We start from the raw sequence: 144,179 nt of genomic DNA, 5'->3' as shown, positions 1-144,179 counted from the left end.
GGTGTTTTGCACTGGTCGCCGGCTGGTTTGGAATCCTCTGCATCTGGTCCATGGTTTGTTCTTCAGGGCATCTTGTCTGTTCGGGCTTCGGTAACTCAGTCGATTAGACATCAGGAACATCTCACTCCGGCGTATAGAAGGAATGGAAACAAAAAAACATGTCCTATTTCCTTTCGCCCGGATCCAATGGAAAACCATTGAGCCCCTAAAAAGGATTCCAACCCTCACTAGTCATAGCTTTGCCTCTGCCCTGCTCCTGTCAGTATGGGCCTGACCTTTGTCAATGGTGTCTGCTAGCCAGGCATAACCGTCATCTAATTCACAGAAACCCTCCTCTGGACGCTCTACTGACGTTTCTCGGTGATCTCTCTCACTGCCTCAACGGTTTCTTTGAACATCTCATCCACTATGGACGAGAAATTGTTCAATCGCTTCATAAGTCCAACTCCCCATCCCGTCCAGCCTAAAAACAAATCCCTTCTAGCTCTCCCTGCCCTTCTTACCTCCTTCCACACCATCAGTTTCTCCCAATCGGCTGCAACGTAAGATACAGGGACAAGCTTCACCAGGACACATGAACCTCTGGCATTTAGGGGAAATTACCTTATAAGCGGATAACCTGCATAGGAAATAGTATGCACCCGTCAACTCCACACAAGAACTTCTGACGGTCACGGGGTTCCAGTAATAACTGACGGTCACGGGGTTACAGTAATAACTGAATAGACTGAGGGATCGCTTCCTGAGTCTGAACGTCACACCCTTCTTTCCAGCAGATATAATCTGGTCTATGGGTGTAATTAAAGAGATCGGGGGTTTCATTAGTAAGGTTGATCGTTATACCTTCCTCACAACTGGAGGATCCCACAAAATTATGACCTTTACCACATCTATGGGTCGCCTAGCTGCCCAAACACCCATATAGGATTAACAATCGAGGAACAGGAGCCAGAGCTATCATTAAACCTATAGCTGATATTACCCTCTAGTAATATATAAAACCAGTGCTATCAACAAATGTCTCCTTGTGGCCCTGGCTAGTTTGATGTGCGTTTCCCTCCCTAAACATTAAACTAAACAAATAAACAAAAGTGATACTCTTCATTCTTTGACTTAGTGGAGCAGCTTCTTGCAGTGACCGGTGTGGATCCAGTTGTCTTGTCCCTTGAACGTCAGAGAGGTTGGCGTCATCAGCAGCATCTGGAATGGCCCAAGATATCTCGGCTCTAGTCCCGTCCTCGGATGTTTCTTTAGCACGACTCAATCACCTGGTTGACTAGAATGAACACTGGTTATTGAGTCTGGGTCCGGGAGAAACTCCCGAACCCGGTGGTGGACATCAGTGATAACCCGTGGGGCTGCCTGGGGGCATACCTGATGGAATAAAAGGGTTACAGCGGAACATTCAGGCCATGGATCGGCCGTGAGTTTTACCTTCTTTTCAAAAATCTGACCCAAGTACCATCAAAGAAAAGGCAGTCGTGATGGTTCTCAACGTAATTCCCTACTAGGTTAGAAAATGATTGATATTTGAGAGGTTAGAATGGTTAGTAAAAAGTTTGAAGATTGTTGTTTTCTGCACCACTTTCCCCCCCTTCTCATCGTCCTTAAAACCAGGATGAAGAGAAGCTGGATTCAACATGGTGCATCATCTCAAGGTTAGATGGAGAGATGAGGGAGGGATGAGAGAGAGAGATATAGAGAAAGAGAAAGAGAAAAGCGCTTCTATTGGACTCCGTAGTTTTAGTTGGATGGGAGTACATGACAGTGTTAGTTCGCACTGTCTGGGACTTTTGAATGCCCTGTTGCTGGAGATCGATGGATTTGTGCAGCCACAGTTCTTCTTTCTGGATGGAACCATGGCTTTGGAGTCTAGTGGGGAATTCACGGACAAACTTTTTCCCAATCCAGACTTGAAAGGTCACTTCTTTGGGGATGGTCAACTCTGTACCTACAGTCGTGGCCAAAAGTTTTGAGAATGACACAAATACTAGTTTTCACAAAGTTTGCTGCTAAACTGCTTTTAGATCTTTGTTTCAGTTGTTTCTGTGATGTAGTGAAATATAATTACACGCACTTCATACGTTTCAAAGGCTTTTATCGACAATTACATGACATTTATGCAAAGAGTCAGTATTTGCAGTGTTGGCCCTTCTTTTTCAGGACCTCTGCAATTCGACTGGGCATGCTCTCAATCAACTTCTGGGCCAATTCCTGACTGATAGCAACCCATTCTTTCATAATCACTTCTTGGAGTTTGTCAGAATTAGTGGGTTTTTGTTTGTCCACCGCCTCTTGAGGATTGACCACAAGTTCTCAATGGGATTAAGATCTGGGGAGTTTCCTGGCCATGGACCCAAAATGTCAACGTTTTGGTCCCCGAGCCACTTAGTTATCACTTTTGCCTTATGGCACGGTGCTCCATCGTGCTGGAAAATGCATTGTTCTTCACCAAACTGTTGTTGGATTGTTGGAAGAAGTTGCTGTTGGAGGGTGTTTTGGTACCATTCTTTATTCATGGCTGTGTTTTCTTCTCCTGACAAGCCTTTTTCCAGATGCCCCAAACAATCGGAAAGAGGCTTCATCTGAGAATATGACTTTGCCCCAGTCCTCAGCAGTCCATTCACTATACTTTCTGCAGAAGATCAATCTGTCCCTGATGTTTTTTTTGGAGAGAAGTGGCTTTGCTGGCTTTCTTGACACCAGGCCATCTTCCAAAAGTCTTCGCCTCACTGTGCGTGCATATGCGCTCACACCTGCCTACTGCCATTCCTGAGCAAGCTCTGCACTGGTGGCACTCCGATCCCGCAGCTGAATCCTCTTTAGGAGACGATCCTGGTGCTTGCTGGACTTTCTTGGATGCCCTGAAGCCTTCTTAACAAGAATTGAACCTCTTTCCTTGAAGTTCTTGATGATCCTATAAATTGTTGATTGAGGTGCAATCTTAGTAGCCACAATATCCTTGCCTGTGAAGCCATTTTTATGCAACGCAATGATGGCTGCACACGTTTCTTTGCAGGTCACCATGGTTAACAATGGAATAACAATGATTTCAAGCATCACCCTCCTTTTAACATGTCAAGTCTGCCATTTTAACCCAATCAGCCTGACATAATGATCTCCAGCCTTGTGCTCGTCAACATTCTCACCTGAGTTAACAAGACGATTACTGAAATGATCTCAGCAGGTCCTTTAATGACAGCAATGAAATGCAGTGGAAAGTTTTTTTTTTTGGGATTAAGTTAATTTTCATAGCAAAGAAGGACTATGCAATTCATCTGATCACTCTTCATAACATCCTGGAGTATATGCAAATTGCTATTATAAAAACTTAAGCAGCAACTTTTCCAATTTCCAATATTTATGTAATTCTCAAAACTTTTGGCCACGACTGTACAGTCCATTGTTGCCAATCTTTGAGGGGCTTAACAACTCCTCCTCCATAGATGAATTTCATGTACTGCTTGGCTGTCCTATACTCAGAAGTGGTACCCTTCTGTTCCCTAGATTTACCTACACTCATGTTTGAGCCTTCTAAAGGTAGGTGCGTCCATCTACATTGTCCCACGACACACGCCTGGACGGCTGTTACTCCCCTTCGTTCGCCTGTGAGTTGCCCTAGGGTTTCTGGCACCGACACACGGACTCCGTTCACCCTAGTTAGACCTCAGTAAAAGGAGTAGCAGTGTGAGGAAAAGGGGCTCTCCCCGACACACGGCAGCCATCAGAGTCTCCTACCGAGATATACCAGCCTCGGTTTTGGCTCTGAATAGTGACCTGACCACAGGATAGGGCTTTCAATTGACCTGGAGTGGAATGTGCGCACAGGAAACACACAGTACTCCTGTGGAGACGGGATACACACAGAGAACACACAGTACCTTCTGTGGGGACGAAGGGCGCACAGGAAACAAACACACAGTACTCCTGTGGGGAAAGGGGTTTCTCACACAGCTATTGGTATGCCCGGGTGATATACACTCACTTAAAGAATTATTAGGAACACCATACTAATACGGTGTTGGACCCCCTTTTGCCTTCAGAACTGCCTTAATTCTACGTGGCATTGATTCAACAAGGTGCTGATAGCATTCTTTAGAAATGTTGGCCCATATTGATAGGATAGCATCTTGCAGTTGATGGAGATTTGAGGGATGCACATCCAGGGCACGAAGCTCCCGTTCCACCACATCCCAAAGATGCTCTATTGGGTTGAGATCTGGTGACTGTGGGGGCCATTTTAGTACAGTTAACTCATTGTCATGTTCAAGAAACCAATTTGAAATGATTTGAGCTTTGTGACATGGTGCATTATCCTGCTGGAAGTAGCCATCAGAGGATGGATACATGTTCTCATTCTGTTTACGCCAAATTCGGACTCTACCATTTGAATGTCTCAACAGAAATCGAGACTCATCAGACCAGGCAACATTTTTCCAGTCTTCAACAGTCCAATTTTGGTGAGCTCGTGCAAATTGTAGCCTCTTTTTCCTATTTGTAGTGGAGATGAGTGGTACCCGGTGGGGTCTTCTGCTGTTGTAGCCCATCCGCCTCAAGGTTGTGCGTGTTGTGGCTTCACAAATGCTTTGCTGCATACCTTGGTTGTAACGAGTGGTTATTTCAGTCAACGTTGCTCTTCTATCAGCTTGAATCAGTCTGCCCATTCTCCTCTGACCTCTAGCATCCACAAGGCATTTTTGCCCACGGGACTGCCGCATACTGGATGTTTTTCCCTTTTCACACCATTCTTTGTAAACCCTAGAAATGGTTGTGCGTGAAAATCCCAGTAACTGAGCAGATTGTAAAATACTCAGACCGGCCCGTCTGGCACCAACAACCATGCCACGCTCAAAATTGCTTAAATCACCTTTCTTTCCCATTCTGACATTCAGTTTGGAGTTCAGGAGGTTGTCTTGACCAGGACCACACCCCTAAATGCATTGAAGCAACTGCCATGTGATTGGTTGACTAGATAATTGCATTAATGAGAAATAGAACAGGTGTTCCTAATAATTCTTTAGGTGAGTGTATATCACCTTGTCTCCTTAAAAAAAGCTCATCAACTCACTTTCCTTTGCCTATATTATTCTATATAGTCAAGCTGAACAGCACACAAAGCCCTTTTTGCAGTGACTGATCAAAAACCTGTCGCTCAGCAGCAACCCTTGAATTCAGACAGTAGTTCCCACACAATATCACGAGACCCCCAAACAAATCTACAGAGAAGAGAGAGAGAAAGAAAAAGAGAAAAAGAAAGGGAAAAGCGCCAAATATAAAAAAGGAAAAACGGAATAATAGACTAAAAATAAAAATGGGTTAGTAAAAAGGAAAAACTGAAAAAAAAACTTGATTACATCAATAAAAACCTCAAAAATAAAAATGGGTTAGTAAAAGAAAACATAGAAAACTTCTGTTACAGCAAGTCTTGCTATTTACATTAAGATTCAGTAAATGTTAACTTAAAACCAAACCTCACATACAAAAAAACAAAAACCCTTTGGAAAACATACAACTGTATAGGACTGAATTACAAATTAATGTCTTGGAGGGTTCACCTGAAACCGTGAGCAGGAGAATTTCTACCCACCCAGTCATTGAAATGTTAATTTGCCCAGCCCCAAACCAGCTTCAGAATAATTTTACCAAAGAAACAGGATTTAACATTACAAGGTCCCAAAACCGTTATTTTTTTAGGGGGAGGGGAAAATCAATTAATATTAGGTCTTAGAGTTAAAATGGTTTACAAAGACCTTAATTTACCCTTCTCTGGCACACAAAAATTAGAAACTCTACTGAATTCCAGGAACCGATCTCTTTCCTCTCTGAGCTTCACATTTTCACATTTTAACCGTTCGTATTGGGATTTAAAATCTGCTTCATTGATCAATGACCTTGGCTGTCTCTGGGTTCTCTGCCTTTGCAAAGAACCATGTCTGGGACCATTACCCCACCTTGCTGAATAAATTACTTTACTTCTAGGTGTGGTTCTGGGGTACTTAACATACCTAGAAACATCACAATATCGTGCAATGTGCCCAGATTTCCTGCATGCAAAACAACGAATAGCTTGTCTCCCTGCACAATACCTTGTCTGGGCACATGGTGATTTGACTTGGTGCACAATATTAATCATCCTAGCATGACTAGATCCCACACTACTATCTGTATTGAGTCCACTTACCACGGACTCATCTGAGGAATCTTCTGGCATTGTGTTAACACTTCCAACTCCAGGGTCAGACACATTGTCCATCTCCATCCCTTAGTCGGATCCACTATGTGACCCACAGTCCTCAGACTTCTCCATGCTTATAGCCCATACATTTCCTCTAATCCCAGACACATTACTCTCCAACAGTTGTCTCAATGACTCCAGCTGCACTATGCACCGAGAATGCTCATCCTCTGTCCTCTTGCAGAGAGCAGACAATTCCCTTACAGCACCCTGTGCTTGCATCAGGCTTTCAAATAACCATTCATTCTTGTTTTGTAGCTCAGTATTACACCTCACAGTACATTTATAATTAGCGCTAGCTTCAGCTGCCTGCTGGACAAGAGTTCTCAATTTAACAATTTCCACTTTTAAATCTTCCACTTCTCCTTCCAAACTACAAGACTCCTGATATTCATCCGCTATCCACCCAGCAGAAAAAATCTGAGCATACTTGCCTTTCCTTTTGCGCCATTTTTTGGTACAGATCAGGTTTGCTACACAATTCTGAGCCTGCAGCCATGGATCAGTAGATCCCTTGCATAGCTTGAAGAATGGCCGCCGTGTCCTTCAACTTTGCAACTTCTTTAAAAATGTTTTGCATTCTACAGCTATACAAACACTACAATGGTTGCTACAAAAAACAAAACATTGGTACCGATTTCTAGGAGTTGTCCCAATACTTTTGGCACAGAACTACAAGCACCTCCTTTCTACACTGTAGTACCCGTATTAACTATGCGAAACAATTCTACAATTCAGTGTAACAGCCACAGATATACAAACATTAAGCAGAATCATCAACTTTATGACAATTTCACAGCTAAACTGCTACTAATGCTTACACAATGATTCCCCTATCAGACTGGTCACTGACCTATACCATAACCGAACACTCAACTGATATCCAACACAAAACTTACCAAAACAAAATCAAACTGTACATAGAAAGTTGCAAAAAGGTTACAAAAAGACAAGATAACTATTCTGGACAAAACTGACATTTGAGGCAAAAACAACCAAATCGCTTTCCATAGACACCAAAGCTAAATGAATTCCTTGTTAAAACCTGCAGCACCAAACTCACCAAGATGTCTGCCAAAGCACATAGTCTTCACACCACACAACAGAAATTAAAGATGGCTGACAAAACCACATGGCCTGACACACACAAATGAAAAATAAAATGGCTGACAAAACCACATGGCCTTCACACAAAGGAAGCCAAGATAGTATCTACAATATCCAGCAATAGGAAAACCAAAATAAACAAAACAGGTTCTATATTCCCTGTTCCCCACCCCCGAAACCAGAGCAAACCTCCACTCTGCGGGTGATTTACAGGCTAACAATATAAAAATACTCTTTAAATGACGTCTCTAATGTACAAACACTAAAACCAATTGCTGCCTCTATAAACCTCTATAAAATCGCCTCTTACAAAATCACAGTAATATAAAAATTAAGAAGTTACAACAAAAAACACAATACCCTGTACTGCTCAGCACACACATCACAATCTCTGTACAATCAACTTAGATCCACCAAAAACGACACAACGGAAAAGCACTTACCTTGTTCTTACACAAATAGAGCGAAAAACTTTCTTTTAACAAGCAGGAATTTTCTCTGACGCAGCAAAGTTGCAGTTTACTTTGATCTCCCCTTTTACCTGCTGTGCAGAGAAAAAAAAAATTGTTGAATCCTTCCAAGCTCGCCATCTGTTATAGAAATATTAATAGTAGAAATCCGCTCTCATCAGACTTTGTGTAAGGACAGGCAAATCTCTCAACCGCAGTCAGACAAAGGTGTTTTCATGTTGAGTTCTGCTGAGCAACTGCCTTGCTCCCGTCCAGTCTGTACACTTTTATTGTTTACTCACAAAAGGTGTAACAATAGAAAAGGGGCTGGCCCATCACCCGACCACTTACTTCATGTAACAAGGATGCAGGAAGTGATGACATACAGGAAGTGATGACATAGGAAGACAAGACACCATCATTTAGAATAACATAGCCAGCTAACAAACACGTGTATCCTATAACCACTGGAGTTAACTTTATCCAGCCTTGCTCAGTGATCAATGCCAGACAAAGTTACTATGATCCTCATGCATGTTTATTTACAGGACAACGTCATTATCTCCAGCGGCTGATCAGGCGCACTAGAGACAACAAACGCACGTTCCTTTCATATATTGTTCTCTTAACAAATGCATCAACGCCAAGCCAATAAATCCGCGTCTTGCGCGGGGGCCCTAGCTGGCATCCATACATCAGCCAACAAAACACTGCTCTGCTGAACACATCAGTCTCCCCCGGCTCACAGCCCAGTGCTTAGCACATGGACCATTCACCGACGGAGACCTCTGCGCCCAGCAGCTGTGACAGGACGTACACAGGACGATATCCACTCCAATGGTTTGCCCTGACACTGAGAGACATGATGACAATACACAATATATTAGAAACACATCCTAATAAAATTTCCACAACAAATACAAGAAAGGAAGTAAAACTGAAATACAAAAATGACTAATCACATGGTCTGGGACATACTTTACCCTCCTGAACAACAGCAAATACCGTGATTAAGCTAAAAATAACTGAGCGGCATCTGATTGCCAAATTACCTATTCAATTTCACCATATAAATACATTGCAGCACAAATATCTCCAACAGTGCAAAATAAATACCACCAAAACATGCAGCATTATTGTCCTCTGACAACCCCTCTCCCACTGACAGCAGCATTGTCCCCATTTAAATGTCTCACCTCTGTTTGAAACTTGCAGGACAGGAGCAGTGAGTCTGGAGTTGGAGGGAGACAGCCTTCTGGTAGAAGTGATAGAAGGTCGAATCGAGTGTGTAAAAGAAGGTGTGACGTCACAAGTCACATGTTGCCGACGATCACATAGTAAGAGGTATAATAGATGCAGTGTATACAGATATATAGTATATAAAGCAGTGTACTGTTTTGTGAGGAACAAGATAGAAAATTTATAGATTACACCTCATACCTCACATATCAGTACACTGCTGTATATACTATATATCTGTATACATTGCTTCTATTATACCTTGTATCACACATATCAGTCCATTGCTGTATACACTGTATACCTGTACACACTGCGTCTATTAAACTTCGTACCTTACATATCAGTACACTACTGTATATACTATATATCTGTACACAGTGCATCTATTATACCTCATACCTCACATATCAGTACACTGCTGTCTATACTATATAAATGTACCTACTGCATCTATTTTACTGTATAATATATGCAGTATATATATATATATATATATATAATAGATTAGTGTGCTCATGAGAGGTAAGAGATATAATAGATGCAATGTGTACAGATATATGTGGTCAGTTATAGATTATGGTCACTGTGTGAGGTACATGAGGTAATAGTGGTTGTAACTGTTAGCAGTATTATATATGAGTGAGATATTATTAAAAACAGGGAATGGGGGGCAAATAAAGAGAAAAGGGAAGAGCTCCTCTTACCACTCCATTCTAGTCTTTATGGAGAGCTTAATGTGCCATTCTTCTCCATACTGTTGGTACTGGTTACATCTAACCTGTGAACTACACCGTTCTCTGTGCAGTTCCTTTACTGGTGAAGGACCTGTGATGATGTCAATGATGTCATCACAGGTCCTGGCAGATGTACCTTTCTAGCCTGGGAACGACACCATTAACTGTTCAGTTCCTTTGCTAGATGTACAGAACGTGTGATAACATTTCTCTACTGATGATAGGGATTCTAGACTGGAGCTGGAACAGAGCCTGTATTGAATGTAATTAGGGGTGGGGCCTTTGGTTCACTGCGGGGCCCCCATTACCCTTAGGCCCCATAGCGGCTGCATGGTGTGCCTCCATTGGAGGTACACCACTGGGATGAACTAACCTAACAGGGTATGAGAGAAGTTTCCAGATCATGACCCACCTACAAATAAGGCCAGTCAATGCTTTAAGCACTAAGGGTACTTTCACACTAGTGTTAAAGTTTTCCGGTATTGAGTTTCGTCATAGGAGCTCAATACCGGAATAAAAAGGCTTCAGTTTTTTCCGCATTCATCGTCAATGGGGACAAAACTGAACTGAACAGAATGGAATGCTCCAAAATGCATTCTGTTTCATTTAGTTGCGTTCCCAGAACAGAGAGCAAACTGCAACATGTATTTTGCTTTCCGTCCTGGGGATGGGGAGCAAAATGGATCCGTGATGACCCCAATGCAAGTCAATGGGGACAGATCCGTTTTCTCTGCCACAATCTGCCACAATAGCAAACAGATCCGTCCCCCATTAACTTTCAATGGAGTTAATGACTGATCTGTTTTTGCAATGTTAAAAATATGTTAAAAATAATACAACCGGATACGTTCAAACGGATGCAGATGGTTGTATTATCAGTAACGGAAGCGTTTTTGCTGGACCCTGCCAGATCCAGCAAAAAGTGAAAGTATGAAAGTGTGAAAGTAGCCTAAGCTGTACAGTGGTAACTTTTCCTGCCTACTCAGGTCCTCCATCGGGGCAGTACAGGCAATCAAGAGCTCAGGTTAAAAAGGGGCCCAAATATAAATGGGGTTTGCCACCCACTTGTGACCCACCAGTTGCTACATGGGAATTAGATAAGAGTCCTATTTAATAGGTAACAATGTGAAAACTAAGCTCTAAACATGGTACCCTTCAAGTTAAAAGTGTAAAGGTTTAGACCTCATTTGCTTCTGAGTTCCCCTCTTCTGTGGACTCACTGAATATTTAGTGTTGGCCTGATAGGCTGTACAGAGTACATTATCCATCTCATTTCAAAATCAATGGGTCACAGTGATTGAGAAAAGTATAACAACAATCCTCATTTGCCCACCAAATGAACTGAATAGGGTACAAGCTGGAGATACATAAACAGGGAGTACAGGACCCTGACCATTTGCCCGTATGGGGTCTAGATATCTCTGATGGCAGCATTTTGCCCACATGTTTAATTTCCTGTTCCAAGCGAACCCATGTCATGTCCACTTTAATTTACTAACTGTGCAGAAACGCGATTGCCATGATGTCATTGTAAAAACTGAAATCAATTAGTCATAACTGGAGCGTTGGCATGAGATGCTCATCATCACTTCATTTTGCAAGATAAATTAACCACAAAACCGTGTGTATTGCATAGAATAAATAACTGTAGGCGCAGGGATGTAGGTTGGTATGACTTTGCCAAAAGTAACTTGAAACTTGAGGAAACCACACCCAACATGAAAGCCACCAATAATTTGTTTATGGAGACTGGAACGTTGGGAAAGTGTTATACACTAGTCAATACTCCATTACCTGATACCTTCAAATACGTTCAAAAAGCTTTTCACTGCCATTTTAAAAGATGAAAAAATAGACAATGCCTATACAATGAGACTAAAAACAGTCTTCTAACTAAAGGTCCTTTTACTGAGGCTTGCACAGTAAAATATCAATTTTTGCATATGACACTAAACTGTGTAAAGTAATTGACACGGAAGAGGACAGTATACTGCTACAGATGGATCTGCATAGATTTGAGACTTAGGCAGAGAAGTGGCAGATGAGGTTTAACACTGACAAATGTAAGGTTATGCACATGGGTAGGAATAATGCAAGTCACCCGTACATACTAAATGGTAAAACACTGGGTAACACTGACATGGAAAAGGACCTAGTAATTTTAGTGAACAGCAAACTAAGCTGTAAAAAACAGTGTCAGGCAGCTGCTGCCAAGGCCAATAAGATAATGGGTTGGGTTGCATCAAAAGGGGCACAGATGCCCGTGATGAGAACATAGTCCTACCACTTTACAAATCACTGGTCAGACCACATGTTATAGACTACTGAATCAGTATGGATACTTGCTTGTTCTATACACTTGCGTTACACTGCTCAGACACTACTTAGTAGAAAAATCCTGCTTCCTGGATGTACCAGGCGCACACAGCTTTTCCACTATCTTGAAGATGGGAGGGGGGAAGGAGCACATTCCAAGGTCCTAGGTACAGTGAGGGGGTTGCAGAGCTGCACTGTGAAGCTGATATCTTAGGTCAGCCTGATGGAATATAAGTGTAAGATTAACCCATTAAATGCTTGCTATTATTTCCCAGTAACCAATAAAAATGCACCACATTTAGTCACCTCCCACCAGGGGGGTATATTCTGTGTTAACACTCACAATAAACTAGAGATTTTGCTTTGACCCCAGCGTGTGTGTCTTTGCTTAATTTCTCCATGCACGTAAAGACAATATTTACTAACTACTATCTACAACCTACCTGGTATCTTGACCAGATCTAAAACATTTGGCTGCCCGAACGTGGGGCTCGAAGGACATGACCCCTGATCCAGTACCCCCGATGACCAGACGAGGAGTACCTCACTAACGGACACCGGGGCTGCAGCCTGTAATAAGAGGTAGGAGTTACCTTACCTCCATGTGTCCTTTGGTGTAGTCCATCCGTGCCTGTCTGAGGGAGGGGTGCCATGTCAGCTTGGGGCGTCCTCGAGGGCATGAAAGTAAGAACCCCATGTGTTTTAAAGTCTTGATGTACTGTGTTAAAAACTCTCAAGATTGTGTTGAAAAGTATCACTGACTGAGACACAGAGAGTTCTCCTATTTGCCTGTATCGGAGTGCAGCCCGGTTGTCTGACTCGATCACAGAAGGAGGGAGAGCGGTCCGCGGCAGCCCAGAGTGTGCTCGGCCGGGACTCAAAGTCGCATCAAGTCCAGTGATTACTCTGTACAGAGGTCTCTAGATGGCTCCAGTAGGTGCGAGAAACGATGGGACATAACGCAAGTGTCCCAAAGGTATACTGGTCACCTGAGCAGTACGTGGACAGGAGAGGAAAATGATTTGTGAAAAGTCTGAGCAAGCTAGAGAAAGGATATGGTATATATAAAGGTGGTACTTTGTGTTGTACAACATGGCAAACTTTGCTGACAGAAAAGAAATGTAGATTAGAAGATGAGAAGTTAGTGGATAAAGTCTGAGTGTGGCTGGACTGTAGCAAGGAATTTGAAAAGACGGGAGGAGAGCAAAATCTTGATGAAGCTAGTGGCAGATACTATTGTAAACCTGGTAATCTTGTTGGGCTAGGGCAGCCACCGCCCTATAATGGCACTGAGAAGAAAGGAGGTGGGTGGATCTGTAATGTATGTTGTCAGCAAAATCCCACCTCCCGAGAGACGTGTTTTGCCTGTGGTGCTCTACGCCCACATAGTCACACCCCTGTAAGCCCAAAGCATGTCCCCCCCAGTGCCTGCTACGGCACCATCTTATTCCCACCCTACTCCCACGGCTGGACCATTAATCTCCTTCAGCCCTAATCCTCCCGTCGTTCCTGTAGTCTCACCAGTGGCTCCGTTATATCCCAAGATAAATCCAGACGGCACGTTTATGCTCCCTAGCAATCCGCTTCCTGCCTCGATCATGAAAAGGGTTTCAGTCAGAATGAAGCTGTACACCTCAGACTCCTGGCCCGCTCAATTGTCGATGGTCTGCGATCAGAGATAAACAAAGCCCTTGTGACCTGTCGTCCTAAGTGGAAATCCCTGACCCTGGAAGTCTTGGAGCAAATTGCAAAGGGCTTGGAAAGTAAACTTGAGCGGCTGTGATAGTCGTAATGTCAGGAGAAGATGGTGGAGAACGCCCGCCACCTCGTGTCTGTTATGGGTGTAGCAAGCCCAGATACATCAAACGGAACTGCCGTAGCAGACATCTGTGGCCAACCAATCAACAGCGACAGGGGGGCACTCCGCCTCCCTCATCGCAATAGGACGCTGGCAAACCAGTGCAGGGAGGGGACACTCCATGTATGACAGTCTCCGCCACCTCCTGCCGGCCCTGCCCCTCGAGTCACTCTCTTCTGGACTAGACTGGACTAGTCCTGTTCTGAACTAGAAGGGGTCGTGCTGCATAACCCTGTTACCAAGACACTTTTAGTCACTTCCCCTGGATTCTTCCAGACCAAAGCTCCACAGCTCCACCTTCCAGCAGGAGTCATGTTGCAATTTGTTGTAAGCAAAACATGCCCCTTCAATCTGTTAGGCTCTGATTTTCCTCAGAAAATCCAAGCTAACATACAGTTCAGAGAGGATGGGACGGTCACCCTCGGTACAGCCCTATATCCAGAAGAAACATGGCATTAACAGCTCTTCTGGTCACTGATTCATATGAGCTAGGGGATTTGCTGCAAACCATTTTGCACCTCATCCCCGGTACCCTCTGGGCCAAAGGACGCCTCAATGTCCCACCAGTCACTGTGACCCTGAAGGACCACAAGGTCCTGCCATACAAAGGGCAATATCCGCTTTCTGTCTCACAACAGGATGCTATTACACTCCCTCATCAGCTGCAAACCTTTCTGGGACTCATCTCCTACTGCAGACCCTGGATCCCTGATTCTTCAGTCCTAATGCAGCCCCTATATGACTGCATTACCCGCAATGCCACTACTCCTTTCCAGATGACAATGGAGGCTGGAGAAGCCTTTCAGACATTGAAGGCCACCATTGCATCTGCCTCTGCTCTTGGCTTCCCCAACTACAACCTTCCTTTCAGACTGTATATCATGGGACGTCAGGGCCATGCGACTGGAGTCCTTACTCAAACTCATGGTGGTCGCAATAGACCCCTGGGTTACTATTCTAAGCTCCTTGACCCTGTAGCCAGAGCTGCCCCTTCCTGTGTCAGAGCCGTGCATGCTGCCAGCTCTCTTCTGGACGTCACATCTGATGTTGTGCTTGGTCACCCCCTCACAATTCTGGCTCCCCACGACATTTCTGCCATCCTCCAGTAGACTCAGCCTGAACACCTCACTTCACAGCGCCACCTCCCGCTCCAGTGTAGTCTGCTCCTGCCAGATAATGTCACCATTAAGAGATACCACATCCTCAACCATTCTGCACTCCTTCCTCTTCCAAGAGGGGAGTATACTGGAGATGAAGATTCTGAAGATTTTATTGATCTACATGCTGAAGAGGATCTTCAGGAAGAAGAACTATGGACCTCAACCGATTCTCTTTACAAGGAACAGGATCATGATTGCATCACAATGATGGAAGCTGAAGTGGGGGCACCACCATCAGTCCAAGACACTCCTCTGACAAACCCACATTGGACTCTCTTTATGGATAGCTCAAGGTATGCCGATGACAAAGGGAAGTTCCATACAGGCATGGTGGTCACTAGTGAGCATGAGGTGCTGTGTGCAAGACAATTGCGCCCAGACCAGTCAGCACAGGAGGCTGAACTCATTGCCCTCACTGAAGCCTACCTCATGGCAAAAGTCTCTAGATATGCCTTTGGAGTGGTTCATGACTTTGGAGTAATACGGAAAGCCCGGGATTACATCACAGCTGCTTCAGCAGTAGTGTCTCTAATGGCAGCAGTACTCCTGCCCACCCAAGTGGCAGTGATCAAGGTAAAGGCCCATACTCAAGCTGACACCTCTGAGGCCAGAGAAAACACCCTAGTTGACCAAGCAGCCAAGAAAGCAGAAGTGGAAGAGGAAAGAGTCCAGTCAGACCAGAATATGGTAGCACAGGAAGACCTGGAACAAAAAGAAGTTACATGGGACCTACTGAAACAAATGCAGAAACAGGCCACTCCCATGGAAAAGGAAACCTGGCTGAAAGAGTCAGCCTTCAAAGAAGAATCTGGACTCTGGACACAAGGAAAGAGAGTGTGCCTACCCAGAGCCCTCTATCCCTTAATAGCCTCAGTGGCCCATGGGCCTACCCACTAATCCAAAACCATCATGAAAGAACTAATTGACAAAATATGGGTGGCTCCACAAATCACCCTGGTCCTGGTAAGACATACCCAGTCTTGCCTCATTTGTGCTGAGTGCATCCCAGGCAGGACTAAACTCACGCCCACCAAGTGCCTTTCCAGAGCTCTATACCCATTCCAAAGGATCCAAATCGACCACATCCAGATGCCAATGTGCCAAGGGTTTCAATATGTGCTAGTAGTGATAGACTTGTTCTCTGGGTTGCCAGAAGCCTACCCCGTCCAAAACCAGACAGCAACCACCACTGCTAAGAAACTAATGCAGGAAACTGTTTGTAGGTTCGGGGTACCTGAGGTCATTGAGAGTGATCAGGGCCCAGTATTCACTGCTAGTCAAACCCAAGAGGTCTGGAAGATGGTACGGTCACACTTAGCGTTCCACATTCCTTACCAGCCCCATACGAGATCCTATTTGGGACAGGGCCAAGAATGGGACAGTATTTTCCGCAGCAGCTACAAATGCATTGTGAATCTGTTGCTAAATATGTGATAGCATTGAGCAAACAATTGTCTAACATATATGCACAAGTTCTCTCTTCCATTCCAGATCCTGACTCCCTAGAAGGAAGCCACAATCTGAAACCTGGATAGTGGGTTGTAGTCAAGAAACACGTCAGAAGCACCCTCGAGCCACAATACGAGGGACCCTACCAAGTGCTGTTGACTACCCCAACTTCCGTGAAACTCGAAGGGAGATCCACCTGGATCCACGCCTCACATTGTAAAAGAGTAAAGGCTGTCCTGACAACCCTGGAACAATAAGCCACGAGGATCCACCTACTTATCATGATTTTGACCCATATACCAAGTTAAATCAAGTAAAGACAAGGACAGGGAAGTGCCCTTGCCTGTCGCAGGGTGGGCAGATGCCCCATGGCTCATGATAAACAGATCAGGACTCTCAATAGATCATAGCTCTACCCCCTGGCAAGACGGATACTGGGCTAATGTCACATGTTTTCCTAGCTGGACACACTGTTATTGTCTCAAATTACAAACCAAAGGCATGACATTTAGTCCACACATACACTCAGGTTGCAATGACTCAGAAACAGACAGCCACGTGCAGTGTATTGGTGTACATGCCGTGAACGCAAAAGACCTACCCTATATCCACCATACTGTACAGGACCTTATCACAGGTATATTAGCCAACACCACCGAAAGTCAGTTAAAAGGATATGAGCTGGCAAAAGGAACAATTAGCCAAATTAATTACCCAATTATTCAATAGCACAGCAGTGGCAGTTCCAGAGGACATAAACTTAGTTTGTCGACACAAAGCATACAAATGGTTATCTGAGAATGTCACAGGACTGTGCTCCGTTGCCAGGCTTACTCCTGCCACCTTTATAGTACCACACTCTGAAATTGACATAAATACTATTCCTAAATACACCTTGTACCGTAGGGCCAAAGATAACATACCCAGATCAAACGGTAAGCCACATGTTGTAGAAATGTGCATTCCCAATACATTTTTTAGTACCCTTTTCATATATCCCATGGTAATGCAGATGTGGGATCATTTGGTGGTAGCAACTGATTATCTAGACGATCAAATATGGGAAGTGATGGGACTTATGAATACCTCCAACATCGTGCAGAACCAGTTGTCACCAACCAACACACATTAGTTCTAGACTATGTTACAGCTAAAGATGGAGGTATATGCCAGGTTGTGGGACCCGCTTGTTGCCATTACATAAACCCGCAGGGTAATTTGCAAGTTAAGGCGGTCTAGAGAAAATGAAGGATCTAAGGGATAAATGGCTGGACGCACATAAAGCTGATAAAGATACATGGTGGTCTGATATCTTCTCATTCCTTAACCCCGCCAACTGGTTTAAAGGTATTGGGGGCTGGCTCATGGAAATTGTCCAAGGAATATTACAGGTAGCCCTAATACTATTGGTGATATACATGGTAATTAAGCTAGTTCTTACTTGTGTGACCCGCCTTTCAAAAAGAATGAAGAAAACTGATGAGCAACCTATCATGCTTCTCTACGATGAGGAAGAACAAAAGGAAACGCCATTCAACATGGTTCCCCCTCCCAGCTATGATGCCGTGCAGAGATAGGGTAAGATGAATCCCGGGGTACTACCATAAGACCTGAAACCGGAAGCTTATCTATTAGAGGTAAGTTGTCCCCACTGCAGGTGAAGAGGATACGAAGGGTATGCCCAGTGGATTTGCTAGGTAGGGATAGCCCACAATCAAGTTTCCAAGGGGGGACTGTTATGGACTACTGAACCAGTATGGATACTTTCTTGTTCTATACACTTGCGTTACACTGCTCAGACACCACCTAGTAAAATACACAGCTTTTCCACTATCTTGAAGATGGGAGGGGGAAGGAGCGCATTCCAAGGTCCTAGATACAGTGAGGGGGTTGCGGAGCTGCGCTGTGAAGCTGATATCTTAAGTCATCCTGATGGAATAGAAGTGTAAGATTAACCCATTAAATGCTTGCTATTATTTCCCAGTACCCAATAAAAATGCACCACATTTAGTCACCTCCCACCAGGTAGGGGGGTATATTCTGTGTGAACACTCACAATAAACTAGAGATTTTGCATTGACCCCAGTGTATGTGTCTTTGCTTAATTTCTCCGTGCACGTAAAGACAATACTGTATCTACTAATTTGGAGCAGTACATCAACCTACCTGGTATCTTGACCAGATCCAAAACACACACATGGAGTACTGTGTACAGTTCTGGTCTCCTGTGAACAAGGCAGACATAGCAGAGCTGGAGAGGGTTCAGAGGAGGGCATCTAAAGTAATAACTGGAATGAGGGAACTACAGTACCCTGAAAGATTATCAAAATTAGAGTTATTCACTTTAGAAAAAAGACGAATGAGGGGAGATTTAATTACTATGTATAAATATTTCAGGGGTCAGTACAGAGATCTCTCCCATCATCTATTTATCCCCAGGACTGTGACAAGGGGACATCCTCTGCGCCTTGAGGAAGGAAGGTTTGTAAACAAACATAGAAGAAGATTCTTTATGATAAGAGCAGTGAGACTATGGAACTCTCTGCCTGAGGAGGTGGTGACGGTGAGTTCACTAAAATTGTTCAAGAGGGGCCTGGATGTATTTCTGGAGTGTAAAAATATTACAGGCTATAGCTACTCGAGAGGGGTCGTTGATCCAGGGAGTTATATGATTGCCTGAATGGAGTCGGGAAGGAATTTTTTTCCCCTTAAGTGGGCAAAATTGGCTTCTACCTCATAGGTTGTTTTTTTTTGCCTTCCTCTGGATCAACTTGCAAGATAACAGGCCGAAGTGGATGGACAAATGTCTTTTTTCGGCCGTATATACTATGTTACTATGTTACATAAAAGTGTCACTAATCACTTGAGAAACAAGAAAACATGAATTTGTTAGGTGAGCACATCTTTTATGGAACATTGGAACTGTATGGGGACAAATGATCGTAGTAGCGATCGTTTATCACCATACATTAGAGTTTGCAGTCATCATGAACTGATCACTTCTTGCGCTTTCAACCCATATAAAAATGGACAGACTTCTGGTAGAACCTGCCATTGGACAGGGTCTGGGACAAATGTCCACCAATGCCGGTTCCAGAGAGCTCTGGCAGGCTGTTCTCTGCTGGAACTCAGAACGGCAGTGTGAAACCGGCCTTACCAAATCTAAATTCCCTGGTAGGGGATATGAAGGTGGAGTTTCTACTTTAAATTTGAAATAACTTTCACTTTGATCTTCCAGAAGTGTGGTACACCTGGACCAATTCCAAAGTACCTGTCTTGTACATCAAGTCTTGTACATCAAGAGATACTTGCGGGAGACAGTGCCCAAGCTCGTAACAGTATTTGAAGAAAGTGTTCATGCATGGAACATGTCTCTACAGATAAGCCAAAGGTTGGTATTAATGTTTGGCATACTGGGATAAAGTAAGATGTCACCAACAGTTCGTTGATGTGCCTGAACAGTAGTGTAAAACAATAGGGGTCTCACATTCAGAATCTTCATCCCTTGGTCAGAATGGAGAGTGGTTATAAAAAGAGTCTCTCACTCTGGAAGAACTTGTTCTGTCCTGCTTTACACAACCAACATGAGTACTTTGAGTGGGTACTTTGTAATACTTGGGGTTGTGCAATTTTTTAACTTTTTTTTAACAGACCTCACAGAGTGGTGAGCATACTTACCTGGCCCCCACCACTGGCTTTTGGATCCCATCCTCCACGGCCGCCACGGCAGGTCTTGGGCCTCCATAGGCCTACCTGCAAAGGCGGCTGTAGAGTGATGGAGTCAGAACCCAGTGGCAGGAATCAAGTAAATATGATTATTACCGCTGGTCCGGCCACTCTGTGAAGTCTGCTTAAAAAAAAAGTTTAAAGTTGCATAACCGCCTTAATCCCTCCTGTGGTGGAGCAGGGAAATTTAAAACTTACTGCCAGGTTTCTCCACAGGCTACAGCTGATCGCTGAAGGTCCCAGCAGGAGGACACTTTGTGATCAGCTTATTGTCAGACTCTCCACTTAATTAGTTTCAGCATTATTTGACTAAGCCACTTTCTATGTTGTCACTAAATCGTCAATGCAGCTTTGAACCAGCATCGGACTGAAGTCCCTTGAGCCCACCAGAGGAAATGATTCTGAGGGCCCACCCTCTGTGTATATAAAACTGTAAAGGCCTGTTTTATTAGGGGTCCATTATTAGCTATGCCCACCGGAGGATCCTCTGGTACTCTGGTGGGTCATTTCGACCTGGCTTTGAACTGATGTTATTTGAAAGTCTGGTTGCTAGGAATACACAAGTACAATCTTTTATACAAGGTGGTCAGATAATACAATCCAAGCAGTCGGTCTAAGATTACTAAGGTTTTCCGCTCAAGCCAGGATTGCTACCTTTCCGAAGGCTGCAATTTTTTTTCCAGTTACAGAAAATGTACAGCTAATTGGAAGAGTAGAGAGAATGTCTAGTCTTGTGAGATTCCAGATTATCTTGCAGTTGTAAAACAGAAACAAGTACAAAACTATCAGATTTTCTGGATTATTGGATGTCAGATTAAATCCATACATTTTCAAAAGTGCCATTGCTTTCAAAGAACTGCACCTTCAGCACCACCTCTACACAAAAGATTGTGATGAAGACTACTTTAGAACTGTTCAGCGTTCTACTTTTTTTTTAGACTCTTCTCTCTGATTTTGGTGCACTCGATTAGCTGCTCAAGAAATTTTTTCCTTCAGTTTTTCAAATGTTAATTATTTTCTCATTTGTTCAATGAATACTGTTCATGGGATATTCCTGGAACGAGAATCCTCTGCTGTGGAAAACCTGTCAAAATATATTTTATGGGTTTGGATGCAAAAACTGGATGCATATTTACACAAGTGCAGACAGTGAAGTCCATCTGGACGCTCATGAATGGCTTTCTTATCACTTTCTGTCAGTTTGTGTGTCGGTGAACAGACTTGAAAAATAAACAAGTTACATTTTTGCTTCTCCTTATGCAGACATTACAGGGAAAATTCCCAGATGTGAATGTGTAGGAGCGGCCCGGTGACCTCTTTGACAGCTGTTTTGTCATTTGCCTTTAAAGTTCTTTGGATAGTACTACAAAAATTGTAAAGGAAAAAATAAAAATAAAAAAATAAACACAAAAATAAATCACATGAAAATAAAAAGCACAATTTCAGGCTTTTGAGAAAAAACAGAGGATGCTTCATCTGGTTGATATCCGAATGCAAAACTGTGACGGTGTTGCACAATACTCAAAGATCCATGACGGATCTTCAAAAAACGCTAGTGTGAAAGTAGCCTTATTTCCCATTGCTTGCATAGTACCAGCATACCCTTCAGCGATGTACATACATTGCGATCAGGAGTCTACATTTTAAACAATAGGCCAGGGATCTCCAACTTGTGGTTTTCCATTTGTTGCAAAACCAACAACTCCCAGCATGACCTGACAATGCTAAAAGTTGTTGTGATTGTGAGCTATTCAATTTCACTGATGATGGCAGTTTGAAATTAAAGAGCTATTTTGGTAATAGTTCTGTATGAGCAGGCAAGGGCTAACAACCTTAATTCCTCCTTGTGGGTTCCCAGAAGATGGACCTGGGTCCACCCCCTTGTTAGTTCAGTTAAAAGAGTGGAGAGTCTGGCTGTGCTACAGAGAGGACCTGCATGGGAAGGCCCCTCAAAGCTAGGCCTGAGCTAAGAGAACCTTCATCTGTGACACAATCTACAGCTAAGGAAGCAACTTTATCCAAAGTAGTCCAGAGAGAAGAAGTTAGCAAGTCCAGAATCTGCAAGGCCATGCATTGAATCAGACAACAAGGTATTGTGCACCTTTATAGCAGAGAGACTTTCCTGCTATGAGAGGGAATATTGCTAACGCACCCTTCCACACTTTGGGACCATTTGGCCACCTGTATCTTAAATTTGCACCCCTGAGCCAAAGGAATTACAGGAACATTTCCAGGGAACCTCAATTCATGCATAAAGTTCTGCAGAGAGACCCCCATCATTACTTCTGTCTATACATTGGGAAAAAATTGCACTGTGATCTACTTGGAATTGTGCATTGCTGATGTTGAATGTGCTACTACTCTTATCCTGTACTGTAGTAAAGAGAGACATTTATTGATATCAACTGGCCTGGTCACTGACTCCATCACACACCAGCCACTTCATTCCACTCCTTGCACCCTCCAAAAACACTTAACATCAAGGGCACCCCAATCACCACCAGGCAGGAGCCCCAAGACCAGGGTGTGCCACAAGGAAAGAAAGCGTGAGCCTTCTAGTCAATGCTGGGCCAAGGGAGAGCCAGAGAGGAGGATTTGCCACTGTGAGTTCTACTACCAACTTCAGGGCCAAAGGTACCACTCCCATCATCCACCTACAGCAACTCCCGAATTGAATGGAGTAGTAGGACGTGCAGGCACATTTCTGCTCTAATCAACTCTATGAGACTGCAAGAGATAGCTTACAGTGCTTGGCTATTTCTGGTGGGCCCCATAAGATGCCATTCAACAGGGTAATTATTTTACAACCCCTTTAAAGTCACCATTTGAGAAGTGAAAGGGACATGTCAGTAGATGTCATCATGTGAAATACATTTGCTTGGATCTCAATGATGTCCATTTTTCTAAAGGTCATGGTGACTTCGATCACTGGAAATCTTCACCATACTTTTGCCACCACCACTGTATTGAGCAGAATCAGTTTACGATAATAGAGCAACAGGATGAGCATCTTGTTGGAGATTTCCAGTACCAAAATGTGGCCATCTTTTTAAAGTCCAGCAAGTTCTTAGTATACAGCTTAGAGTTGAAGTATATGGGCCACAACTGTCTCTTGTCAGAAGCTTGTGGTGAAGTAGAGTTCCCCTTTATTTATAGAAAGTTATAGTGTCACATTTTGATAGGTTTATTTTGCACCAAAAGTTTTATTTGGATTGTTAAAGGGGTCATCTGAGACTAAATCAGACTTGAGATGGTAATGATACTCTTCTGGTCCCCGTGGCTAGATTCGGTCTGTGTGGCTTCCGGACCGACACTTCTGCTCCTCCCTGCACCGATATCTACTTCCATTGATGGGGCGACACAAGACCACTACAGCCAATCACAGGCCGCAGCTGTGACATCGCATGTGACGCAAGGGGAGCAGGTCACCGCTGCGGCCTGTGAGTGGCTGCAGTGGTCACGTGTCCCCGCAACGACGGATGTTGATATTGGCGCAGAGCGGAGCAGAAGTTCTAGAACCACACAGAACAAATCTATCCGTGAGGACCAAATGAGTATCATCACCCCCGAGGGTTGGCCATGCCTGAAGGTCTGATTTAGCCTCGAATAACCCCTTTAAATGTATCTAGATCTGCAATGTTGCTTTAGAAAGAGGCGAAGGGAAGATGAGACAAAATGTGCCACAGGGCTTTATACTGTCAGAATGCTACACCACTTTTTATACTACCTTGGAGTTGGTATAGTTTTTGTCCAAAACATGCCCCAAAACTAAGACTGCACCAAAACAAGGTGTAAAATAGAACTAGCAAAAACTTTGCAAAAAAAGTAGTAAAAAAAAATCCCTTGTGTCCTAGCATATCATAAATAAAACAAAATTGTGGCGCATACACTTTATATATTTAGCGCAGCAAGCGAGCGATACAAATACTGGCGCAAGTCAAGACACTTTCTAGGTGCAATGACATCAATATAACTGCCCAGTGTCGGTAACTTGGCTGTGACTCATCTCTTAGCTGTCATTGTGGAATAAAACAAATGAATCAACAACACCTCTCCCTGTCGTCCTGCTGTTCTGCACGTATGGTAGAAATCTTCTACTGCAACGTGTACCTTACCTCGTATAAACACCTTTAACCTTGAAAATGATTTTATTGTCATGTGGTTTCCTCCAGCCTGCAGACTTAAAATGTTCAGTAATAATTAACCGTCTCATAGGGTTTAACACAATGCAACCCAAAAAACAGAAGATATTTGACCTAAAAATTGCAATTTTTTTGTACAGAGAGTGGGATAGATTAGTTATGTCTACTAACAGAATCCAACATATTGTTTGACTTTATAATGCTTTACTGCGTGTCACGATAGTAAGGGCCAAAGCACCGCTCTCTCGAGTCATTTGATGTATACAAACAGCAGTGGCACATGGTGCTGTCCATGTAATAAAACCAGTACAGTGAACACCCTTTTCATAGGAAAATCACAACACACTGCACTGATATTGGTGTAAATACTGAGTTAAATATTAACGAAACCTCATCTCTAAAAACCTTTGCTGTATCTCTTCTGGAAGGTGGAGTTTTGTGCAGCGGCTACTGATGAAGAAATTTAGTATTACATGCCTGTACTCCTAAGGGCTCATGCACACGACAGTCTGTATTTTGCGGTCCACAAAACACGGATCCGCAAAAAATACAGCAGAGAATCTGTAATACAAGAACTGCTGCATGCAACGGTTTTTGTCAGACCAATTTCCAGCATTGCTATGCCGGAAGATCTGAACATATTGATATATAGTTTTCTAGGAAAAGATTCAGTATAACTTATCAGTGACTGATAGCATTCTCTGTGTAATTGTGTATACAGAGATAGCAGTCAGTGACTGATAGCTGTACACAGGGGAGGTGTTATCAGTGATTGATAGCATTCTCTGGGTAAAGGGTGTATTAGACACCCCGATGCTGCAACCGATTGTTGGGAAGGAAGCGTTCCCTCCCGGCAGTCACGAGATAGCTAGCAGAGGACACCACTACTATTACATGCAGTGATGTCCTCTGCAACATGGAGAGGAGCGATCGTTATAACATTGCTCGCCCTCATGCAGGACAGCATGCTGAAAGATCTGAATTGCCCAATGAACAAGCATTTACTCAATAATCAGGCAATCAGAGGCATATTAGACTGCCAGATGATTGCTCATAGGAACGCCTGTTAGCGATTATCAGGCAGAAAATCTGCCCACCTTTAAGTGTGTATACAAAGATAGCTGTCAATCACTGATAGCTGTATATGGGGGAGGTGTTATCAGTAATTAATAGAATTCTCTGTGTACAGTTTCTTGAAAAAGTATTCACACCCCCTTTTCACATTTTTTCACGTTTCACCCACAAACTTAAATGTATTTTATTGGGATTTTATGTGATAGACCAACACAAAGTAGCAAGTATGTGTGAAGTGAAAAGAAAATGATATATGGTTTTCTAAATTTTTAATAAATAAAAATCTGGAAAGTGTGGCATGCATTTGTATTTAGCTCCCCTAAGCCAAAACTCTAGGACCACCTTTCACTGCAATTATAGCTGCAAGTCTTTTGGAGTATGTCTCTATCACCTTTGCACATCTAAAATCTGACATTTTTGCCCATCCTTCTTAGCAAAATAGCTCAAGTTCAGTCAGATTGGATAGATAGTGCTTATGAATAGAGTTGAGCGAACACCTGGATGTTCGGGTTCGAGAAGTTCGGCCGAACTTCCCGGAAATGTTCGTGTTCGGGATCCGAACCCGACCCGAACTTCGTCCCGAACTCGAACCCCATTGAGGTCAATGGGGACCCGAACTTTTCGGCACTAAAAAGGCTGTAAAACAGCCCAGGAAAGAGCTAGAGGGCTGCAAAAGGCAGCAACATGTAGGTAAATCCCCTGCAAACAAATGTGGATAGGGAAATGAATTAAAATAAAAATAAAAAAAATAAAAATTAACCAATATCAATTGGACAGAGGTCCCATAGCAGAGAATCTGGCTTCACGTCAGCAGAGAATCAGTCTCTTCATGCCATAGCAAAGAATCTGGCTTCATGTCAGCAGAGAATCAGTCTCTTCATGCCATAGCAGAGAATCTGGCTTCATGTCAGCACAGAATCAGTCTTCATGTCATAGCAGAGAATCAGTCTTCACGTCACCCACCACTGGAACAGGCCACTGTCACACATTTAGGCCCCGGCACCCAGACAGAGGAGAGAGGTCCCGTAACAGAGAATCTGGCCTTATGTCAGCGCAGAATCAGTCTTCATGTCATAGCAGAGAATCAGGCTTCACGTCACCCACCACTGGAACAGGCCACTGTCACATATTTAGGCCCCGGCACCCAGACAGAGGTGAGAGGTCCCGTAACAGAGAATCTGGCCTTATGTCAGCACAGAATCTGTCTTCATGTCATAGCAGAGAATCAGGCTTCACGTCACCCACCACTGGAACAGGCCACTGTCACACATTTAGGCCCAGGCACCCAGGCAGAGGAGAGCGGTCCCGTAACAGAGAATCTGGCCTTATGTCAGCGCAGAATCTGTCTTCATGTCATAGCAGAGAATCAGGCTTCACGTCAGCCACCACTGGAACAGGCCACTGTCACACATTTAGGCCCAGGCACCCAGGCAGAGGAGAGAGGTCCCGTAACAGAGAATCTGGCCTTATGTCAGCGCAGAATCTGTATTCATGTCATAGCAGAGAATCAGGGTTCACGTCACCCACCACTGGAACAGGCCACTGTCACACATTTAGGCCCCGGCACCCAGACAGAGGAGAGCGGTCCCGTAACAGAGAATCTGGCCTTATGTCAGCGCAGAATCTGTCTTCATGTCATAGCAGAGAATCAGGCTTCACGTCAGCCACCACTGGAACAGGCCACTGTCACATATTTAGGCCCAGGCACCCAGGCAGAGGAGAGAGGTCCCGTAACAGAGAATCTGGCCTTATGTCAGCGCAGAATCTGTATTCATGTCATAGCAGAGAATCAGGCTTCACGTCACCCACCACTGGAACAGGCCACTGTCACACATTTAGGCCCCGGCACCCAGACAGAGGAGAGCGGTCCCGTAACAGAGAATCTGGCCTTATGTCAGCGCAGAATCTGTCTTCATGTCATAGCAGAGAATCAGGCTTCACGTCAGCCACCACTGGAACAGGCCACTGTCACATATTTAGGCCTAGGCACCCAGGCAGAGTAGAGAGGTCCCGTAACAGAGAATCTGGCCTTATGTCAGCGTAGAATCTGTATTCATGTCATAGCAGAGAATCAGGCTTCACGTCACCCACCACTGGAACAGGCCACTGTCACACATTTAGGCCCCGGCACCCAGACAGAGGAGAGCGGTCCCGTAACAGAGAATCTGGCCTTATGTCAGCGCAGAATCTGTCTTCATGTCATAGCAGAGAATCAGGCTTCCCGTCACCCACCACTGGAACAGGCCACTGTCACACATTTAGGCCCCGGCACCCAGACAGAGGAGAGCGGTCCCGTAACAGAGAATCTGGCCTTATGTCAGCGCAGAATCTGTCTTCATGTCATAGCAGAGAATCAGGCTTCACGTCAGCCACCACTGGAACAGGCCACTGTCACACATTTAGGCCCAGGCACCCAGGCAGAGGAGAGAGGTCCCGTAACAGAGAATCTGGCCTTATGTCAGCGCAGAATCTGTATTCATGTCATAGCAGAGAATCAGGCTTCACGTCACCCACCACTGGAACAGGCCACTGTCACACATTTAGGCCCCGGCACCCAGACAGAGGAGAGCGGTCCCGTAACAGAGAATCTGGCCTTATGTCAGCGCAGAATCTGTCTTCATGTCATAGCAGAGAATCAGGCTTCACGTCAGCCACCACTGGAACAGGCCACTGTCACACATTTAGGCCCCGGCACCCAGACAGAGGAGAGAGGTCCCGTAACAGAGAATCTGGCCTTATGTCAGCGCAGAATCAGTCTTCATGTCATAGCAGAGAATCAGGCTTCACGTCACCCACCACTGGAACAGGCCACTGTCACACATTTAGGCCCCGGCACCCAGACAGAGGAGAGCGGTCCCGTAACAGAGAATCTGGCCTTATGTCAGCGCAGAATCTGTCTTCATGTCATAGCAGAGAATCAGGCTTCACGTCACCCACCACTGGAACAGGCCACTGTCACACATTTAGGCCCAGGCACCCAGGCAGAGGAGAGAGGTCCCGTAACAGAGAATCTGGCCTTATGTCAGCGCAGAATCTGTATTCATGTCATAGCAGAGAATCAGGCTTCACGTCACCCACCACTGGAACAGGCCACTGTCACACATTTAGGCCCCGGCACCCAGGCAGAGGAGAGCGGTCCCGTAACAGAGAATCTGGCCTTATGTCAGCGCAGAATCTGTCTTCATGTCATAGCAGAGAATCAGGCTTCACGTCAGCCACCACTGGAACAGGCCACTGTCACACATTTAGGCCCCGGCACCCAGACAGAGGAGAGAGGTCCCGTAACAGAGAATCTGGCCTTATGTCAGCGCAGAATCAGTCTTCATGTCATAGCAGAGAATCAGGCTTCACGTCACCCACCACTGGAACAGGCCACTGTCACACATTTAGGCCCCGGCACCCAGACAGAGGAGAGCGGTCCCGTAACAGAGAATCTGGCCTTATGTCAGCGCAGAATCTGTCTTCATGTCATAGCAGAGAATCAGGCTTCACGTCACCCACCACTGGAACAGGCCACTGTCACACATTTAGGCCCAGGCACCCAGGCAGAGGAGAGAGGTCCCGTAACAGAGAATCTGGCCTTATGTCAGCGCAGAATCTGTATTCATGTCATAGCAGAGAATCAGGCTTCACGTCACCCACCACTGGAACAGGCCACTGTCACACATTTAGGCCCCGGCACCCAGACAGAGGAGAGGTTCATTCAACTTTGGGTTGCCCCGCAATATAATGGTAAAATGAAATTAAAAATAGTATTGAATGAGGAAGTGCCCTGGAGTAGAATAATATATTGTTAAGGGGAGGTAGTTAATATCTAATCTGCACAAGGGATGGACAGGTCCTGTGGGATCCATGCCTGGTTCATTTTTATGAACGTCAGCTTGTCCACATTGGCTGTAGACAGGCGGCTGCGTTTGTCTGTAATGACGCCCCCTGCCGTGCTGAATACACGTTCAGACAAAACGCTGGCTGCCGGGCAGGCCAGCACCTCCAAGGCATAAAAGGCTAGCTCTGGCCACGTGGACAATTTGGAGACCCAGAAGTTGAATGGGGCCGAACCATCAGTCAGTACGTGGAGGGGTGTGCACAGGTACTGTTCCACCATGTTAGTGAAATGTTGCCTCCTGCTAACACGTTCCGTATCAGGTGGTGGTGCACTTAGCTGTGGCGTGTTGACATAACTTTTCCACATCTCTGCCATGCTAACCCTGCCCTCAGAGGAGCTGGGCGTGACACAGCTGCGTTGGCGACCTCTTGCTCCTCCTCTGCCTTCGCCTTGGGCTTCCACTGGTTCCCCTGTGACATTTGGGAATACTCTCAGTAGCGCGTCTACCAACGTGCGCTTGTACTCGCGCATCTTCCTATCACGCTCCAGTGTAGGAAGTAAGGTGGGCACATTGTCTTTGTACCGGGGATCCAGCAGGGTGGCAACCCAGTAGTCTGCACACGTTAAAATGTGGGCAACTCTGCTGTCGTTGCGCAGGCACTGCAGCATGTAGTCGCTCATGTGTGCCAGGCTGCCCAGAGGTAAGGACAAGCTGTCCTCTGTGGGAGGCGTATCGTCATCGTCCTGTGTTTCCCCCCAGCCACCCACCAGTGATGGGCCCGAGCTGCTTTGGGTGCCACCCCGCTGTGAACATGCTTCATCCTCATCCTCCTCCACCTCCTCCTCATCCTCGTCCTCCTCGTCTCCAGTAGTGGGCCCTGTCTGGCCAAATTTGTACAAGGCCTCTGGTGTTGCAAAAAACCTCCCTCTGAGTCACTTTGAAGAGACTGGCCTGAAAGTGCTAAAAATGACCCCTCTTCCTCCTCTTCCTCCTGGGCCACCTCCTCTTCCATCATCGCCCTAAGTGTTTTCTCAAGGAGACATAGAAGTGGTATTGTAACGCTGATAACGGCGTCATCGCCACTGGCCATGTTGGTGGAGTACTCGAAACAGCGCAACAGGGCACACAGGTCTCGCATGGAGGCCCAGTCATTGGTGGTGAAGTGGGTCTGATCCGCAGTGCGACTGACCCGTGCGTGCTGCAGCTGAAACTCCACTATGGCCTGCTGCTGCTCGCACAGTCTGTCCAGCATATGCAAGGTGGAGTTCCACCTGGTGGGCACGTCGCATATGAGGCGGTGAGCGGGAAGGCCGAAGTTACGCTGTAGCGCAGACAGGCGAGCAGCGGCAGGGTGTGAACGCCGGAAGCGCGAACAGACGGCCCGCACTTTATGCAGCAGCTCTGACATGTCGGGGTAGTTGCGAATGAACTTCTGCACCACCAAATTCAGCACATGCGCCAGGCAAGGGATGTGCGTCAAACCGGCTAGTCCCAGAGCTGCAACGAGATTTCGCCCTTTATCGCACACCACCAGGCCGGGCTTGAGGCTCACCGGCAGCAACCACTCGTCGGTCTGTTGTTCTATACCCCGCCACAACTCCTGTGCGGTGTGGGGCCTGTCCCCCAAACATATGAGTTTCAGAATGGCCTGCTGACGTTTACCCCGTGCTGTGCTGAAGTTGGTGGTGAAGGTGTGTGGCTGACTGGATGAGCAGGTGGAAGAAGAGGAGGAGGAAGCTGAGTAGGAGGAGGAGGAGACAGGAGGCAAAGAATGTTGCCCTGCGATCCTTGGCGGCGGAAGGACATGCGCCAAACAGCTCTCCGCCTAGGGCCCAGCCACCACTACATTTACCCAGTGTGCAGTTAGGGAGATATAGCGTCCCTGGCCGTGCTTACTGGTCCACGTATCTGTGGTTAGGTGGACCTTGCCACAGATGGCGTTGCGCAGTGCACACTTGATTTTATCGGACACTTGTTTGTGCAGGGAAGGCACGGCTCTCTTAGAGAAGTAGTGGAGGCTGGGAACAACATACTGTGGGACAGCAAGTGACATGAGCTGTTTGAAGCTGTGTGTGTCCACCAGCCTAAATGACAGCATTTCATAGGCCAGTAGTTTAGAAATGCTGGCATTCAGGGCCAGGGATCGAGGGTGGCTAGGTGAGAATTTACGCTTTCTCTCAAATGTTTGTGAGATGGAGAGCTGAACGCTGCCGTGTGACATGGTTGAGATGCTTGGTGACGCAGGTGGTGGTGTTGGTGGTACATCCCATGTTTGCTGGGCGGCAGGTGCCAACGTTCCTCCAGAGGCGGAGGAAGAGGCCGAGGCGGCGGCAGCAGCAGCAGAAGAGGCCGAGGCGGCAGCAGCAGAAGATGTAGCAGGGGGAGCCTGAGTGACTTCCTTGTTTTTAAGGTGTTTACTCCACTGCAGTTCATGCTTTGCATGCAGGTGCCTGGTCATGCAGGTTGTGCTAAGGTTCAGAACGTTAATGCCTCGCTTCAGGCTCTGATGGCACAGCGTGCAAACCACTCGGGTCTTGTCGTCAGCACATTGTTTGAAGAAGTGCCATGCCAGGGAACTCCTTGAAACTGCCTTTGGGGTGCTCGGTCCCAGATGGCGGCGGTCAGTAGCAGGCGGAGTCTCTTGGCGGCGGGTGTTCTGATTTTTCCCACTGCTCCCTCTTTTGCTACGCTGTTGGCTCAGTCTCACCACTGCCTCTTCCTCCGAACTGTGAAAGTCAGTGGCACGACCTTCATTCCATGTGGGGTCTAGGACCTCATCGTCCCCTGCATCGTCTTCCACCCAGTCTTGATCCCTGACCTCCTGTTTAGTCTGCACACTGCAGAAAGACGCAGCAGTTGGCACCTGTGTTTCGTCATCATCAGAGACGTGCTGAGGTGGTATTCCCATGTCCTCATCATCAGGAAAAATAAGTGGTTGTGCGTTAGTGCATTCTATCTCTTCCACCCCTGGGGAAGGGCAAGGTGGATGCCCTTGGGAAACCCTGGCAGCAGAGTCTTCAAACAGCATAAGAGACTGCTGCATAACTTGAGGCTCAGACAGTTTCCCTGATATGCATGGGGGTGATGTGACAAACCGATGGGCTTGGTTTTCATGCGCCATCTGTGCGCTTTCTGCAGAAGACTGGGTGGGAGATAATGTGAACGTGCTAAATCCACTGTCGGCCACCCAATTGACTAATGCCTGTACCTGCTCAGGCCTTACCATCCTTAGAACGGCATTGGGCCCCACCAAATATCGCTGTAAATTCTGCTGGCTACTGGGACCTGAGGTAGTTGGTTCACTAGGACGTGTGGTTGTGGCAGAACGGCCACGTCCTCTCCCAGCACCAGAGGGTCCACTAACACCACCACGACCATGTCCACGTCCGCGTCCCTTATTAGATGTTTTCCTCATTGTTCCCGTTCACCACAATTTTGAGAATGGCAAATTTGGGAATGCTTTTTCAACCCAGAACAAAAAGTCTGCTTTTACGGTCACTACAAATAACTTGACCAGCTAAAACTGTGCAGATTTGGTTGAATAGAGATGTGAGACCTGTTTTTTTTTGCGCTGTGTGACAGTTATAGGTTTAATCACAGAATGACACTTCTATCAGCACGCTAGCGTGTGTCTTAGGTTTTTCTGAATGACACTATCAATACCTTCAATGTAAGTTTTTCTTTTTGGGATAGATTTCAAGTAGGCCTCAAATACCACAAACTAGTTATTTTCAGAATGGCAAATTTGGGAATGCTTTTTCAACCCAGAACAAAAAGTCTGCTTTTACGGTCACTACAAATAACTTGACCAGCTAAAACTGTGCAGATTTGGTTGAATAGAGATGTGAGACCTGTTTTTTTTTGCGCTGTGTGACAGTTATAGGTTTAATCACAGAATGACACTTCTATCAGCACGCTAGCGTGTGTCTTAGGTTTTTCTGAATGACACTATCAATACCTTCAATGTAAGTTTTTCTTTTTGGGATAGATTTCAAGTAGGCCTCAAATACCACAAACTAGTTATTTTGAGAATGGCAAATTTGGGAATGCTTTTTCAACCCAGAACAAAAAGTCTGCTTTTACGGTCACTACAAATAACTTGACCAGCTAAAACTGTGCAGATTTGGTTGAATAGAGATGTGAGACCTGTTTTTTTTTGCGCTGTGTGACAGTTATAGGTTTAATCACAGAATGACACTTCTATCAGCACGCTAGCGTGTGTCTTAGGTTTTTCTGAATGACACTATCAATACCTTCAATGTAAGATTTTCTTTTTGGGATAGATTTCAAGTAGGCCTCAAATACCACAAACTAGTTATTTTCAGAATGGCAAATTTGGGAATGCTTTTTCAACCCAGAACAAAAAGTCTGCTTTTACGGTCACTACAAATAACTTGACCAGCTAAAACTGTGCAGATTTGGTTGAATAGAGATGTGAGACCTGTTTTTTTTTGCGCTGTGTGACAGTTATAGGTTTAATCACAGAATGACACTTCTATCAGCACGCTAGCGTGTGTCTTAGGTTTTTCTGAATGACACTATCAATACCTTCAATGTAAGATTTTCTTTTTGGGATAGATTTCAAGTAGGCCTCAAATACCACAAACTAGTTATTTTGAGAATGGCAAATTTGGGAATGCTTTTTCAACCCAGAACAAAAAGTCTGCTTTTACGGTCACTACAAATAACTTGACCAGCTAAAACTGTGCAGATTTGGTTGAATAGAGATGTGAGACCTGTTTTTTTTTGCGCTGTGTGACAGTTATAGGTTTAATCACAGAATGACACTTCTATCAGCACGCTAGCGTGTGTCTTAGGTTTTTCTGAATGACACTATCAATACCTTCAATGTAAGTTTTTCTTTTTGGGATAGATTTTAAGTAGGCCTCAAATACCACAAACTAGTTATTTTCAGAATGGCAAATTTGGGAATGCTTTTTCAACCCAGAACAAAAAGTCTGCTTTTACGGTCACTACAAATAACTTGACCAGCTAAAACTGTGCAGATTTGGTTGAATAGAGATGTGAGACCTGTTTTTTTTTGCGCTGTGTGACAGTTATAGGTTTAATCACAGAATGACACTTCTATCAGCACACTAGCGTGTGTCTTAGGTTTTTCTGAATGACACTATCAATACCTTCAATGTAAGATTTTCTTTTTGGGATAGATTTCAAGTAGGCCTCAAATACCACAAACTAGTTATTTTGAGAATGGCAAATTTGGGAATGCTTTTTCAACCCAGAACAAAAAGTCTGCTTTTACGGTCACTACAAATAACTTGACCAGCTAAAACTGTGCAGATTTGGTTGAATAGAGATGTGAGACCTGTTTTTTTTTTGCGCTGTGTGACAGTTATAGGTTTAATCACAGAATGACACTTCTATCAGCACGCTAGCGTGTGTCTTAGGTTTTTCTGAATGACACTATCAATACCTTCAATGTAAGATTTTCTTTTTGGGATAGATTTCAAGTAGGCCTCAAATACCACAAACTAGTTATTTTCAGAATGGCAAATTTGGGAATGCTTTTTCAACCCAGAACAAAAAGTCTGCTTTTACGGTCACTACAAATAACTTGACCAGCTAAAACTGTGCAGATTTGGTTGAATAGAGATGTGAGACCTGTTTTTTTTTGCGCTGTGTGACAGTTATAGGTTTAATCACAGAATGACACTTCTATCAGCACGCTAGCGTGTGTCTTAGGTTTTTCTGAATGACACTATCAATACCTTCAATGTAAGTGTTTCTTTTTGGGATAGATTTCAAGTAGGCCTCAAATACCACAAACTAGTTATTTTCAGAATGGCAAATTTGGGAATGCTTTTTCAACCCAGAACAAAAAGTCTGCTTTTACGGTCACTACAAATAACTTGACCAGCTAAAACTGTGCAGATTTGGTTGAATAGAAATGTCAGGTCTATTTTTTAGGCGCTGGGTGACAGGCTCAACTTGCCCCTGATGTAATATATGGCCAAAAAATAACCACACTGTTGATGATTAAATGCACTTGGGTGACATAGGCTCAGCCTGCACCAGATGTAGTATACGGCCAAAAAATAACCAGACTGTTGATGGTTAAATGCACTTCTTTGACACAGGCTCAGCCTGCAGCTAATGTAGTATATGGCCAAAAAATAACCAGACTGTTGATGGTTAAATGCACTTCGGTGACACAGGCTCAGCCTGCAGCTGATGTAGGATATAGCACAAAATAACCACACTATCGATGGTTAAATACACTTGGTGATAGCTCGTGCTGGCGCACCACAAGTCACAAAATGGCCGCCGATCACCCCAGAAAAAAAGTGATCTAAAAACGCTCTGGGCAGCCTCAAAAAAGTGAGCAAGTCAATAATAGCACTTCAATGATCCACAGCTGCAGATCGATCAAAGAATGAAGTCTTTTGGAGGAGTTAATCTGCCTAATCTCGCCCTAACGTCGCAGCTGCAACCTCTCCCTATACTGATCATAGCAGAGTGACGTGCGGCGCTACGTGACTCCAGCTTAAATAGAGGCTGGGTCACATGGTGCACTGGCCAATCACAGCCATGCCAATAGTAGGCATGGCTGTGATGGCCTCTTGGGCCAAGTAGTATGACGCTTGTTGATTGGCTGCTTTGCAGCCTTTCAAAAAGCGCCAAGAAAGCGCCGAACACCGAACCCGAACCCGGACTTTTACGAAAATGTACAGTATATATACAGTTCGGGTTCGCTCATCCCTACTTATGAACAGCAATTTTCAAGTCTTGCCACATATTCTCGATGGGATTTGGGATTTAGGACTTTGACTGAGCCATTCTAACACATGAATATGCTTTGATCTAAACCATTCCATTGTAGCTCTAGCTGTATCTTTAGGGTTGTTGTCCTGCTGCAGCCTCTACCAGGTTTTCCTCCAGGATTGCCCTGTATTTAGCCCCATCCATCTTCTCATAAACTCTGACCAGCTTCCTTGTCTGTGCTGAGGAAAAGCATCCCCACATTATAATGCTGCCACCACCATGTTTCATGATGGGGATAGTGAGTTCAGGGTTATGTGCAATGCTAGTTTTCCTCCACACATAGCGTTTTGCATTTACACCAAAAAGTTAAACTTTGGTCTCATCTGACCAGAGCATCTTCTTCCACTTGTTTGTTGTGTCCCCTACATGGCTTGAGGCAAACTGCAAATGGGACTTCTTATGGCTTGCTTTCAAAAATGATTTTCTCTGTGCTACTCTTCCAGATATGCCAGATTTCTGGAGTACATAACCAATAGTTGTCCTGTCGACAGATTCTCCTACCTCAGCTGTAGATCTCTGCAGCTCCTCTAGAGTGACCATGGCTACTCACTAATTAGTGCTCTACTTGTCTGGGCTGTCAGTTTAGGTGGATGGCTATGTTTTGGCAGATTTGCAGTTGTACCATACTTACTTACTTGTGCCATAGTTGTACCAGTTTTGTATTATGAATTGAACAGTTCTCCGTGAGATGTTCAGAGCTTAGGACATTTTTTATAACCTAACCCTGCTTTACACTTATCTACAACTTTATTCCTGACCTGTCTGGTGTGTTCCTTAGTTTGATCACTAATGTTCTCTAACAGACCTCTGAGTCCTTCACAGAACATCTGTAGTTATACTGAGAATAAATTACACACAGATGGACTATTTACTAATTAGTTGACTTCTGAAGGTAGTTGGTCACACTAGATTTTATTTAGGGGTATCGGAGTACAGGGGGATGAATACCAATTTATGTCACACTTTCCAGATTTGCAGTTATTAAAAATTTGGAAAACCATACGTCATTTTCTTTTCACTTCACACATACTTGCTACTTTGTGTTGGTCTATCACATAAAATCCCAATAAAGTACATTTAGGTTTCGTGTTGTAACGTGAAAATATTTGGAAACATTCAAGGGGTATGAATACTTTTTCAAGGCACTGTAAGTGTGTATACAGAGAAAACAGTATGCACCCTGGTTCCCAGATGAGAGATTACATGACCCAGGTGTCCATGATAAAAAGGTTAAAAATGCAACAGTGCAGCTAGGCTCAAATGACACAAATGCTGATGAAATATCTAATATGTATATATCCTCCATATGTAGCAAGTTATGATCCACAATGATGATTTAGACTGCATAATTTAGATAAACTATTTGGTGAGTCCACTTTCAGGGAAGGCCTAAAATTTTATCTCTTAACATTTGAAAATAGATTTTAGGTGGATCAGATTCAGATCCATTTCAATGGGCACTAGTGGAAGTTACAAGTCAGTGAGAGTTATTGAAGTCCTGAAGAAAACGAATCATTATTCTGGTCAGGCTCTAATATGAAGTTTTGTGTTCTGCCAATCCAAATTCTGTGCCCTACACTACACTGCAACTAGAGAAAAGGGGAACAGCTGGATGTCAACGGGATTTTTAGACAAAGGCATTTACTCAATACTGCACACTGTGTAGCCCATTGAAAGTCTGTTAGCCTTCCCCTATTAGCAAGAAGGATAAAAGAGGTTTACAAACAGAGGCCAGACTTAAAGAGGCATTTAAATAAGGTTTGGTACTTTGTACATCAATGGAAGCCAAGGAAAATAACTTACTTGACTGCTTTATGTGAATGTCTACCATGGAACACCAACAATACTTCATTTCTAATGCAGTTCTTTATCACTATCCAGGGGATTTGAAGTTTGGAACAAAAAAATTATATGACTTTAAGAGGTGGACAATCATTTTAAAGGAACCCATAACTGATCTCTCTATGAGGCATGACATCACATTTCTCCTATAGCCATCAACAACATAAAGAATAATGAGAGTGCAACCTGACAATTCACTATAGATGTAGTGATAAAATTAGCTATCTCCAACCTTCTTTGTGCAGTCTTTTCAAGCTTCGTGTTACTTGAGTAGGAAGGACCTTAACAAGTTGTCATGGTGCAGTTCACTGTGACGTGTATTGCCGTTCAGGCTGGCTGCACGCCTTTTGCGTACTGGCTGCGGGTGATTCCGTGCAGGCTGGTTGCTTTTGTCTGCCGTAATAGTGTGAACATGCCCGGGTATGTGTGTACCCCTTTGACTGTGTCTGTAGTTTGGTATCTGTGCATCCTGGTTGCCAAGGTCAACGTCCAGTTCTGTATCTGTGTATCCTGGTTGACAATGGCAACGCCCAGTTCTGTATCTGTGTATCCTGGTTGCTAAGGGCAACACCCAGTTCTGTATTCGTGTGTCCTGGTAGCCAGGGGCAATGTCCAGTTCTGTTCCTGTGTGTCTTGGCTGTCTGAGCTCCAGTGCTGATGGGATTAATTTTCCTGTCTGCAGTGCCTGGGTGTGTCTTCCTAGGTGCCTCGTTACCCAGCTATATAGACCTGTGAGCTGAGGTTCTGGGGGTCAGTTCTGCTTTGGTCAGTAGTTTTTGTTCAGTCTGTCCTTAGTCCTGTCTATGCTGCTATGTGTTTCACATTGCTTCTGTTCCTGTGGGTTTTCTGTTACCCTTATGCATGGTGTCGCCTGGTTTGGCATTGTTAGTCTCTGTTCGTCTGTACCTGCTCTGTTCTGGTTTATTTGATATGTCCTGTTCTGATTTGTCCCTGCTCCGTATGATGTTATCTGTTCCTGTTCTGTTCCATGTATTCATCTAGCAGAGCGTATCTGCATCTGAGCACCTAGCAGTGCGTAACTGCATCCGTTATCTGTTTTTGCCCTGTATGTCTGTATTCATGTTAGCCTAGCAGTTCTTAACTGTGTCTGTTGTCATGTTTGGTATTCCTGTATAGTTTGGCAGTACTTAACTCCTTCTGTTTATGTCTGTCCATGTCGGCCTCCAGAAGGGGGTCCCTGGCTTTTCCAGAGGGGGAATCGCTAATCTGTGTGTTCCTCTGGTTCTGTTTGTCTGTTTCACTGGAGGTTCACCATCCTTTTCCTGGCAGGTAGGGGCCAAGTGTACAGGGACCTTCCTGGAGGTGTGACCAGTGAGTCCTCGACCCAGTCATCACCACCATCTGGGGCTCTGTGAACTACGGGGCTCACTGGCTCCACCCTCCGGGTTTTGCTGCGGTCAGTAGGTGCACTTGGTTTTGTGGTATCGCTACCACTTCTGTTTACCTGCTTTTCTGTCATTTCTGTTCTGTTTGCCTGTGACCTGCTTGTATGACGTCCCGGAGATCTGCCTTGGACCCCGGCACGTGACATAAGTCTGAGCAGCAGAGAGCCATTCTATTCTACTGCAGATAGCTATAGTAAGTGACCACTGCAGTAAAGATAAAACCATGGACTTGAAGGGTGATCACCCAGATAAAGTCCACAGAAGGGGACAATAAAGGGGTAATAAGAGGCAACTGTTGGAAGAGAAAGTAACATCTAATTGAATATCTTTCACTGACAGCTGGAGTGCACATCAAGATATCCTAATGTTTGTACTGATACGAAGTAAGTGCAGAGGCCCAGTTTTGGAGCATGCACTCTACATTTCTTCACTCCTGGGCAGGGACCAGAAGCAGTGCTATGCATGCAGAAATTGTGGCACATGGCGCAGACAGAAGATTATAGAGCCAGGAGAGAGCAGGTTCTTCATAGACAAAGGGAAGGCCAGATAGTGCACCAAAGGGCTAGGACTTGTACCCGGAGCTCTGAACAGCTCATTAACAATAAGTTCTGCTCATTTCTGTCATGCAGGGTGACACTATGTGGCATTTATTGACGTTTACTAGATAAGCAGCAGTATATGTTCATTAGCGGACAGGTAGGCAAAGTCCAGCTGGCATTTTAGGACTCTTGTATGTTATACAGTCTTCTGTAGCAACCGTTGTGATAATACTATCTTCACTCGAAGAAGTCTTCATTATTGTGTAACCGACTTTAGCTACAAATGGTTATCACAGTGGCCAGCACCAGTCATGCAAGATTGCCGGCATGTATCTGAGCAGTGTATGCAAAATCAAGCAAAGTGAGGTCATTCCTGGGGATTGTCAGGGACAAATCTAGAAATAGAATATAGGGGGAGAGTTTTGAGTGGGAAGTATCACCTATCTATTCACGCCCCTTAATTCATAGGCCACTCTTCTAATTGAAAATTGCGATCACTCATAGAAGCACCCAAGCCCTCACTATTTCCTTAAGAAAAAAGTTTCCCAGCTCCTTGTGCTTTTTGACAGTATATGAGCCCAAATAATAATAGCATACAGCACCCAAATAATGCTGTCATAATGCCCCTTCAACAGTGCCTCAAAACAGAGCCATACCAATGCAATAAAAAGTCTGATTTATGAATAATGAAAGGAAAGATTGCTACCGTACATTTATTTTTGTGCAAAGAAAAACCATATAGTCAGCAAATTAGAGAGATATTGTGTGCCAATAACCATGCCAAACAGTGTAGGAATACAGTGCTATATGTGCATATAATATAGGTATGTAGCACACAGATAATAGTGTCATAGACATGACATACAATATACAAATGACAGTGCCCTTTCAACCAGCTACCCAACCAGGACCAGACACTTGTACGCTTTTGTCGACATCTACATTTTGTCACAAGCATAGTGTATATACACACACCACATACAAACCCATGCTAACATATGCGAATATGCCTTCTCCTCTCACTGACATCTGGGGTAGATGTCCCACCCTGGCTCTAGGACCTGTATGTTTTGTATAGTGTCATCACTAGGGTTCGTTATCTTCCAAATTGGTAATGGCTATCCATGGCAAGTAATTGCTTCAACAATCGGCACGAATGATCAGGGAGGAGCAATTGTCCAAATCTTTACCCCTCTATATCTGTCCCTTGGAAGACCCTATAAGAAAATCTAGACTAGAAGCTGACTTCTTCTATGCGGACTAGGAGTTCAAACATTTATAAGGTATATTGATTCATTTTAGGATATAGGGTATCGTCATTAGATTATAGTAGTTAGGCGCTAATCCTAAGTACTACAGCTATTATAGTAGTATAAATATTATGTAAAAGACCGCGCGTCTCCTGAACCGTCAATGAAAGTGTCAGTATTCAAAGGCACGCAGACAATTTTCCAATACGGGCGATCACTGGGTTAAAATACAGACTTCCACTTCAGTCGATCTCTTTGTCTCCCAGATATTATGTAAGATAACTCAACATAGTGAAATACCGTAAATGTTCTAGTACTCACGCTTTTTTAATTATACTTACAAGATTTTCGTTCTCGCTTCATCAGGGGCAACTCTATACTAAGACATTACATTTTATAAGGTGTGACGGTATGCGAGGCGAGGACTATGAGACACTGAAGACGGAGATACTTGCACGCTTGGGTGTCACCATGGCAGTCCGAGCCCAGCGTGTGCATCAGTGGACTTACTCCAGCGGCAAGCCACCCCGTTCTCAAATGTTTGACCTGATCCATCTCACCCGGAAGTGGTTGCAGCCAGAGACCTTGACTGGCCCTCAGATCGTGGAGCGTGTAGTAATGGACCGATACCTGCGTGCGCTCCCTGCGACATTGAAGAAGTGGGTCGGACAGGGGGACCCCAACACTGCAACCCAGTTGGTGGACCTAGTGGAGAGGTACCTTGCTTCTGAGGACTTGCTGAATCCGTCTATGCCCCACCGTGGAGCGTCTAGGGACGCAAGATCACCCCCAGGATCTGGTAAGACGGTTCCAGGGTTCAAAAGCAGGGGTAATGTTAAGACTGATTTTGCAGCTAATGAGACTGTGGGTCCTAGACCTGGAGACTGGCCAAAGAAGCCAGGAAGGTCTTTGGGACCCTTAAAAGGACTGGGGGGTAGAGCACATACAGTGTTATCGGTGCCATGCATTTGGGCATATTGCTGCAAACTGTCCGTTAAGCGATGAGCCTATGCAGTGTGACTATGCTTACAGGAAAAGACACATTTCTCTTTTTGCACAGGTCGCGTGAACTGCAGCATGTTCGAGTCACAACGAGAGACAAATGTGTGCTATCTCTGTGGATGGAAAACCACTCACAGCCCTGCTAGACTCGGGTAGTGTGGTGACACTAATCAGGAAGGATTGTGTAAACCCCTCCAAACTACACCCCAGTACTATCGGGGTCATTTGTATTCATGGGGACACACGGGACTACCAGACAGCAGTGGTTGAGGTTGATACCCCTTGGGGCAGTGTGACACATTCAGTCGGGATGGTGCCGTCACTGCTTCACGAAGCGTTAGTGGGGAGAGATTTTCCCCATTTTTGGAGCTTATGGGAAGGCAAGGGGAGACTGGTAGATAGAGCTCCCCCTGCTGGGGAGGCACGGGAGCTCTCGCCAGATCCTTTTTTCCAAAGGGAAGGGGACGTTGTTGAGGAAGCGGGAGATCCTCTTCCTTTCCCTGTCTTGGCTGGGGAGCCAGAGGACCGGGAAGCTAGGGTAATTCGAGGGTAATGAACAGGAGAATGTCTCTGACCCTGACAGTGAGAGTAGTCCAAATGTTATGCCAGATTTAGAAGTCAGGAGAGAGGATTTCTGTACCGAACAACTGCGAGATGTCACCCTCATTAGAGCTAGGGAAAATGTTAAGATGGTGGATGGGGAACCGGTGGTCCCTAACTGGGGGGTGTCCTTCCCCTACATGGCCCTCAACAACAATTTACTGTATCAGGTGATAAAACGTGGAGAAGACGAGGTCGAACAGCTACTGGTTCCCAAACCCTTCCGCAGGGTCGTACTAGACCTGGCACATAGTCACGTGATGGGGGGACATCTCGGTGTTGAAAAGACCAGGGAGAGAATCGCCCAGAGATTTTTCTGGCCTGGGTTGCATGCAGATGTCAGGCAGTACTGTGAGTCGTGCCCCGAGTGCCAATTGTCAGCACCGGCGCCCCACTTTCGCAGTCCCCTGGTCGCTCTACCAATAATTGAGGTCCCTTTTGAACGGATTGGCATGGACCTGGTGGGGCCAGTGGTGAAGTCTGCCCGGGGTCACCAGCATATTCTGGTAATCCTGGACTACGCAACACGCTACCCTGAGGCCATCCCCTTGCATAACACCTCCGCTAAGACTATCGCCAAGGAGTTGGTCCAGGTGTTTAGTCGAGTGGAGATCTTAACCGATCAAGGCACCCCATTTATGTCCAGGGTCACCAAGGAACTGTGTAAAGTACATAAAATTTCCCATCTCCGCACCTCGGTCTACCACCCCCAAACGGATGGACTTGTGGAGCGATTTAATAAAACGCTGAAAAGTATGCTGAAAAAGGTGGTTGACAGAGATGGGAAAAATTGGGATTTTTTGCTACCATATCTCATGTTTGCCATACGTGAGGTTCCGCAGGGGTCCACAGGGTATTCCCCCTTTGAGCTCTTGTATGGTAGACATCCCAGGGGGCTGCTAGATGTCGCCAAAGAAACGTGGGAAGGAGAGGCCACCCCGTATCGAAGCATCATAGAGCATGTCTCCTTGATGCAGGATCGAATCGCAGCTGTCTTGCCCCTGGTTCGTGAACATATGGAGCGAGCCCAGGAGGCCCAGAGGAGGGTCTATAATCGGGGTGCCAAGGTCCGTACTTTCAGCCCCGGGGACCGAGTGTTGGTACTGGTTCCCACGGTTGAAAGCAAGTTCCTGGCTAAGTGGCAGGATCCCTTTGAGGTGGTTGAAAAAGTAGGAGAGGTCAACTACAAAGTCTACCAACCTGGGAAACGGAAGCCACAACAGATTTATCATGTAAATCTCTTAAAACCCTGGAAGGACAGAGAGACTTTATTGGCCACATCTCCGGCTGCAACAGTCCGGCGACCGGTGATCCCTGACGTCCCCATAACGGAATCCCTATCCCTGGTGCAACAAAGTGACGTTAGGGCGTTTTTGTACAAAAATAGAGACTTTTTCTCCCCCTTACCCGGACGAACCAACGTGATCCGGCATGACATAGTGACAGAACCTGGGGTTCGCGTAAATGTAAAGGCATATAGAATACCGGAGGCCAGGCGAGAGGCAGTCGCAAAGGAAATAAAAATGATGCTAGAATTGGACGTGATAGAAGAGTCCCACAGTGACTGGTCGAGCCCCATAGTGCTGGTCCCAAAACCCGTTGGCACTGTTAGGTTTTGTAACGACTTTAGGAAACTCAACAGTGTCTCCAAGTTCGATGCCTACCCGATGCCTCGGGTCGACGAACTCGTGGACAGGTTGGGACAAGCCCGCTACATAACGACCCTAGACCTAACGAAAGGCTACTGGCAGATACCCCTAACTGAATCGGCCAAGGAGAAAACTGCCTTTTCCACTCCTGAAGGCTCGTTTCAGTATAAGCGGATGCCTTTTGGTCTGCATGGAGCTCCTGCATCATTCCAGCGAATGATGGATAAAACTTTGAGCCCACATCGTATGCAGCTGCTTACTTGGACGATGTGGTCATTCACAGCCCAGATTGGGAATCGCACCTGCTTCGGGTACAAGCAGTGGTAGATTCACTTAAGGAAGCAGGTCTCACGGCCAACCCAAAAAAGTGTGCCATAGGCCTGGAGGAAGCCAAATACCTTGGCTACGTTATTGGCCGGGGACTGGTCAAGCCCCAGACCAATAAGGTTGAGGCCATTCAAAAATGGCCCCAACCGATAAACAAAAAACAAGTTCGGGCCTTTATTGGCATTACGGGGTATTACCGGCAGTTTATACCCGACTTTGCCACCATTGCCGCCCCTCTGACCGACCTGACAAAGGGCAGGGGGTCGGCCATGGTTAAATGGAATCCTGAAGCCGAGGAGGCCTTCCAGAAGTTAAAGCGGGCCCTTTGTGTACTACCGGTGTTGGTAACCCCGGACTTCTCAAAGGAGTTTGTGGTACAGACGGACGCCTCTGAGGTAGGCCTAGGGGCTGTCCTATCCCAAACCAGAGACGGTGAGGAGCACCCAGTGGTATACCTGAGCCGAAAGCTGAACAAGCATGAAAAGAACTATGCCATTGTCGAGAAGGAATGTCTCGCTATTAAATGGGCCCTAGACTCGCTGAAATATTACTTACTGGGAAGGTCGTTTAAGCTCGTCACCGACCATGCACCCCTAAAGTGGATGTGTGACAACAGGGAAAAAAATAGCCGCGTGACAAGGTGGTTTCTGGCCTTACAGCCCTTTAAGTTTTCAGTAGAGCATAGGCCGGGCAAGCTCCAAAACAATGCGGATGCGAGGCGAGGTGGTGGATGATAGGTATGTTTCACCTCGCATGCGCTCTGTTGTGAGGGACTGAACCGGAATCCGGCCCGGGTTTTTCCAGCCTCTAAGGCAGGCTTGGTTCCGGTCCAGAGATTGTGGTCCACTGGAGTTCACCTCCAGGTGGACTTTGAATAAACAGGAAGAGAGCACAACAGCTCTCTCATGTGCTGAGTCTCAGGATTGTAACCTGTGTGGCTGAAGGGAGAGCTATGTTTGGATGCAAGAGAAACTAAAGGTTTGCTTTACCATTTGTGTTGGCGGTGTCGGGGAGCAGCCCCACACCGTATAGTCAGGACATAACTGTATAGCTTAGCGCCGGACGGCAAGGATTTACTTTCTGTTTTGTTTGTTTTCTGCTGTCCAAACCTTTTGGGCTAAATAAACCTGGCAACCAGCCAGACTTTCAAAGAAACTGCCTGCATACGGACTGTCTGTTTTCAGAAAAGGTGATCCCCACCAGCTAATCTCCCACAAAGGGTATGGGCGTTGTCAATAAAAACTCCTTGGAGGTGCATTCTTAATACATAATATGGCTACTAAAAAACTCGGATGATAAAGTTAAAATTCCTATTTCATATATTACCCCATTATACACCATAGAAATCCCAGCACGATCATCTAATTGGCATTTTCATATCCAAATCAATAAATAGCGAAGAGATGACAAATAAAACTTTTCAGTATTCTTCTCAACCTAGCGATATTTATCCAGCATACCACCACAAACACCTTATCCCCATATCTGTTCTTTCAGCTGATTTGTTACATAGTATTTGAGTCCCATACATTCTTCAAGCCTTTCCATTCCGATCATGTGATACAATCCCTCTAATCTCCAATCCTTCAGCAATCTAGAGAAATCTCAAGAACCACACATATCTCCAAACCATACATTATACCGTTCTTCATTTTACACAGGTCTTGATATTAGTCTTCAGGCTATACATTACACCATTTTTCATTTTAAACAGGTCTTAATATCAAACTCAACATTCAATCCGGTCGGTTGCAATGTACCTAAATGGTAAATCCATTCAACTTCTTTTTTATTTATTTTTACAATAGGATCCTCCCCTCACCACTTTGTCCGCACTTTCTCCAACCCCACAAATTTTAAACCCTCTGGATTCTTATTGTGTTTTTTCTTATAGTGGGCTAATACACTGTGAGTCTCCACACCCTTCTTAATGTTACGAATGTGTTCTTGCACGCATGATTTTAGTTTTCTCAGAGACCTTCCTACATACAGGAGGCCACATGGGCACTCCAGCATGTAGATCACCCCTATACATTCACATGTCAATTCTTCTTCTATTTTAAAACATGTTCCTTTACTTTTGGAAATAACTTCTCAGTTTGACTTTGTTTATTTCCCCTTGTGCGGTTTTTACAAGGTGCACAGAAACCGCACCATATGAACTGGTGTTTTCTATTTCTTTGTTGATTAATAGGTAAGAAGCTGTGCACCACCTTGTCTTTGATATTTGGGGCTTTTCTAAAGGTAACGGTGGTTTTTTGGGGGATTAGCCCCCCCAAAACCGGATAATTTTTCAAAACAGACCAGTTTTTACATATAGCCTTTTTTATCAGACCAGCATTACTACTATATTGTGTGATAAAAGCTAATCTTAATTCCTCCCTCTTATCCTTCAGAGAAATCATTTTGTTTTCGCAACTCTTTTTATTTTTATTTCTTTCTCCTCCTTACATTTCTCTAAGAATCCTTTTTTATATTCCTTTTCCAGGAACTTCTGTTCAATTAATGTACTCTGTTTATCATAATCTTGTGAGTCAGTGCAATTACGATAGACCCTTTTTAGTTGGCCTTTTGGAATGTTTTTCAACCAAGATTTATGATGGCAACTTGTGGTTTCTTTATATGCGTTCACATCGGTCGGTTTAAAGTAGGTTTTGGTCTTAAATTCTCCTCCTTCTATAAAAATATTCAGATCCAAAAAATTCACAGAGGTCGAACTAATAGTTTCAGTAAAATGGAGGTTCCAATCATTTTCATTCATGTAAGCTATAAATCTCTCCAACCCCAGCATATCTCCTTTGCATATAAGTAAACAATCATCTATGTACCTATTCCAAAATACTAGACCCCTCCATCTTTATCAATACATAGCTTTGGATTTATATATTCCTCCTCCCACGTGGCCATGAATAAATTAGCGAAACTGGGGGTGACTTTCGCCCCCATCGCCATTCCAGTACACTGTAAATAAAAACTCCCATCGAACCAAAAGTATTTATGACATAGGCAAAATTCAAAACATTAAAGTAAAAAAGCCCTCTGGCATCCCAATATCTTTCTTTAAAAAATGGTCCACCGCATTTACCCCTTTTTCCTTACGGATTACTGTATAAAGAGATGTAACATCTACAGTTGCCAAAAGTAGGTCTTCAGTATAAGGACCAAAATTTGCTAGATACCTTATTGTATCCTTTAGTTATGAGGGGGTGTCGGCTACATACTTTTGCAGATAAAAGTCGACGTACTCGGAGAGACGGCTTGTGAGGGAATTAATACCGGACACTATTGGTCTCCCGGGGAGGTTGTGATGCTCTTGTGTATCTTAGGGAGATAATAAATAACAGGAATTGCTGGATATTTTATTCCCAAATATTCATATTCCTTTTTATTTAGAATAATTTTTTTCTCTCCTTTTTTAATATTATCTCCAACTCTTTTTTTAAAATCGGGTTTTTTCTTCTTGTAATAATCCTGGCATCACATATTCATATTTTTCTTTATCTAAAATTACAACCCCCCCCCCCCCCCTTCCTTATCTGCTGGCTTTACAACTATATGCTTGTTTTTTTCTAGCGACTTCAAACCTTGTCTCTTTCCATATGTGAGGTTCATATACTTACTGCAAAGAAAAAAAAGAGGATCAGTCAGCACATCCCAATGCGCAGGTGGACGTTGCTGTGGCTGAAAACACTAAGTAAAAAATACAATGCAACAGCACTCTGCAAGCCAAATAAAATACCAAAAAATATTCTAATGCTATGATTATTATGTAAATTAGAGTTGCATCTTTAATTTACATAATAAGCATAGCATTCAAATTATTTTTTGTACTCTATTTGGTTTGCAGAGTGCTGTTGCATTGTATTTTTTTAGTTCATATACTTAGGTTTAGTGTCTATCTCTTCCGGTTCTTTTAATAGACCTCTCTTAAAGGCATCTATGCACTCATTATTTCTTGGTTGCAGAAAGAAACTGGATTTTTCTCGTAAGCTAGTATGAATAATGTCACATTTTTCCCCTTCTGTTCCGATTTGTTTTGGGTTCGATATCATATACTTGCCGATATTCAATTTTCTATTAAAACGACGGCTGTCTAAAAATGTTTCAAACTCATTCATCTGTTTAGTGGGTGCATATTTTAATCCCTTTAATAAAACCGCACTCTCATTTTCACTCAATGTATGGGAGCTGAGATTATAGATCCCTTTTATTTCTCCTTTATTTTTTTGATTTGTGGGCTATTTATCTCTCTTTCCACTACAGCGTCTGTTAGATTTCTTTTTTGGGGGGTCCTGATTTTTTCTAAAGGTTTTATCTTGCTTACTATCCTTTCTTACTCTTCCCTCTGAATCCCTTTTATATTTTGATGGGGAAAATTTTGTTGGATATCTTCTCTAGTGGGATCCTTATGTTCCTCTCCTGTTGCGTTTTCTCTAATCACTGGTAGTAGTTTACCGTATTTTTCGCCCTATAAGACGCATCGGCCCATAAGACGCACCTAGGTTTTTGAGGAGGAAAATAAGAAAAAATATATTTTGAACCAAAAGGTGTGCTTTTGGTGAGTTTTGAACTAATGGTGGTCTGTGGATGGCACTATTATGGGGGATCTGTGGATGGCACTGTTATAGGGGCATCTGTGGATGGCACTGTTATGTGGGCACCTGTGGATGGCACTGTTATGGGGGCATCTGTGGATGGCACTGTTATGGGGGCATATGTGGATGGCACTGTTATGGGGGCATCTGTGGATGGCATGACACTGCTATGGGGGGGATCTGTGGATGACACATATATAGCATCTTATCTAATGTGTCATCCACAGATCTCACATAACAGTGTCCCTGTGTAGTGAATGGGGGTCGGCATCTGGTTTTGTAATGGCAGCGGGGCCCGGTGCAGTCACTGTATTCTACTACACCGGGCCCCGATCACTGTAGTATAATCATATCTAACTTGTAGGTATTGTTAAACTATTCAAATCATCTGAAATCCAGCGCATGTACTACCTACTACCAACTTCATAGCAGTCAGGAGGCTGGGCGGGCCCTGGCAGCGTGACTCATTACATAACGTACCTGCGCCGCCTGCTTCATTCATAAAGTGGGCGGAGCAGGCGCGTGACATAGTGAGTTACGCTGCCGTCCGCCCGGCCTCCTGACTGCTATGAAAAAAGGGTCCAAAAACAGAGCCTGGAAACTATAGGCCGGTAAGTTTAACATCTGTTGTGGGTAAACTGTTTGAAGGTTTTCTGAGAGATGCTATGTTAGAGCATCTTATGGGAAATAAGCAAATAACGCCATATCAGCATGGCTTCGTGAGGGATCGGTCATGTCAAACTAATTTAATCAGTTTCTATGAGGAGGTAAGTACTAGACTTGACAGCGGCGAATCAATGGATGTCGTGTATCTGGACTTCTCCAAAGCATTTGACACTGTACCTCATAAAAGGTTAGTATATAAAATGAGAATGCTCGGACTCGGAGAAAACGTCTGTAAGTGGGTAAGTAACTGGCTTAATGATAGAAAACAGAGGGTGGTTATTAACGGTACATACTCAGATTGGGTCACTGTCACTAGTGGAGTACCTCAGGGGTCAGTATTGGGCCCTATTCTCTTCAATATATTTATTAATGATCTTGTAGAAGGCTTGCATAGTAAAATATCAATTTTCGCAGATGACACTAAACTGTGTAAAGTAATTAACACTGAAGAGGACAGTATACTACTACAGAGGGATCTGGATAGATTGGAGGCTTGGGCAGATAAGTGGCAGATGAGGTTTAACACTGAGAAATGTAAAGTTATGCACATGGGAAGGAATAATGCAAGTCACCCATACATACTAAATGGTAAAACACTCGGTAACACTGACATGGAAAAGGATCTAGGAATTTTAATAAACAGCAAACTAAGCTGCAAAAAACAGTGTCAGGCAGCGGCTGCCAAGGCCAATAAGATAATGGGTTGCATCAAAAGGGGCATAGATGCCCGTGATGAGAACATATTCCTACTACTTTACAAATCACTGGTCAGACCACACATGGAGTACTGTGTACAGTTCTGGGCTCCTGTAAACAAGGCAGACATAGCAGAGCTGGAGAGGGTCCAGAGGAGGGCAACTAAAGTAATAACTGGAATGGGGCAACTACAGTACCCTGAAAGATTATCAAAATTAGGGTTATTCACGTTAGAAAAAAGACGACTGAGGGGAGATCTAATTACTATGTATAAATATATCAGGGGTCAGTACAGAGATCTATCCCATCATCTATTTATCCCCAGGACTGTGACTGTGACGAGGGGACATCCTCTGCGTTTGGAGGAAAGAAGGTTTGTACACAAACATAGAAAAGGGTTCTTTACGGTAAGAGCAGTGAGACTATGGAACTCTCTGCCTGAGGAGGTGGTGATGGTGAGTACAATAAAGGAATTCAAGAGGGGCCTGGATGTATTTCTGGAGTGTAATAATATTACAGGCTATAGCTACTAGAGAGGGGTCGTTGATCCAGGGAGTTATTCTGATTGCCTGATTGGAGTCGGGAAGGAATTTTTTATTCCCCTAAAGTGAGGAAAATTGGCTTCTACCTCACAGGGTTTTTTTGCCTTCCTCTGGATCAACTTGTAGGATGACAGGCCGAACTGGATGGACAAATGTCTTTTTTCGGCCTTATTTACTATGTTACTATGTTAGTACATGCGCTGGATTTCAGATGATTTGAATAGTTTAACAATACCTACAGGTTAGATATGATTATACTACTGTGAGCGGGGCACGGTGTAGTAGAATACAGTGACTGCACCAGGCCCCGCTGTCATTATAGAACCAGATGCCGGCCCCCAGCCCCTCCTCCCTCTCAGCCGATACACCCGATGGCCGCAGCATTCGCCACCCATAAGACGCACTGCTATTTTCCCCCCACTTTTGGGGGGGGGTGCGTCTTATAGGGCGAAAAATACGGTACATGAAATCTTGTATTTTCATGTGTATATCCCTGCAAATTTCTCAACTGATATGGCGGTTGTCTCCTATTTGGATATGGTCTATAGTTCGTTAGTGTATATGGGTGTCTATGATATTGCTGATTACCATTTCTATCATCATAGACTTCAGAGGGGTGTGGCAGGCACAGCACTATGAAGTGCCTTTTGCGCTGTGGCATTAGAATAATTTAGATATCTCTGACTTTTAGTCTAACCAGACTGTCAATTACTCTGTAATTCCTCTAGCGCCGTTCTATGGAAACAGTAGGTTTAAAGAGCACACCAAATGCTTCAAATAACTTCTTTATTAACTTCACCTTTTCTTCATAAATAACACTGCCGCCTCCGCAGCAGATAGTCCATGTACAAAACACGTGTTGAAAACATATCACAAAATGGCTGCATGATTTAGATGGTGGTTCAACTGTTCAATCTTGTCATTCAACATAAAATGGTGGATATATTTCTCTCTTGAGTATCTGTACTGTCACTTTAAGTTATTTAAGCACTTTATGATCTCTCTGAGAGGTATATCTGAGGTCTAACTAATAGTTCTACTTGCAGTATGCAGTTAGCAGTGACTATTTGCAGATTAGTTGAGTATGATCAGGCATGGTTGTATGCAATTTGGATTGCAATATGGAATCTGAATGCTCGCAATTGTATGCCTGGAATTGTAGCTTGCAATTTGAAACTTGCAATTGAATTTGTATGGTTGCAATTGTAGTTTGGTGGAACTGTAAGTAAAAACATATATATCTAGTTGAGTATACAGTTCTAAACACAATACTAACAATGTGAACATTATATAACTGTTTTAAATACCTATATTGGCCTCTTGTTCCCATAAAACTCAGATCTCAGTGGAGTGAATGTCTCTTCAGCTCCTGTCTCTGGTGAATAATGATTCTAGCAGCAGGAGCTGGGGGAATTCCCAGACAGGCTGTCTGTGAGGCTGGCTGTGATTAGTGAAAACTCTTGCTGTATGAGAAGCTGCACAGCAACAACAGATTAACACTATGCTTTCTTTGTTTCTGCTGTGTCACTGAGCTTAGCTTACACTATAAAATGAATCTTAAAGGCATATTATCTTTTTCTGCTTCTGTGAACACAAAATAGTTATATGACATCCAAAACATGATGTCACATTAAATAACTCTGCTTTTGTCTCTAACACATTAACATAGGAACTGTATTAAGGTTATTAGCAGGTTTAGCTGTATACACATATAGGCTATACTAGCAACCTAGGACAGGTCTTAGCTGGCCAGCTACACTCCCACCAAAATTACCTATAATTCTATGTTCTTAGTGGCAGGACTTGAACATGAATTTGAGGACTTTTCCATCAGGTTCTCAACTTCTAAGTGTCTTTTATCACTCTCAAGTAGAACAACTAACTTTTTTATAGGACGTTCCAACTTGAGTGGAGTAGTGAGACGTTTTCCTTTTTTGTCAAGTTTTGAGTCTCCTATTTGTAACAACACTCTTCTTATTAGTTTGTCTTCATCCATTTGAACTTCTAGAACTTTGGCCAATTTCCATTGACTTCTAGGTAAATCTTCCTCTTTCACTAACACTATGTCGCCAACTTGGACATTTCTTCTGGGTGTTTGCCATTTACTTCTTAGCATAAGATTGGCTAATACTCTTTCCTCCATGTATTCCAAAACTGTTCTGATAGATATTGAACTCTTCGCCATCTCCTTTTAGCATATAAATCCTCTTTGGTGAACTTGCCAGGCAGTGGCTGTATGTAATCCGACTTAAGGTGAGGTAGATGGTTGGGAGTTAAAGGGTCCAAACTTGTTGGATCGTTGATGTTATTAACTGTAAGTGGACGACTGTTAACAATAGACATTACTTCATAGAATAGGGTCCTAAGTAAAGCATCATCTATTCTTCCTGCGTTCTTTTTCAACATTGAACTTAACACATTTTTTACAGTTCTGATTAGTCTTTCCCAAACTCCTCCTGTATGGCTTGCATGTGGAGCATTCATATGAAAATCACACTGTTTCTCTAACAAATACTCAGTAACTTTTTCTTTATCAATCTCTTTTAGAGCTTTCTTCAATTCATTCTTTGCTCCGTCAAAATTAGATCCAAGCTCTCTGACAGTACTTCTAATGGCTATGAAACATCTCAAGGCGTTGATGAAAGCAGCAGTTGACATATCTTCTAACATTTCCAGGTGAATCGCTCTGGATCTCAGACATGTAAATATTAGTCCATATCTCTTGTACTCCTTGCGGTTCTGTTTGGTGATGAATGGGCCAAAACAATCCATTCCGCTATAAAGAAATAGTGATGGGTTTACATGATCTGCCGGTAAATCTGCCATTCTTTGTTCTTCTGTAGGTCTAAGTGCCTTTCTGCAGACTACACATTTACTTATATTACTTATGTACTTTGCTATAACTTTGCTTCCTTTCACAATCCAGTAACCACCTTCTCTCAAACAGCTTTGGGTAAAGCTTCTTCCTTGATGCAAGGATATTTTGTGGTATTGATCAATAATCAATCTTGTGAAGGTAGAGTTTTTGGGTAGAATTTCTGGATGCTTCACTCTGCTAGGTAACAATGTATTTTCCAGTCTCCCTCCCACCTTCAGTATACCATCCTGCAGAACAAGATTAAGCTAGTACAATGTGTGGTTGTTTGGAAGCCAAGCTAAGTCTCTTCAACTCTTCACTGTAGAATTTCTGTTGAATAAGTCTTATGACTGTTTATTCAGCTTTTATTCTTTCTTCTACATTCAACAATTCCTTCTTTCTGATTCCCATTGCCAAACGTTGAATTTGAGCTACTACGTTTATGACTGTATTCCATTTTGAACATCTGGCTAGTCTTTCAAGTATGTCATCTTGAACACTTGGCAGCAGTGCTCAATGTTGTACAACATTTACTTCTGGATCACCCATAGACAATTCTGTGTAACCTTTACTGGGCGTGATTTCCTTTTCCCAAAGGAACACTGGACTTGTGAACCAGTTTGAATTTTTCAATTCTGTTACATTCAAGCCTCTTGAAGCATGATCTGCTGGGTTATGCTTTGTGTCAATGTGATGCCAATGTTCCGGATTTGTTATTTCCTGAATTTTCTCAACTCTGTTGGCGACAAAGATATGGAATCTTTGAGCTTCGTTCTTTATGCATCCTAGTACAACTTGTGAGTCTGTCCAAAAATATTCTTCATCTATTTTCAATTCCAATTCTTCTCTCAGAAACTTGCTTACTGATGCTGAAAGTAGGGCTGCTGTCAGTTCAAGTCTTGGTATCGTCTGAATACTGGTAGGTGCAACTCTGGCCTTTCCCATAACCAGGGCACAGGGTATCTTTCCTTCTCCTATTACTCTGATGTAGGAGCACTGACCATAACCATAACTATTGGCATCTGAAAAATTATCTATTTTCTTGTACTTTCCGAAATCATGAGGTACAAAACATCTGGGTATCCGAACTTCTCTCAAGTTTTGCAAGTCTCTTACCCAACTCTTCCACATTGGCCGCAAATTTTCAGGTATGGGCTCGTCCCATCCCAACTTCTGTCTGCATAATTCTTGCAGTATTTCTTTTGCTCTGAGGATTACTGGTGCCAAGAATCCCAATGGATCAAACATAGAAGCCACTGCGGAAAGAATGGTACATTTAGTTGCAACTTTCTCCTCAATAGATACTTCAAAGAAGAACTTGTCATTCTGTACATTCCATCCCAATCCAACTACGTTCTGAACTGGAAGATGATCATAATTGAGATCTACATTCTTCATTGTTGGTGCACGCTCAGAGTCACTGATGGATTCCAGTACCTCTCTGTTGTTTGAGATAAATTTGTGAAGGCGAAGGTTTCCTCTTGCGCATAACTCTTGGCTTTCTTTCACTAGTTTGATTACAGATTCTGTGGACTCTAGACTTATAAGACCATCATCTACATAAAAGTTTTTCTTCAGAAAATTTGCTGCTGATGGGCAATCCTTTTCATTCTGATTGGCCAGGTACTTCATACTATAATTGGCGCAACCTGGAGACAATGCTGCTCCAAACAAGTGTACTTTCATTCTGTATTCTGCTGGCTCTGAATCTGTATCTCCATCCTCCCACCATAGGAACCTCAGGAAGTCTCTATCTTTATTCTTCACATGACACTGGTGGAACATCTTTTCAACGTCACACATGACCGCTACGGGATACTTTCTGAATCTACAGAGTATGTCAGGCAGAGTGTTTGTAAGATTTGGTACTTTTAGTAGAAGATCATTCAAAGCAACACCATTGTACTTTGCTGAGCAATCAAATATTACTCTAAACTTATCTGGTTTCTTTGAGTGGTAAGCACCTTGATGTGGGATGTACCACATTTCTTCTTCTTTAGGTTGATAACTTTCTCTGCATGTCCTTCTTCGAGGATGCCTTCCATGAATTTCAAATCATCATTCTTGAGTTTGGGATCTCTTTTCATCTTTTTCTTCAAACATTTCAATCTTGCTAGGGCAAGATTTCTGTTATTTGGCACATGAGGTTGTTCTCTAAATGGTAAGGGCAGTTCAAGATGACCTTGTTGATTCTGCTGAATACTTTCTTCTAGAGTGTGTATGAACTTTATGTCTTCTTGAGATACACTCTTTTCTTTAGAACTTATGTCTGCAAAGTTGGATTCAAGGATCTTGATTACTTTTGCTGGACTTACAGTTGGTAACTCTTGGACAGATATTCGATGACGCAATCCTGTCACCTGTCTTAAATTTGCGATCTGCTTTTTCCTTCCAACAACACCCCATCCTAGATCAGTTTGAACAGCGTAGGGTTCACCCTTTCCTCCTGTGATTACCTTTCGTGGTACCAAGGCTTTGGGACAATCGTAACCTATCAACAGTCCAACACCAAACTCCTTCAGCGGGGACATTTCATGAGATATGACAGATAGGTGCTCCCATTCATTGGCTGTTTCACAGGTAGGTATTCGATCTCTATCTAGAGGTATATCGTCTTTTGTATAAGCTGGAGGTAGATCTAATGTGCAGTTTGAATGAAGTCCTCTAACTCTCAGACCTTTGACCCTTTGACTGTTCACTAATGTGTCTCTCCCCGTCATTGTGGTGAGTTTGAGCGTCACTGGTTTAGTAGCCACTTGTAATTTCTTGCAGATTTCTTGATCAATGAAGGTGACATCACTCTGGGCATCCAGTAGCACATAGGCATATACCCTCTTGTTCCTCCTTTTAGGATTTAATATGCACACTGATACAACCATTGATGTGCCATTGCTTTCTCCTTCCCTCACTCTGCAAGAGAATACCAATACCAAAGCCATTGCTTTCTTTCCTTCCTCAGTATCTTTAGGTATTGAGGATTTATCCTTCTTTGGACGTTCTTCATGTAGTGTTGTAGGATGGCGTCCTTTGCAAATGCTGCATGTGGCTTTTTTCTTACACTCCTTAGTAACATGGCCTTTTCTTAGACAACCAAAACACAGTTGGTTCTCAATTACAATTTTTTTCTTTTCTTCTGGGGACTTCTCCTTCAATTGTTGGCACTTATGTATGGAGTGGTTCTCGCCACAGAACATACACTTGAAGGTAGTCTGAAGATTTGTCGGTTCTGTCTCTCTACTGATCCCAGTAGTGACTTTGAACTTGCTCTCGTCAGTATCTGGACCTTTAGCTGCTGCGTTGGTTGCAGAGCTAGTTGCTCTTGCACGTATTATCTCTCTTGCAGGCCTTTCTTCTAAGGATTTTAGGACGTAAGATGATGTTACTGGATTACTATCCGTGCTTCCTTATTGGCAAACTCAGAGAACTCTTTAAAACTTGGGAAGTTCTCGCCTAGATCTAACTGTTCAGTCACATAGCGATTCCATCTAGAAGCCACTTCAGGTAGCTTAGTTAGCATCCTGTGGTTTTCTAGATAGTCATTCAGTACTTCCAGTGCTTGAACATGTGGGATGGCATTGCTGCATGCTTGCAGGAAGTCACCGTACTCTTGTAGTCTGAAGTTGTCACGGCTTGCCCTGTGAATGTGCGGAGGTCTGTCAGACTGGCTGCACATGTCTGACTTCTCTGTTTGTTTTGTTTGGGGTTTGAGCTGGATCCACCTTAGCTCAGGTGTACTGGGTTTCATTGTTAGTGAGGCTATTTATCCCTCCTTTCCCCCAGTGGCCTGTGTGGGTTATAGTTCTTTCCTGGGAGCTCTTGATGTGTGGTGGATTGTCTGCTCCAGCTCTGCTCAAGATAGGTCCTCTCCTTTATTTCCCTTTGTGTGTTTTATCTAGGCCTCTAGGGAGACACTTGCTTCCTCCTGGTTTGAAGAAGCAGGTTGCCTCTTTCCTTTTCCCTTCTGCTTAGGGTTTGCCCAGGGTGTTTAGGTTTAGGCACGAGGGCATGTGCATATCCACCATAAGGGTATGCACATGGGCACAGTATTCTAGGGAAGTCTTTTAGGGATTGCTAGGAGGTGACCCTTTTCTCCCTAGCTTTTGGGCCTAGTAGTTTGTTCTGTTTGTTTTCCTGTGTTTGGTTATTTCCCCACTTACCTACCTAGCGTGACAGAAGTGTTCTTTAGGACCTATCTTAGGCCAGTTATTAAATTTCTCTCTAAAAGCTCTTTGTACTAAGAAAGGATGACCATATCTTGCATTTAATTTTTCCCAAGCTTGCTTGTAGGCTTCTTCGTCTTTTCTATAGAATTTACCTTCAAGAACTTTCTTTGCTTCCCCACCAATATATCTCTCAAGGTAGACTAACTTGTCAATTGGACTGAAGCAATGATGCTCAATGATCATTTGAAAACTTGCCTTCCACTCTATGAACTTTAGTACGTCTCCTGAAAATACAGTAGGTTCCGGAACGGGAAGTCTAGCTAGGATTGTTCTCTGTGGTCTTGCTGGGACAATGGTTGTAACATTCACCTGAGCATTGCCATGGCATCTAGGAATAGAATCATCCGGTTCTATTTTCTTACTTAGTTCTGAATTAGGTGAGTCCTTTTCTTTATCTTTTCTGGTAGAGATAGAGGGTAAATTCACACACCTTTTTCCTAACACTGGACTAGGTCTCTCTGTTTTTATGAGCAGGGATGGAAGGATAATAACTTATTTCCTCACTACAAGCTGGAGATTTCCGTTCATTCTCTTGAGCGTATGAAGGAAAATAGGAGTCTTTTTCTTCACTTAGTACAGATTTGAACCTATGACTACTCTGACTTATATCTTCCTCATGTACTCTGAGTTTGGCTTCTATGATCTTAACTTCTTTCTGCCTTTCCAGACTTTTCATCTGTTGGCGCTGTGCTTCCATTTCAGCTTCCATTTGATGGCGCTGTGCCTCCTTTTCAGCTTCCATCTGATGGCGTGAATCCTTTTCAGCCATCAGTTGGCGCTGCGCCTCGATAGCAGCTTTCATCTCAATTTCTGCTCTCTTGACAGTAAGTTGTTCAGGTAATTCCTTTCTTTTGGCTGAAGTATTTGAGGACTCTGATATATGGGTGACACTTCTGCTAGCGAAGGAAGTCACACTTGAGATTGTGGTTCCCCCTAAGGACCTAGCATAGACTCTCATAAAAAGCTTGCTCATGCTACTTGCTTTAACTTCATCATAGTTTGCTGCAGATGATAGTTCTCTCATGAGTTTTACTAAATCTTTAGTGACTGCAGTATATGTGTCCATGTTCCTTAAAATATCCTGGGAAGGTGTTGTAAAATGACTGCAGGTTGACATATGCTGTCAAAAAGCTCTGATTCAGATTCTTCTACCATCTCTATCATATCACTCAAGTTCCCTTTTATACTTTCTTGCTTTAGCTTTTTACGAATGTCTTTAATGTATAATTTCCACTTATACATTCTGGTGAACTTTTTTCCTTTTAGTGCTGCTTCTTGCTCCAAACTTTCAAGCATCTTTGGGGTCGGTTTTCTGGCACGTGATGAACGTCTTAGTTCATCTGCTTGGGCTATATTTGTTTGAGGCAAAACGAATGCTGCAAAAGAATCTTCTACCTCAGACAGGTTCCCTTGCTCTTCAACTTCTACTCTATCTATCTTTGTATCCTCTAACAGTGGCATGGTAATACTAGGCTCTTTCACTTTAAATACAACAGCGATAAATGCAGGCAATAAATGACTTTCACTTTAAATGCTTTAGAGTTCGTATACTACAAACTGTGCTTTATTTTTATTTAAAGTCTCTTATTTCTGAACACAGAAAATGTCTCTTTATGCCAAAGCCTATATGCAATGATAAGTAATAAAAGGAAAGCTCTGACCTTATTCTGAAGAGCAGGATACTGCGATCTGGAGGTTGCTGGAACAAATGTCTGTCTTAAAGGAGACTTGTCTTTTCTTGATGTGATGCGATGCTCTGTGCAGACTTGCGATGCTTTGTGATGACTTGCGATGCGCTGGCTTGGATACTCTGCTGCAGGCTTTGGGCCTAGTGGCGGGAAATTATCTGACTGCAGTACGTGGTCTCCCCATGGATAGCGGTACAGGCACTCTAGCTCTGGATTCTGGCCATCCACCATGCGTCTCTTTCTCTCTCTAGGGATTGCAGGAGGGTTGGCACTCTTTCTCTGACTATCTTGCCTTTGTCGTTCTGCCACTTTAAGAGTCGGCTGCAGTTTGACTAATGAACACGTTCTATGGCCTTTATGGTAGCTCCGCTGAGGTGTCTATGATTGCTCACTCAGGGAACAGTTGCTGCGCAGTGGTATATGCTGGTGCTCTGCTGCTCTAATGCGCTCTTTACTGTGCAAGTTGAGGAGTGCTATCACTTCGCCCTCTGAGGGCTATAGTTCCACTGTGGCAGGCGCAGCACTATAAAGTGCCTTTTGCGCTGTGGCATTAGAAGAATTTTGATATCTTTGACTTTTAGTCTAACCAGACTGTCTATTACTCTGTAATTCCTTTAGCGCCGTTCTATGGAAACAGTAGGTTTAAAGAGCACACCAAATGCTTCAAATAACTTCTTTATTAACTTCACCTTTTCTTCATATATAACACTGCCGCCTCCGCAGCAGATGGTCCATGTAAGAAAATATCACAAAATGGCGGCATGATTAAGATGGTGGTTCAACTGTTCAATCTTGTCATTCAACATAAAATGGTGGATATATTTCTCTCTTGATGTAGAAATCAGAGGTTTGAGCAGCTCTCACCTGCCAGGGATTCCACTGGTATAGCACGGACCGACTCCTTCACCCGAAATAGGAGAAATATGAGTATGAAGAAAATAAATAGGTTGGTCCAGCTTGTATTCGTGGTAATCCAAAGGCTTTATTCAATATTCAATAAAATCCAGGTACAGGAGTGCAGGTCTACATGTTTCGGGCACAATACAATCTTAGCCCTTACTCATGAGTAAGGGCTAAGATTGTATTGTGCCCGAAACATGTAGACCTGCACTCCTGTACCTGGATTTTATTGAATATTGAATAAAGCCTTTGGATTACCACGAATACAAGCTGGACCAACCTATTTATTTTCTTCTTATTTCTCTCTTGAGTATCTTAACTGTCACTTTAAATTATGTAAGCACTTTATGATCTCTCTGAGAGGTATATCTGAGGTCTAACTAATAGTTCTACTTGCAGTATGCAGTTAGCAGTGACTATTTGCAGATTAGTTGAGTATGATCTGGTATGGTTGTATGCAATTTGGATTGCAATATGAAATCTGAATGCTTGCAATTGTAGCTTGCAATTTGAAACTTGCAATTGAATTTGTATGGTTGCAATTGTAGTTTGGTGGAACTGTAAGTAAACACATATATATCTAGTTCAGTATACAGTTCTAAACACAATACTAACAATATGAAAATTATATAACTGTTTTAAATACCTATATTGGCCTCTTGTTCCCATAAAACTCAGATCTCAGTGGAGTGAATGTCTCTTCAGCTCCTGTGAGTAATGATTCTAGCAGAAGGAGCTGGGGAAATTCCCAGACAGGCTGTCTGTGAGGCTGGCTGTGATTGGTGAAAACGCTGGCTGTGATTGGTCTAGACTTCTGCCCAGCAACAACAGATTAACACTATGCTTTCTGTTGTTTCTGCTGTGTCACTGAGTTTACCTTACACTATAAAATGAATCTTAAAGGCATATTATCTTTTTCTGCTTCTGTGAATACAAAATATAGCAGTTATATGACATCCAAAACATGATATCACAGTAAATAACTCTGCTTTTGTCTCTAACACATAAACATAGGAACTGTGTTAAGGTTATTAGCAGGTTTAGCTGTATACACATATAAGCTATACTAGCAACCTAGGACAGGTCTTAGCTGGCCAGCTACATGGGGTCCTGAGTTACCCGCTACATCTCTGGCCCATCTATGAAGTCCATGAAAAATGAGATCGACCTTTGTCTGTAAAATCCACAAAAACATATAAAAATATACAAGTGCATGAAAAATGAGGTAATTACAAATAAGGACAGTCGTTGGCAAGCAGAGATAAGCAGATCATGTAATTTACAAAGGCGCCATGGAGACATTGACTATGGATCTAATTTTCAGATTACCTGTGAGAAAAGAATGGGTTATGAACCCAAGCAGCTTCTCCTTGACACCTGTTTGCCGTAGACTCTCCATCTTGCCACATACATGGCGGCCAGATCCATATTGACCTACTTTCAGACTATCCATGAAGGAATGGATGGGTCTTCTGCCCTACAAGCTTGCTCTAGCAATTGTGATTCCTATTAGCTGTTGATCATCATGGTGGTTAGACCCCTACTAAACATGCAGGCCTCTAATGATCTAATTTTATACTCTCCAATATGTTATGGATGGGTCATCAGATTCCTCCACCACCTTCATCTGTAATGGACTGTTCTTAAAGGAATGGATGGGTTTCCCACCCTCTGCTCTTCTCTTTTTGCCATGGTTTGTTGCACATGGATGGTACTCCTTCTGGAGAACTTAGGGGGTAATTTACGAACAGATATATGCCACTTTTGTGGCGTATATGTGGCACAGATTCTGTCCCATGCCATGTTGTAGCAGAATTTGCGACTTCTTCCCTAATCACACCAGATCTAAAAAAGGGGGAGTGGTGTGGGGAGGGAAGGGGCCATTTCATTCATCATTTTTTACGCCTGGTTTAAGCGTAGAAAATGGTCTAAATGTAAGACAGCAAGGAAGCTGTCTTACATTTAGAACTGGCCTCTTCATAACTTCGGCGGATCCACCGCCAGCGCAGGTGCTTATTAAGACCGGCATCTAAAACGCTGGTATTAATAAATGTTCCCCTTAGTGAATCCGATTTCATAGTCCTTTACCGATTCTGACCAATCTGAATGGCCAGGTTCGTGTTTACTTGATGAGATATGATGTCTACTTAGTATGGTTAAGATATTACCTCTAAATTTCCAGTACTTCACAAGTATCAAGTTGCGTTAATGATAATGATCACATTTCCTTTCAGGAGTCCTTGGCTTGCTTTCCAATGATTGATTCTACACAGATAGTCAGGTCTGTAGGCCCCGGCTGCAGCTCACTCGACTTCTTATTTATCTTACCTTTTTTTTTCTTGGCTTCATAATACCAAACACATGAGCTAATATATTCACTTTGCCAGCTTCTGTTTGTAAGACTTAATTCCCAATCCCAAGACAGTGTTTGCTGAGCAGGACACATTCTTAGATGATTAGCGAGGGTAGCGGTGCTGAGTGAATGAAATGTAGGCCATGTCTTCTGTCTGATACAATCATTACAGTGTACATATGCAGTCAGCGGAGTATGCAACAATTATATGGATTTAAAGGGGAACTAGATAATTAGCATTAAAAGTTAGGGTGGTGAAATGTCACCTGCCAATCATTTTGCAAAATTCCTTTACTGTGCCTGCATTAGGATGACAAGTGCATTACACATATAATTGCCACTCTCCACTGCCACAGCCAGTGACATACCACCCATATATTGAAAATTACTCACTGAAGACAAAACATTGCTAAGTATTGATGTCCGCTGGTGACTAAACTACTTTGCTACAACTGAAGGAGTGCTGCAGATCCTTTGGATTTATACCACCCATATAGGCATGTCACACAATTGCCATGAGTCCTGTGGTGAGAACTATCTCTCCTCTTTCCTAGCATACAGTCCTAGCATTTTGCTGTGGCCACCACTAGGGGGTGCTCACAGCATAAAGATTTTTATAACTCCCATTGAGAGCAATAGTAGTTTTTTAAATCCTTGTAGAGCGATTGCCCCTAGAGGTGGCTTCAGGGAGCGAGTTTTATAAAAGTAGTACATTTGTCAGAGCTCTCAGTGAGGAGTCGTGACCATTTTGAGTTTGGAGCTATGGAACCATAAAATTCCTGTGAACCTCACAGCAGCAGTGGTATGATGTGGGGGCACAAGAAATACTTGATATTATAGGTAGGCGTCTCAAAGGCCTATTCCAAGATTAACTTGAACCTCATTAAAAAAAAAACATTAAAGGGGTTCCTCTGCACTGAACAATTAATGATTTATCCGTAGGGTAGGTCATCAATATCAGATGCGGATCTGACTCATGGCACCCTGCTGATCAACTAGTCTCTCCAGGTGCCGAAAACAGGCACCAACTTTCACATTTCCACCCACTGTAGTGGCCAGGGTTGGTAAGTGCAAAGCTGCTCCCATTTGTCTGCACTGTGTGAATGAAACCTCCAAATTAAGGGCAATCAAAATGTTAAGTGTTATCCGTGTGAATTTTCCAAACTGGTTTATGACAGGGTTTCTTTTTTAAGCATATAATATAAGGGTCATACAAATTTACCACAAAACTATGAGACCATTGATTGCCCTAAAAGCTGTCCCTCTGTGGTGGCCATCAATAGATCACATTTTCTGTCCTCCTCCATATTGTCTTTGTTTAAGATATGGAGCAGGGGGCTCAGGAGGTTAGATGCGGGCCACAGCAGTTGAATTCTGGAGGGCATGTGTGGTCACTGGCTTGGTACAAGAGTACCTGTTTCTCAAAGCTTTAATTACTGCTGAGGACTCATTTTGTATCTAGCAAGTGCCAGAGAGGAGGGCTTGAGCGGCCCCCTGGGCATCAGCCCACCAGGAAATTTTCCTATAAGGTCTATGGCCAATCCACCCCTGGTTGTGGGAAGGAGGGGGGGTGTTTAATATTGATTTCAAAATTTGGAGAAAAATCGATATCCACTGAAATGAATTCTATTACTTGCCCAGCCTTAATATGTGATAAAAATTGAAGGAAGTGTCCCTTTAGCTATGTAGTTAATGGATGAGGGTCCTAAGTGACGTCGCTCTACGGCTACTTCTAAATACGGTTTTGTATACCACACAACCTTTTAATGTTGAACTGAAGAAAGTTTGCTCTATAAGCAGGTATGGCTACAGATTCTATGATCAATTACATCAACCGTGGCTGCCGAGCTTGTCTAACATTCAGTAGGGAGAGTTTACATGGAAAGAGAACATGGAGGTAAGAAGCCATGTGTTGAGATATTTAAGGAAGCCTCCACGGGATCTCTGTCATGGAGTCCATTAAGTTGTAGCTGGTAGAATTCATGTTTTTCCATTTATAGCAGACTGCAAGCCAACTGTGTTCATAATTATACATGTTCGATAATGGGTAAAACAGAACTAGAAGAGATATATAAAGTGTAAGGAAAGTTGGGGGGACATGATTTAGGAGCTTGTGTGCAGAAATCTTGCCCTGAGATGGCTTCTAATTGACTAAATTATCCATAAAGATGTGACTTTTGCTATAAATGACATGCTAAGTGTGGTATATGACAATAGGTGAGTGTAAGGATTTGAGTATACCTCATTTTCCTATAGTCCTATAGACCAACTAACACCCTATTTTTCACCCACTAGCTTGTAGTAAAACTTAACTTTTATTTTCACACACTTTAAGAATGTCTCTTAAGATATGAGAGTAATATGTTAAAACATTGCAGCATGATGGCCACAGTGGGGCAAAAAAGTATTTAGTCAGCCACCAATTGTGCAAGTTCTCCCACTTAAAAAGATGAGAGAGGCCTGTAATTTTCATCATAGGGGGGAAAAAAAAACTCACAGAAGAAAGTGGCCTAAACGGGTGAAAATGCTTCAAACCCAAACACTGTTGCGTGTCTATAACCGGGAGAGCAGTTCCTCAGCATGCGGTCAGCAGACAACAGCAATCCGCAGCAAAAAATGCGTACAATGGAGGATGCCGGGGCGGACCGCATGCACCACAAGAACATCTTACACAAAATGATACATTGTGCAGATGAAAAAATATACATACAAAAATCACTGCAAAAAATGCACCAAAATGATACGCAACTGACAATACTAGCTAATTCCTCAGGCCGATGTTAAAAGCTGAGAACTTTGCCAATATCTTCCAGTCAGGAACATATCGGAGCCCCTCATGCACCACGTCACCACGTCACGGTGTCTCAGCACGCATGGGGTCCTACCACTCAACTGCCCGTGGTGTGTGAACAGGGTCTGAATCAGTGCTAGAAACCAACTCACAGCCGGACTCTCACATGCCTCCATAGTGGTATCACCAATGCACTGTGAGTTAGGATAAAGCTGTGAGCCGCACCCACAACAGACCATGTGACACAGAAGCTACCAGGTGCAAAAGAATGTTACCTACAAATAAAAGTGGCACATTCCATACACATAAAGACAAAAAAACTCACTGAAAAAAGCCTAAATGAGTGAAAATTCTTCAAACCCAAACACTGTAGCATGTCTATAACGGGGAGAGCAATTCCTCCGCAAACAATGGCAATTTTTTTTTATTTTTTTTTTCATCATAGGTACACTTCAACTATGAGAGACAGAATGGGGGAGGGGGGAGAATACAGGAAATCACATTGTAGGATTTCTAATGAATTAATTGGTAAATTGCTCGGTAAAATAAGTATTTAGTCACCTACAAACAAGCAAGATTTCTGGCTCTCACAGACCTGTAACTTCTTCTTTAAGAGGCTCCTCTGTCCTCCACTCGTTACTTGCATTAATGGCACCTGTTTGAACTTGTTATCAGTATAAAAGACACCCGTCCACGACCTCAACAGTCACACTCCAAACTCCACTATGGCCAAGACCAAAGAGCTGTCGAAGGACACCAGATACAAAATTGTAGACCTGCACCAGGCTGGGAAGACTGAATCTGCAATAGGCAAGCAGCTTGTTCTGAAGAAATCAACTGTGGGAGCAATTATTAGAAAATGGAAGACATACAAGATCACTGATAATCTCCCTCGATCTGGGGCTCCACACAAGATCTCACTCCGTGAGGTCAAAATGATCACAAGAATGGTGAGCAAAAATCACAGAACCACACGGGGGGACCTAGTGAATGACCTACAGAGAGCTGGGACCAAAGTAACAAAGACTATCATCAGTAACACACTACGCCGCCAGAGACTCAAATCCTGCAGTGCCAGATGTGTCCCCCTGCTTAAGCCAGTACATGTCCGGGCACGTCTGAAGCATGCTAAAGAGCATTTGGATGGTCCAGAAGAGGATTGGGAGAATGTCATATGGTCAGATGAAACTAAACTTTTTGGTAAAAACTCAACTAGTCGTGTTTGGAGGAGAAAGAATGCTGAGTTCTATCCAAAGAACACCATACCTACTGTGAAGCATGGGGGTGGAAACATCATGCTTTGGGGCTGTTTTTCTGCAAAAGGACCAGGACGACTGATCCGTGTAAAGGAAAGAATGAATGGGGCCATGTATCATGAGATTTTGAGTGAAAACCTCCTTCCATCAGCAAGGGCATTGAAGATGAAACGTGGCTGGGTCTTTCAGCATGACAATGATCCCAAACACACCGCCCGGGCAACGAAGGAGTGGCTTCGTAAGAAGCATTTCCAGGTCCTGGAGTGGCCTAGCCAGTCTCCAGATCTCAACCCCATAGAAAACCTTTGGAGGGAGTTGAAAGTCTGTGTTGCCCAGCGACAGCCCCAAAACATCACTGCTCTAGAGGAAATCTGAATGGAGGAATGGGCCAAAATACCAGCAACAGTGTGTGAAAACCTTGTGAAGACTTACAGAAAACGTTTGACCATTGCCAACATAGGGTATATAACAAAGTATTGAGATGACCAAATACTTATTTTCCACCATAATTTGCAAATGTGATTTTATGTATTTTTATTTCTCATTAAATACTTTATTGCCCCACTGTATATATATATATATATATATATGATGTTATCAGTCTATCAGCATATTTATAGTAAATCTGTTGTCTACTGCCTGTTTTAAAAGACAGTGACTTGATTAGTAGCTACTTATTGAGCCCTCTGGTAGTATTGTGCGCATACTACAGATCTAACTATCAGTTCATGGCCAGTATTCATGCTGCCTACCTAACTGTGCTATTACTGCTTTCAATTAAAACTTCAGCTAAACGCTGCCCCCTGACATGTATCGCTGGAAAACAGGCGTCATCAGGGGAACTCTGCCTGTGCATGTGCATTGCTTAGCCAGGAAAGCAATGGCATCTGAACTATGGAAAGAAGGCAAGTCGGTGGGAGCACTGTGATGTTCTGGCCAACATCACGTGGATGTTAGGTTGATGAATGGAGCAAAACCACAGCTTCCAGCGGACACTGCACCAAGAAAGGACATGTCCTATCTTGGCGCGTTTGCGGCTTTAAACTGCCAGCCACATGAGCGGCAGTGTAGTCAACTATTGAAAACAATGGGAGTTGGATTCCACGTGACTGCCGGTGACTCCACCTAACTAAGCATTATACAGACCGGGTACATCTTGTTATGGCATCCCTATTCCCTAATGGCAGCCCTCCTTTCAGCAGAATAATGCCCCTGCCACACACAAAAATTGTTCAGGGACGGTTTGAGGAACATCAGAAATAGTTCAAGATATTGAATTCTGGCTAGTGTTGATCAAGCACCAAAGTACTCGGGTGTTCGGGTGCTTGGGTCGAACACCTCAGGATGCTCTACCGAGCACCCGAGCACAATGGAAGTCAATGGGAGAACCCGAGCATTAAACCAGGCACCCTCTGCTCTGCAGAGAGGAGGGTGTCTGGTTCATAGGAAAAGGTCAGAAATTGATGGAAATGCCACCTAAATGGTTTGGGAACAGCATGGGGAGGATGTCTGGATGCATCCTGAACTCCCATGTTGCTGCTGGGAACGATATTGTCTGAGTAGTACGCCACTTTTACAGACTGACACTAATACGCACAAAACCGAAGATAAAATAGATTTTAGAGGAAAAATTGTTAGGAAACATTCTTTGCTGTATATTTACTTGTATATAAAGTGCAAGTGCTGCCAAAAATTACAAGGAAGAGGCACTCCGATACAACCTGTATATCACATAAAGGAGGGCCTCATTCACATTGTGGTACAATTGTTCAGGTAGTGAGACTCCTACACTCATAAAGCCTATGCACTAAGTGAAAGGGCTGCCAAAAATTACAAGGAACCGGCACTACAATACACCCTTTATTACACATAAAGGAGGGCATAATACACCCTTGAAAAATTATGATTGATGGCCTGATGGTGACCCTCAAAAACATTAGGAGCAAGAGCCTGCTGCTGAGCTGACCATCTAAAACATTAGAGGCGAGGGTCTTCTGCAGAGCTGACTCTCTAAAACATTAGGCGCGAGTGCCTGCTGCTGATCTGAGCATCGAAAAAAATTATGGGCGAGTGCCTGCTGCTGAGCTGACTATTGAAAAAATTATGGTCGAGGGCCTGCTGATGAGCTGACCCTGTAAAACGTTATGGTTGAGGGCCTGCTGGTGAGCTGACCCTCAAAAACATTATATGCAAGGGCCTGCAGGTGAGCTGACCCTCTAAAAGATTGTAGGTGAGGGCCTGCTGGTGAGCTGATCCTCTAAAACATTATATGCGCGGAGGAGGATGAGAAAAGGAAGATTGAACCACATACCCTTTTTTGTGTTGGGATGGGGGGAATGGGAATACAGTGTATTCAGTACATTATAAAAACACATTTAAAGTGCCTTTATGTTCAGCTGCTTTTCTCTGGTGGAGTAGAGAAGTCAAGGGCAAGCCAGGCCTTGTTCATTTTTATAAGAGTCAACCTGTCAGCATTTTCAATTGACAGATGGATGCGCTTATCAGTTATTATGCCCCCAGCAGCACTAAATACCCGCTCTGACAAAACGCTGGTGGCAGGGCAGGCCAGCACCTCCAAGGCATAGAGCGCCAGTTCGTGCCACGTGTCCAGCTTAGACACCCAGTAGTTGTAAGGCACAGAGGGATCATTGAGGATGCTGACACGGTCTTCTACGTACCCCTTCACCATATTCCAAAAATTTTCCCTCTTTGTGACACTAGGCCCCGCATCAGGGTGGGGGTGCTGGCGGGGTGTCATTAACTGTCCCAGGCTTCCTCTGTTGGAACTGCTGTGTGTTCCCCTCGTCTCCCCTCCTCGGTTGCCCAAGGAACTACGTACTCTGCCGCCAGCGTTGTCAGATGTAAATTTTTGGAGCAATTTTTCAACAAGGACCTTCTGGTATTGCACCATGTGTGCCAGAGTCCCAACAGGCAAGACTTTGCTGTCGTCATCAGGAGGATGGGATGACTCTCAATCTCCTCATCCTCTTCCTCCTCTTCTGCCCATCCACGCTGAACAGATGGAATTAAACTTCCATGGGTACTACCCTCTGTAGCAGAGGCAACCGTCTCCTCATCATCATCATCATCCAATTTGCGCTGAGAAGACGAACTGAGGGTGGTCTGGCTATCACCCTGTGTAATGTCTTCCCCCATTTCCACCTCTTCCACATGCAAAGCTTTGGCTTTAATTGTGAGCAGCGAGCATTTGAGTAGACATAGAAGTGGGATGGTGACGCTGATAATAGCGTTATCGCCGCTCACCATCTGTGTTGTTTCCTGAAAGTTTCTTAAAACCTCACAGAGGTCAGACATCCATGCCCACTCCTCGCTTGTGAAGAGCGGAAGATGACTGGAAAGGCGACGACCATGTTGCAGCTGGTATTCCACTACTGCCCTCTGCTGCTCACAAAGCCTGGCCAACATGTGGAACGTCGAGTTCCAGCGCGTGTTCAGGTCGCACAACAGTCGGTGAGCTGACAATTGTAAGCGCTGTTGCAGCATTGACAGCCCAGCGGAAGCAGTCGATAACTTGCGGAAATGTGCACACACGCGGCGCACCTTCACCAGTAGCTCAGGAAAATTAGGGTAGGTTTTGAGAAACCGCTGAACCACTAAGTTGAACACGTGGGCTAGGCATGGGATGTGTGTGAGCTTCCCGAGCTCCAAAGCCGCCACCAAGTTACGGCCATTATCAGACACAACTATGCCTGGTTCTAGGTCTGGTCTCTTATCCCCTGCCACAGCTCTGCGGCGGTGTGCAGTTTGTCACCTAAACAGATCAGCTTAAGCACGGCCTGTTGACTCTTTCCCACTGCAGTGCTAAACTGCTTCCAGCTACCGACTGATGGCTGACTGGTGCTGCAAGAGGATAATTCTGAGGTGGAAGTGGAGGAGGAGGCGGAGGAGAAAAAGTAGGGGTTGGAGCCACTAACATAGGTGGTGGCGGAAACCCTGATGGAATTAGAGCCTGCAATCTTGGCATTGGTAGCACCTGCTCCATCCCAGGGTACGACTCGCTCCCCGCCTCCACAACGTTCACCCAGTGTGCCATCAGGGAAATGTAGCGCCCCTGGCCGAAAGCACTTGTCCATGTGTCAGTGGTTAAGTGGACCTTCCCAGTAACTGCATTGGTCAGGGCACGGGTGATGTTAAGAGACACGTGCTGGTGTAAGGCAGGCACGGCACACCGTAAAAAATAGTGGCGGCTGGGGACTGCGTAACAAGGGACGGCTGCTGACATCAGGCTGCAGTGTCCACAAGCCTAATTTGGAAAGTTGCACATTTAGTGCTATGGCCTGTGGGTGGCTGGGTATTTGCTCTTGCGTTCAAATGTCTGGGGTAAGGACATTTGTACGCTGTGCTGGGACACAGATGTGGATGTGGTCGCGGATGGTCCTTGCGAAGGTCCAGGTGCAGGGCTGGAAGCATCCGGGCCTGTGCCTTCGACAGGGGATTGGCCAGCACGTAACACAGGGGAAGAGGAGGCAGTGATGTGACCCACAGACACTGGTTGTGGACCCAGGTGTTCGGCCCACCTATTAGGGTGCTTTGATGCCATGTGGCAGATCATGCTGGTGGTGGTGAGGTTGCTAGTGTTCACGCCCCTGCTCATTTTGGTATGGCACAGGTTGAAAATTACAATTCTTTTGTCGTCCGCACTCTCCTCAAAAAAGCGCCAGACTGCGGAACACCTAACCCTTGGCAAGGGAGATTTCCGCAAGAGTGTGCTTTGGGGAACAGTTGCGGGCCTGTTTGGTGTGGCCCGACTTCTCCCTTTTGCCACTCCACTGCCTCTTCCAGCCTGTTGCGGTGCTGCGGATTCATCCCCCTCCGTACTGCTGCCCTCGCTCGGCTTGCCACCTTCCAAGGTTGGGTTACTAACTTCATCGTCCACCACCTCCTCTTCCACTTCCTCACTCTGCTCATCCTCCTGACTTGTTGACCTAACAACAACCTCAGTTATTGACAAATGTGTCTCATCATCAACCTCTTTAGACACTAATTGCCGTTGACTTATTGGCAACTGTGTCTTATCATCATCATCTACCTCGCGAAACACTAATTGCCGTTCCCCACTGTCATCTTCTTGTGACTGTGGATGCTCAAGAGTTTGGGAATCAGTGCACAAGATCTCATGTCCCTCTTCAAGCGGGCTTGTTGAGAGGCCCAAATGAAGGAATGGCGCTGAAATGAGCTCCTCGGTATATCCGAGTGTGGGATCACTTGTTTGGCAAGACTCTCCATGGTGGGAGAAAGGAGGATCAGGGTGAGGATTGTGTTGACCAGACTCTTGGCTACTGAGACTGGACTTGGTGGAAGACAGGGTGGTGCTTAACCAACTGGAAGCATTATCTGCTGCAATCCAACCGACGACCTGGTCGCTCTGGTCTGACTTCAAGAGCGTTGTCCTGCGCCGCCCTGCAAACTGGGACATGAAGCTAGGTATCGTGGATGATTGTTTTTCTTGTGCTCTGGCAGCAGGCACAGTTTCAATGTGCCCAGGGCCATGGCCTCTGCGTGCCCCATCCCCCTGTCCCTTACTGCTCGCCTTCTTCATATTAAATGTTATGTATGCTTGAAAGTATGTCACAAGTACAGTAGCGTAGGATTTGTAAGTGTATGTGCAAAAAAATTTAAAAAGGTATTTGGGATGTGGAAACGTCACACAGGAGATATACCGCAGATAATGTTGCTGATGTCAGCAGCAGCTAATAAAAAATTACAGGGAATTTCACAGGTATTTGGGATGTGGAAACGTTACACAGGAGATGTACTCCAGGTAATGTCATTGTCCGCAGCGGACACCGTCTACAGAAAAAGTACACTGGATGTCACTGATATTTTTTGGATGTGCACAAGTTACACAGGAGAAATACCGCAGATAATGTCGCTGATGTCAGCAGCGGCTAATATAAAATTACAGGGAATGTCACAGGTATTTGGGATGTGGAAACGTTACACAGGAGATGTACCCCAGGTAATGTCACTGATGTCACCAGCGGCTAATATAGAATTACAGGGAATGTCACAGGTATTTGGGATGTGGAAACATTACACAGGAGATGTACCCCAGGTAATGTCACTGTCCGCAGCGGACACCGTCTACGGAAAAAGTACACTGGATGTCACTAATATTTTTTGGATGTGCACATGTTACACAGGAGATGTAGCGCCGATAATGTCACTATCCGCAGCAGATACCGTCTACAGAAAAAGTACACAGAAGATGTACCCCAGGTAATGTCACTGTCCGCAGCGGACACCGTCTATGGAAAAAGTACGCTGGATGTCATTGATATTTTTTGGATGTGCTCACGTTACATAGGAGATATAACGCAGATAATGTCACTGTCCGCAGCAGACACCGTCTACGGAAAAAGTACACTGGATGTCACAGATCTTTTTGGGATGCGCACACGTTACACAGGAGAAATACCGCAGATAATGTCGCTGATGTCAGCAGCGGCTAATATAAAATTACAGGGAATGTCACAGGTATTTGGGATGTGGAAACGTTACACAGGAGATGTACCCCAGGTAATGTCGCTGATGTCACCAGCGGCTAATAAAGAATTACAGGGAATTTCACAGGTATTTGGGATGTCGAAACGTCACACAGGAGATGTACCCCAGGTAATGTCACTGTCCGCAGCGGACACCGTCTACGGAAAAAGTACACTGGATGTCACTAATATTTTTTGGATGTGCACATGTTACACAGGAGATGTAGCACTGATAATGTCGCTGTAAGCAGTGGCCTAACTATTGACCGCTAATTAGCGCAGGATGTAAAAATATATATTGCTTAATGTCTTATTTGGTGGGAGGGAGAACACCTGGATATATATTGGAGCTTGGTTCTGTGATCTGCCCCCCAGAGTCTGTCCCGAGTGTAGCCCTGCTCCGCAAGGTGTGGAAAAAACTGAAAGAAATTACCAAACTTTCGGGGTGTAATACCCTTACTCCTTTATGGAACAACTCAAGCCTGCCGGAACTGAGTAAGTTGGAAGGCTTTAGTAGTTGGGAGAAAAGGGGGATTTATTGGGTGTCACAACTTTATGCAAATGGGACTCTCAAAAGCTTTTAACAATTAAAGGAAGAATTCAAACTTGCTGACGCAAATTTCTATCAGTATTTACAATTACGCCATGCAGGGTAGGACAGTGGATATGACTATACAGTCATCTCTATTAGCTGACCAAATCAGGAAAGGAGGTGACACCAAAGGAGTGATTTCGGGATTCTACATCGAGAGGTTGGCCCCCTAGATGATGTACAGTGGTCTGACATATTGTCTAGGAGCCCTTGCTATCACTCTGTGAAACGCACAGACTTTCACAATTATACCTGATACATAGGGTATACAGAACACCTGAGTTCTTACATAAGATAGGTGTACGTGACACATCTAACTGCCCCAAATGCAATATTCCGGGGGCACATATATTACACATGTTTTGGGAATGCACTGCCATACGCCCTTTTTGGAATATAGTATTTGACATCATTTTTAAGGGGTTGGGATCAGATTACCAGCCGAACCACTGACACTGATATGTGTGCTGGGCCTGTTGCAAGGGGATTCCACAACAGATCTTAATATTGGCATAAGTAGATCACTGTATCAGGCTAGGAAATTACTAGCCAAGTATTGGATAAGCACTGCTGTACCGGCCAAAGAGGAATACATTGCACGCATGAATGTTATAATTGGATTGGAAAGGGGGGTGTATCTTAAAAGGGGAACGATTAAGAAGTTTGAGTCTATATGGGGACCATGGCTGTGAACGCCAGGACTACTCTCTGGACGTCTCCTGTCTCTACAATTGGGGCGAAATGCTAGATAGTGTCGAAAAGAAGTCATGATTTAGTAGAACAAGGGATACAACGTCATAGGTAGAGAGAGAAAGTCAAGCAAAAGGACAATATGGCATGCTGCAGGTTAGGGGAGGGAGGGAGGGTAGGGTTCTTCATTCTTGTATGTTCAAGATTGTTTATTAATGTATCCAAATTGGATTTGTACCTGTTTACAGAAATGTACTTATGCTGGATCTATAAATGTACTTATCCGGGAAAATCCTAATAAAAACTATTTGATTTAAAAAATATATATATATATATTGCTGCTGCCACACACAACAATAGTCCTTAGAAGGACTTTTGGGTCTCTGACAAGTCTTTCAATTTACAAAAAAAAAATTCTCTCCCTACACTATCTTTCCCTTCTTCAGCACAGCTCTCCCTGACTAACACTGAGCCGAACACGTGTCATCGGGTGCTATAAAACACCCGATGACACGTTCCGACCAGCCAATCGCTGTAATGCCAGTAACCAACATGGCTACGGCATTACAGTGAAGGGCAGTACTTACTTGCACATTTATTGGCTGCGTAGCAGGCAACAAACGTGCGGGGAGGAGACTGGAGCATTGCACTAGAGCACATGCGGTATTCGGCCGAATACCGCCATGTGCCAAGCATCGAGATGCTCGAGCCGAACTGGTGTTCGCCCGAGCATGCTTGGTCAACACTACTTCTGGCCTCCAGATCCAATCTTCGCTAAAACTCAATCAGATCAGGCCTTTGTGGGATGTGCTAGAAAAACATGTCTAATCTATGGAGGCCCCCACCTTACAGGATTTAAAGGTTCAGCTGCTAACACCTGAGATATCACAGGTCACCTTCAGAGGTCTTCAGAGTCCATGCCTTCATAGGTTAGAGCTGTTCTGGCAGCACAAGGTGTACCGACACAATATCAGGCAGGGGATTTTAATGTTATGGTTGTATATTATAAGCTGCAATATCAGTTTATTAAATGCCCACATCTGACACACCATCACTACGGGGAGAATGTAACAGCGTGGAGCGAACATAAATTCAGGACATGCTGTTGACGCACACAATCTATAAATAACACATTTCTGAATTATTTTATCTTTGACGTGGACTATGCTACACATGTTTACAAGGAAGGACTGTCATAGATTCACACTTCTGGGGTCAAGTCCTTGGTCCTATCTCTGCTCCACTTCATTCTGTGCTATTTATGTGCCTGGCCTGGTTTCCCGGAGAGCCTGAGCTGGTTTGATGCTGAATACAAATGACTTTGCTGCCATCTGGTGAGCAGAATGTAGATTGCATGGAACCGAAGTATTGTGCTTGTCTATACGTTGCAGTTAGATGATCTTTTGTTTTAAGTGTAAGGATGTGTGCAATGTCACCTTTCTAATGCACTCTAACCCCTATAATGGTTAGGGGTGATTAAGGACTGGGAAAAGCCCTGCTTTATTCTCCAGGTCAGTACGATTACACTGATATAACATTTATATAGTTTTTCTTGTGTTTTAATATTTTTTCCCCAAATCATGTATGTATTCCACTTAATAAAAGGAACAACCTTACCAGTGGATGGGAGTCACCTGGATATCATCTTGTGGTTCCAGAGATAAATCTATTCAGCTTTCTATGTTAGGTACCATCCTCAATATACCCTAATGATAGTGGTGGGTGTTTTTAGCACAAATAAGTTACAGGTGTTCCCCTGATGAGTCTGGGGCTTTAGTAATTACAGAAGAAATGCATAGTTTTATTTTCTGCGTTAGGGGCCCTTATTTAGTGAGTACCCTTAGGCAGGGACGTCCAGGGTGTCATGCCCTACTCTGACGATGTGCGGAGGTCGGCCAGGATTGCAGCACGAGTTTAGTGTTTGTTTTGGAGCCGTGCTGGATCCGCCTCTCATCAGGTGCACTGGGTGGGGTCATTAGTTTAAAGGGCTCACCAGCCCAGTGCTCTGAGCGGATTATACAAATCATTGTGGTCTTGGAAGCTAGGAAGGAAGGTTCTCTGTCTGTTCCAGCTCAGAGAGATAAGTGTGATTTCTGGTTTAGTTATTTTGTGTCATCTTTTCCATCCAGGTTCTGTGCGAGCAGGCTGCTCCTATTTCCCCTCTTCACCATCTCAGGGAAGTTAGGGTTTTGTCAGCCCAGGCACGGGGACACCTCATACCTACCTTAAAGGTCTGCAGGTGGGCTGAGCAGTGCAGGGAAAGAGGTCAGGGATTAGCTAGGAGGTGACCCTTCCCCTGTCTCTCGCCCAGAGCCTGGTTGGTAGGTTTTCTGTTATTCTGAGTGCACGCCCGCCGTGACACAGGGCCTCTAATATTGTAGGGTTAGGTTCCGGACGGGCTGCCCTGGGTCGGGCCATAGGGATTTCTAGGCTTGACAGGGCTTTCTAGGACCCTGTCCGCACGAAAGATTGATCTCTGGAACCACAAGACGATATTCAGGTGACTCCATGAAGGTATGGTCAACCATGGGAATTTCATTAGTTTTTTGTGGGTAATGTTTGTCGCACGTCTGTGGTGTGCACACACTTAGCACTATATGTTATGTTTGTATCCTTTTATAATAGTATCCAATAAACGTTAAGTTTTAGATTGGGTCACAACTGACTAGGGCAACTGAGGGCTTAAATGTCCACAACTGGCATTATCACCAATCGTCAACATTAGCTCTGTGTGTTTGCTGTGTGAAACAACAGAAATCTGGCGCCTGCTTCGCTCTGGAGATATGACTTCTGTCTTACAGGGTTGAAGGTCGGGAAGGGGTTAATTACCTCATAATCTTTGTTCTTATCACTGCACACACAGGACTTACTATCAATAAGAAATCATTCCATAAGAAATAGACCCTAGTGGTAAATGACTAGCTGCTAGGACACTTTACAGATGGGACTGCCTTCGGTACAATATGCAGAGTACAATGTTCAACCAAGTTAGTGGGATCTGAGAAACTAAAAACCTATAAAAACCATGAAGTGTCTGCAACCATGGATGGACATTATCTGAACAGAATGGCTGTTTGGACCATCTTTTTGCTGAGAAGGATTCTTGACAATAAGCTGGGAAGGTTTTGGGAATAGTTCAGGGCCTATGGAGTACTTTATCCACCTCTGTTAACTCCCCTGCAGTACCACCCCAGATAAAATGAACCATCTACTGTAATAACTGACATCAGTGGTCTGTATATGTAATGTACAGTCCTGCCACGTCTTTTCAGAGTAAGAGTCACTTTTTGTGGTCATTCTGCGCCCTAGGTAATGGATAACAGTTCTGAACTTTTCCTGCAGAGATCATCGGTACTGGATGGGGGCAAAGGCATTTTTCAAAGTTAAAAGCAATTAGCAGGGGGTAGAAGGTTGGTAAACAGCTGATAACAGAAGAACTAGACATTTCTCACAGATAAAACATATTACAAAGTTTTTTCTGGTCATTTGTACTATTGATCTATGCAAAGCTGTGTGAAAAGTTAGCGATCATTTTTAGGCTCCATTCACACGTCCGCAATTTCGTTCCGAATTTTGAGAACGGAATTGTGGACCCATTCACTCCTATGGGGCAGCACGACGTGCTGCCTGGACACGGAATTGCGGATCCGCACTTCCGGGTCCGCACTTCCGTTCCGCAAAAAAAATAGAACATGTCCTATTCTTGTCTGCAATTGCGGACAAGAATAGGCATATTCTATTAGTGCCGGCAATGTGCGGTCCGCAAAATGCGGAATGCACATTGCTGCTTTCCGTGTTTTGCGGCTCCGTGGATCCGCAAAACACGTTGCGGACGTGTGAATGGAGCCTAAGAGACCTTAAGAGAGCAGTGCATAAACAAATGACCACAAACCTCAATGAACTGAAACAATGCTGTAAAGAAAAGCTGGCCGAATTTCCACCAGAACGATATGAGAGACTGAACGTCTCACTGCTGTACACTCTCTACAGCCTCTCCTCTTCATTCGTCTTTGCAGCTTCCTTTGGCTTTGATGTGCCTTGTTTTGGCTGTCTTCTGGGGCCTTATATGCTGCTATTTCAGCTATACAGACCTCCCAGGCAGTCCATGTGGTCTCAGCCACAGACTTAATCGCTTCCTGTTTACAGACCTTTTTTATAGTCCGTGCATCTGCAGTGGCACCTTGTGGCAGCATGTAATATTGCAAGTGTACATTAAATACATGGGATTACATTCAGTATGCGGTGTACAGCACAATATAGCACAGGGTACATAAACAAAACTTTTAAAGGGTTTTCTGGTACTTTAATATTAATAGGCTATCCTCAGCATAGGTCACCAATATTGGATCTTGGGAGGATCTGAAACCCCGCACCCCGCCGATCAGCTGTTCTACAGGAGATGCAGTTGCATTGGCGCCAGAACTACACAGCTTCGTCCATTGCTGTAGTGGACAGAGCTGGTTACTGTAGCACTGCTCCCACTGAAGTGAGCTTAGCACCAATGAATTAAAGATCTGCCAAAATGCTACCTACTGCAATATGGATAGTGTAATGCCACAGATCCCCCCTCACTTCAGCAAGGGTGCAAACATTGCTACCCTGTAAGGGTGACAGCATGCAAATGCCAAGCAACCTGCAGACAGCATGAAATAGAGCAGGAGTATCTCAGCAGATTGATGTATAGATTTCTGGGAAATAATTCTGCAAAACTTGCAAATTATGTATTTAAAAGGGGTTATCCGAGACGAAAAAATGCCCCCATATGCCAGGGCCCCTCACACTGAATCTACTTACCTGGCTCCCCGCGCTGCTCCTGTGCTGCTGCTTCTCACCGTGCGCAGATGAAAACATCCGGTGTCGGGGGGAGCAGCCAATGGCAGGCGGTGACAGGGACGAGCCTCCCTAGCATCGTGGGTGACACTAAGGAGGCTCCCCCCCGTCACCGCCTGCTCCCCCCCGACACCAGATGTATTCATCTGCAAACAGGGAGAAGCAGCAGCGCGGGGAGAAGGAGCGGCACAGGGAGCTGGGAGCTAGTAAGTAGATTCAATGTGGGGGCCCGGGCATATGGGGGGAATGTTTTAGTCTCAGATAACCCTTTTAAATTTCTCCTTTCAGGGGTTATGTGGGCCGTTCTGCTCAGTGATTGACAGCCCTCCCTGTATGCTGAGTCATGTAGACATATATGTTAATCACTTATAGGACCTGTCCACTTGCCAAATGAGCCCAGAAAGAGCAGAGATTTCAATGATCATATTACAAGATTTGCTGAATCAGTTTCCAGAAAGTTATATATTAATCTGCTCAGTTCCTCCTGCTCTATAACGCGCTGCCTGCAGATTGCACTGCATGTTCATGGGGACAGGTTCCCTTTAAACTGATTTTATTAATTTTCTCAGTTCCCAGTAGTTAGTGCTGGAATAGCAATATGATCTCAGTGTCAGATGTTATTATGTGGGGAAAAGTCTCTCATTAGGCCTGACTACAAATAAAACCTAATTGGGGAATCTCGCTTCACGTGTAATTACCATACCACTGAGGCCTTTATGATGAGCCAGACAGCTCTGCAGGAGATCAAAGCTCACGTGAAATTAGTCAGATTGTAGAACTTCACTTTCATATTATATGTATAGCTTGTTAACCCTTGCAGTATGGGTATATTAGAAGGACACCACAAATATTATAAAGAAAGGAGTTACAAGTAATCACAGGACTTTATCATTTAGAATCGGGTCCACTAAAAAAGCATGAGTTAAAGGGTGTGCACAAACTTTTAACATTAAAGGGACACTTCCATTAGAAAGGGGTATTTTGTTAAACTAACATAGAACAATTTGTTTTAGAATTATTTTAACTTTTTTTATTTCAGTAGTACCATTGAAAGTTAAAGGATAACTGTCACATTTAGACCCTAATTTCAATTTTCTAATATGTAGTTACTAATACCATGATATTCCAGAATCAGTTAATACAGTCCTGATCAAAAGTTTAGTGACCACTTGAAAAATTGCAAAAAATCATATTTTACATTGTTGGATCTTAACAAGGTTCCAAGTAGAGCTTCAACATGCAACAAGAAGAAATGGTAGTGAGACAAAACATTTTTTTGAGCATTCAATTAATTGAAAATAACGATTAAACTGAAACAGGCTGTTTTTCAGCTGATCCAAATTTTAGGACCGCATGCTTTTAAAAGGCCAAATCTGTGCAAAGATGTGGATTCATTGTCATTTTCTGTCAGGTAGTCACACCTTGTGATGGCAAAGGCAAAAAAACTCTCCCTTTTTGAACGTGGTCGGGTTGAACTGCATAAGCAGGGTCTCTCACAGCGCGCCATCGCTGCTGAGGTGGGACGCAGTAAGACAGTCATTTGGAATTTCTTAAATGATCCTGAGGGTTATGGAACAAAAAAGTCAAGTGGAAGACCCCAAAAAATTTCATCAGCACTGAGCCGGAGGATCTAATTGGCTGTCCGTCAAGACACTGGACGATCCTCGACCTAAATTAAGGCCCTTACTGGTGCTGACTGCAGCCCCATAACCATCAGACGGCATCTGAGACTGAAGGGCTTCAAAAACTAAAACGTCTTCAAAGACCTCGTCTCCTTGAACGCCACAGAACTGCTCGTTTGGACTTTGCAAGAGAGCACCAAACATGGGACATTCAAAGGTGGAAGAAAGTTTTATTCTCTGATGAGAAAAAATTTAACATTGATGGTCCTGATGGTTTCCAACGTTACTGGCATGACAAGCAGATCCCAACCTGAGAGGTTTTCTACGCGCCACAGTGGAGGGGGCGCCATAATAGTCTGGGGTGCTTTTTCCTTCAGTGGAACAATGGAGCTTCAGGAAGTGCAGGGGCGTCAAACGGCCGCTGGCTATGTCCAGATGTTGCAGAGAGCATTCCTCATGACTGAGGGCCCTCGTCTGTGTGGTAAAGACTAGGTTTTTCAACAGGACAACGCTACAGTACACAATGCCCGCAGGACAAGGGACTTCTTCCAGGAGAATAACATCACTCTTTTGGCCCATCCTGCGTGTTCCCCTGATCTAAATCCAATTGAGAACCTTTGGGGATGGGTGGCAAGGGAAGTTTACAAAAATGGACAACAGTTCCAGACAGTAGATGGCCTTCGTGCGGCCGTCTTCACAACTTGGAGAAATGTTCCCACTCACCTCATGGAAACGCTTGCATCAAGCATGCCAAAACGAATTTTGAAAGTGATAAACAATAACGGTGGAGCTACTCATTACTGAGTTCATGTTTGAAAGTTGGATTTCTGTTTTGGGGGGGTTTAGTTTTTTTTTGGAGGGGTGGTCCTAAACTTTTGATCAGCTGAAAAACAGCCTGTTTCTGTTTATTCGTTGTTTTCATTAAATTGAATGCTCAAAAAATGTTTTGTCTCACTCCCATTTCTTCTTGTTGCATGTTGAAGCTCTACTTGGAACCTTGTTAAGATCCAGCCATGCTAAATATGATTTTTTTGCCATTTTTCAAGTGGTCTTAAACTTTTGATCAGGACTGTATTAGACTAACTTACCCCATATTTAATAAGATTCAGCCCTTAGCAACCAGTCTGCATAAAACTGCAATTTCACTATTCAGTTAAGATGGCTGCCACTGCCCTCACCCTGAGGCTAATCCCACCTGCCCTCACTACCCACAATGCATTGAGCTCCTCACATGCACTAGCCAGTAACAATAGCCCCCCAAAAGTGTCAGTAACCAGAGCTCTCCCCCCTAAAGGGTTAATCTCCTGCAGCACAAAGGGGTCCTCTTACCACATGTTGCTTTCATTTATACACTGAGCAGATGGCAGATCTCCCTTCCCTGTTGTGCGCTGCTCCAACTCTGCATTCTCCAGCACTGCTAAGTGAGGGAGCGTCTGCCAAGCGCAGGGACAGGGAAGAAGTGCACACAGCCCAGGCACTGTTATTAGCTGCTGGGGAGGACCTGGCTTTAATCATTTACTTACAGTCCCTGGCTGTCAGTAATGTGAGCCTGCACGCTGCATGCTCCATCTGTCAACAGATAGACAGACCATGCCTAGCAACCCTATTTTAAGCACAGGTAAAAATAGGCAGTACAGGGAACAAAAATGTGGAATTAAGGGGTAATTGAATACACAGTGAAAAGTTGAAATAGGGCCACCAAGGTGATATTAATCACCACAATCCAATGCTCCAAAAAATAATAATACGACAGTTATCCTTTAAATACAAAATATTGTTGCAATGGCAGTTCACAATGCCATTGTACCATACAAGCTAGGATCAGCTGCTTGAGGGAGCAGTGTAGGACCATCTCCTGGTTAACTGCTATGACCTGCCCTGGTTGAGCAACTTTCTTGTCTCTCATGTCTGTCTTGCTGTGTTCTGTTTGGAGTCTGTCTGTGCCCTAGTTATAGTCCTAGTCCTAGTTCATAGTTCATGTCTCTGGATTGTTCTGGTTATCTCACAGTCTGAATTCTGTCCTAGTTCATTTGCCATAGTCTGATCTGTGTCACAGTCTGAATCCTGTTCTACTAAATTCTGTTCCGTGTTTTGTCAGGATTCCGTCCTAGTTCTTGTCCGATTAGTCTGGCCTAGTTTCTGTATGTATCTGCTGTGTCTAAGCAATGTCCAAGTTGCTGAAATTTGTGTATCCAAGTGCATGAAGTCCACATGTCTGGGTTCCTGATGTTCGCCTTGGATTTACCTGTGCTCGGTTTGGTTCAGAATTTTGTCATGTTTGTGACTCTTTTGTTTTCACCGTTGTCTTTGACCACAGTAGGTTAGAATTACCAGGATCATCCCAGGCGGTAGTCATCTGGTGACATTTTTGGAGTGACTTCAAAAAATGATATCCAGAAAACCTTCCCCCTTTTTTTGTATTAAAAGAAATGGAAATTCCCTTAAAGGGAGTCTGTCATCAAAGTTTCACCTTTTTAACCCTTCCCATAGCTTTCTAGCAGCCTTACAGTTAATAAAAACGTTACCTTTATGAGCAATCCTGGACTTATAAAACCGGCAAAAAACTACTTAGTAGCATATGCAAATGAGGGCTCGCAAGTGCCCAGGGGCGGCGTTACCCTCGTAGGTGCCCAGCTAGCTCAGCCTTATTGTTGCTTCCCCCCGCCCATTCTTTTCCTCTGACCGCCCATCTACTTACTTTTTGTTTGGCCGAGATCCCGCGCCTGCGCACTCAGATTGTCGGCCAGCGCTAGCGCACTGCGATGCCCATTCCTTGTACGGCATCACAGTAATTAATGCGCATGCGGCGGCTTCGAGCCATAAGCTCTATGCCCCTAACCAGCCCCACGGTGGGACTCTTAGTGCTGCTGCTCTGGGGCATGAGCCCTAAATCAGTATGGCCAGGAGCAGATTAAGTGCTGATAGGCCCGGGGGCTGTCTACCCAACTTGGGCCCCACCCTCCATTTTAGTTTTTTATTTTAGTTTTTAAGAGGCTGCAGTGCTTCGTGAGCACCGCAGTCTCTTTATAGGCCATATGACATCTTCAGACAAAAAAAAAAATACCCCAAATTACCCCAAATTGGCTCCTAACTGAAAAATTTGGTCGCCAAATTTAAAATACATATAATTATAATAAAAAAGACTTGGAGAAGAATACAGCACCACATACCTCTTACATCCAGGGACATCTCCTGGCATGTAGATGTTCTCTTTCCTCTTCTCCTCCATTTGACCCAGACGGCCATGACAAGTTCTTTCAGCCATTCTCGTCTCTACAGAGTTTGTAACACAGACACGTTAGATTTCTCAATTTTTCCATCAACATCCCCATCCTGGTGTCCCGACAGTTTCACCCTGCTGCCACTCCCGATACTGTGCCCGTTGTGCTCCCCAATGCCTTAGGTACTATACTGCTGAAAAAATAGTGACCCTAATAGACATAATTGGGGTCATTTATCAAACTGGTGTAAAGTAGAACTGGATTTCCAAAAGAGCTGTCAAAAATGAAAGGTGAAATCTGATTGGCTGCTATGGGCAACTAAACCAGTTCTACTTTATACCAGTTTGATAAATTACCCCAAATGTCCCTATAGTGTTTACAGCAGTTATAATGTTCCCTAGAGTGCCCCAAACTGCCCCCACATAGTAATCCCCCCATAGTTATTTGCCCTCCACACAGTAATTTCCCCTACACAGCCCCATATAGTAGTTTGCCCCCACAAAGTAGTTTCCCCCACATAGTAATTTGCCCCACACGGCCCCCACATAGAAATTACCCCCACACTGCCCCCACACAATAATTTCCCCCACACTGCCCCATATAGCAATCTCCCCCATACTGCCCCCATATAGTAATTTTCCCCACACTGCCCCATATAGTAATTTCCCTCACACTGCCCCATATAGTAATTTGCCCCCACATAGTAATTTCCCCCACACGGCCCCACACAGTAGTTTTCCCCACACTGCCCCCACACTTCCCCCACATAGTAATTTCCCCCATACTGCCCCATATAGTAATTTGCCCCCACATAGTAATTTCCCCCACACTGCCCCCACAAAGTAATTTCCCCCACACAGTAGTTTCACTCACACTGCCCCCACACAGTAGTTTTGCACACACTGCCCCCACATAGTAGTTTGCCCCACACTGCCCCATATAGTAATTTGCTCCCACATAGTAATTTGCCCCACACTGCCCCCACATAGTAATTTGCCCCACACTGCCCCATATAGTAATTTGCACCCACATAGTAATTTGCCCCACACTGCCCCAATGCAGCAATTTCCACCACACTTCCTCACATAGTAATTTCCCCCCACATAGTAATTTGCCCCAAATAGTAATCCCTCCCATAATAATTTTTCCCCATATAGTAGTCCCTCCCATAATAATTTGGCCCCACATAGTAGTCCCTCCCATAATAATTTTACCCCTCATAGTAATTTGCCCCTATACAGAAGCCCCAATATAGTAATTTCTCCCCGATGTACTCAATGTCTCTTCACTAATATGTCCTCCTGGGTGTCCCCACCCCCCATGTCCCCCAAAGTAGGCACATAAAATAAAAAAAATTAAAAGCTAAATACTAACCTATGTCCAGGGACAGGCGCTTGCTCGCAGAGGAAGGCGGGATGAGGCAGGCGCGCACACGTCCTGCCATTGTCACGGCTGAGGATGGGGGAAATCCTCAGCCGTGCGATGGCAGAAGATGTCCAGTCGCTACTCGTCAGGAACACAGAATTAGGGAGCAGGTCACCTCCTGTTGCGTCCCTAACGCTGACCCTGTCTCCTACTTGCATGGGCCGACCTTGATGGTAGGAGGACCCATGCGCAGGAACCTCGGATCCCTGACTTACCCTCCGACCGGTCCCTGGGCTAAGGAGCAGGGTAAGACAACCCACTCCTCCTAGGCACGGAGGAGCAGGAGTCTCACTGGCCAAGAAGCATGAAGAAGGGGGTACATAAACAGGACTATGGCTAAGACAGGTGAACCAAACAGTTCCACACAAACCGGTCTCAGCCTTGCTGACTGGAACCCGTGCTAAGGAAAGGCTGTCCACACAGACAAAGGTAAACAGCACACACATGAAGACACACAGGGACCAGGACATCCATAGCTGCACAAAAACCAAAGACACAAGACATCAACAACACATCACGGTATTAGAACTTATGACCGGAAGGGTGGCCCTTACAAGAAGATGGAAATCACAGGAGGCTGCAACAGCAAAGCATGACTGAAGCAACCTACTGAGCCATGCCAAAGTGAGAGGCACACACTGGGAAAGGAGTTAACCCTTCCAGCACCACAGGAAAGGGAAAACACCAACTTAAAGGAACAGTGTCCAACACAACAAACACACTGTGGTTGTTGCCGCAGGCAACGACATGGGTGGCAACCGTGTCCTGGGAGTCAGCCACAAGGCCGGGACACTGCCACCACATGTACACAATGACAAACGTTGCCACGAGCAACCACAGTGCAGGAAAGGTGTTCGTGCACACCACACACTACACAGAGTGCACACAGACAAACGACAGTGCATACATACACGCACACAAACTCCAAAAGGAACCGCACACATACCTGTTGTCCGCAGCAACCGCACTTGAGGCAAACAACATCAAGCCTCAAGCTGCGGTTGAAACAACAACCCAAACCGCGTGCAACTGTATGCGGCTCCCAAGGAGTCACGGCCAAAACCGTGGCCGTGACACTCCCATTCCTCAAAGCCCCCCCCACCAAAAAAAAACACGTGAGGGACTCACACAAGGGGATGGGAGAAGGGGACGTCCACTCTCAGACACGGCTCCCAAAAAGTCGCTGTCAGCTGCATCCTCTCCCAGCACACAACTCAGCCAGTCCGACGAGGCCTGCAGCCCGCACCAGCGACACAGGGGGGAGAACCACAGAGAGATGAACGAGGGGACTCTCCACACACGTCCCCACTCCAGTCGCTGCCAGCAGACACTCCTAACCAGCACGCAGCCGGACCACTTACGGAGTGCTGCCAGCAAGCGACCAGAGATGGGAACATGGAGAGGGACGAGGGATCACCAACACGGACACGGAAGGTAAGGTGGCGGGGAATAAGCCACCAACCGTGCCGTTAACGGTGATCTCCCCGGAACGCTCTCCCTCCGGAGAACGCGCATGCAGGCCACAAGGGGATGGCACTGCATGCTGCACCCTCTTTCGAAGGTGTGCACCCGCACACCAAACAAACACACCGGTGCCATAAAATCAGGGGGACGCCAAACGAGGCAACGGTGAAGGGATGGCGGGGAAACGCCACTCACCGCGCCGTCAGAGGCGAAACCCCCAGAACGCTCTCCTTCCGAAGAGCGCGCATGTACCCCTTCCGCAGACGGCGGTACATGCTTCACCCTCTTTCGAGGGAGCCTCCAAGCACGAGCCTTTCCGGTCATACTGTCACGGCTGAGGATGGGGGAAATCCTCAGCCGTGCGATGGCAACCGTGTCCTGGGAGTCAGCCACAAGGCCGGGACACTGCCACCACATGTACACAACGACAAACGTTGCCACGAGCAACCACAGTGCAGGAAAGGTGTCCGTGCACACCACACACTACACAGAGTGCACACAGACAAACGACAGTGCATACATACACGCACACAAACTCCAAAAGGAACCGCACAAATACCTGTTGTCCGCGGCAACCGCACTTGAGGCAAACAACATCAAGCCTCCAGCTGCGGTTGAAACAACAACCCAAACCGCGGGCAACTGTATGCGGCTCCCAAGGAGTCACGGCCAAGACCGTGGCCGTGACAGCCATAGGCACGCAATGACGTCATCACGCCCTCCTGCGCCGGGATTTCACTACCGCATAGGCCTCAGGCCTACTAGGCCTGAAGCCTATGGCGGTGATCGGCAGCAGGGCAGGGAACTATGTGCTCCCGTGCCCCGCCGAAGTATGTGGGCGTTCGGGTCAGCATTGGGCCCCCCAGCAGTGCTGGGCCCGGGGCTGCCGACCCGAACACCCCTATTGTAATCCGCCATTGAGTATGGATTAATAAGGAGGATTATTATTGCTATTGTTGTGGGGCACCTAAGTGGACTCTGTACAGCAGACCTATGGGAAATTTACTAGTAAACACTTATAGACTCCACTTAAAGAGGTTATCCGAGTATTTGTAACTGATGACCTATCTTTTGGATAGGTCATCAGCATCTGATCAGTGGGGATCTGAAACCCAGGACCAATACAATCAGCGGTTTGAGATGGCCCGGTGAACCTGTGAGTGCCACAGCCTTCTCACTGCTTACCCTAGACCAGTGATGGCACAACCATTGTCCACATGGTCTAGACATGTGGAAATGCTCACCCCTATTCGGAAACATATGCTCCCATCCAGACAACGTCTCTCTCAGGGAAGGCCTTGCATATTTCAACAAAACAATGCTAAACCACATAATGCATCCATCACAACACCATGGCTTCAAAGAAGAAGAGTCCGAGTCCTGAACTGGCCTGCCTGCAGTTCAGTCCTTTTACCAATACAAAACGTTTGCCGCATAATGAAGCAAAAAATCCCACAAAGGAGATCCAGGACTGTTGAGCAGCTAAAATCCTACATCAGACAAGAATGGGACCACATTCTGTACACATAGTAGACAACTGTCCCAACTTTTTTGAGATGTATTGCTGCCATCAAGTTCTAAATGAGTACATTTTTTAGTACTTTTATTCATGATAAAATGGTAAAATGTCTCACTTTCAACATCTGATATGTGTTCTATGATCAGGGACGAATTGGGAACTTAAAGTGGCCCTGGAAAAAAAATATAAAAATGGCCCCTTGTTGTAGACAGGCCCAAATTGACAGAAGGCAGGGCCAATATAAGTAGGTAGGGCCAACAAAATTAAGCGGGGCCAGCAATACAGTAGTGCAGCACCAAATACTGCCGCCCTCGCCGCGGCATTCAACTCTATCGCCATCCTGTGGATGGCTATACAGTTGAATTCAGGAGGGTCCTGCGTCTGCTGACCAGGTGTATAGGAACTAGATCCTAGCATTAATTCTGGGAGCATCTGATTGCTCTGTACCCAGCCAGCGGCAGTGAGGAGGGACTGGGTGGCCCATTGGGCATCAGCCCGCCGGGAAATTTCCCTGTAGGGTCTATGGCCAGTCATCCCCTGTCTATGAAGTAATGTGAATAAAATATGGGTCTATGAGATTTGCAGATCATTGCGTTCTCCTTTTATTTATGTACGTTTTACACCGCGGCCCAAATTTTTAGTAATTGGAGTTGTTATTCATGCTAACAGTGCTCAATTGAGAGGAAATAACTCTCTTTGTAAGAGGGAGTGCACTTCATTTCACCCATTTTATGTAGTCAGATTTATCAGATTACTATGAGACATGTTAGAGTATGTTTGGAAGCAAGAAATAACATAAATATTAGAAAGTATAATTTGGTGGAACCTCAGCCAGGACCATGATAAACTCTTACTGTGATTATGTGATTGTGATCTCTAGGATTTTGTAATTCAGATAGAGATTGCAGGTAAATACTTTATATTATTATTATTATTTTTATTATTATTATTTATTATTAAGCGCCATTCATTCCATATCGCTGTACATATGAGAAGAGGTATACATACATAATACAGACAATTGCACTAATCATAAACAAGACGAGTTACAAACTGGTACAGAAGGAGAGAGGGCCCTGGCCGTCAGGTCTTACAATCTACATGGTATGGGAGAAGGACACAGTAGGTGAGGGTGAAGCTGGTCATGGCGGTATAGAGGCAGCAGGGTCACTGGTTGTAGGCTTATCTGAAGAGGTGAGTTTATTTTGAAGGACTCCACTGTCGGTGAAAGTCTGATGTGTTGGGGTAGCGAGTTCCAGAGTGTGGGGGATGCACGGGAGAAATCTTGGAGGCGATTGTGGGAAGAGGTGATGAGAGGAGAGAAGGAGGTCTTGTGAGGATCGGAGATTGCGTGTGGGGATGTATCGAAAGTAGCTCAGAGATGTAGGGAGAGGACAGGTTATGGACGGCATTTGTTAGTAATTTGAAGTGAATTCGCTGGGCAATGGGGAGCCAGTGAAGGGATTGGCAGAGGAGTAACAGGGTGAGAGGTGAATTAGTCGGGCAGCAGAGTTGAGGAAAGATTGGAGGGGTGCGAAAGTGCTAGATGGAAGGCCACAGAGGAGAATGTTGCAGTAGTCCAGGCAGGAGATGATGAGGGCATGTACAAGCATTTTCGCAGATTCAAAGATGGGGAAAGCGCGGATGCGGGAGATGTTTTTGAGTTGGAGGCGGCAGGTGGTGGAAAGGGCTTGGATGTGCGGTCGGAAGGAAGGGGCAGAATCCAAGGTCATTCCAAGGCAGTGTGTTACTTATCTTGTACGAGTTACAGCCTGTATCATACTCCAGAGCTACTTTCACATTTCTGCAGCTTTAGAGCTGAAATCTCCCATCATTACCTCTTTGATTTAAATCCTGGGATGTGTCAGCTTCACTCCATGTAAAGCATTTTGGATGTTAGATGTATCACACGTTTGTTGACTGTTTCCAGTAACAACCAACAGAATTATGAATGCAGCTCCAGGGTACAATAAAGGCTGTAACTCAATACACAGAAAAGCAATCAAATGTATTTACAATGTGGTTTCTCACTTGACCCTGTATAGAACAAATGATAGTAAAAGTATTACCTGTCTAGTATATCTATCTATCTATTTATTTATCTCAATCTCATATCTATCTTCTATCTATCTATCTATCTATTTATCTACAGTACAGACCAAAAGTTTGGACACACCTTCTCATTCAAAGAGAAGAAATCCCACTTATTAAACCTGACAGGGCACACCTGTGAAGTGAAAACCATTTCAGGTGACTACCTCTTGAAGCTCATCAAGAGAATGCCAAGAGTGTGCAAAGCAGTAATCAAAGCAAAAGGTGGCTACTTTGAAGAACCTAGAATATGACATATTTTCAGTTGTTTCACACTTGTTTGTTATGTATATAATTCCACATGTGTTAATTCATAGTTTTGATGCCTTCATAGTCATGAAAATAAAGAAAACTCTTTGAATGAGAAGGTGTGTCCAAACTTTTGGTCTGTACTGTATCTATCTATCTATTTATCTATCTCGATCTCATATCTATCTATCTATTTATCTATCTATCTATCTATCTATATCTATCTTCTAACTATCTATCTAATATCTATATATATATTTATCTATCTATCTATATCTATCTCATATCTTCTATCTATCTATCTATCTAATAACTATCTTCTAACTATCTATCTAATATCTATCTATTTATCTATCTATCTATTATCTATCTCGATCTCATATCTATCTATCTATCTATCTATCTATCTATCAATCTATCTAATATCTATCTTCTAACTATCTAATATCTATCTATTTATCTATCTATCTATCCATCTATCTATTATCATCATCTCTCTATCTATCATTTCTATCTAAAATTTCAGTCAAACATGTTCAGTGGTTGCAGCAGATCTACTGCCAGCATTGTAATGACTGCAGCATTTTCCTTGCCTGCGTACAATGCAGATAAATGTATGTTTCTCCTTCCAGTGTCACCACCAGCGCTTATATGCATTCATTACCAGCTTCCCTGCCTCACCTGCCCATGGTGCCCCCCACTATAATGTGGGCAGTGTTGTGGTCTGCTGTCTCCAGCATCGCTGCAGAACAATAGAAGACACCAGGAGACAGGCATCAGACAGAAGAGAGAGGAGCAGGGTAGTGATGTCAGAAGACACACACCTCCCCCCACCTCCACACAGCCAGAAGGAAGACTCCTTGGGTGTAGGGAGGGAGGATGCTGCAGACTTAGCCTGGGAAGCCCTGTCCATTACCCATGCTGCAATCTAGCCCCTGAGAAGAATGTCCTGAATATCACAGGTAACAATCAATGGGAATATCCTGTCTTTCTGTGAACTATTCCATTTTATTTGGCATTATACATTGGTTTATTTATATTGTTTGTGGTTTTCGGTACACGCTGTATGCCTTTTGTCCTTATTTTGATAGTAAATTTCCTTTTGCTGCATCACCATGTGAACCGTACTGTGTGTTTCCTCAGATATACATTACTATCCAGTATGTATGGACGGACATGTGATTTGTGGCAGTGGAGCAGGATAGTCTATCAGTCCAACTAGGTGCCGCTTCTACTCAAATCCATATGTTGTCCATCTCGTGTCCTTTATCTGCCAATATACCATGTATTTTTTTGGAACCAAACCTGTATACCTTTCATTACCCGTGCTTATGTTACCATTGTTGTCTTCTTGCTTGCAGTAGGTTAAGTTAATATTTTTGGAAGGGGTCACTGTAACTTATCCTAAAGCATCACATTGATTCGAATGGTAAAAAGCCGCTGCTAAATTCAGGCATTGTATAAAATGCCAAATGCTTCAGATAATTGGCAATAGGAAGAAATATATGGATGATAACTGGTTAGGGTTTCACTACTTATCTTTCATAGAGCAGCAAGGCCTATGTTCCCGTAATACAGCGCTTGGCCAACCCCTCCTGGCTCCGTGCTGACTCAGCATGTGCCTAATTGTGATTCTGTCTTCATGTTGTGATCCCACATCAGATACAATATATCGTATTTAGCTTCCATTTGCAGATTTATCACTTAGCCTCTGGCCAATGTGTTGTCATCAGGGAAAATTTAGACCACGTTTTTTTAGATATAAAATGCGTTAGGACACTTGAGCCAAACATTGCCATGTGGCATAAAGCTTATGGTAGATTGTTGAGGGGTATTTAAGGGCATGTATTATCTTTTATGACTGTGTTTCATAATATTGGTTGACTTGGTAAATCTTGGAAGCCAACAGCTGGCAAGCACCATGATAATGTGTGTCTCTGGTGACCAACTAAGGAAGAATCCAGTACATGGTAACCCTGCGGGACAGCATCCACTATCTATCGGGAGGATATTAACAGCTATCTATATAGCATTGGAAAACGTCTTGTCCCTGGTGGCCCCATAGTTGAATGTGTAGCTTCCGAGAAGCAGTAGACAAGGCTTCCAATACACCCAAGCAGAACCCACTGTGTACTGAGAAGAAGCAACAACTTTAACAGTGTTATCTAGAGAGCCCAAGTCATGTTTCAAGGTTCTTTAAAGAGGTTGTTCAAGATTTTTATATCGATGGCCTATTGTCAGGATAAATCATCAATATATCGGTGGAGGTACGACTCTGGCACCATTGCCGATCAGCTGTTTGAAGTGGATACAGTGCTCTGGTAAATGCTGAAGCCTCTTCCTGGGACAGAGACGTTACATTCATTGGTCACATGGGCTAGTCACAGCTCAGTCCTATTCATGTGAATGGGGCTGAGCTGCATTACTAAGCACATCTGTTATCCAATGGATGGCACTGTTTTTAACAAGCTGCAAGAAGGCCGTGGTGCTCACTGAAGCACCACAGCCTCTTAAAACGGCTAATCTTTGGGGGTGTCGGGCCAACGCCAATCTAATATTGATGACCTATACTGAGGATAGGTCATCAATATTAAACACCCAGAAAATCCTTTAAGTGGTCTGTCATTGACCAACATGGTAACCAACTATAAGCGGCACTACAGATACAGTCTTGTTTCTGAGGGTGAACTATTTGGCATACATTTTGCCAGGGAGCACTGCTCTAAATATTTCTAGGAGATTGAGGAGATTCCAAGAGAGAGGACAGGTGGGGAATGGCTGCTAGGTGCCTCGTAGGTCACTTTGAGTAGAAACTAATCAGGCTAATATGGCAGACTAATAATTCCTCCCTATATAGTGGGATATGTGTAGTAAAACAAGCACTGATATAGAGCCACATCACAATAATTAAATGCCACCTCTTCCAAATACACTATGGCTTCTTCCATAACCAATTTTGTTTTTCAGAAATAACAGATCAGTTCAACATGTCTTCATCCATAATATCGCCGGCAGCTGACCCCACACTTCCAAACATGGTTACCCAAGAATTCTGGAGGTCGCAGGTGTGTGGCTACACTTCATCTGTAACGGGTCATATCAGCCATCGAGCCAACAATTTCAAAAGACATCCAAAGAGAAGAAAACTAGTCCGGCCTTCACCTCCTCCTCCCCCCAATACCCCATGTCCACTTGATTTGATTGATTTTGTGGACCTTCATCCTCGAAGATCTTTTATGGAACTCTTATTTAATGGGTGCATATTGTTCGGAATCGAGTTCTGTTATGCAATGGAAACAGCGTATGTCACACCAGTTCTCCTTCAGATGGGTCTTCCAGATCAGTTCTATAGTATGGTGTGGTTTATCAGCCCCATCTTGGGTAATAATGGTTTTTATATGATGTTTTGGTAGAATTCAAGCTTAGCACCTATTATCACGTAGTTTATAACAGTTCAAATGAAATGCAGAAAGAGGAGTAAGAGTTTTGAAACCCATGTTTGCCGGTAGATTGTAATAAATCCATTATAGTCAGTGAGTTAAAGGGATTCTCCGGGAATTAAGAAAATGAAAATACTTAAATAATACTTTAGTGTAAATATATTCCCAAATACCTGTAAATAGCTATAATAGTTCATTTTGTCTGGAGAGCAATCATTAGAAGAAATAAAATGGCCGTCATCCTATTAGCACACACAAAACCTGTCCTATCACACAAAAGGACAAGTTACTTTAAATCACTGAGGTAAAGAGCTGCCTTATCCTCCTCTCTGATCTGCTTGTCAGTGATTATGATCCTGAATAGAGATGATAAGAACTTGACAGAATCTCTGTGGGAATGGAGTCCATGAGGACACATGAAGTACAGAGAGGACAGACTGTGGTAATGGAGACTGCTTACAAGTGCTGCTGCCCATTAGCCACATCCCCACCTCATCTCTGTGCTTCATATCTCCTCATGAACTCCATTCCTACAGAGATTCATCTGAAGATCGTATCAGCTGTATTCAGGATCATAATAGCTGACAAGTAAGAGAGGAAGGTGGCGCAGCTCTTTAACTTGTCCTCCTGTGTAATTAGGACAGGTTTTGTGTGTGCTAGTAGGATGGCGGCCATTTTATTTTTCTTAATGATTGCTCCCTGAACAAAACAAGCCATTATAACTAATGAAAGGTATTTGGTAATATATTTATAATGAAGTAATATTTTAGTATTTTCATTTTCTTAATTCCCGGAGAACCCCTTTAAGTATCCATAATCAAAGTAAAGACTGCTGTAATAGGCAAATGGTACATGAGAATATTTCACACCACTGGCTGTGTTTCTTTAAAGGGGTTGGCCCATGAACAACATTCATCACCAACTCAGAGGATTGGAGATCATGAAAACAAGGGTCCACAAGTATGCAGGGGTGTACATGCATGACTGATGCTCTCTCCATTCACTGTGGGACTACTGAATGCAGGACTCAACTATCTCTGGCAGTCACATAGAAGTGAAGGGAGCGGTGGCCATATATGTGTGCTACCACTCCATTTAAACAAGGATGTCTTCATGATCACTGGGTTTTCAACCATCGATAGTTGATGAAGATTTCAGCAACAAATTTTCAATAGATCCAGCGCCTTGGAATTTAAAATAAAACATAATTTTTATTTACATGAATAAAAAAAATCCATGGAGGGATGCGTTTTGTGCAGATCGCGCTTCATCAAGCCTGAAGATGTTCATGGGCCAACACCTTTAAAGCTACCCTTTAGAAAAAAAATCATGAATGAACACTTACATGGTGCCCTCATCTTCATTTTTTCAGCTGCAGATCCACTGATTCCCAGGCTCCTTGTCTGTGATCTAAGATGCCCGCACCGTTTCTTAGACTACTTAATGCATGCTGTGCACATGGTAGCCCAAGAAACTCCCTTGTGCCCTTGGATTGGCCAGTACTGCTCACATGAGCAGAGCTGGCCAATCCAAGAGCAGGGCTGGAGAAACGGGAAGTGTCTTGGGCTACCAATTGTACAGCGAGGATCAGGTAGTTGAAAAGTGGTGAGGCCATCTTGGATGGCAGAAGAAGAGCCCAATAATTAGCAGTTCTGCAACAAAAGAAGATGAAAAGAAGGCTGCCATGTCAGTTATCTGTTCATTTCCCAGATAATGGGATTTTTTTTTTCTTGAATCAGAGGATCTTTTTCACAATGGTCTTATGTAAAATAAATTCAAGGGTGGTGTCACGCACAACAGAAGTGGATCCAGCAGGGATGTGATGCATGTCTTGCTTTTATATTTCTCATTTACTTCTGGCTTTGGCTCAAAAAACTGCATTAAAAACTGCCACAAAATGCTGTGTGTGACACCAGCCTACAGGGGTTGTCCAGGATAATTAAGAATCTTGGACAAGCCCTCCAATAGCCTAAAATACAAAATCATTTAATACTCGCCCCTTTCTCTGTGGCGCTGGTCCAGTGCTCCTGTCGATGCTTATTTATCAAACTATTTACGGTGACGTGTTGTTATATGGCGCTTGACCGCTACAGCCAATCACTATCCTCAGGACAACTAGACCAGCACCGCAGAGAACAATGTTGAGAAAGGAGTGATTTTTATTTTATTTTAGGCTATTGGAGTGCTTGTCTGAGATTTTTAATTACCTCAGACAACCCCTTTAATGTGCTTAAATTTTAGATTTGGTGCAGTTCATGTACAAACTGGTAGCTGCTTTCAGTTCTTACAGCGCCAAATCTCAAAGGTAATTACAATCAAATAGAATGTATTTATTTTATGTGTATGAAATGATTATTACAGTTAAGAAAAACCTTTATTTAATTCACTAATATATTTTATATATAATCCTCAAATGTAAAGTTACAGAAGTAAGGGAAGATTTCTTATCCCTCAAAATCGCATCCCTGTCCGTTCAACTGGGACATAACACATATTGTGTATGTTGTACCATATCTTCTCTACTACAATGTGCTAAACCTTTCTAGCAAATGAAAAAAAAACTTCCATGGAGCATATGTAAGGAACATTCTGGGTGTATTGTGGGTGTTTATTTTGGCTATTTTTATTAGATAGACGTCGGGTTGGAACCCCAAATCTTTGTATAACCCAGCCTAGCACATATTACATGAGCAGCCACGGGTATGAATCCTCATAATCATCCGGATCAGCCCAGTAGATACAAAAAAATGAAACGGCATTAGTTCAAATAAAACATATCTTACAGGTCAGATTACCTGGAAAGTTTGTAATATGTGAAATGTTTTTCTTCTTCTTAAGGATTTTTACTCCAGCCTTTACTGGGGGCATGGAGTGACAACTGTACTTCCAGATTCGGCAGGAGGAGGCCATTCATTCTTGTTCTTGCAATAGGTAAGTGTCACCTGGTACATAAAGAGGGCAGTGTTATCTATCTTATCTATTATCTATCTTATCTATTATCTATCTATTATCTATCTCATATCTATTATCTATCTATCTATTATCTATCTATTATCTATCTATCTATCTATCTCATATCTATCTATCTATTATCTATCTATCTATTATCTACAGTTGCAAGAAAAAGTATGTGAACCCTTCGGAATATGGATTTCTGCACAAATTGGTCATAAAATGTGATCTGATCTTCATCTAAGTCACAACAATAGACAATCACAGTCTGCTTAAACTAATAACACTCAAAGAATTAAATGTTACCATGTTTTTATTGAACACACCATGTAAACATTCACAGTGCAGGTGGAAAAAGTATGTGAACCTTTGGATTTAATAACTGGTTGAACCTCCTTTGGCAGCAATAACTTCAGCCAAACGTTTCCTGTAGTTGCAGATCAAACGTGCACAATGGTCAGGATTAATTCTTGACCATTCCTCTTTACAGAACTGTTTCAGTTGAGCAATATTCTCGGGATGTCTGGTGTGAATCGCTTTTTAGAGGTCATGCCACAGCATCTCAATCGGGTTGAGGTCAGGACTCCAGAAGGCGTATTTTCTTCTTTTTAAGCCATTCTGTTGTTGATTTACTTCTATGCTTTGGGTCATTGTCCTGTTGCAATACTCATCTTTTGTTGAGCTTCAGCTGGTGGACAGATGGCCTTAAGTTCTCCTGCAAAATGTCTTGATAAACTTGGGAATTAATTTTTCCTTCGATGATAGCAATCCATCCAGGCCCTGACGCAGCAAAGCAGCCCCAAATCATGATGCCCCAAACTCCATACTTCACAGTTGGGATGAGGTTTTGATGTTGGTGTGCTGTGCCTCTTTTTTTCCACACATAGTGTTGTGTGTTTCTTCCAAACAACTCAACTTTGGTTTCATCTGTCCACAGAATATTTTGCCAGTACTGCTGTGGAACATCCAGGTGCTCTTGTGCAAACTGTAAACGTGCAGCAATGTTTTTTTTGGACAGCAGTGGCTTACTCTGTGGTATCCTCCCATGAAATCCATTCTTGTTTAGTGTTTTGGGTATCGTAGATTCGCTAACAGGGATGTTAGCATATGCCAGAGACTTTTGTAAGTCTTTAGCTGACACTCTAGGATTTTTCTTCACCTCATTGAGCAGTCTGCGCTGTGCTCTTGCAGTCATCTTTACAGGACGGACACTCCTAGGGAAAGTAGCAGCAGTGCTGAACTTTCTCCATTTATAGACAATTTGTCTAACCATGGACTGTTGAACAGCAAGGCTTTTGGAGATACTTTTATAACCCTTTCCAGCTTTATGCAAGTCAACAATTCTTAATTGTAGGTCTTCTGAGAGCTCTTTTGTGCGAGGCATCATTCACATCAGGCAATACTTCTTGTGAAAAGCAAACCCAGAACTGTTGTGTGTTTTTTATAGGGCAGGGCAGCTGTAACCAACACCTCCAATCTCATCTCATTGATTGGACTCTAGTTGACTGACACCTCACTCCAATTAGCTCTTGGAGATGTCATTAGTCTAGGGGTTCACATACTTTTTCCACCTGCTCTGTGAATGTTTACATGGTATGTTCAATAAAAAAATTGTAACATTTAATTCTTTGTGTGTTATTAGTTTAAGCAGACTGTGATTGTCTATTGTTGTGACTTAGATGAAGATCAGATCACATTTTATGACCAATTTGTGCAGAAATCCATATCATTCCAAAGGGTTCACATACTTTTTCTTGCAACTGTATCTATCTATTATCTATCTATCGATCAATCAATCTGTCAGCTAAGACAAGATGGCTGCCCCCATAATCATGTAGAGAAAACAGATTAGAAAAAATGTTTTAAAGGAATTTGGCAGCAGGATTTAACCCTAAATTGCCGCCATTGTTTTATACTGTGTGTATATACCCTGTTTCCACGACAATAAGACAGTGTCTTATATAATTTTTTGCTCCCAAAGATGCGCTAGGTCTTATTTTCAGGGATGTCTTATTTTTCCATGTCACAGGGGGATCAGAGGGGGGAATCAAAATGACACAGGAGAATCTGAGGGGAAATTACAATTTTAGTACCCCTTTCTTATCCTCCTGTGTAATTTTGATTCCCCCCTCTGATCCCCCTGTGTCATTTTAAGTGACCCCCCTCCCCTGTGCCAGCAGACAGTGGATTATTTAGTCTCTCCCTCTCCCACCTTCACCAGACATCCCCCAACCACTTTATCAGACATTCCCCCCCCCCCACCTCAGTCACCCCTGTGTGTCCGTGCCAGCCAGATTCCACACAATGTGCCGACTCCTTCAGGGCAGAGCGAGCAGCAGGCGGCAGCGGGCTCTCTGATTTAAAGAGACCTCGCACCGCCTGAACAGCTCTGGCTGCGCTGCGGCCAATCAGTGAGCTGCGCGGCGGCGCCCGCCGCTATGATCCAGAGGAGTCAGGCGCCTTACAGTAACTTCTGGGAGCTTATATTCCGGGGGGCCTTATTATCGGGGAGGTCTTATTTTCGGGGGGATGCCTTATATTACAGCAAGAGGCAAAACTGGAAGTAGGTCTTATTTTCGGGGGATGTCTTATTTTCGGGGAAACACGGTAGCTGCCTATACATGTCCCTATATGTATAATCAGTACTTTCATTCTTGAAATGTTGTACTTTAAAGGGCACCTTTCTCCAGGAAATCACTGTTAAACCAGGCCAAATGACTATGCAGAAACCTGTCCCCATCAATCATGGAGAGGTGGAGGTGGGTAGAGTAAGCGGGAGGAGAATGGGTGCACAGAGTGGGTTAGGCCCACCCTTTGGTGCACTTAACTGCTCATTTGCATATGAATTAACAGTATTGTTTTTCCAGAATGAAGCAATGGATCAGTAAGTGAAAGTTATCATTACATACAGCTAAGCTAGCCCTGCAAGGCATTGTGCCTGGTTTAGCACTGAATTTCCTGGTGACATTCAGTTAAAACACCATAGGCTGTATGCAAATTAGTTCATTTTGGAGTCAGGGAGGTGGAGCCTGTCCATGGTGGCTGTTCCATAAAAATGCCTGCACTGGTTTGATTGAAGTCCCTGGCGGAGCGATACACATGTGCCTACCCTCGCCTACCCCTCGTCCCGGCCCTGGTTACACTACTCCAATTACAACCAGGTATACTAGAGTAAGTTTACCCTTGTCAGATCACAGCTCTGTCCTAATGAAGCTGTGCGAAACAGTAGCCAAGTAAGAATTACCGTACTGAGAAAAAAAGTAGAGGGTATTTATCCCTTATAGGTGCTGACTTACTGAACATATCGTTTTTAAGCTCCTGACTGCACGTATGTTTTAAAGGGAATCTGTCAGTTCAGAAACACCCTCCAAACCGCAGTAAGCGGTGTACAGTGTAAGTGGTGCTGAGTCCGGTTATGTAATTTGTATCTTCATACTCCCCTCTATTCCGACACTGTGCTCCCACAAACCAGCAGTGAAATGCATTGAGAGGACTCCTGAGCTCACACACATAATGGAGAGGACTCACAGAGGAGTCCTCTCAGTACATTCCTATAAGTTGCCTCTAAGTTTCTGACTGATGCATAAATTCACTTTGACCTTCACCAATAATCTTTGTTGGCTGGTTTTAGAGTACTTGTCGTACATTTAGTCCGGCCGCCTCTCGGCATGTGCTGTCATGCTGCCGCCGGAACTCCGCCCAGCCCCCATTATAGTCAATGGGGCCGGAGCGGTAGTCCGGGGACACGCGTGCACTAGCGGCAGGACGGATCTGACAGGTTGTTTACCCGCCGGAACAGCCTGCCGGAGTTCCTTGCCGCTAGTGTGAAACTAGCCTTAGCCTCACAAAATGCCGTTTGGTAAAATGTAGGTATAGGCTAAACAAGGCTTTCTCCTATATGAGAACTTCCTTACTGGCTTCTGATTTCACACTATGCTTCATTTATTCACAGGAGCCTTATTTGGCCTAGCACTTTTACTCAATGGAAGAGACATAGGATTGTCTGTAGCCGATACGAGCAACGATCATAAATGGGGCCTCATTCTAACAATCTGTGGCGTGGTACTGATGGATTTTAGTGCTGATTCTGCCGATAATCCCAGCCATGCCTATATGATGGATGTGTGCAGCCCAGAAGATCAAGACCGGGGACTGAACATTCATGCTCTGCTCGGAGGTAATGACTAACCTAATGCTTAAAGAACACCTGTCAGCTCTCCGGTCTCATTAAAGGGATTGTCTAGTTTAGAAACCCAATTTTATATATCCTATTAGATAATAGAGGGTGGGAGGGTCTCTTCCAGGGTTACCAGGCGTCCAGAAATTTCTGGACTGTCTGTAAAAATAGGCAACTTTTTTACTGTGTCCGTGAAAAAAAATAGATGTGTGTTTGGAGGCTGGTGGTACTTGACTAGATTATTTTGGTGGTAATTATCATTATTTTACAGCTCACAGTATATGCTGGTAATGAAGTGTAATCAGTATATTGAGCTATAGACATGTATTACTTATAATCTTTATTATTCATTATGGTTTTCCAATTCGTCCATAAAATTTTTTATCTGTCCATGATTTTGGGATAAATTGTCCAGAAAAAAGAAAAATTCTGGTTGGCAATCCTGGTCTCTGCTCAGGATCCTCATCTGTTGGAGAGGGGAGAGCAGTTACAGAGCATCGTCCATTCTGCAGGATCTGTCCTGTCCTTCATTTCCAACCACTTATTTGTATAGTCCTGTGATGGCTAACCTCCGGCACTCCAGCTGTGGTAAAACTACGACTCCCAAGATGTACACTTGCTTGGCTGTTCTCAGAACTCCATAGAAATGAATGGAGCATGCTGGGAGTCGTAGTTTCACAACAGCTGGAGTGTCGGAGGTTAGCCATCACTGTATAGGTGCTGTCTGTGTAATGCTTAATTTCTCCTGTGGTGGCGCTGCAGTGAAATTTCTCCACAGATTGCTGGTGATCATTGAGGTCCCAGGTGGATGAAACTTTGTGATCACTGTGTAGCCAGACCCTAAACCCTTATTCACACGTCTGTGTTACACAGACGTGTGCTGTACGTGTTCTCCATGGACAGCATACATCCCCATTCATTTTAATATGCGTATTCACACGATATCCATGTTTTAGCACTGTCTGTGGGTCATTGTTTTTAGCACGGATGCATGCTATATTTAGTCCATGTTCACTGATCTATCAAGCCATTATAGTCTATGGGTCCGTGAAAACCACGGATGTCATCCGTATTTCATCAGTGTTTCACAGATCATTAGGAAGAGATGGTATGAAAATTATTTTTCAGCTGTGCAGGGTCAGTGAAACACGGAGGACACACTGACAGCAAAAAACGGACACACCTCCCTAAAAATGACACAAATGCATCATAAATTTGACATAAACGGCTATTCCACCGACAAAAGTTTCAAAATCACTCCACTTTTTTCTCGTGCAGCACACTTGATACATTCCCCCTTTAACACTTTTTATTTTTAGATTTTTTTGCATACCGGGGTTGATAAACGTCCTCCACTGTGTTGTGCTGTTCCTCTGTTCTTCCTCTTGAAAATGTATGGATAAATGAAAACTGAGTGTTACCATTGCTCTGTGTCAGGGATCGTTCACACGACCGTTGGTGGCCAGTGCCGTGCTGTGAACCGCAAATTGCTGTCCGCAATGCACAGGCACCTGCCATGGGGCAGGCACATGGGGATCGCAGACCCATTCACCTAAATGGGTCCGCGATCCCTCCGTTCCGCAAAAAGATAGAGCATGTTCTATCTTTTTGCGGTGCGGAGGCACGGAACGGAGCTCCAGAAAGCACTCGGTAGTGCTTCCGTAGTGTTCCATTCCGTGATGCAGAATGACAATGGAGCGGTGCCCGTGTATTGCGGATCCGCAAATGTGGTCCGCAATACGGGAACGGGACACCAACAGTCGTGTGAACGATCCCTCAACTGGAAGTGTTTCTACTGTCTGACACGGGCACCTTCCGTGGGGCAGGTGCATGGGGTTCGCAGACCTATTCACTTAAAAGGGTCCGCGATCCCTCCGTTCCACAAAAAGATATAGCATGTTCTATCTTTTTGCGGTGTGGAGGTACAGAACGTAACCCCAGAAAGCAATCCGTAGTGTTCCGTTCCGCATCTCCGGATTTTCAGACCCATTGAAATTAATGGGCCTGCATCCGTGATGCGGAATGTCAACGGAACGGTGCCCGTGTATTGCGGATCCGCAAATGCGGTCCGCAATATGGGAACGGGACACCATTGGTCGTGTGAACGAGCCCTCGACTGGATGTGTTTCTACTGTCTGACACATCATTTAGCTGTTGCTGTAGAGGTAGAGCACCGCACACCATAATTGTCAGTGCCAGCAAGGATCTGTCAGTCGTAGCCAATTTAATAGAAAATTGCGGCACACAGTTTTTTTTTGTCTGCAATTTATTGCATTTTATTCGTGTTATATCAACTGGGATTCATGATCCAGTTATATCTCCGAAGCAAAAATTGATCACATGTATTAGATTTGGCGATTTAACATCATTTAGCTGTGTCTTCTATGCAGATGATTAATTCCAATCTCTCTTTACAGAAAAATTCAAATTTTTTTTAACAATTAATCATCAGTTTTAGCAATATGTCAGCCAAAAGTACTAGATTTTAGCGGGACAGATTTGGATCTGGCAAGTGGATGGCAGAGGCTCCTGCTATAACAGTAGGCTGTGTACTGATCATTCTAGGAATTGCTTACTGATGATAATCATTAAAAATGTATTCTCCTTCCCATTAAAATTCTATTTTTATCAGTCCTCCCACAATAACATGCACTGCAGCACAGTATTACTGTAACTCTGTGAGGCCTACAGCTCTGTCCATCCATACGCTCCTGCGTCATGAAGAGAATGATAAAACTTCAGTGAAGAATGACACTCGGGCAGAGCAAGGGATCTAGAGAGAGGGGGGGTGATGTAGGGAGGCCTAGTTCTACATGTCTGTGGCCACTGAAGAGGTAGGATGCCTGTGCATTATAAACAGAGGAAAGAAGAAGACTTTGACTTATGTGAACTCACCATAATGAGCGTCCAAGTCAATAACATGGCATAGGGGTGCACTGAGATTACTTGAACTGTCCCCTTCTGTTGTGCACTTGAACTGTTGAGTAAATCAAACATTAATGTGCTTTTACTTCGCAAACTCTGTTCCTTTAGAATCTTAATCTTAAGTTTTGTACTGTATAAAGCGGGCATATTGGCTGATGGAGGACAATTGTGCTGTATGGGTTCGTGATAAGGTGGAGCCAAACTATATAATGAGGTGATAGACGCTCCTCATAGTCCAGAGTGATTAGTGTAGATTTGAAAGGACCGAGAGAACTGTCAGGTTTGAGGTTAGAACTCATGGGACTGACTTCGCAGGTGACTACCGGAGGAGATCTGAGACCATGACAGTGCCAAATCAAATGTCCTGTATTAACCACAGATAATTAAGTTGAGCTCAACAGAGACTAACCACCAAGCTAAATGCCCAATAGGAACTGTAACCACCAAATTCTGTAACATTTATAACCGCCAATCTGTGTACCCAAGTCACCAAGCTGATCTGCCACTGTTTTCACAACTCTGCATGTTGCGCCGCCCAAAATGAAGTTCTGTTTCTTTGAACCAGCCTGGGTCCACTTCTATAAGTTCTCTGTGAATGACTGGGGTACGTGTCAGGATCATGGGTCACACAGACACCAAAAACCAACCCTCTGACATGATCATAATAGGAGATCTAGACTAATTCCAATAAAATGGTTAAGAGGACCATCCCTTTTAAAAAGTTCACAAAAGAGGAGAAATCAAGGATGTATATTGACTGGTCAATGATTTGTGCCTTATTCTTGTAGGTCTTGGTGGCGGTTTTGGGTATGTGGTTGGTGGCATTAATTGGAACAAGACAAAGTTTGGACAAGCAATGGGAGGACAGTTACGAGTCATCTACACCTTCACATCCATAACTCTGGCCATCACCACCGTCTTGACCTTGATCAGTATTCCGGAAAGACCTCTTCAATCCTTCAATAAAAAGAAAAAGGTGATGAAAAGCCCCAGTCTTCCTCTCCCTCCATCACCACCTGTGTTTTTTGAGGAACAGGAAAATCAAACAGTGCCCTCACAAAATTCTAACCATTTGTATGCCAACTTCACAAGTCCAATCTCGCCTCTCAGTCCTCTCACACCAAAGTATGGCAGTCTGATTAGCCGGGACAATTCCTTGACAGGCATCAATGAGTTTGCTTCCTCTTTTGGCACCACTAACATTGACAGTGTTCTCATTGATTGCTTTACTGGGGGACACGAGTTTTTCTCCTCAACTTCTGGAAGTTTGCCAAGACAAGCAAGTAGTCTTCCCAGAGTACCTGGAAGTCTTTACTGCAGTGGAAACAGAAGCCTGGATTCTGCTGAGAACTTGACAAGTCCTGGCACAGATAGAAGTAGTATGAGAGTCGGGTCCCTTGATGAACCAAAGGCTAGATCATCAGGAATTCTGAAAAGGCCACAGTCATTAGCTATTCCAGACATAGTAACAGGGACGTGCCCAGAGAGCAGCCGAAGGCGAAACGTAACATTCAGTCAACAGGTAAAATGGACAAGATCATTACTACGTTATTCATTTAATGTGTTGTGTTATTATTTAGCTTGCATGGCAATTGTATTCATAGAATGTTGTAACCTTGCAGAAAAATAAGGGTACTTTCACACTAGCGTTAAAGTTTTCCGGTATTGAGTTTCATCCTAGGAGCTCAATATCGGGAAAAAAACGCTTCCGTTTTATCCTAATGCATTCTGAATGGAAAGCATTCCGATGAGTATGCATCAGGATGTCTTCAGTTCAGTCTCTCTTACGGTATTTGGCTGTAGAAAATACCGCAGCATGCTGCGGTATTTTCTCTGGCCAAAATTCCGGAACACTTGCCGGAATGCCGGATGCTGCATTAATTTCCATTGAAATGTATTAATGCCGGATCCGGTACCAAGTGTTCCAGAAAACCGCATCCGGTTTCCCGGTCTGCGCACGAGCAGACCTTTAAAAATGTGAAAAAAATAAATACCGGATCCGTTTTTTCGGATGACACCAGAGAGACGGATCCGCTATTTCAATGCATTTGTCAGACGGATCCGCATCCGGTTCCGGAAACAAATGCTATCCGTTTGCATACGGATTTCCGGATCCGGCAAGCAGTTCCGGCAACGGAACTGCCTGCCGGAATCCTCTGACACAAGTGTAAAAGTACCCTAAGACAAAAGGTGCATCATTTAAGCAAATGTATAAGTTATCACCCTAAGGCTACATTCACACGTCAGTATTTTTCTTTTCGGTCCGTTTTTTGCGGATCCGTTGTTCCTGAAAATGTTTCCGTATGTCATCCGTATGTCACCCGTTTTTTGCGGATCCGCAAAAAACGGAAACATGTATAAATTTCAATAAGCAAATAAAGTTGTTTGGATTTCTTTGAAAAAATAAAAATAAAAAAAATAAAAAAATTAAAATGTAATTTCCAGGAACGGAATCCGCATAAAACGGATGACATACGTAATGACATCCGAATGTCTTCCGTTTTTTGCGGATCCATTGACTTTGTATTGTACCAGGATCCGAATTTTGCGGAAAAGAATAGGACATGTTTTATATTTAAACGGACATGCGGAACGGAACAACGGAATCGGACAGCACACATTGTACTGTCCATTTTTTTCCAGGACCCATTGAAAATGAATGGGTCCAGATCTGGTCCAGATCTGTTCCGCAAAAAACGGAACAGATCAGGAAAGAAAAAACGGACGTGTGAATGGACCCTAAAAGTGTATGCTATAGTAGAGAGGCCATGAGTAGCTGTCACACATCGGACCGATATAAATATGAACATTGTTTCCCCTGATATCTGCCTGCTTCCATACAGACAGCTTGTCAAGTGGGATCTAACAAGAAGTATCCATGGTGTATGGCCAACCTTAGGGTACAAAAACACGTTCAGATATCCAGATGCAGTTTGGAAGCCAAAATCAGGTCTGAGGAGAGAAAGAGAGGAAGTGGGTATTCTGGTTGTGACCAGTTATCCCATATCCACAAATAGTTTAGATAAGTGGAGAGTCCTACCACTGGAACCACCAGAGGGCCCCCAGAAATGAACAGAGCGACAGGTCTAGCACTACCACTCCATTCATTTCTATGGGATTTCCTGATACAGTCAAGTACAGCACTCTTCTATTTCCAGAACTCCCATAGAGATGAATGGAGTGGCTGTGCACATGCTCGACTTGCTGCTCCTTTCATTTTGTGTGGTCCCTGAGAGGTACAGAGTCTCCATTCTTGTGATCGGTGGGGTTCCAGCACTAGGACCCTCCACTGATCTTATCGTTATCCCCTATCCTTTTGATAGAGGATAACTTGTCACAACGGGAAGACCCCTTTCAGGACAGACACTCCTCTTGTTTGAATTAACTCCTGGTTTTGGCTTCCAAAACGGCATCAAGCAACCTGGACATGTGGCCAAACCCTAATACTCTTTTATACCTCAGGCCTCCATAACTTGTGAATGTTCTTCAACAGTCCTGATGGATATTTTGTTCTTGTTCTATCGGAGGGAACATTTCCACAAATTTCTGCTGTATGTCTGATGACTTTAAGGTCCTATCAAGGCTCTTGTGCATGACTTAATGTTACATGGTTTGATTTCTAGGTGTTTCTCACTGTATTGTATGCTGATGTGGAGTTCTTATGGTGCAGGTGGCTAACATATTGCTGAACGGAGTAAAGTATGAAAGTGAACTTAATGGAGCCAACGAGATTTCCCATCGACCACTTTCAATGAAGCTCCTGTGTTCATCCATCTGCCACATGCCTAAGGCTCTGCGTAACCTGTGCATCAATCACTTCCTAGGTAATTTCTGTGAATCTGGAAGCCTTAATATTTTGTGGTTATAGAGTCTTAATATTTTGTGCCTGGATGTGCTTGCTGCCAGTCAATTGGTGATGTGTATCACAAAACAAACAGAGCTCTAACTCCGATATATCATGAAATTCATCAGTACTAAATGTTAGACCTAAAAACCATGGACCTAAAATGGAGATATTCAGTTTAGGGATGCATTTACACCAATGGGTTCTGTATGCTATGGGCCAGACCCGGACTGGCCCACAGGGGAACAGGTGAATCCCCCGGAGGGCAAATGAGCAAGGTGGGCCTCTAGTCCCCCACCCTCTGCACAATTGGAACATGATACAGTAGACTGACTACAATAAATACTGTATAGATAGGCAACATACAGCACCTCAACCAGCCTATGTTCATCTAAAAAAAAACTGGGTGGATTACTTAGCAAACTACCTAGTTTATTACTATAGATGCATCAGGTGGCTGAGATGATTTCCAGGTATAAAGGAGGGTTTGCCAGCATCCTCTTTCCCCAGGAACCTGCCTGTATAATCATCTTGAGGGTCTTCGGTTGCCTTTGTGTTGGCAGTAGTATTTGCTTGTAGCTTTAAAGTGGGCCCCCAGAATGACTTTTACTGGTGGGCCCTAGGTAACCCAGTCCAACACTCTATGGGGCCCTTGGAAATAGGGAACCTAGCCCTGGCTAAACCCTTCCTTCTTGTTATGAGGTGGCAAGACCTATCCAGAAAAGGCAAAGTTACCAAACCTGGGGTGGGGAATTTGACCACAAGGGCTATGGAAAGGGGGAGGAGGAGAAAACAAACACCTGGACCTTCTGTTCCGGGTAGCGAAAAACAGCACCTTATTGGGGGGCTTCAGTTTGACCCTCGCTGTGAGGATCTTTCTCTTATGTGCATTACTGATTCACACTTGCTCTTTTTGCAGCAATTTTTATGCATTCTTATAGCATAAAATATTAAAGAGGTTGATGACTCCTGGGGACCTTATCTGTAGACCCGTGGTGGGAATCATACTTACATGATTCAGGTCACGTGGCTGCTGCGGTGATATGTCACCCATGTGTCTTTTCACTGGGTCACAGCAGTTGGCTGCAGCAGCCACCCCATGTCAAATTGGATGTTGACCTGGGGAGACCTGAGACCAGCGGTGCCCAAGAGGGAGTGATGGAGCTGGAACCCAGCGGCGGAGCTCAGGTAAGTATGATTCCCACCATGGGTCCAGCCACGCAGTGGGGGTGCAGAAAAGGTTGCCAGGGGTGAACAATTGTGGATTTTGACATGGATTTTACCCTTTTGCCAATCATGGGGAGAAATCCACAGCAAACCACTGACCGTGTGGCCGTACCCTAAGGGTATATTCAGATGCAGAAAACTATGCGACTGTCCCATTCCTCTGAATAAAGCTTGCAGAAATGTATCTGCTTGCTGCCAGAACAAACCCATTCAGATGAAAAGAACGGATTTTTGGCTTCCATTGACATGTAACTGTCATATGACGTTTTCTGCAATTACCACAAAATCACTGCAACAACCGCCATATCCCCACAGCATATGAATACACACTACACCTGCTTCAGATACCTACAGCACCACAGCAGTGCTGTCAGGGGGAACAAGGTCACTCCATTTCTAATGATATTTCATTAATGAGCAGAGGTAACCCACTCACACGTGTCTTTGACTTTGCAGGGTGGTTATCATTTGAAGGCATGCTGCTATTTTACACCGATTTCATGGGAGAAGTTATTTTTCAAGGAGATCCAAAGGCTCCTCACAATTCAGAAGAATACCATAAATATAATGCAGGGGTTACAATGGGATGCTGGGGGATGTGCATATACGCCTTCAGTGCTGCATTTTACTCAGGTATCTAAACCCAACATGCTTCTTGTGTGCATGATTTGTGTGGAGAGGGGGTTCCATAGGATACTATAGATAGATACTGTAGATAGATAGATAGATAGATAGATAGATAGATAGATAGATAGATAGATAGAGGGATGGATAGAATAGATAGATAATGTAGATAGATACTGCAGATAGATAGATAGATAGATAGATAGATAGATAGATAGATAGATAGATAGATAGATAGATAGATAGATAGATATTGGAATTGATTTGTAATCATGTTAATTACTGTCACTATTTATGTATGCCATTATGCACATGTTACTCAGCTGGACAAAGGCTCCATAGAGAGAGCTGAAACGTTGCTGCTGGTTGGGTGAATAAACCTTCCACTTCTTTTCACAATCTGGAGTGCTGCCTTCGTTTTTGCTGTATGTTCACAATTGGACCTTGGTCACAGGTCTCATAAGGACATATATTCTTTGAGTGCTGCTTCTTTCTTTTTCTTCTAGATAGATAGATAGATAGATAGATAGATAGATAGATAGATAGATAGATAGATAGATACTATAGATATATACTGTAGATCAGGCATGCTCAACCTGCGGCCCTCCAGCTGTTGCAAAACTACAACTCCCAGCATGCTTGAACAGCCTACAGCAGGGCATTGTGGTAGTTGTAGTTTTACAACAGCTGGAGGGCCGCAGGTTGAGCATGCCTGCTGTAGATAGATCGATAGATAGATAGAATAGATAGATACTGTAGATAGATAGATGCGATGGTAGAGATAGATAGATATTAGAAGATAGATAGGAGATAGATAGATAGATAGATAGATAATTGAGAGATATTAAATAGAGAGATATTAGATAGATAATAGATAGAAGCGATGGGAGAGATAGATAGATAGATAGATAGATAGATTCATAGATATAGATATATAATAGATGCAGTTTTCCAGTCTCTCAATATTAAAAGGTTTTTCAGGGACTTAGATATTGATGGTCTTTCCTCGGGATAGGTCATTAACCTTAATCCATGAAGGTCCCAAACCTGAGGCGCCAACCGATCAGCTGCTTTGGGCTGCCGCTGGGGCAGGACACTAAAAGGCAGACTGACGCAGAAGGAGACCCTTATTGGACCCTTTCAAGTGACCGGGAGCTGAGCTGCAGCACAGCGCTGCTGGAAACCGCATGGTGGACGGGGCCTTCTGTCATCTGTATGGCTTGAGCTGCTTCCGGCTGCCTAATATTGCTGTTCTTGGGGGTGCGGGTGTCAGACCCCCACCGAACTGACATTGGTGACCTATCCTGAGGATATGTTATTAATATCGAGAGACTGGAAAACCCTTTTAAGTGTGTGGGGGAACATGTGAATAATTGCAGGTTTTAACCATGAATATTTTTGTATGTTTTTTTTAATCAGCTATACTGGAAAAACTAGAGGAATACTTTAGTGTCCGCACCCTGTTCTTTATAGCATATCTCACATTCGGATTGGGAACTGGTCTAGCGACATTGTCTAGTAACCTATACATAATCCTGTCTCTGTGTGTAACACATGGCATCCTGTTCTCCACACTCTGCATCCTACCATATTCTCTTCTGTGTGATTACTACCAGAATAAGAAGGTGAGTCCCAGTAATACAGAGTTCATTAGATGTGCGTTCTTCTATTCAGGGAAGGCGCGCTGCATTCTGATGATCAATGACGGTAACTTTTCCTAAATTAAATGGTAAAGAAATTTCAAAAAGTAATTTTTTTGCAAAACAGCACTTTTGCATTTTTGTGCCATTTTTTGCACATGTTGTTTTTGGTGCGGTTTTAGTTGGAAAAAACAGCAGCACCAGATGTTATCTGCAAATTTATGGAAAATATGAATGCAGGACACGTGAGGTTTTGTGCTACTGACCTTTTTTGGTAGCATTTCTTTTTTGATTTCATTGTTGAAGCAATGGTGGTTTTTTCATTAATTTCCCTCTATAGGGAAAAACACCTGAAAAAATTCTACATTTGTTCTGAAAACAAAAACACACACACATAGCATTAATTTAGTGGGAAAACATGCCAGAAAAGATTTGTGTGTGAAGAAAGCCTTAAAGGGAGTGTGTCACCTATCATTTTTTTCTACCATTTAATACCAGATAGCAACACACATCCTTTTTTCCTAATCTTTTTTTATTTTCTGACTACAGATGTTTTTTTATTTATTTCCTAAATGTGGTTATGGGTGCTGCCATCTTGCCTGAGCTGTCGATAACTAGGGTGGCCAGATGCTCTGCTTTACGCCAGACAGTCAGGTTTCCTGGCTCCTTGTCCTCCCTCCGGCACAGGGCCTGGACGGACGCTGGGGTGTTCTCCTTTTCATCGTAGCACAGAAGGTATGAATCTCTTAGGCCTCTTTTACACGGGCGTCGCGTGTGAGGGCCAGATAGGATGCGGGTGCGTCGTGGGAAAATGCGAAATTTTTCAGCGCGAGTGCAAAGCGTTTTCATGCATTTTGCACGCGCGTGAGAAAAATCGTCATGTTTGGTACCCAGACCCGAACCCGGACTTCTTCACAGAAGTTCGGGTTTGGGATCGGTGTTGTGTAGATGTTATTATTTTCCCTTATAACATGGTTATAAGGGAAAATAATAGCATTCTTAATACAGAATGCTAAGTAAATTAGGGATGGAGGGGTTAAAAAATAAAAATATATAATTAAACTCACCTCATCCACTTGTTCGGGCAGCCCGGCTTCTCTTCTGTCTTCTTCTTTGAAGACCTGGGAGGAAAAGGACCTTTGGTGATGTCACTGCGCTCATCACATGGTCCGTCACATGGTCCATCACATGGTCCATCACCATGGTGATGGACCATGTGATGAGCACAGTGACGTCAGCGCACTGACACAGTGGATGAGGTGAGTTTAATAAAATAAAATAAAATAAAATCTCACTGTTTACCGCTGGTGGCCCAGTGACGTTACGACTAGTATCAACTGGCCTGGGCGCGGCGAAGCTCCGTTCACTTGAATGGAGCTTAGCCCTGCCCGGGCCAGTTGATACTAGTCGTAACGTCACTGGGCCACCAGCGGTAAACAGTGAGGAGGAGCGCCACTGCCTTCTCAAACAGCTGATTGGCGGGGGTTCCGGGTGTCGGACCCCCGCCAGTCAGATGCTGATGATCTATCCGGAGGACCCCTTTAAGATACTTTAAGATACTTATTACAAAGTGTTTTTTTTTACTGGTATTTAATAAAAGTTACGTTTTAAGAGATTCATACCTTCTGTGCTACGGTTTTTTGTTTAGCATGACTCATGTCATCGATCTTTGATTATCATTTTTGACACTTTTGTCTTCCTTTTCAGTCGCTCCAGCATTGCGCTGTCTGAGTGTGAGCTGCCGGCACAAACTGACGGACTGAGGCTTCTCTCACCCCCAGTCAGTCAGTAGAGCCGGCCGACATGTCCCTCTGTGACTGACTGAGGGCAAGAGAAGTATTCCAGGCTCCGCACAGCTCACCTTCAGGTCTTCCAGTACTTTTTATTTATTTTGCTGGCAACAAGGGGGGGTGGCTTAGCAGAATTGGGGGCATTGTCTATAATGTCCGTTTTTTTGGTGTGAAGAAAGTGGCCACCCATATGCTTTACAGCCGCCACCATGGGCCATACACACGATGGTCAGGTAGAGACCTCAGTGACTTCTATGGGAGAGTGTTTTAAGCATGCTCTGTGACCTGTGCAGAGGTCAGGAGGGAGTAGATAAGCTGTGATATCACCTATTGTGAATGGTGGAGCCTGTGTTATCTATATACAGCATATAGGTGATATCTGTCATTGTGAAAAGTGATCTGTACAGACCAAGAAATGGCGCCTATTATTAGTGAGCAGGAATTGAGGATTTTTCTAAAATATAAATAGTGACATGGAAAATAAAAAATAACCACCAAAAATTCTTGAAAAATGTGTTTAACATAAAAACATATGTTATTCTCTAACGACACAATCTCTATAAGGGAGGTTTCACACAGCTTTTTTGGAAATAAAAAGACAGTTTTGGGGCAGTTTTTTTTAGCCAAAGCCAAAAGTGGATCCAGCAGGAAAACCATAACTCTTTCCTTTATATTTTCATTTCTCTTGAATCTACTTCAGGCTCAGGGTTAAAAAAAACTGCAACAAAAATGTAATAAAAGTTGTGGCTTTCAAAAAACAACAGTTGTGTGTAAAAGCACCCTAAGGCCTCATGCACATGACCGTATGTATTTTGCGGTCTGCAGAAAACGGATACGCAAAAAATACAGATGACGTCCGTGTGCATTCCGTATTTTGCGCAACAGAACAGCTGGCCCTTAATAGAACAGTACTATCCTTGTCCGTAATGCGGACAATAATAGGACATGTTCTATTTTTTTTCTGAACGGAAATATGGACATACGGAAACGGAATGCACGCGGTCCGCAAAAAAAAACGGAACGGACACGAAAAGAAATACGTTCGTGTGCATGAGGCCTAAAAGTGTTCTAGAAAAGCAAGGCAGCTTTCTTTAAGAAACAGTGCCACAGCAGGTTGTTTCAGTAATTGCACATCACCTGCATTAATATGATTATGGCTGTCAGGTTTAGCAGTCAAGATAGACAATACGTATTATGTCCCTCTCATCATGCCCCACAGGAGGATACAAATTCCATATTCTTTTCAGCTTTGCTAATTGTCGCCCCTAAAACATTTTGCTTAGGCCTATTTCACACGACCGTATGGCTTTTTCAGTGTTTTGCGGTCCGTTTTTCACGGATCCGTTGTTCCGTTTTTTGTTTCCGTTGTGTTTCCGTTTCTGTTCCATTTTTCCGTTCCGTTTTTCCGTATGGCATAACCTTTTCAATAGATGGTTCAGCAAAAAACGGAACAGAAACGGAAGACATACGGATGCATTTCCGTATGTGTTCCGTTTTTTTGCGGACCCATTGACTTGAATGGAGCAACGGAACGTGATTTGTGGCAATAATAGGACATGTTCTATGTTAGAACGAAACGGAAAAAAACGGAAATACGGAAACGGAATGCATTTTTTTTGCGGAACCATTGAAATGAATGGTTCCGTATAAGGAACGCAAAAAACGGCCAGTAAACGGGGGAAAAAAACGGCCGTGTGCAGGAGGCCTTAAAGAGGATCTTTCACCGCTCCTGACAGGCCTATTTTAATAGCTTCATGCGTTCCCCGTGTAATAACAATCCGGGAACATCTATTCTTATGGCTCTATGATGTGCCATTTCTTTATTATTTCTACTTGAAGTTATGAATGAATTGCTAGCAGTCTGCAGTAAGGATACAGAGGGGAGGTAACTAGTTGGGGGGGTGTAGAAATGATAAAGGAATGGCACAACATAGAGCCATAAGAATAGATGCTCCAGAATTGTTAGTACGTGGGGAATGCGTGTAGCTATTAAAACAGACATGTCAGCAGTGATAAAAGGTTCTCTTTAAGCAGAGGGAGAAGCGGGGGAAGGGAAGTTTCTGATTGTCACTTTTTAAGACCAATCAGTCATTGGCCTGTCAAAATGAGAGATATCTATGGCTCATATTTTTCAGAGGCCCTTTTTATGAATTAGCTGCAACCTGATTGGTTGGCTTAGGCAACTGATTCAACAATGTTGACAAATCTTTCCCAAAACGTCACGTAGCCTTACCACCACTACCTAGTTAAAGTTAAAAAGGTTGTCCATGTTGGAAGAGAGCAACAGCTGCAGCTTAATGCTGGAGAAATGATGTTGACCCAACAGTAGATGGCGCTGTGTTAATGTATTCATGTGTAGTTCTTCCAAGGTATGTACTCTCTGGTTATGATGTAAGATGCTGCCTTTTGTGTTCTCCATCTTGATGGTGTTACAGATAATTTGTTGCTGCCTGCTTCAAGTAAAGCAAATCAGTTTGTTCTCCTAAAACCTGAAACACTGCAACAGTCCCACACCCCCACATTTTTACAAAAATACTTAGAATGGTATAAATAGATAACAGAAACAATATTTTACCAATCTCCTGCTGCTCCAATTCTGAAACTTCTTGGTCCTCCACCGACCTCTGCATACCGGCCTCCAGTGATTACATCCCTACACAGACATGCAACCACTGCAGCCAATCACTGACTGTAGCAGTGACATGTCAGAACCATTGATGGTAATGCTTAAGCCAATCAGATGTCAGTGTCAAGATGTAATCGCTGGAGGCCAGTATACAGAGACCAGTGGGGGGCAGAAAAGAGTTGGACAACCCCTGTAAAAGAGGGTGATCGCCCACTCAGAGCCCTCAACTGGGAAGAGTTACTACAAAGAGCATGTCTCACTCTGGAGGGCCCAACATTACATGGATTACAATGGGAGCTGTGTAATGCTTAGGAAATACTTTTAATGTGTGTAATGCAGAAATACTTGCGGGTGGATTCCCTCCATCAGATTACTGGTGATCATTGGAGGTCCCAGCAGCAGGTCACCCTGTGATCAGCTTATTTTTGGGGGGAATCTTTCAACTGAAAAGGGGTTGTCCAAAGTGGAAAGCATCTTTGAAGTCTAAACATTAGAAAATTGCCTTTGGGTATGTTTTTGAACCTGATTTTTTTCTCTAGTTTGTAGGCTCAAGCTCAGATGGAAGCAAGCGTGGCATGGGTGTCGATATATCACTGCTCAGCTGCCAGTACTTCCTTGCACAGATAATTGTGTCCATTGTGATGGGACCTTTGACGTCAATGGTTGGCAGTGCCAACGGCGTAATGTACTTTTCCAGCCTAATGTCATTTGTTGGCTGTTTCTACTCTTCATTGTTTGTCATCTATGACATCCCACCTAGTGGAGACCTGGATGATGAAGAACAGCCGCTGCTGATTAATATCTGAACAAAATTCAAGGGATATTTTACAATAGAGACTTCATTTTAAAAGAAACCCCTGACCGGGTACCAGGTGCTGTCTGTGGGTATTTCTGTCCCACCGGCCTTTGGAATCTCCACAGAATAAGAACAGCTGAACAAAACTGCACAAAATAAAGTATTAGCCATGTCAAAAACACGTATGTGTAACTAGCATGTATGAAGCAAGGGTTTAACATGTGTAACAAGTGATCGTGGGGTCCACAGCAGAATGTTTATAGGACCATCTCAGCAGAGTTTGTCTGGAGTCACCTCATTTATGAAGCTGGTGACAAACTTTACGGCCTCCCACACAGAGTTTGTGACTCATTTTTCACAAAAGGACCTGCCAACTATCCTGGCATGCTGTCCATCTGTTATAGCTCCTGGAAACATATGAATACATTTAGAATTGATGCTACTATTCTCCTTGAGAACAGCGTGTGCCACTACACAGTCTAAAGGCTGTATTACACAGCCCGAAGTGTCAGACGATTGTCGGGACGGAAGCGTTCTGTCCCGGCAATCGCCTGCTCGCTAGCGGAGGAGACCGCTGCTATTACATGCAGCGATCTCTTCCACAGCATAGGGAGAGGCGATCGCTATGCCATCCCTCGCCTCCATACTGTATAGTGGTTTGCCGGCGGCAGATCGTAATTAGAAAGCATGATCTGCCACCAGCAAGCGCTAATTTTTTTACATGTCAAAAGATTTGGATTGCCCGATGATCGAGCAATCGGCGGCAGTATTACGATGCAAGATGATCTCTAAGGAGCATTACTACGAAAGCTCGTTAGTAATCATCTGCCGAAAAATCATCAGGTTTAATACAGGCTTAAGAAAAGGATTGTTATATTATGGGGAATGACAGTAATCACTAAAAGAGACGTGTCAGGAGAAGTCTTTAAGGAGTTTTCCCATGAAAAATTGTTGGATTACTAGTGTGCATGTTTGCCCACCACTCCATTTACTTCCATGGGGCTGACGTAAACAGCCCTGCAACAGTCCTAAAGAAGTCAAAGGGGTAGTGGACCAACATGCATACTCCATTCAAATAGGTGATTTAGGGACCCCTCGTTTTTGGGATTGTGGAGGGTCCAGGCAATCGGACCCCCCGCGATACGTTATAATTCATCTACCTATTCTTTTTTCTTTAGAAAGTGCTGCTATCATTTTTCCCAGTTTAAACTGATTAATACTATTTATAATTGGCTCAGGCCTGTTTCTTTGATACGTAGGTTGTTTTTATGCATGTGCAGATACAAAGTACTAGACAAGTGTGGAAAAAATGCTGCAAAGTAAGGCCTCTTTCAGACGGGGGTCATGTTTTTTGGCCGGATAAGATGCGGGTGTGTTGCGGGAAAATGCACAATTTTTCAGCGCGAGTGCAAAACATTTTAATGCGTTTTGCACGCGCGTAAGAAAAATCGGCATGTTTGGTACCAAAACCCGAACTTCTTCACAGAAGTTCGCGTTTGGGTTAGGTGTTGTGTAGATTGTATTATTTTCCCTTATAACATGGTTATAAGGGAAAATAATAGCATTCTGAATACAGAATGCTTAGTAAATTAGGGCTGGAGGGGTTAAAAAAAAATAATAATAATTTAACTCACCTTAAACCACTTGTTCGCGCAGCCCGGCTTCTCTTCTGCCTTCATCTTTGCTGTGCAGTAGGAATAGGACCTTTGATGACGTCACTGCGCTCATCGCATGGTCCATCACATGATCCATCACCATGATGATGGATCATGTGACGGACCATGTGATGAGCGCAGTGACGTCGCCACAGTTCCTTTTCCAACTGCACAGCAAAGAAGAAGACAGAAGAGAAGCCGGGCTGCGCGAACAAGTGGTTTAAAGAGGACCTTTCACCGATTCTTACCCTATGAACTAAGTATACAGACATGTAGAGCGGCGCCCGGGGATCTCCCTGCACTTACTATTATCCCCGGGCGCCGCTCCGTTCTCCTGCTATGTCCTCCGGTATCTCCGTTCCCTAAGTTATGGTAGGCGGAGTCTGCCCTAGCGCTGGCCAATCGCATTGCAGAGCTCACAGCCTGGGAGAAAATAACCTCCCAGGCTGTGAGCTCTGCGCTGCGATTGGCCAGCGCTAGGGCAGACTCCGCCTACCATAACTTAGGGACTGGTATCTCCGCCTACTATAACTTAGTGAGCGGAGATACCGGAGGGCATAGCGGGAGAACGGAGCGGCGCCCGGGGATAATAGTAGGTGCAGTGAGATCCCCTGGCGCCGCTCTACATATCTGTATAGTTAGTTCATAGGGTAAGAATCGGTGAAAGGTCCTCTTTAAGGTGAGTTAAATTATTTATTTATTTATTTTAACCCCTCCAGCCCTATTGTACTATGCATTCTGTATTAAGAATGCTATTATTTTCCCTTATAACCATGTTATAAGGGAAAATAATAATGATCGAGTCGTGTGAATGGAGCCTAAACGGAACGGAAATACGGAAACGGAATGCATATGGAACACATTCCGTTTTTTTTGCGGAACTATTGAAATTAATGGTTCCATATACGGAATGTACACGGAACGCAAAAAACGACCCATAAACGGAAAAAAATAAAACGGTCGTGTTCAATAGGCCTTATTGCCCACAAATCACATTCCGTGGCTACATTCAAGTCAATGGATCCGCCAAAAAAAGGAACACATACGGAAATGTATGCGTATCTCTTCCGTATCCGTTCCGTTTTTGCGGAACCATCTATTGAAAATTTTATGCCCAGCCCAATTTTTTCTATGTAATTACTGTATACTGTATATGCCATACGGAAAAACGGAACGAAAATGGAAACACAACGGGAAAAAAAAACGGAACAACGGATCCGTGAAAAACAGACCGCAAAACACAGAAAAAGCCATACGGTCGTGTGCAATAGGCCTAACTCTGGCTCCTACTTAACAGCCAGGGTTGGAGGAAGTCTCGACCCTGGCTGTTAATTCTTTGATGATGCCAAGATTCCTACCCCAGCGTGATCAAAGGGGACTCCCCCTGCGGTTCGGGTCAGTGACCCAATTGTAGCTAGGGGGACCTATGAAGGACCCCGGGGCTGTCTTCATAGAGTATAATATATTAGCATACAGGAGTATGCTAATAAATTTAAAATGTGAAATAAAGTTCTAAAACAGTAATCCCATAATGGGATTTTTTAATAAATATAAAAAATACTGTAATAAAAAAAATAATCATAACCCTCCCAAAAATTATTGCCATTATTTAGTATAAAATACATTTTATTGTACACACATTAAATAAAAATGAAAAAAATATACATATTAGGTATCAACACAACCGTAATAACCTGAAGAATTTAATTAATTATCCGGTTTTTTTGTATGAAACATGAACGAAGTAATAAATAAACAAAAAAGAAAGACACCAAAAATCACATTTTTCTATATTACCACAGCAAAAATATGTATACAAATTACACCATAATTTATATGTATCCCGAACAACACCAAAAAATAACATTTCTCCTGCAGAAAATAAGGCCTCAGCTAGCCATGTGAGTGAAAAAATAAAAAAGTTACAGCTGCTGTAATGCAAAGAAATGTAAGGCAAAAACGATTTTTGACACGATTACTCCTGACCACATCCCAAACTCCATTTGCTGAAATGAGCACCGAACTTGCAAGGAACCTCCACCATGCTTCACTGTTGCCTGCAGACATTCATTACTGTACCGCTCTCCAACCCTTCAAGAAACAAACTTCCTTCTGTTACAGACATTTTGACTCCTGCTGACCTGCTGCCATTTTTCTGCTCCCCATGTTTTTTGGAATAATTGAGTCATTTGGCCTTGTTTCCATGTTGAAAGTATGGCTTTTTGGCTGCAATTCTTCTATGAAGACCACTTCTGGTCAGACTTCTCCATACAGTAGATGGGTGTACCAGGGTCCTAGTAGTTCCTGCCAGTTCTGAGTTCTTGACCCTGCTGGATATCTTTAGAATTTGGCTGTAACAGAAGGCAGTTTGCTGAAGGGTTGGAGATGGCAGATGGAGTTGGGGATTTGACCAGGATTATTGGTGTCCTCCATGCTGAGAAATACAAACTGATCATTGTATCCATCATGCAGTACCATCAGGGAGCCGTCTGATTGGCTCCAATTTCTTTCTGCAGCAGGACAACAACGCCAAACATACAGCCAATGTCATTTAAAGGGGTTTTCCAAGATTTTTATACTGATGTGATTAGCCTCAGGATAGGTCATCAGCATCTGATCGGTGGGGGTCCGACACCGGGTACCCCCGCCGATCTGATGTTTGAGAAGGCACTGGCACCTCTGTGAGCACCTCATGTGAGGTCCCCTTGCAAACAAAGGGCCTGTGAGGCTGGTAGAGCGCCTGCGCTGGATCAACCGAAAAAAGAAGAGGAGAGTAATGTTTTATTTTATTGCATTTTCTTCTATTTTCATTTTTATTTTTTTTAACCCCTCTAAATCCAATGAGCCTATATACATTTGTTTTCATTTTACTCCCCTTAGTGAAAGGCTTGTGCTGAAACAATACATGTATTTAAAGGGAAGCTTTCATATCCAGCATGCAGTCCGATCTGCAGGCTCCTTGGCATGCAGCAGAAGCTCAGCAGATTAGTATACAGTTTTGTGGGAAAGGATTCAGTAGAATCTATTTATTTATCTAGAATCTATTAAATCTCTGCTCTTTCTGAGTCCGGTGGGCGGTCTTATCAGTGATTGACAGCCTTCTTTTCTTGCATGCATACAGAGATAGCTGTCAGTCTGTCAGTAGGGCCGCCCACTGGACCCCTAAACTCAAAAAGAACAGGAAATGAATCTTTTCCCACAAAACTCTAATTCTACCTCTTTAGTATTAGATAAGACTTATTGTTGAACTGACATAATATCGCTTAGGCCTCATGCACACGACCATATGTATTTTGGGGTCTGAAAACCACGGATCTGCAAAATACGGTCACCGGCCGTGTGCATGCCACATTTTCCCACTACAACTGTTTATTCTTGTCTGCAAAATGGACAACAATAGGACATGTTCTATCATTTGCGGAACAGCCGCATGTATACGGACACCACACGGATGTCTTCTGTGTGATGTCTGCATATTTTATGGACCCACAGAATTGAATGAGTCCATGCACGATCTACAAAAAAATGCGTATTGGATGCAGACCAGGGGCGTTGCTAGGTTAAAACAATCTGGGCCCGGGCCCCTGATGTTTTGTCCCAGGCCCGAATGTCCTGCCTGCCTGCTAGATACAACTGTATTGCTGTCCTCAGGACGGCAATACAATTGAATCTAATGCACTGGAAGAGCTGAAGGACCTGTGGTGACATCACAGGTCATGTGACCAACAAAACAGCCAGTGGTTGAGAAGTACCTGCGATGATGTCACCATCATGTGACCAGTGCAGGAGAGGACGGCAGTGAAGAGGAGAAGACCTGGGGGAAGAAGCTGTGGTGAGATCTGCTACATGAGGAGAGGTAAGTGAAGGGAGAGGCAGAGCAATGCTGGGAGTTTTGGTTATTTAACTGGGACTGTATGTTAGGGCTGAAGGGAGGGATGTTATTTACATAGGACTGTGTGTTGGAGGTGGCTTGGGAGGAGGTCATGGTTTTTACATGGGACTGTATGTTGATGGCGGGTGTGGGAGGGAGTGATGTTATTTACATGGCACTGAATGTTGAGAGGGCAATGTTATTTACATGGGACTGTATGTTGAAGGTGGCTGGTGGGGGGAATGATGTTATTTACATGGGACTGAATGCTAAGGGGGTGATGTTTACATTAGATTGCATGTTGGAGGCAGCTAGGGAGGAGGTGATGTTATTTACATGGGACTGTATTTTGGAGGGGGCTGGAGAGATGGTGTGATGTTATTTACATAGTACTGTATGTTGGAGGGGCTGAAAGGACTGTATTTTGTAGGGGGCAGGAGAGATGGTGTGATGTTATTTACATGGGCCTGTATGGTGGACAGAGGAATATAATTACAGGGGGCACTGCAGGGGGCATTATAAATAATGGGGACACTTCAGGGTGACCATTATAACAGTAGGGGGCAGTATAAATACTGGGGGCAATGTAGGGATGCTATAAATCCAGGGGACATTATAGGGGTCTTATTACTACTGGAGGCTCTATAAGAGGGACATATAGATCTGCCTTATTTCTACTAAGAGCACTATGGGGGCCTTATTACTACTGAGGGGTCTGCAGAGAGCTTTATTACCACTGGGGGAAAAATAGGGGGCCTTATTTCTACTGGGAGCTCTGTAAGGGCATTATTAATACTGGAGGGCTCTTCTACTAATGGGGGCACTCTTGGGGAGCATTATCACTGTTGGGGGCACCGTAGGGGGCAGTATTACTAATGTAGGCATTCTAGAAGGGAATTACTATTGGTGGGACTATGAGGAGCACTATTACTATAGGGGCACTCATATTTCTTCAGGATAGTATTTGGGGGTATTGGGGAGCACAGCGAGCAGCAGGATAACACTGTGGGGACTCCAGGTTGGGGGATGATGATAGAAATGTGGGGAAGCTAAGATGTCTGTGTGTCACACTATGCAGAGACGAGGCGGCTAAGAGAAGTTGTACGAACCTAATGGAGAAGATGATGACATAGAAGATCTACATCAGAGAAGACATCACCTGGAGGCCCTGGATGTGAGAGGTACGTGCTGCTGTATAGCAAATACAACAAAATGCGGTGTGTGGGGGGAGGGGGGGGAGACTTAGAGAACTGGGCCATATTTATTGGGGCTTGGACCCTGGATCTTTTGAGAGCCTAGCAACGCCCCTGATGCAGACCCAAACAACGGTCATTTGAATGAGGCTTTACTGTCACTGCTTTCAAGTTTGTAGACAGGGGAAAAGTTGCTGCACATCAATGTAAGGCTACTTTCACACCAGCGTTTTCGCTGGATCCGTCATGGATCAGCAAAAACGCTTCTGTCACGATAATACAACCGTCTGCATCCGCTATGAACGGATCTGATTGTATTATCTTTAAAATAGCCATAACTTACCCGTCATGACCACCACTGAAAGTCAATGGGGGACGGATCCGTTTTCTATTGTGTCCGAGAATCCCAGGACGCAGTCAAAAACGCTGCTTGCTGCGCTTTTGTGTGCGTCATGGGAACGCAACCAAACGGAACCGAATGCATTCTGGTGCGCTCCGTTTCGTTCAGTTTTGTCCCCATTGACAATGAATGGGGACAAAACTGAAAGTGTTTTCCTCCGCTATTGAGATCCTATGACGGATCTCAATAGTGGAAAGAGAAAATACTGGTGTGAAAGTAGCCTAACCCTGGTTAGAAAACACACACTCAGATTCTTCTGTACACGACAAGGGTAGGAGGAGAACAATTGCATAGGTTACACACTCACCACAACTCTACAAAGAAATACAGAGAGCAGGGAGAGGCTAGTCTTTACAGGAAATATTAATCTCTCACCAGTAATGTTCAATTTTCCACCTCTGGGGCACCAACATATGGGGATAAATATTAGAAAACTGCATAAGTCAATTCCCTTATATATAAACAAGAGTACATGTTTCTGGTTTATTAAAATAAAATTCATAAATTCATAAAATGAACTAGTACTAGTGTACTATTGGTGTTACTATGGCTGAGTTCACATTACTTTTTAGATTTCCGTTCTTCCGATCCGTCAGAAGAGGATAAAATTTAAAAAAACACAGGATCCTGTAAAAAATGGATCCTGTTGCATCAGTTGTCATCCGTTTGAACCATTTCCGTCTGAGATCCGTTTTTTTAGACGGAAAAAAGTCTTGCATGCAGTACTTTTTTCTGTCTAAAAAAAGGATCTCAGACAGAAATGGCTCAAAAGGATGACAACTGATGCAACAGGATCCGTTTTTTTTTTACAGGATCCTGTTATATTTTTTTCTCTCTCTATTCTTTTGCCGGATCAGAAGAACGGAAAGCTAAACAGTAATGTGAACTCAGCCTAAGGGCTCATTCAGACGGCCGTATGCTATCCGCAAAAATGCTGACCCATTCACTTCTATGGGGCCCTTTTCTATTCCACGGTTCCGCAAAACAAATTAAACATGTCCTATACTTGTCCGTGAAAATCAGGACATGGCCCCATTAAAGTCTATGGGTCCGCAAAAATACTGAATGCGGAGGAGCATTCAGTATTTTTGCGGACAGCATACGGCCGTCTTAATGAGCCCTAACTCAGACATTGGAGTATTGAGAAAATACATATTGAGTAATGCTCCTATTATACCACAAGGTGGCACAATTTAACTAATATTATACTGTACATAAATGGAAGAGAAATACCAGGCAACATTAAAGGGGTATTCCCATCTGAGACAAGGGGGGCATATCGCAAGGATAAAAACTTAATTTTTTAATTTAACACCTGGAAAATCTCTTTAAAATCCAAGGTTTGCTTGCGCGTTTTTTGTGCTATAGCACCCTTGCTCATACACGGCGAACTGTGGATTTTACCAAGTCCGTGTCAAGGTTTTTATGGACTACGAGTGCTGGATACCCAATTTCTTGTATCTAGATTATGTCTGCCAGATGGCCACCCCTGAAATATCCGTGCACCATGAAGATTTGAGAAGTACAACATATGGATAATGCACGCAGCGATGTCACAGCACAGCAGTTATAAACAGAGCGATGGTTCAGTTCTGGATAAAAAACTCAAAGAGAGAAAGAAGAGGGGGCGCTCCCCTGTGGGTCAATACAACTTACCAGATTGTGTTCTGCAGACCAGGCACGACACTAGTGAAGGACGAAGTTCCTCCACACCAGGAGGAAAGACCAGGCTACTGCACAGAGGAGGCAGGAAGAGAAGTGAAGACAAGAAAGCTCCCAAAGGGAGCAAACAAAAACAGCATGCTGCATTGCATACTTTGAGGTAGGTGTTTATTAAATAAAAACACATAATAAAAACAAATAAAAACAACAGCTACGCGTTTCCGTGGCACTCCGCCATCTTCATCAGGCTCTGATGAAGGTGGTAGACGACCACTGAAACGAGTAACTGTTGTTTTGATTAGTTTTTTATGTTTTTATTCAATAAACACCTACTATGCAGTTTTTATCGTCTACCTTCGGCAGCTTCTCTGCCTACGGATAATAAACTCAGTGATCTCTATGCACAAGGCTAATAGAGGTAGTGATGCCACAGCCTATCACAGCACAGTAATGACCAATGTGAAGTAATAGCAAAAGAATAATTGTCAGAGTCATGCCACAGAACAAGGGTAATAAATATTGTGAAGTCGTAAGTGGCGTACACAGTGATGTCACAGAATAGGCATATTGAACATAGTGACGTCACAGCTAAAGAATAAAGACTAATGTGATGTCACAGAAGAGATAATACATAACACATAATCCCTTATGTGGCAAAAGTGGCCTTTAGGTCCTAGTAACCTGATCTGTATGGGTCTACTAATTAACACATTGGTGGAATCCTCTACAGCAGCCATCAGTGATTCTCCAGCTCCTGTGCTACTACAAGTCCCAGCAAGCCACGACACAGCAGCTAGAGAGCAATAGGTTGTAGACCAGTGTTCTACAAAATAGAGGTATTTTCTTGAATTTGGGTGAATTTCACCAAACCCCTTTACTGTGCTGTGTGTAGGCAAAAAATATTTGGGAAACGCGACAGTTGTACGCCCACACGATGTGATGTCATTATGGGGTTGTCACATGTACAATACATGTGTATATTGTGAAGTGCATTTATAGATGGGTGTTCTACTCCAGTAGCACTGAAGAAGCTGCACCACTGCAATTATATCTGCATGTACCTTATCTATAAGAGCTGAAACATTCATAGAAAAGTAACTTTCCATGGAAAGTGTTAATAAGCTGTCCGCCAACCTTCTCAGTAATGGAGCAGAAGCAACAATTTCTGCTCCCACCACATAACACAGTGGCCATTGTTTGATGCTTGTCTCATTACCATAATGAAGGCAACATGGAAAAGTCACTATGAAGATTGTAAATATCTCCTCCTCCAACTTTCTTTTCAGTCCACTGGTACCAGGACACCATTCAATTATTACAATTAAAGAGGGATAAAAACAATAGCAAAGTATAAAAAAATTAAAAAAAAGTGAGAGGAAAAAAAAAACGGGACACAAAGCTGTAAACAGTACACGTCATATTAAGCATAGTTATGACATAGCAACATAGTTTGTTAGGCCGAAAACAGACATCAGCCCATCCATCTCACCATCACCACCTCCTCAGGCAGAGAGCTCCATAGTCTCACTGCTCTTACCGTAAAGAATCCTCTTCTATGTTTGTGTACAAACCTTCTTTCCTCCAGACGCAGAGGATGTCCCCTCGTCACAGTCACAGTCCTGGGGATAAATAGATGATGGAAGAGATCTCTGTACTGACCCCTGATATATTTATACAAAGTAAGGCTCCATTCACACATCCGCAAATGGGTCCGCATTCTCTATGGGGACGGAATGGATGTGGACAGCACACAGTGTGCATTTGCGGAGCACGGCCCCAATCTTCGGGTCCGCAGCTCCGTAAAAGATAGAACATGTCCTATTCTTGTCCGCAGCTGCGGACAAGAATAGGCATTTCTATAGGGGTGCCAGGCGGGTGTGTTGCGGGTCCGCAACACACCACGGACGTGTGAATGGAGCCTTATTAGACCTCCCGTCAGTCGTCTTTTTTCTAAAGTGAATAACCCTAATGTTGATAATCTATCAGGGTACTGTAGTCCACCAATTCCAGTTATTACTTTAGTTGCCCTCCCCGCGATGCCGCACATCCCAGGTGTAGGAATTGCCAAGTGGTATAGCACAGCCTAAAATGTCTCTTTATGTGTGTCACGGTGCTCCTACCTGGATACTGCTGAACCCCAGGCTTTGGCTCCCAAGCAATAAATAAGGGGAATAATTATTTGAAAGAAATATTGAGTCCAGACCTTGTATGTAGTTGAACAGCAGCTTTACTTTGCATAAACATTCTCCAAAATGGTTTACACGTTTTGTCTTGGTCCCAGCAGGCTTTAGCATTAAACTGGCAGGCAAACTCCACTCTGCTATATCTTTCTCTCTGACTCTGCTGTACTGACAGGCCTGCTGTATAACTCAGCTTCTTCTTGTATGCTGCACTTCTCTTTGTATGGTCTGTCTCTAGATTAGGACAGGGAACTTTCCTCCTGGCTCCTGAGGTTCTAAGCTTTGGCCTCCATGGCCAGCAGAGCGGAGGGTGCTCTGGCTGGCATGGGCATGTCCAGCAGAGACATGCCCCTGCACACCTGTCCAAACAGGGTAATTGACCAGGGCCCCCAACCCTAAATGGGGCCCCCTGCTGAGCTGCCCAGACAGATGTGTAAGAGATCTGGTGGCTGCACCTGAGAAGAGCACAGACAGCACAGCAAGGAGCGCTGGTCCCTGGTCACCAGCCCACTGTAGCCTGCAGGGTCCTTATGCTGTAGTGAGGAGCTGGGTGCTGCATCCATAGCACCGGCTCCACAGCAGTCAGCCAGGCAGACCTTGGCCCCGCCCCCTTCCTCTCTCTCTCTCTCTCTCTCTCTCTCTCTCTCACCCGAGGCCCTCCACTGTGAATGTAGTAGCCTCCTCTAGCTTGCTCTAGGGGGGCCAAACGTCCGGTTTTAGGTCGGACAGTCCGGTTTTCAGGCTCCCTGTCCTCTGTCCAATGCAGAGCCTGGACGGACACAGGGATGTCCACCCTTTCAGTAGCTCACGCTCAGACAGCAGCATTGCGCTATCTAAGCATGAGCTGCAGCAACTGACTGAGGCTTCTCTCACCCCCTGTCAGTCAGTAGAGCCGCAGACATGGTTCCCTGTGGCTGACTGATGTGGAGAGAAGCACCCCAGCTCACCTCCCTTCTTCCCTCTCCTCCCCCAGTTTTTTTTGCGGGTGGCTATGGGGGGGGCATAGCTTTACTGATGCTTGGGCGTGGCTTCATCGAGGTAGGCGTGGTCGGTGAGGTCCGGCTTTCTTGGGTGAAGCCAGTGGCCACCCCAGCCTGCTCCTGAGGTGAGTTCAGAATGTCACCCTATAATGACCTGACATATTTGCTGCCGGCCCCTCTCTCCTCTCTCTGAGCGGCAATACATTACAAGGGCTGCTTGTTAGCTGATGTGCCCTGATAGGTACAGCTGGACAGTCCAGACTCTGAACTAACAGGAGGGGAGAAAGCCTGCAGAGAATATACAGGACCTGTCCTCTGCACCCCCCTTCTCCCGCACTGTAGCTTTTCTTTTTTACTATTTGCTGATTGGAACACAGTTGTCATCTCTATCTATCTATCTATCTATCTCATATCTGTCTCATATATATATATATCTCTACCGTGAGATACCGGACTGGCATCCTGCTTAGTGCAGGAGCGCACAGCGTCATTGGTTGCTATGACTCCGTGCGCTTTATGCCGCTGCCGCAGTACAGTAATACACTCGTATGATCTAAGATAGCTCTGCCATATTTTCTGCCACCTGATGGTGAACCAGGCACATTACATGAACATAACAGTTGCAAACAGTATTATAGATGCACATTGTGGAGGACCTGGAATAAATGCATAAGATGACATGAGGTTAGACCAATAAAGACAGTAGCAGGGTGTAGGAGTGGTAACACCACTCTGGGGTGTTACACAGGTATCGCTATGGAAGTTTATGTGGATAGTTTTGACTGCACTAGGGGTCTGCAGTATAGATGTGTACACATATTCTACCATGTGCTTCCTCTGTGAAGTGCTGTATTCTGATATTAGTAGCCACAAGGTATGGGGAATGTATGCACTCTAAATAAGACCTGCATTACAGATAAGTAGAAAAGCCCCATGTTCCTTTAGCTTAAAGTGATGTCTCAGGCCTGATGAAGATAGAGGACCACCATTGAAACGCGTAGCAGTTGTTTTTGTACCTGATGCAACGTGCTATTTTTATTTGCTACTTCCTCCGTGCAGTGTCCAGCGAACGAGCGTAGTCGCCTGGTCTCTCCTGGTGTGGAGGAACTTCGCCCTTCACTAGCATTGTGCCTGGTCTGCACAACATGATCCAGTAAGGTATATTGACCCACAGGGATTAATACAGTGACCTAGAAGGTCTCACACCAGGGAGCACTCCCACTCTTTTTTCTTGACATGAAAATCTTGTCATTATTTTGCTACACAGTAACATCACAGTATAGTGATAATGCACACAGTAATGTCACAGTATAGGGATAATGCACGCAGTGATGTCACAGTAAAGGTATAATGCACGCAGTGATGTCACAGTAAAGGTATAATGCACGCAGTGATGTCACGATGCAGAGATAATGTAAAATAAGAAAAACAAAGGGCACTCCTAGTATAATACCATAACTGTTGTGAGATGGACCCCTGCAATGATGTACTCCTTACCAAAGGTTGTTGTGTAAACCAGGCACAACACCAGTGTGAAGCAAAGTTCCTCTGAAAATAGAGGAGACCCAGGCTGCTGCCCTCACCGCCACATCCATAGGAAGCCGGAAACAAGATCAAAGCGGAGATATTCAAGGCAAAAACGGGAAGAACAGCACACTGCACCAGAAACTTCTATTAAATTTGTTTATTGAGATCAATAAGGTCAGAGGAAGGCAGCTGACCACTGCCAAAACGCGTAGCCTGTCTCTTTTTATTTGTGTGGTTTCATCGATTTTCATAAAAACCTTTAATAGAAGCTTTTGATGCAGCGCTCTGCTCTTCTCACTTTTTGCCTTGAATATCTTTGCTTAGGTACAGAGATAATGCACATAGTAATGTCATGGTATAGGGATAATACACACAGTGATGTCACAGTACAAGGATAATGCACACAGCGATGTCACAGTACAAGGATAATACACACAGTGATGTCACAGTACAAGGATAATACACACAGTGATGTCACAGTACAAGGATAATACACACAGTGATGTCACAGTACAAGGATAATACACACAGTGATGTCACAGTACAAGGATAATACACACAGTGATGTCACAGTACAAGGATAATACACACAGTGATGTCACAGTACAAGGATAATGCACACAGCGATGTCACAGTACAAGGACAATGAACGCAATGATTTCATGGTAAAGGGATAATGCTGACAATGAGTGTTCCCAATCAATTATACATCACAGGGAACATACAGTGACGTCACAATACAGGGATAATGCACACAGCAGGGATAACTATGGGACGCTATATTTAAAACTTAGATTAGGGAAGAATTCAATTTTTCTTCATCCATAGTTATTAGTAACTGTGAAGAAGCGCCCCCTTAGTTATTAATCCCGATAAGATCTGCTATATCTGCCACCCTAGTAGTTGCTACACTTCCTCTTGGGAAAATGGGTGTCTCTACACAGCCTGCCATTGTCAGCACTGTTTGGGCAGTATAAAAATTTATACAGACACCCCTCCAACTAGTAATAACTGGGAACAGATTCAGTATAATCAGTAGCCATGTGGGGGGTCCTAATGAGTGACCGTCAGCATTCCTTCTATAAGTGTGTATTGTAGGAAGGCGCAAGGGTCAGTCATTGACGTAAGATATGTGTCACCGAGATTCCTGTTCTCGGTGAGGTATGAGCCGGTAATTAAAAGAGTCAGCGGCAGCTAGTACTGACTGACACTATTTGTTATTTAGTATGGCTGTAGAGCCGATCCGGGCCGGCTCTTAGTGGGAGCAGCCAAAGTGCAGGGTGGGTGGCTGCTCCCCACGTTCCAGGCCGGGTTTTGGTTTGGGATATAAAAAGCCAGCCAGCAGTCTCAGCTGAGTGGATTATCCTCCACTTCATAGTGAAGCTGTGGAGACGCTGTGGTTTTAGGATCTGCATGAGGTGTGCTGTGCTAAAGGGCTGAGAGCCGCATTGCTGGAAAACAGACCCCCCTAAAGCCTGCAGTGGATGGCTGAGGAAAAACTGCTAACCAGGTGAACGTTTGTATTCTGTGGACTTTCCATGATGTGAACAGACACCAACACTGCGAACTGTTATTTTGTTTTGCCTTTTGTGTGAATAAACACTGAACTATTTAAGTTAAAGACTTTGTGATTGCCTCTATATTGCGTCCGCTAAGCGGCCTACCAGAGCAAATCCCCACAGTATATAGAGATATACTTCTGTATAGGAACGCCCACTGGACTCCTAAGCATAGAACGAGCAGATATCAAAATTCATAAAATACAAGTTTTGCTGAATCATTTCCCATAAAACTATATATCTGCTCAGCTCCTCCTGATTTATAACATGCTGTCTGCATGGTGACAGGTACCCTGGCCATCCTCCAAAGCCAAGCTTGATGTAGCCCCTGAATCTCAGTAGAGATGGTGCTTGGCTTTACCATTATATACCGTGAATTTATCTGTCAACAGTTTGTTATATTTGATGTATTGGTTTACATAGAATAGGCCTTATTTATATGTCCAGGACTTTAGACATTGGACTCTATGTAAAGTAACGGCTGAGGGCAACAAACAAATAGTTCCTTTTATTACAGTCTACTCCCTCTTTATGGTGCCGGATGAGGGTGAATAAAAAGCATGGTGTGACAATCCTTTGCATGATAACACTGGTGTGTACAAACGTCTGTAGTGAGTTTCCCCACTACGATATGGATGCTAACAAGGCCAGACTTCTGTGTCTGTCCATACAAACAAGACAACGAAAGTGGTCAGCTCCATGCGTGTCCATGATTGCTCACTATGAAACATCCAAACATCCTAATTTGAAAACAATGACAGACCTCCAACATCCATATTAAAGGGGTTGTGCAGCCAGTACGTATTGACGACCTATCCTCGGGATAGGTCGTCAATAACAGATTGGTGGGCTCCGACTCCCGGCATCCCCACCGATCAGCTGTTTGAAGACGAGCACTGCTTCCTCTTCAAGACTACATCGTTTTGCTTGCAGCGGAGGCGCAGTTTAATTACAAGTCCTTCTCCCATTCAGGTGAAAGGAATAAGCAGTTGTAATTACACTGTGCCACTGTAGCGTCTGCCTGAGCGCCGCCTCCCTTTCAAACAGCTGATTAGCAGAGGTGCCGGGAGTCAGACTCTAACCAATCAGATATTGATGACCTGCGCTGAGGATAATTCATCAATATGTACTGGCTGCGCAACCCCTTTAATTGAAGTGTTACTTCACATCTTTAAAACATCAGGCAGATCCCCAAAAAGAAGCTTAGGCATTTTGGACAAACCATATTATCCTTCCTCATAGCATAGTCTCAAAGGCTCAGTATTTCCTGGCATCCAGGTGCTGAACACTAATCACCATGAGCGTTTAAGAGGTTCTCCAAGCTGGGGACCAATGGTCAGGGGGTAGGGGTTGTGCAGGTCCCGTCTCAGCTGTTTCTGGTCCCTGCTGGACCAGAACTGTGACATGCTATCTACATGAGCTCAACACTCGTGTTTCATTTCTGGACAGGTCATCACTGAGGCCATTGATTAGAGATGTGCATGTGGAGGGCGCGTCACATTTCTGGTCCAGTGGTCCAGAAGTGGCGGAGACGAAAGCTTGGCCCTGGTCCCAGAATGCTTGTGAAATGTGAGTCTTTTTTTTATTTATTACTTTTACACCATGACCAGCCTCTGGAACATTGGTTTCCATCCTCGGAGAACATTTTATCTCTCTGAACCTCACAGAGCACTACAATGACCATTACATACGGCTTATGGTCTCCAGAGTAAACACTGCCAATATTGGTTAAAAGATACAAGCATGTAAATATATCACAAGATAAACTGAGCATAATCATATTAATAAAATATCTTAAATCAGATCCTAAATTCACACCATTAGACGATCTGTTCTCTAATTTCAGTATCCAGAAAGCCCCCCTATCGCACAGCTTATGTTCACAATTACCTCCCTGGGTGGTCTGGTCACTTTCCATAATTCCTGCAGGTTAAGAGGCGCCATCGAATCTACTATGCGCTATCACAGGAGACCCGGTTCCTAAAGTCCAGGAAGAAAAAGGGCTGGAAATGTCCATGAGCTCTTTCTATAATAAAATTATAGGGTTATAAAGGTTCTCAGCACCCTTTTTGTATGCGTGTGGATGCAGAGCAGACTCCATGTCAAACAGTCTCCTCAGTCTGTGTGATATAGCATGTAGGATACACTCCTAGTGCTTTGTGCAGGTGGCCATCCTTCTTGAGTATCCCTCTGCTGGAACACAATGGAAATTCAGGGAACCTTATCAAGTTACCACCACTTCTTCCTCCTCTGATCTTCCAAACTACCTTGGTTCAACACAGTCTCAGGTCTTTGGTTCTTTGGTTTGAATCTAGATAAAGAAAGTCAAACTGCAGCGCTCACCTGAGTATCGAGTCAGAGGCACGGATATACTGTAGCCAGGACAAAGCCAACATAAACTGTATAAAAAGTAGAAAGGTCCAGCTTCCGATAAAACGATATCCTTTATTTGATGCGGTAAAATCCATACAAAACAAGACAGGTGCAAAATCGACGCATTTCGGATCTCACAATAACGATCCTTACTCATGATATATTATGAGTAAGGATCGTAAATGTGAGATCCGAAACGCGTCGATTTTGCACCTGTCTTGTTTTGTATGGATTTTACCGCATCAAATAAAGGATATCGTTTTATCGGAAGCTGGACCTTTCTACTTTTTATACATTTGGTTTGAATCTGCACTGGGAGATCCAGAACTAAGACACCTTGCACAGTATCTTTTGATAAAATTCAACAAACTTTAATGGTCCTACTTCATTTAAAGTAGGTCCACAACATGTATGGGGCTGATCAGACATAAATGTGTATGGGGGCCTTAAAGGGTTTTTTTCTGGTATGAATTATTTTTTATCAAGTTCCAGCAGCACATTCCCTGAAACAGAAGATTCATATTTACCTGCTCCACACCTCTCTGGTTCTCCGCTGTCTCCATATTTTGGTCCTCGTGCTGTTTACATCCAGCTAGCCATGCACCGCTCCACTCAATAACTGGTTTCAGTGGTGATGTGGCCACAAGCAGCACGTCACCGTCGAAGTAAGTCATTGGCTGGAGCAGTGCAAGTGACTGTGTCCATGGCCAGCCAGATAGAGGCAGCGTGGAGGACTGGAGAGTAGTGGAGCAGGCAAATATGAATCTTCTGTTTCAGTGGGCAGGCTGCAGGCATTTGATTAAAAAAAATAATCATTACTGGTAAACCCCTTTAAGAAAACTTTTAGGGGATAATTTCTTGAGTTTAGTTAACCAAGGAACATGTAGAAGGCATTTTAACTGTACATGGGGGTGACATAGATTGTTTGCAAGTGTGTGCATCGTGGGAAAGTGAGCAGACCACCCAGGGGAGGTAACTGGGGACATAAGCTTCGCAATAGGGAGGCTTTCTGGATATTGAAACTGGAGACCAGAAACCTAATGGCATGAATCTACGACAATCCCATTTACAGAACTTTTATTAATATGATTACCGTCAGTTTATCTATGGGGCACCATATGTTCACAGTGCATTTTTTGACAGAAAATGCATTTTGTATAGACAAAATTAGTTTTGTACAATTCTATGTCACAAAATAACATTCTGTGCAACAAACTGAATTTTGTGACATAAAATAAATTCTGTGTCACAAAATATCATCCTGTGTGACAAAATGACAGAAATAAATTTTTTGTGTCAAAATAAATGTCCGTGTGACAGTAAATTCTGTTTGACAAATAATTCTGTAATTACTAAATTCATTTTGTGTCTAAATACATTGCGCAAAAACGGCATAAACAGATATTTCTCACCGAACTTCATTTTGTTGCACAGAATTTTATTTTGTCACACAGAGTGCCATTTTGTCACTGAATTAAATTTGTTGCACAGAATGTCATTTTGTGAAATAGAATTCTACAAAATGAATTTTGTTTATAAAAAATGTATTTTGAGTCACAAAATGTACTGTGAACAAATAGCGCCCCAAACGTATTTTGTGATTTTTTTTCCATGTTTGCATTTTTCAATTGTGGAAGTTCACGGTAGAAGTATGGTGGTGGGGGGTGTATTTCACCCGGTGGTTCAGTTTAGCTGGGTGAGAAAACTGAAATCCAGAAATGGTGCTGCTTCAGCAAGGCATAGCTTGCTGGAGATTGTTTTGTTTAAAGTTGTATGGGCTGGATTTCTTTGGACTGGGAGACAGGTTTGTAGTGGGAGTCTCTTTGGGAGACAGGTTTGTAGTGGGAGTCTCTCAGTCCGCACCCCTAGTCCACTACAGGTATTCTTTAGCTAAGGAGATCACAGGTGAGGTCAGCTGGGCTATAATCAAGGAGGGATAAGACAACCCTCTGTGTATGACTGGGGAGAGGAAGTGACCCTACAGAGAGGTTTGGAGCCTGAGACCCTGTGTGTAACCTGTGTTTATAGGTGAGTCAAGGAAAACTACCATGTATTAGTTAGAGCCCAGACGGCAGGTGTTTATTTTTTTATGCTAATGTTTGTGTGGGTGCTGAAGTGCCAAAATAAAGCACCAGTTTGGACATTAAATCCTGTTGTCTGTGAAGAAGTCTGTGATTGCGAGAGAGCGATCCCTTACAACACTATCTATATGTGTATTTTGTTTGCCCAATATTCTTAAGGGCCCTTTACACGGGCCAAGAATCACACAGATTATTGCTAAAATAGTAACGCTCGTTAGCGATGATCGGGCAATGTAAATGAACCGCCGATCACCCGATGAAGGAGCAAAACGCTTGTTCATTTGGTAATCCGATTGTTTGTGCGCACGAAAAAGGGATCGTTTACCAGAAGCAGATCATGCCATGTATACACAATCTGCTGGCAGCAAACAACGAGTCCTTATGAAGAAGAGCGATAGCATTAGCGATTGCTCCTCCTTATACTCCGAAGGAGATCTTGGCACTAGCAATCAGCAGATTGTCAGAAAGAAACACTTCCTTCCCAACAATCTGCTGTAATATTGTGCCATGTAAAAGGACCTTAAAGGGGTTATCCAAGAGTATAAAGTGTCCCCCCATGTGCCGGGCCCCACACATGGAATATACTTACCTGGCTCTCCGCGGCGCTCCTGGTCCCCGCACCGCCGCTGCTGCTTCTCCCCGTGCATGGGTGAAAACATCCGGTGTCGGGGGGGAGCAGCCAATGGCGGACAGGGACAAGCCTCCCCAGCGTCACCCGCGATGCTAGGGAGGCTCACCCCCCTCCCCGCCTGCCACTGGCTGCCCCCCGACACCGGATGTTTTCATCCGTGTACGTGGAGAAGCGGCGTTGCGGGGACCAGGAGTGCCGTGGGGTGCGGGGTAAGTATATTCCATGTGGGGGGCCTGGCACATGGGGGGGACACTTTATACTCTTGGATAACCCCTTTAAGAATTCATCCTGGAGACTATAAACCGTTGGTACTGGCCATTGTACTGCATTGTGAGGTTTACAGGGTTAACTCTCTTGATGATCAGTATTTATCGCCTGTGGGCCAAGAAGTACAAAGCTTTTCAGACTATGCTATGAGGAAGGACAATATTTTTTGCTTGAAATGCATACGTGTCTTTTTTAGGATCTGTTCATGTTTTTCAAGATGTGAAATAAACAATCGGTTACCAGAGGCTAGGTGCACTCACCCAGGGTGTATCTGTGATGAAAAAGACTTGTTTTTATGACTGAAATTTTAGACCTGTTGTAAGTAGAATAAAACCTGCTGATTGCGATAATACCTGGTGGAACTTCACTATTTGTACTAATACTTCCCTCTAGGGTGCAGGTGTACGTGAGTGCACCTAGCCTCTGGTAACCGATTGTTTGGCTACAAGGTGGAACAACCTGAGCATTGGAAAGAAGGTTCTGGGATTGGAACTTTGCAGCGCGATCAACAAATTCTGGACATTTTTACTGTGAAGCGATCTATACTCACGTCGCTTGGTGGATCTGCAGCGCCGATAAGTACACCAAAAATTGGAGACTGTTTTCTTTTTTAATAAGATGTGAAATAAAGCTTCAAGATCTCAATATGAACGCTGAAGGTCTATCATTGTTTTCCAGTCAGTGTGTTGTCTGTGCTCAGTTCAACAGGGCCCCCCAATAATTAAATCATGGGCCAACAACAGGGACAATTATACAGAAGGAGCATTCCTAGTAAGTGCTCTTTCACACAAGGGGATGCCGTACGGGTTATCTGCTGCGTGAAAGACAGCCAAGTCCTGTTCCGGACAGCAGAGACACGGAGCAGTAACATGACTGATAATGCTCCGTGCCTCTCTGTGATCTTTTTACTACAAAATCACAGTGAGATAAAGTTGTCACCGTGATTTTGCTGTCCGGAACGAGGCTTGGCTGTCTTTCACGCAGCAGATTACCTGCACGGCATCCGCTCGTGTGAAAGAGCCCTAAAAGTGCCGCAATCGCCCAATGAACAATCACAGGCTATCCCAGCAGGCTATTATCAGGAATTAAACGTTTATTCCTGATAATTGCCTGGTCATTGGAGGAGGTGAGAGCTGCTTTTACATGCAGCACCAGCAAAGATCCCCTCTATAAAGATTCATTGTTTCTGTGCAGCAGCCTGTTCACACAGGACGATCTGCCCAGAAATGATGATTTAGGAGACAATGCTTTCAACCGATAAAAACATGGGTTTGCTCATTCACTGGGTGATTGGTGGCACCTTTACACAGAGCACTTTTTAGGAAAGAGCACTCCTAGGAGTGTTCCCCAATAATTGCCCTGAAGTCGATCCGTGTAAAGGGACCTATTGCTGGCACTAGATTTTCCATTATAAGCAGAGATCTGCTACCCAGAAACAATCATCCTCTATGGGGATCAGTGATCGTACCAGTGATCGATATTCCCCATACAGAGGAGATAATTGCTGCGTGTAAATGCAGGTGTCACCTATTCCAACAAGCAGGCAATTATTGCAATTGAACAGTTCTAGACCAAAGACTGCTAGCTCTGTTGACCTGTATAAAAAAGGCCGTTTGTTTCCTTGGAGATAAGCGGCAACAGGCACGTCTTACTTAGGTTACATGCTGCTCAGTAAAGCCGAACGGACGTGTTTATGAGAAAGTTGGGGAAGAAGCGTTCAGCCATCAGTTGTCCTATTTGTATGTTTGTCCTGGTGATATATTATTTCAACTATTTAACTTCAGAGATCTGAAAACTAAAAGCTGCATAATAAATAGCATGCTTCATTTTTCCTATTGCTGAGCAAATAAATGAGTTCTGGGGGATTTCCATGTGAGCGTTTCCTGTTCTGCATGTGCAACCGGCGCCTCCCCCCAGGGCCCCCTATTTAGCGTCCCAGGTTTGGTAGGAATGCCGAGTGGCGTAGTGTGGCCTATATGTCTCTTATTGTGTGTCACAATGCTCCTATCTGGATACCGCTGAACTCCAGGCTTTGGCTCCGAAGCAATAAAAAGGGGAAATAATTTAGGGATTTGAAAGAATAACTTGAGTCCAGACCTTGAGATGAAGTTCAACAGCAGCTTTACTTTGAATAAACGTTTCTTCCAACAGTTTCAGGGTTTGTCTTGGTTCCAGCAGGTGTTCCATTTTATCTAACTGCCGTGTTTGCTGCCACCTGCTGGTGAACCAGGCACATTGCATATGAACAATTGCATAACAAGATTATGAATGCACATTGTGGAGGACCTGGATAGACATACATGAGATGACGTTTTCTTAGCCCATTAGAGATAGTAGCATGGTACAGGAGTGGTAACACAACTCCCACACCAGCCCATACCGTAAGTTCCAAAGAGGGCTAGTTCTGGCCATGCCTAGCTCATGCTGGAACATACTGAGTACAAGGTGCACTACATTAACATAAACAGTACAAACCAATTGCCTATACCCCTGTTGTACTTTTTTTATTGCACTTCCAGAAAAAGAGGCGACCTTCCGGACTCCAGAATAACTTGTTGAATCTTGCATTTGTGGGGAAAGGCTCTCAGCACCTCCTGGAGAGCTGCCCTTGCATTTGGGGCCAGGATTTGCATAAAAAGAAACAGTTCCAGCGCCTAAGAACAGACAAGGGGGCAGTGCAGCAGCTGTGAAGAGGTGGAACCTATGGCAAAAGGGAATGTGAGTGACCGGCGGGTCACACCAGTAAAAGGGAGAGCTTATTGTAAAAGGGGCATGTCTGTGACCCCCTGACCTCTACCCTCCCAGATTTCCATTATGAAAAGTTGGTAAGTATGCTATATGGGTTTACAGTGACATATTTTATTCAACATATTTTGTGGAATGCTTCTGGATAGGACACTGTTATCAACTATTGTCTTATAGCCAGCAAAATACAAGTATACAGACGTATACAGGCCTGATGAAGGCAAGAAGGATAATTGGCCTCCTTCAGGTGAGCAGGGGACATAAATCATATATTCAAATGCAGTGTGAATACACCCTCCATTCATTCTCAGTGAGCTCCATGTTATGCTTTACCTGCCCCACAGTCACTGCAGTGGAAAACAGTCAGTGATGGTCGTGTGTGGAAGGGGGTGCAGCCCTTTTTAGGCCCCTTTCACATGGGCGTCCCGGATTTGCTCCAGATGCGTCGCGAGTAGGCACACAATTGCAGTCAGTTTTGACTGCGATTGCGTTCCGATGTTCAGTTTTTTCCGCATGAGTGCAATGCGTTTTGCACTCGCGTGTGAAAAAATAGAATGTGGTACCCAGACCCGAACCCGGACTTCTTCACTGAAGTTCGGGTTAGGTGTTCTATTAATTTTATTATTTTCCCTTATAACATGGTTATAAGGGAAAAGAATAGCATTTTTAATACAGAATGCTTACTAAAATGTGGATTAAGGGGTTAAAAAATATAAAAATTAACTCACCTCATCCACTTGATCGTGCAGCCGGCATTGTCTCCTTTCTTCTTCTTTCAGCACCTGCAAAAGGACCTTTGATGACGTAATTGCGCTCACCACGTGGTGAGCGCGGTGACGTCAGCGCAGGTCCTGCTGAATAAAGATAGAAATTCCATATTATAGTCCACAGTCAATAACCTGTGGTTGCTGTACGTTGTATGCCCATGTTCTTTTACCCAAAATCGGCATAAAGGCCAAAAGGTAAGACTTGATGGCACCATTACATCTCCCCACCCCCTCAGGATGGGATACATGTCATCCGTAAATCAGACTGCTAAATGTAAATGCGGGGATATTTTTTCGCAGGTTTATACTGAGAAACTTGGGTGAAGAATTCTGATAATGACATTATTCCGGGTAATTGCTACTTAAAGGGGCTGTCTCACTTCAGCAAGTGGCATTTATCATGTAGAGACAGTTAATACAAGACACTTACTAATGTATTGTTATTACCCATATTTCCTCCTTTGCTGGCTGGATACATTTTTCCATGGCATTATACACTGCTCATTTCCATTGTTACGACCACCCTGCAATCTATCAGTGGTGGCCCTACTTGCACACTATAGGAAAAAGCACCAGCCTATGTGAGCTCCCAGGTCCCGTCCACCAGAGAGGTCAGCACTAGGGTTGTAGCGGGTATCGAATTATCGATACCCAATCAATACTTTTGTACCGGTATCGATTTGATACCCGGATTTGACATTTACCAATACTAGGCTGCGCTACTGCACAGCCTAGTATCAGAGAACATGGCACACACTGATCTAAGCATGCTCCATGTTCTCCTCAGCAGCACAGGTGAGAAGGAGTCTCTCCCCCCTGTGCCGCTGCTGCCAATAAGAATAAAGAGGGGCGGAGGAGGGGAGGGGCTGTGGCCACTGTGCCACCAATGATGATAACTCACCCATTAATACAAATATAGGCGCTGGGTGTTGGCGGGAGAATCATATAGCCGGCACCCGACCTCTATGACACCTGAGGGCACCTGACATCTGAGGGGTTAACTGCCATGGATCACAGTGCCCTGTCATAGAGGTCGGGTGCTGGCTATGTGATTCTGCCGCCCACAGCCGCCTCCTGTATTTGTATTAAAAGGTTACTTATCTTCATGGGTGGAGCAGTGCGCCCCCCCTCCTTCCCCCACTACTAAAAACATTGGTGGCGCCCCCAACCCCGCCAGTATTATAATCATTGGTGGCAGAGGCCACACGGTCCCCTCCCCTCCTCTTCATTCATTGGTGGTGCAGTGGCAGCTTCTGATCGGAGCCCCAGCAGTGTAATCCTGGGGCTCTGATAGGTAACAATGGCAGCCAGGACTGAAGCCCTGGCTGCCATGGTTATCTCCCTGCTGCTGTGTATACTATGCACAGGGCAGCAGGGAGAGTGTGAAGTCCTATCACCCTAATAGAGCTCTATCAGGGTGAATAGGACAAGGGATGAAAAGATCCCAGGTTCTAGCCCCTAAGGGGGCTAATAGTTATTAAATAAAAAGTGGGGGAAAAAACCCCTAAATATTAAGTTTAAATCACCCAATTTTACATATAAAATATATAAACAATAAATAAACATATTACATATCGCTACCCCCCAAAAAGTGCGAACTATTAAAATATTTAAAAAAATCTCCTATGCAGTAAAGGCCGTAACAGAAAAAAAAACAAAAAAACGCGCGATTCGCCATTTTTTTGTTACCTTGTCCCCCCATAAAATAGGATCGGACTGTTGGATTATGAGCCAGACGTTCCATAAAATGCGAATGCACGCTGCTTTTTTGGTGTTTTATTTTTTTTGCATGGTTTTAAATAGTATTGAGCATCGCAATACATTTTTATGGTATCGAAATCAAATCAAAATTTTGGTATCGAAGCAACCCTAGTCAACACATTTTCCTATAGTGAGCAAACACGACCACCGCTGCTGGATTGCTGGGTGGTCGTATCCATGAAAACGAGCAGTGCATAATTTGAAGGAAAAATTTATCTAACCAGCAAAGGTATTAACATTCTCTACATAATAAATGCCACTTGTTGAAGTGACAACCCCTTTAAGCACTTTCCTGTAGTTGGGGCTTCATTTAAAAGAACCTGAAGTTTCTGCCTTTGTTCTTGTTTAGCACAATGGTCATGAAAAAACTGATGAAACATCTGCTTCTCTACTGACCATCGGGATTTTCTAAGGAGGCAGTGTCAGCTTGGAGAAGTGCAGATGTGCTTCAGGCTGCCCCAAGCAAAGAAAACAAAAGCTTTTCAGAAGGCGAGTGAAATATGATAAAGCTGCTCCCATCAGCTTACCAAACCTTAAATGCTTGCCTGGGGGTTATATGGGGGCAGGGGGCTGCGTGTGCATCTAGGCTCGGACACAAGAAGGGCCTAGTATGGAGGGAAGACACCACGGCAGACAGGGCAGGTGCTGTAGGGTCGAGAGGCAGATACGTCATAGCACCATGTCTGTGTACTGTATTAGGGTAGAGGTGGGCTGCAGGGGCGTAGCTATAGGGGGTGCAGAGGTAGCAGTCGCTACCGGGCCCAGGAGCCTAAGGGGCCCCAAAGACCCTTGTACCACATGAGAAGACACCTGTTTTATAGAAGGTGCATGCTGGTCAAGTTACACCTCTGGCTGGAGGGAAGGGGTTAGGTCAAGAATTTGGCATGGTGGGGGGTGCAGTTTAAATTTTTGCCTCAGGCAGCAGGAGGGCAATGTACTTCCCTGCCCCTGGCCACAAAGCACTGAGGGATGAGGGGCCCAAGCTAAACTCTG

General features: G+C 44.1%; 1 protein-coding gene and 2 long non-coding RNA genes across 6 annotated transcripts; 1 reads left to right on the top strand and 2 right to left on the bottom strand.

Annotated features, from left to right (window-relative positions):
* Positions 1-61,429: 61,429 nt before the first annotated feature.
* On the bottom strand, positions 61,430-83,753 carry LOC120998500. The gene is made up of 3 exons (XR_005778413.1): positions 83,389-83,753; positions 69,888-69,895; positions 61,430-61,442 (listed from the first exon to the last, which is right to left on the bottom strand). It is a non-coding gene; the product is annotated as an uncharacterized LOC120998500 (long non-coding RNA).
* An 8,159-nt stretch (positions 83,754-91,912) lies between these two features.
* On the top strand, positions 91,913-117,840 carry SLC45A1 (solute carrier family 45 member 1). Of its 3 annotated transcripts, XM_040429124.1 has the most exons (10): positions 91,913-92,455; positions 92,637-93,847; positions 93,886-94,874; positions 97,772-97,864; positions 101,838-102,062; positions 105,776-106,509; positions 108,658-108,811; positions 110,515-110,691; positions 112,102-112,307; positions 117,278-117,840. In XM_040429124.1, the coding sequence occupies exons 3-10, from the start codon at positions 94,481-94,483 to the stop codon at positions 117,542-117,544; spliced, it is 2,250 nt and encodes a 749-aa protein (XP_040285058.1). In that variant the 5' UTR covers positions 91,913-92,455; positions 92,637-93,847; positions 93,886-94,480; the 3' UTR covers positions 117,545-117,840. The 3 variants fall into 3 exon arrangements, with proteins under 3 accessions (XP_040285058.1, XP_040285049.1, XP_040285065.1); XM_040429115.1 differs by lacking the exon at positions 92,637-93,847 and having other exon boundaries at positions 94,461-94,874; XM_040429131.1 differs by having other exon boundaries at positions 91,913-92,778; positions 94,461-94,874.
* LOC120998491 lies at positions 95,671-126,390 on the bottom strand. Of its 2 annotated transcripts, XR_005778409.1 has the most exons (5): positions 126,310-126,390; positions 105,873-105,944; positions 104,958-105,039; positions 97,729-97,875; positions 95,671-96,117 (listed from the first exon to the last, which is right to left on the bottom strand). It is a non-coding gene; the product is annotated as an uncharacterized LOC120998491 (long non-coding RNA). The 2 variants fall into 2 exon arrangements; XR_005778408.1 differs by lacking the exon at positions 104,958-105,039.
* Between the last annotated feature and the right edge of the window lie 17,789 nt (positions 126,391-144,179).

The sequence above is a fragment of the Bufo bufo genome, chromosome 1, assembly GCF_905171765.1.
Source record: "Bufo bufo chromosome 1, aBufBuf1.1, whole genome shotgun sequence".
Classification (NCBI taxonomy): Eukaryota; Metazoa; Chordata; class Amphibia; order Anura; family Bufonidae; genus Bufo; species Bufo bufo.
The sequence above is the reverse complement of the archived record's forward strand: the minus strand, read 5'-3'. Positions and strand labels throughout refer to the sequence as shown.

Excerpts from the sequence above, each read along its gene's own strand:
- SLC45A1 (XM_040429115.1), top strand. The coding sequence starts at position 94,481 with ATGTCTTCATCCATAATATCGCCGGCAGCTGACCCCACACTTCCAAAC. Across the intron at positions 97,865-101,837 it reads CATTCTTGTTCTTGCAATAG|GAGCCTTATTTGGCCTAGCA; the intron begins GTAAGTGTCACC and ends ATTTATTCACAG. Across the intron at positions 110,692-112,101 it reads CAGTGCTGCATTTTACTCAG|CTATACTGGAAAAACTAGAG; the intron begins GTATCTAAACCC and ends TTTTTTAATCAG.